This window comes from Dasypus novemcinctus, chromosome 6 (assembly GCF_030445035.2).
Source record: "Dasypus novemcinctus isolate mDasNov1 chromosome 6, mDasNov1.1.hap2, whole genome shotgun sequence".
Classification (NCBI taxonomy): Eukaryota; Metazoa; Chordata; class Mammalia; order Cingulata; family Dasypodidae; genus Dasypus; species Dasypus novemcinctus.
The window spans coordinates 136,894,122-137,038,300 of record NC_080678.1 but is presented as its reverse complement, the minus strand read 5'-3'; the positions used below and the strand labels follow the sequence as shown (position 1 = coordinate 137,038,300).

Sequence of the window (144,179 nt, the reverse complement as noted above, 5' to 3'; positions counted from 1 at the left end):
AGAAGAACACACAGCGAATGGATAGAGAGAGCAGACAACTAGGGGGATGGAGGGGATGGGGAGAGAAATAAATAAAAAATAAATCTTTGAGAAAAGAAAAGAAAACCTGAGGATGCTACACTGCTGGCTTGGAAGACAGGGAAAGAGGCTAGGCGCCAAGGAAACAGTAAAGCCTCTAGAAGCTTCCCTAGAGCCTTCCGAGGGACCTGAGCCTTCTGACCCCAAGCTTGGTAAGGTAATAAATATGTGCTATTTTAAGCCATAAATGTGTGCTAATTTGTTACAGCACTAATCGGAAACTCATATATATGACTTCAAGGTGATATGGATGAAAACAAGTGTTTTGCAAATTTAGAAAAAGCCCATTATCAACTGACTCCCTATTGGGAAAGCTGCAGGAATGATATTTTGCTGCTGGCTCATAAGAATACCTGCCCCTCTGCCTACACAACCTGAGAGAGAACAATTCAAGATGCACAGGGGTGGAGAACCTGGGCTCTGCGGCCAGCCCATCTGCTGGGAATTCTGGCCTCTACAGGCATCAGCTTCTTGAGTTCTTTATCCCTTTTCTGCCCCACGTCCTCACCTGTAACCTTCAAATGGTAGGATTACCCACTTCAAAGCCTTGTAGTGAAGATGCAATGGGTCAATACCTCGAATGTTCTTTGTATAATAGTATCTGGCTCTTAATAAGTATTCAATAAGTGTTAGCTATTAACATTCATAAGCTGGAACTGTAAACTCCTAAGGGTAGAATTTATATGCATTGCACATTGTCACTCTTAAAGTTCTCTAAGATTGCCCTCCACACATAGAAGTTCATAAAGTATTTGTGGATTAAAAACATCCCCTGGGGAAAAAGGAAAACCTGGGTCATAGGATCAGGTCCAAGTATCCACCTAATCCACCTCTCTTTGGAAATTTCCAGTAACAGAAAATTCACTGGAGATATTCCAATAAAGTCAGACCTCTATTCTTGCCTAGTAGCTTGCTCCATCTCTGGGCAGCTCTAGCATTCATTCAATTATTCATTCACTCATGCTTTCATATATTCAAAAAGCATTTATGGAGCATACTGTGTTCTAGGCATTGGACTTAGGACTAGGAAGAATGGTTAGTAAAACAGACAAAGACACTGTGGACCTAACAATAAAATAGAGGTTAAAAATATGGGAAAGTGGACCTGGCCCAGTGGTTAGGGCGTCCGCCTACAACACGGGAGGTCCGTGGTTCAAACCCCAGGCCTCCTTGATCCATGTGGAGCTGACCCCTGCGCACTGCTGATGCGTGCAAAGAGTGCCATGCCATGCAGGGGTTTCCCCGACATAGGGGAGCCCCACGCACAAGGAGTGCACCCCGTAAGGAGAGCCGCCCAGTGCGAAAGAAAATGCAGCCTGCCCAAGAATGGCGCCACACACACGGAGAGCTGACACAACAAAAAGAAACACAGATTCCCGACACTGTTGATAAGGAGAGAAGCGGTCACAGAAGAACACAGAAAGCAGATAACTGGGGGGGCGGGGGGGGAGAGAAAAAAATAAAACATAAATCTTTAAAAAAATAAAATATATAGATATAGGGAAGTACATGTGGCTCAAGCAGCTGGGCATCTGTCTACCACATGGGAGGTCCTGGGTTTATTTCCTAATGCAAAGGGCTGGCCCTGCAAGCTGCTGCAGTGAGATGATGCCACAAAGAGACACATCAAGGAAACACAATGAGAGACTAAACAAGCAGGGAGCAGAGGTGGTCCAAGTGATTGGATGCCTCTCTCCCACATGGGAGGCCACAGGTTCCGTTCCCTGTCCCTCTAAAAAGAAAACAGAGAGCAGAGAGTACAAAACAAGTGGGTACGAAGAAATAAAATAAAACTTTAAAAAATATATATAGATAGATATGGAAATAGATATGTTGGTAAATAGATATAGATATAGCTATAATATTCATTGATACATTACTGATCAAATACTATGTGACTCCCTGTATGGTTTACATATATATATATAGAGAGAGAGAGAGAGAGTCTTATTTAATCATCTCAAACACTCCACATTGGGATTAGATCCTACAGATTTAACAAATGACAATTCAATTATATGTGGTCAGAATAACTTTTGTCATCTGACAACACTTCCATCAGAAAATATAAAAGAGAAGAACAAAAGAGAGGGAGAGGGAAATTTATCTTATCTTCAACTCTCCCCAAATCTACCTTATTAGACTTCCAATACCCTCTTTGAAATTAGGCCCTGCCCTAAAATGCCCCAGAAAATATAGCCATAGCTCAAATGCAAGGAGAAATTTAAAAATAAGTCCATTCCCTTTTAAACTTCAGATGATCTTTAAAAGATTTTCAAGGATCACTTTGACTATTGGTCATTCTGCTTTAGACACTTTAGAACAAATCTCCGCAGACACTTCCTTTCCACCTTCCACTGACGTAGGAGCAGCCTCATTTTATTGAAAAGGGAACTGGCCTGGAGCAGCTCAGCAATCAACCCAGGCCACAGAACAAGGAAGGAGGAGCCAGGATTCGAACCAAAACCATGGTCTGAAAACACAGCCAAAGAACGTGCTCCCCAGGAATCCTTTGCTTTGTGTTGAGCTAAGAAAGGTTCTCTTTCAGCTTTCCCTTTGGAATCTAAAAAAGAACAAATCTATTCCATCTTCCACAAAATGGTCCTTGAGAGGCTTCAAGAGCTGCCAGGCATCCCTCTTTACCTCGCCCTGGGCTACACACACAGGCCCCCTCCAGTCCCGCCCACTGAGCTTGTTTCAAGGGCCCTTGGCACACCAGCCACTCGCAGAACATGATCCATCCTCCAGAGCTCCGCTCACAGCCTGGAAAGCGCAGGACTGCTGGCGAGGGACAGAGCGAGTCCATCACCTGGGGCTTAGTTTTGCTAGAGACCAGGGCACAAGGCTACCTCACTCTCCTCTGGGTCCTACTATTAGAAAACCAGCAGCCAAATATGAGGAGAAAGGGGCAAGAGCTCCTCAGCCTCCATGTGGAATAGGAGCGGGGCAGTGGCCAATTGGCAGGACAGACCTCAGGGAGAGGTGAGGTTCACGGGAAGGAAGATCATTCCAGGGCTGCGTGACCTCGTGATTTTTTACAAAAGCTGGAAATCCAGATTTCAGTGTGAATTTGCCCATTATAACATGCTGGCAACACATTTAATAATAGCGATTTTTTAAAGTGCGGATGCTCTCACACACACACACACACATACATGTTTGGGCACACACACAGATCTGATCCGCGGCCTGCCTGTGAGTGGCCTCTGTTCTGGGATAAGGAGCCAATCGATGCCGATGAAAACCTTGTGGCGCCTCTTCAAAAAGCTGATTTGTCAGGTCTCACCACTGAGAAAAGTGCCATGGCTCCTCACATACACAGCTCTTAAGCAGCATCCTCTCCTTGTAAAGGGTTTTGGATTTGTTTTGTTTAACTTAAAAGTAAGACTTAGCATTTGTCCCTCCTAATCTTACCAGATTAGGCCAAGGTTTCAGACTTTCAAAATCAGTCAAGTCCTCAGATTCTGTCCCCCAAAAGTCATAGAATCTCAGATCACGGAAGCTGATTTATTTGTATATTACCACAATTTACATATTCCTAAAGTCACACCATCTCCCTTACCTAAATCACAATCCCAATGCACAGAATTTCTAACACAAAAATTCTCAGTGAACCCTGAAATCTTTTCCCTGGGAGCACAGTGTTTTCTACACCTTCACAGAGTAATGGGGTGACAATTCTGCAGACTGAGGGGTCCTCTCCAGAGGCTGCTAATGAAAGGGTCATGCCTTTGGGGTGCAGAGGGCCCTGGGATGTTGCCGAGGTCAGAGTACAGCTCTGTGGATGACTCCATTCATCCTGGGGTTGTGGCAAATGTATTATAAATATGGACATTGAAACCAGGACAGATGCATCAGTCAATTAATTAATCCTTCAATTAACACAGGATTTGCAGGCCAGCCTGGAATGCCCTGGAAAAGTCTTAAAGCAGTATGGTGACCTGCACGCTCTATTTTGTTCCTCTGAAGACCAGGCCATGATCAGCTGGAAGAAAGAGAAAGCCCCATTCTCAGGTGGCTACTGAAGGCACAGCTGAGCAAGATGCTTTCGTTTTTCAAAGCAAGTTATCTCTTGGGTTAGGCAGAGGAGATTTTTAGTATGTTTTGGTGAGGTAGAGACAACCAAGTACAGGGCAATAATAATCCCAGCCCTCCATGAACTTGGAGTGGCCTCTCCAGGAGGAAGGCAGGGCTCCACTGGGAGGCGCCCCCAGGCCCTCTGGAGGGAAATGAAAGGCTCAGGGAGCTGCAGAGGTGAGCAAGTTCCTTGGGCCCAGGGTGGCATGAGCACACAGATACCATCTCCAAATGCCATCCCCAGTATCTCCTTTCATCACAAGTTGGGGACAGTAAATAATGTGCATTGTCAAAAGCACCCAGGGCAATGCATCCTCAGTAGTTTTCGTTTCTGGGCAGATGAACTCCAATGACTGGAATCTGACCTTTCTTACTCTGAAGATTGAATGCCTTGGGTTTAGTCAAACACTCCCATGGAGTGCAGGGACTGCTGTGAGCCCAGGCAGGGTGGCATGGACAGGTTTTGAGCTGGACCACCTTCTGTCTCCAGGGGAGCACTAAGTCTTCCAAGACCAGGAAGCAGGCTGGGCCACATCTGGATGATTGACAGTGCATTAGGCTTCACAGACACCGCATTTCTTCTTTATGAAAACCATCCCAGGAGCAGCCCCCTGCAGACCACAACAGGGAGAAATCAACCCCTCCAGATCTCCGCTGCCACAGGAGAAAGCCCTCATGGCCTTTCAGTCTACCGTGAAGTTCTTAAGACTGAGACCAAGCCTCGCTGACCCTGTAAACGGGAGCCCGTGGAGCACCAGGAGGGACAGAAGTCCGGGTGTTGTGTTTCTCTGTGGAGGACAGACTGCACCTGGGGCTCTCTAAGCAGCTTAGAGGAGGAAGGATGGTTCTGAAGGCTTAAATCCTTTCTCCCCGAAGTCTCTGCTGCAAAATGAAAGGCCAAGAAGAATGTTAAGGAAAAAACGGCAGAAGCATCAAATATGATGGTTCAAACAGACCACGGCAAAGAACATGAAAAAGCCAGGGGCTGGCTCCTGGCCAGATTTGGAGTCATAAATAAATCCAGTTCATTAGGATGAAGAAACCCACAGAAATGTGCCAAGGCCAGACCTGCCAAATTGTGTGCATGTTCCTTCTAGAGCTGAAGGCCAGGGGCTGGGACTCCTCTCCAGGAAGAGGGAAGCAGCCCTGCCTGCTGCAGCCGCTCCTGACCCTCGAGCACCTCTGGACCAGGCTCTCACTCCTTAGTGACGGTCCCCTGGCCGCCAGCCCTTCAGCACAGGGGGCTCAGCCAGGATGGACCCCAGGGCCCGAGAAGGGGTGACAAAGGAGCAGGTGGCCAGGGCATAAAGCTGCGGGTACCTTGATGACGTCTTCATCAGCAGATTTGCATTCTACAGAGTGCGACACGTCGACCACAGACCCGTCCTCTTGAACTGCCACGACCTTGATGGGGACCGAGACAGCCTTTCCCGTGAGGATGGCCGTGTTCAAGACCTCCGTGTCCTGGACAGAGAGAGGAAAGTGCACGTCAGCAATGGGACACCAAGCTGGCCGTGGCAGCAGGGCCCCTGCCTGGGGCACCCGCCACCTTCCTGCTTGCTCTGCAGTTTCCAAGCCATCTGTGCGGGGGACGGCGGGAAGCCATCGCACACACCCAGGCTGGGACGAGCAGGCCCGAAGGCTGCCCGGCCGCTGAGGGGCAGCTGCCTGCCTGCCCTCCCCCTCCCGCTCCCCTCACTCCCACCCCACCGTCCAGCAGATGCGTCTCACGTGCCCGCAATGAGAGTTCTTCACAATATTTTCCAATCCTCATGGGGAAGGGGCTGCCTAATCTCCAGGGTTTATCGACACGGTGAAGGCATTTTTGTTTCAGGTTAGGCAAGCAGAGGAGCACAAAGACCAGCAGAGGCCTGGCGGCAGGTTAAAAGCCTCTGCAGGCCGGACAGCCACCAGCACCCACCTCAGCCCCATTTCCAGTAGCCCCAAGCTGCCCTGCCAACCCGGGGACATGCATTAATTTCGCGCCTCCTCTAACATCTCTCAGAGTCTGGTAGGTCCTGTCGCCATAATTTACCTCAAATGTGTCAAATTCTCACCATCCCAACATCCTCCACCTAAGTCCCAACATCCTCCGCTTAAGCCATCATCTCTTACCTAGACAAGGACAGTAGCCCCCAGGGGCACCACTGCTTCCGCTCTGGCCCGCCTCTGGGCATTTGAAATAGTAACTTCTGTGCTCCGGCAGGCAGAAGCTCCCTTTGTGCTAACCTCTGCCTTGATGGAACCCTTCCATAGCGATGGGGGGTGAGGAGCCATGCAGGGGCTCTGGAGCCACACCGCCTGGCTTGGAGTCCAGCTCAGCTTCTGTTTCCATGAGGGCTGTATTAACTGCTGTGGCAGAAAACCCAACTCAGAGTGAAACAAGCCAACACAGGTGTCTATGCTTCTCACAGAACCAGAAGTCTGGGGGTGCTGGCTTTGGTCCAGTGAGCCAGTCAGGGCAGGGTGACACCCTTACCTTCAGCGTAGCAAGATGGCACCCACGACCTAGCCACCTACATTCATTGTCAAAGCTGGAAGGCAGTGGGACAGGTGGGAGCACACCTGCCATACTGGTCCCTTTCTATCAGGAAGACAAATGCTGTGTCACACAGCCCAACCGCGATGCCTTCAGGAAGGGAAGGTAGCAGCAACTCCTCCTAGTCGAGAAGCTGAAGCCCAGTGGGTGCAGTGGACTACCCAGAGAAAATACAAAAGAGGAGAGAAAAGTAGAACCCTGGACTTCAGGGCAATGGAGCTGGGTAGCAGAACTACACTCAAGAGAAAAGAGTAATGAGAGTTCTTACATAATGAGCGTCTGCTGGGCTAGGTATCGTGGCCAGGGCTTCATGTTATCTTGACACAGTTCCCATGACTTTGGCTCTATGTTACCTTCATTTGATCGAGAAGAGCATGAGAAATGAGGAAGCTCTACTGGTAAAGAAATGGGACTGGCCAGCTCTTCTATCTCTGGGTATCCTCACTGACAGAAAGGGATCTTAGACAAGGTACTCATTGGAGTGTTGTTTCTAATAGTTAAAAGCTATCAAATGCTTTCTAACTAAATACCCATCAGTTGTGAAATGGCCCAATGAACTTGATATGCATGTTTAATAGTGACTATTCTGCAGCAGGTAAAATGATGAATTGCATCTATATATTGATTGAGATTAGAACAGAGTGCTTCAGTTTCCTCCCTATACAATAAGAATTTCTTCCAAAGTTGTGTAAGGTTGAGATTGAATAAATAAGGCATGTCTACCAGATCTCTTTCTGAGCAAAGTAATTGGATTTTTCTGCCCAGTTGAACTTAAGTTTGACCATGTGACCTGATTTGGCTGAGATGTGAGTTCAGAAGCTTTAAGAGCACAGTATATCGTGCTCTCCTTTCCTCCACTGCCATGGCAATGGCTGCTTTCTTAACTTGGGTCCCAGAGTGAGGCCAATGCCGAGCAAAGTCCCAGGTGAGCAGTGAAGGACATGTGTGAGCAAGAAGACACCTCTGTTGTTTTAAGCTCCTGAAATTTAGGAGTTGCAAGGAACTTTCGAGAATATTGTTTTGGCAATATACTCTCAGGCTAAAGACAAAAAGAACTGTGAACATGTATTGAATTCTAGTTAGGTTTGTTTTCCACAGCAGTATGGGGCTAGCAGTTCTAAAACTAGTGTATTCTAGAATGAGCAAATAATATATTTTGGATAATGAGAGATAGGTTTCTCAATGCTGGAAAAGTGAGTTAAAAATGGAAGGAGGAGATTAGAGTGAACTGTGTGTGCTGAACTGGAATTGGAAGTACTAGTAGAAATTAGAGCAGGGGAGAGGGAGAGTAAAGGAGGAATGAAGAGAGAGAGGTGTGTTAAATACATGTCAATGTGTGTATATATATTTTTTCCTAGTTCTGTTTGCTCAGAGGGCTTACAAACAATAACACCTCTCTATCAATGAACACACACCTAGAATCCAGATTTTAGTTCTAAAGTCCATTCTCCAATAAAAGAAAACAGAGCTCCTGGGAGAAATGGCTGCTCCTAGAGCTGAGGCAAAGAAAGTACATGATAAGGAACCTAAAATATATTTTGGAACCAGCAGGTAACAAAGCACTCAAAAAATGTTAAAAGGACACAGGAGCCAGCTTGAAGAAGTTCCCACCAGCCAGTCTGGGACAATTTTAGTTTCAAAATAAAGAAGGCTGTAATGCTAGTAGTGGGTTATACTACATAGAATAAAATAAGCCACTGCATTGATACTGAACATAAGCACCCAAACAGGTTGGGTGGAAGAAAGAAAGGCTCATCCCTATAGGCTTCCAACCAAAAAATGTAAAAAGAGCAATGAAATTAGAATGCCACCACCTGGCAACCAACATTTATTACTGTAATTGTTCTGGGCAAGAATCATTAATGGATGCTAATGGCGACTGAAAGTGATAAAAAGCAGGAGATTTGCATGGTGTCAAAGTATCTCTTGCAAGAGACTAATTTCAAAGAGAAAAATAGGAGCTTTACATTACATAAACCTGGCAGATGCCACCTTAGCAAATGATCAAAGATAACATCACTAGTAATGGGATAAATAGAAACCATATGTCCTGAAAAGGATGCAACATCACTTCTAAGTTTCCAACAAAAAAAATATATAAACTGAAACGAATAATGAGGAAATGTCAGATAAACCCAAATTATGGGGCACCTGACCAAACAATTTATCTATTTTAAATATGTCACAGTCTAAAAGACAGACTGGAGAACTGGTCCAGATTCAAGGACATGAAGAGATATGAAAATGTAACACGTGAGCCTGGATTGGATTCTCAAACAGAAAACACATTTTTCTTTTGCTATAACAGGACAATTATTAGTAAGATAATGGATTGAATTTAAAGAAGGTATATAAATCAGATAATTCCTTGTTTCAATGTTAATTTCCTAATTTTTAAAAATTTTTTAAATTTTTTAATTTTTTAAATTTATCTCCCCCGCCCCCCGTTGTCTGCTCTGTGTCCATTTGCTGTGTGTTCTTCTTTGTCCGCTTCTGTTGTTGTCAGCAGCACAGGAATCTGTGTTTCTTTTTGTTGCATCATCTTGTGTATCAGCTCTCCATGTGTGCGGCGCCACTCCTGGACAGGCTGCACTTTTTTCACACTGGGCGGCTCTCCTTACGGGGCACATTCCTTGCATGTGGGGCTCCCCTATGCAGGGACACCCCTGCGTGGCACAGCACTCCTTGCACGCATCAGCACTGCGCATGGGCCAGCTCCACACGGGTCAAGGAGGCCCGGGGTTTGAACCACGGACCTCCCATGTGGTAGACGGACGCCCTATCCACTTCCCAATTTCCTAATTTTGATCATTTCACTCTACAAATATAAAAGGCTTTGGGAAATTCACACTGAAGTATTTAGGGATAAAGAATAATCATGTGACAAACAATCTTGAACATTTCATAAATAATCATAATATGTGTTGTATAGAGAAAGGAACATTTGGGGGATTGGGGTGAGAGTGTACAAGAATTTGTATTTTTAAATTTCCTATCAGATTGAAATTATTAACTAGAAAAAACCTTTATAAAAAGGATTGGGGCTTGTATGTTGCTGCAGCAAAGTCTGGCCTGTCCTGGCAGGTTCAATTACACACACATACACCACATGTTTAGATAAATATCAGTTTTATTATGCACAGATCTCTAAAGCAAAATCTTGAGTAAGGAAAAAAAAACTAAGCTAGCAAATGCTTTCAAGGTTTGATCCCATTTAGGTCTTTACAGAATGAAGCAACTTGAAGAATTTATGAAGACATCTATGTCTATGTAAACACACATTACCAGCAGATAGATCCACAATGAATAGATGTTTATTTGGGGGGATTCGAAGGGGGCCAGGAAAAGGGAGGTCAAGTAGAGAACACAGCCTCCCCCATAATAACTTTTATAAAGAGATGAGCATCTATCCATGTATTATTTGTATAATAAAATGTATTTTTCTAATTCGCAATGATAAGGAAAATAAAAGGAGGAAGGGAGGAAAAGACTACTCCCAGGCTACCCCTGAACTAGACCAGCCTGACTCCGAATCCAATCACTTAAACAGTCTGCCATACTGTGTCTCCCAAACTATAAAAGAAAGGCAACGATACAACGGAGGAGTCTTAGTAAAATCCTTCTGAGAGTAAGCCAGTGGGGGGAGGGGAGTCTGTCCACTGCCACCCTTGGCCTCTGAAGCTCTCCCACGACATCGTTTGTCTTAGCAGGTCTGATGCTGGAAGTGGCACATGGCACCCATCAGCATGCCTGACGCAAAACATGGCACTTGGAACCACAGTCCTGCATCCAAGAGCACGTGTTCCTTCCATGCCTGCTCTTGGCCAGGCAGTGCTAGGCCCTGGAACTGTGATGGTGAACAAGACAGACAGACGTTCTCATGGAGCTTCCATTCTAATGAACAGAAGAACCAAAAGAGCAAACAAGGCAACAAAATCCAAAAGGGATGAATCAACGCATAAAGATATGTCACGCTAAACGCTCTAATGATTAACGACAACTACCTCTGCCTAACACTAGAGAAGGGCTGGGCACTGTGCTAATTGGTTCACCCAATTCTCTCTTAACATCAATTCATATTTATAATAATATTCAATACAGCGCATATTAACATCTGATTGAAAAATCATAAAGAACTACATCTGGTATATCGTAAGTCCACAATAAATATTAACTAGTCGTTGACAGCTCATTTAATCCTCAGACATCCCTTTTCAAGGATTACTGTTTCCATCCCCATTTTACAAATGTCAGAACTTGAAGCTGAAAGTATTCCATTATTTGTCCAGAATCACACTGTTGCTAAGCAACAGAGCCAGGATGCCAAATGCACTTCGCTGCCCAAAGCATGCCATCCTAGCCTCCATGCTATTCCTCCTCTCAGCTCCTCACCTGAAGATGGATCTAACAATCCCACTTCCTTGCCTAACTCAGAAGAAACCTGTAAGGATAAAAGGCAGATTGGTAGAGGCTTTGGTTGTTAAAAACCTTTAAAAAAATGTTTTATGAATGTGAAGCTTAATATTTAGTAGTAATAGCCAAGTAGCCCCAAAGTCCCAACCCGTGACCATGTGTGCCTTCAGGGTAGTCCACCCCACTTGAGCCCCAGCCTGTGTGGTTCTGGACAAGAGTCCTGGGACCCAGCAGCCTACATCTCCACGGCCCCGCACGGGGACATCGGCCTCTGAGCAAGAACCTGATTCTGACCACAGTTTGCTCCCAGACACCTTGACTTCTTCTTTCTAAAGCTTCAAAGCAGGCGTAAACTTCACTAATAGAAAAACTCAGATGTGGTTGCAATTTAAATAAGTGGTGTTCAGTTCTACTGTTGTCATTGTATAACATATCAACCCAGTCCCCCAAGTGATGGCTATTTTTGGACTCTGATAATGTATTAATCCACAAGGCAGAATGTGATTTCAAAATTCAGCTCTTTATGAGTCCCTGAATAACACAAGGAAAGTTATTTCAAATAAGGTGGCACTTGGCGGAAGAGTCAGTAAAAATGTCACCCAGTCAAAGCTCTGCCCTGAAGTGTCCTGGCCCGTGGCTGGGGGCAGAGGTGAGGCTGCTTGCAGGGGTGCACAGGACAAGCTCAGAAACACTGGTAAGGAGCGGGAACAGCAGAGGCTACTGGCCTGATGCAATGAGGCCCCCCCAGGGAAGACAGCTGTCAGGGGCCTCGGGGGCAGGTTCCTCTCCACTGCTGCAGCACAGATCAATAGGTGAGACCCTGACTTGGCTGTGTGCGTGGAGGTTCTCCTGCAGGGGGTAGGAGCAGAACCAAGAAAATGCCACGAGCCTGTGAGCTCCAGGCTCCCCTTTCCCAGGGCCTCCCAGTGCGGGTGAGGCAGGCTCTCAACTGTTGGGAGTGGAGAGAAAGCTGTTCAAGGGTGCTACAAAGATACCCATGGAAAGTCCCCTCCTCCTCCCCTGGTCATCATACTATTCAAAACGACCCCACCTGCCACGCAGGCAGATGCGAGCGGTGACCACACTGGGCCAATTTCCTCGGAAGAGTCTGGAATGGGGAAGGAGGGATCCCAGCCTTCGAGTGGCTCCTCTCCAGCGGGGATGGGATGTAAACTCAGAAGCGGCTGCCGCCCATTTTCTGCCAGTCGACTGGCATGCGGAGGATGCTGGCCGACAGCACAGAGAGATGAAGCAGGGTTCTGGAGAGAGGAGTGAGCTGGAGCTTGCGAGGGCGCTCCAGTGCTGGCTCCAGGTCACCCCTTGAGCCCTGCCACCTCCCTGCTTGGGTTCTGCCCCACACTGTGTCCTTACAGTTAGCTCCCCTTTGCTCACACTAGCCCTAACGGGTGTCAGCCCCCAAGAGAGCCTTACCCAGTCCCGTGGGAAGGGGTGCAGGCGTGCTGGCCTGAAGGCTCAACAGTTTTCACGGTAACTAAGTGCAGAGGAGCTAGGCCCTCGGTGGCACCAGTGTCTCACTCTATCAGCTACGGTGGGCACCAGACCTTACACCCATACCCAAGGGGCTTGGCCTGGGTGCTGGGGGGCACAATTGGTCCATATGAAGGTGCTGAACCAGGGGGCCCTCAAATCTCATCTGTAAAATGGGATCCTAATATCCAACCTATCAGCTCCCAAGATGCTTTGAAAAGGATCAAATATGAAAGAAAATAATCACCATTAACACTACTAAGTGACAGAGGGAGTGCCAGCTGGGAGCCACCAGTAGAGTGGGGGTCACCACGGGGGACAGCCCACGAAGGTCACGCAGGTGGTGGATGGGAGTCGGGGGGACACTGACACAAAAGAGCAGCCCACAGAGAAAGGCGCTATGATTACCCTCATTTTACAAAAGAGGAAACAGAGGCTCAGGGGCTGGGTGACCTGCCTGAGGTTGCACCCGTGGCTGATGGCTGAGCTGGGGTCTGCCCAGGTCCCCAGCACATGCTCACACCAGTGCCCGGGCCCCGGGGAGGCCACGCGGCACTTGGGGCAACGTGGGCCTGCCTTGGCTGTGCTAGCACCTGGGGAGGGTTGTACCACGTCGCGGGGATGGTATGAGAAGCTGCAGAACATTCTAGCGTGAATCTTGTAAGTGTTCCCTCTCCAGCCTTCCTGTGCCTCTTAGCACTTGCTTAATTACAACTGTAACCTGTTAACAGTGTTTCTTTGTTGTCTGAAAAATGAAATAGCTTCTCATCCAGCTTGAGCTCAATTAACATTTAACACAACTTCCAGTTGCCATCAGACCAGCAAGGAAAAGAGAAACCGTTCAATTAAAAGTAAAACCTGATGAGACGGGCGCTCAAAAGAGAGAAGTACTCCCAAGAATACACTTACCACGATTTAAGCTCAAGCCCCGAGGAGGACTTTATTCTAGCACTAATAAGCACCTCTGGATAGTGACTGTCAGTGCGACCGGACGGTGCTGCGAAGAGCCCAGTGAGCCATCCAGAGCCTGGGCTGGGGTCTCAGGCTGATCCTCAACCCTAAGGACAGACCCCACCTATGGAGGGATGGAGAGGAGAAAGAGGGAGAGGGAGGAAAACGAGAGAGAAGCCAGGAGGGGGATGGGAAGAGAACTTATAGTCCTAAAGAGGTAGAAATGGAGCTGGAGAGTGATGGCAGGGGGACAGAAAATCAGTGAAAAGAACATGCAGAGAAATATGGAGAGGAAGACAGCCTGGATAAGGCAAAGCAAGAAAAAGGCAATGGGTCAGGGACACCTGGAAGGAGACTAAGGAAAGGGAGACAGCCAGGGCATGGCCAGCAGGGGCAGTGCACTGCAGGTGGCAGGCTGGAAGACAGGCAGCACAGGAGAAACGGGCCAGCCCACGAGCCCGGGGGCGGAGCTCAGCCCAGTCCCTGCAGGGCCAGGACACTGGGCAGAGTGGCCCCCGGCTGGGGCGCCCTCCAGGCAGCCTCTGCTCCGCCCCGCGAGGCTGCAGGACGGCAGGCGCCGTGCACCCAGCGGGACTCGCTCAGCAGCGCCCGAGGCTCTGCTGGGCATCCAAGATGAAACCACAAAGCAGGAAACACTGGCAGGATCCTTCCAAAGAGGGAGCACTGTTCCTTCTTCGCAGGTTTTGACACATGTAATTTGCATAACAAAAATCTCTGAGGAGGAACTCTTATTCTCTTGATTTTGCAGATGAGAATCTAACGTCAACACTACTTGAAGGAATATAGCAAGAGCCAGCACTCAACAATGGAGATGTCACAAACCTCAGGGGCCCGTCAAAAGTTAGCAGGCACATAAAGAAGCAGGAAACATGACCCAGAACCAGGAGAAAGACAAATGCGTGTCAAAAGACCCAGATGGAGAGGATGGAAGTATGTATAGAGGAAGAGAAGATGAGACTTCTCCACAGAGAAGAGTCAAGCTGAAAGACAACGGGATGACTCTAGCTATTTACCCAAGATAAATGAGAACCAGACATAGAAGCTTTAGTCATACTAGCCAAAACCTGGAAACAGTCTGCATGCCCATTTGTTGGGGAATAGTTAAGCAAACAGTGGTATATCCATACAAGTGAATACTAGTCAGCAATTTTTTTAAAAAAACTACTGATTCATGCAAAAACATGGCTGAACCTCAAAAAATTATGCTAGATGGAAGAAGCCAAAGTACATACTACAGGAGTCTATGAACATGAAACTCTAAATGATGGTGCTCGAGTGAGCCGCTGCCAGGGGCTGGCGATGGAGGAAGGGTTGGCAGCAGAGACATGAAGAAACCATCAGGGAGGAGAGATCTGTGCATATCTCGATTGTGCTGGTGGCTACATAATGACTCATTCAACTCACTGAACTGTGATAAGGGTGAATTTTACTCTGTGTAAGCTATACTCCAGTGAAACTAATGAAACAACTCGGTTTCCTTTCTGATCGCTCATTACTGCAAGCCCGGATCTGTCGTGCTGTAACTGTTGGTTCAGAAGGTAAAGGAAGGGCGGCATGGGATGAACAGGAATCCAGGGAGGGAGGGACACACGTGTCCCCAAGGACACGCCCACTCTCCAATCCCATTTGTGAGAAAACCAAGGCTCACCACTCTCTCTAAGTGCAGCAGCTGCTGAGTGCCACACGCAGGCCCGGGTAGGGGTGACGTAAGCTCCTCCCCTAACACGTGGGTTCAAGCTTCTGCTCCTTGTCCCCCAACGCGCCTCTGCCCGGCACCACCCGCAGTGTGGCAAGAGAGCTCAGGGGTGGGCGAGGGGCCAGCTTCCCTTGTCCAAATCCTGCCTCTGCCACCTTCTACCTGGGGTCCCAGGCAAGTCGTTTAAACACATCCAACACGGTTTCCTTACCTATAAAAGGTGGTTAACAATTGTAGCTGTCCCTCAGTGTTAACTAAGGAAATGAATTTAAAACACTTGGAGCATGGTAGGTGCTCCACAAAGGTTTCTTCTTGGCTTTATTACTCCCACTTGCTTTTTTCTTTTTTCAGGGCTCTACTAAAATGCTGCCTTCATGTGAAGCATTCCCAGACGACTTTTTCCCAAGTCAGAATGAACTGCTTCTGCAAATCTGCATTTTACAAATGCCTCCTCTTAGCCTGTGGCACATAGCTCACATAGCTATCTCCTGCCTGTTACTTTAAATGCTGGAGTCTAGAACAAACCTAGAAACACCAAAACTGTTTCAACCCACAAATATCAAAATAGATATCTCACTGAGACTACACCAGGTGGCAATAAGTGCAGGTGAAGTGGGGCATGGGCAAAGCAAAGGTCATGTCCTTGGGAAGATGAGATCTGCCTTGTCCCCCTGGGCCCTTTAATCCTGGGCTGCCATAACCCTCTCGAGAACTAAAGCTCCTCGCGCAGGAGCTTGCCCAGCACACGTCCATGGGAATGCTCTCTATAAAGCTCGTTCCAAACGAGGTTGCCTAGGACACTTCCAGAATTCTGTCCTTAAAGAAAAGACAGCTGCGTGTCCTTATGGGCCAACCTGACAGAGAAACACTTTTTCCGCTAAAAGCAGTTTAGAAATTTTGTCTTGAGAAAAAGCTGAACAAAGACAGCACAGAACACAGAACGCCATGAAAATTATATCCTCGTTTTTCTATTCCACCCTGAATCTGCCAAGAGCAAATGTGTAATGTTAGGAGAGAATCCATTCTTCCTATCTGTTTTAAAGACTATTCACCATCTTTCCCTTAACATGCATAAATATTAAATCAATAATACTATTGCTAATAATAATTCATGTTCTATTATTATAATTCAAAATAACTGCTGTGTTGCTCCAGCATTTGAGCAGAGAATTTCAGGACTCAAATTAATGAAACTGCCGCTGCAAATCTATTTCCGTCTCCAGCACTGTGTTTCCTCAAGCCCAGAGGCATCCCTTTTGCCTGAGTCTTCAGCAGCTAGATGGGCTTATTTCTTGCAGAAAGGAAGGCACAGCATGACCCGCTCTGCCTTCATGCTGCTGGGAAAACAATGGCCAAACTCTGGCCCTCACCGCTATTAGGAGAAAGCTCATTCTGTCTCATTCTCTAAGAAAGAACTTCCTCACTACTTGGGGAAACAAGTTTTGTTTTTCTTCTATTTTCATAGTAAACTCAAGTTGCAAAACAAGCCATTGCCCATTGCTCCTACCTCCTTGCCTACAAAAAGGAATCAATATTTAGTGATCTATAAAACCTGTCAATTGTAAGGTTTCATTTTTGCTTTTAAAAACCAAGACAGGGAAGCGGACTTGGCCCAGTGGATAGGGCGTCTGTCTACCACATGGGAGGTCCGCAGTTCAAACTCTGGGCCTCCTTGACCCGTGTGGAGCTGGCCCACGCGTAGTGCTGATGTGCGCAAGGAGTGCCCTGCCTGCGCCCCCGGGTAGGGGAGCCCCACGCATAAAGAGTGCACCCTGTAAGGAGTGCGCCCTGTAAGGAGAGCTGCCCAGTGTGAAAGAAAGTTCAGCCTGCCCAGGAATGGTGCTGCACACACGGGGAGCTGACACAGCAAGATGATGCAACAAAAACAGATTCCCATGCCGCTGACAACAACAGAAGTGACAAAGAACATGCAGCGAATAGACACAGAGAACAGACAACCAGGGGAGGGGGGAAGAGGAGAGAAATAAATAAAAATCAAGACAGAGGAAGAGTGCCAATTTAGCTCTTCCTAAAGAGCATTTCTCTCCTCTCACATGCTGCGAGAGGCACACTCCCCTCTGCACACGCCTGGGGCTGGGATGCCTGCAGGGGGATGGGGGTCTGAGCCAGCTGCCTGGGAAGCCTGCTCCGAGGGCCACCGGCCACCGGCAGTGATAAACAATGCTGAAGGCAGGGAGTGGCTCGGCTGGCCTCCTCGGGAGCTGGCAACGGTGGAGCTGGCAAAGGGGCATATTGAGAGTGACGTGGGAGCAGGAAGCCAACCGCAGCTCAGCCATTTCCTGTCAGGTTTGCTGCTCCCAAACAAAAACTCCCCTCAATGCCCTTTGAAGGGGGTGGGCAGACAAGCCATTTTTGATACTGGATTTGAGCTAATCCTGCAGGGGTGACAGCTAGGCTCCTACTTGATCCTTCAATTTAAGAAGCTGTTTTCTATGTCAGGAAGGCAGATGACGCATGACTGAAGGACAGAGTTACTGGACCCAGGAACTTAGATCCCTAATGCCCACTGATGCCCAGCGTTTGTCTAGTTTCTGTATTTCCATGTTATGGATTTTAGAAATGACCTTTGCCAGGCCATAAAAGCCCTGAGGGCAGAGTGCCTTCTTACTTCAGGAGGCTGGCTGCTGAGCACATCCACACCCTAAGGCAGGTCAGCACCGGCCCAACCGCACTGACCCTGCAGCCCTGGGGCACGTGCCCCGCCCCTGCCCCCGCCCCCCTACTGCGGGAGCTGACCCCACCCCCTCAAGAAGTGCAGCCAGTCAGCACCTGGCATTCCCCCAGCCCCGTGATTGGTTCCAGGACAGACACATGCTCCGTGGTGGTCCAATAGGGCGGGGTTTCCAGCCCTCTTTCATGACACGTGGCAGTTACAGGCCCTTTGCACACCTGGGGCTGGGCTCCTCCAGCAGCGCTGACGTGCGTCTCAGGTCAGAGTTAAGGAGCTGATGCTCCTGGACGCTGCCAGGGCTGGGAGGTCTCCTCCCAGCCTTCATGGCACCAAGCCACCTTGAATGGCTCCTCATATCAAGCTGGCCAACGCTGCAGCTCTGTCCCCGACAGGCAGGTGGCCGCAGAAGGGCCCCTGCTAAATGCCGGGGGCTCACCGGCCAGGGTGCCAGGCAGCGGGAGACCCCCAGCCTCCTGCACACCACGGAGCCCCGGGAACACCTGCCTGCAAAATTGGCTCTCGCTGATTTTCTCCCCTAACCACACCTGCCCACTCTCGTCTCCGCTGGAAGTCATGAGGGCTCCCCTCCTGCAGCACCCCCATGTGCACCCCACCTTCCAGTCCACAGGCAGGAGGGGGTGGGAAGGGACGGCCGCCCCCACCATGCTGGCGGGAAGCCAGGGCCCCCAGCTGGCACCTGGCTGGCCCCAGGTGACCGCCAGCGATGCCAACCTGGCCAGGCTGGCCGGGCTGCTGGTGTTTCTTTACTGTTCCTTTCAGCAAGGGGTTATCTCAAGCGCTGGCACCTGCAGCGCAGCACTGTCAGGCGGCCAGACTCGGCGGTCACTGTTGGCCTGGAATTCCGCAGCCTTGGGTAAAGCGTTCAGACTGTGGTGTCTCCACAAGGGGCTCATTCTAGTTACATCTTCTATTGTGAGGGCTGGATGTGGCAATCTATGTGGCCTGCTCCAACACACCACCTTTGTCCCCCTGTGAGCCTTTACTTGTGCTGGCCCCTCTGCTGGCACACTCTTCCTACCGACATGGCCAAGCCTGGCTCCTCGTTGTGCAGGACTCACCTGGAATACCACCTCCTCCGACCCCTGCCCCTGGCCCCTGCTAAAGCACCCATCTGGCCCACACCAGGCTCTTTCCGCATTACCTGGGTGTCTTCCTTCCTGGCGGAGGCACCTGGCCTTCCCATGCTGCTCTGTCTGCCTCCCCACCCTGCAAGGTCAGCTCAGGAAGGGCAGGATGCCTGTGTCAGGGTCACCACTGACCCCCACGGCTGACACAGTGTCTGGTGCACAGCGGTGCTCAGCCAGGAGCTGAGGAGTGGGAATTCTGAAACCCGGGTCCTGAGGAATGAGCTCCTGCTCATGGTGCTGGGGGGCAAGGAGGGCTCCAGAACCAGCAGCAGCTGTGGATGATGCTAATACCCCCCACCTCCACCTCACCAGGCCTAGGCCTGGGAGCACCCAGCGGCCGCAGGGGGCAGGGTGTCCTGCTCACCCACGACACCCGGCAGCTGAAGGCAGTGCCGGCTGAGCAGGACTCTCACCTGAGCGCCATGCCTTCGAGCATCCAAGTGCCCCTTCCTGCAGAGACCAGCCCTACGGGGCAAGAGGCTGCCCCGCTGCGTCCTCAGGACACAGAGGTGATCCCAAGGGCCCCAGAGTGCCCTGGCCTTGCAGCTGGCCCTGCCTTTACAAGCTGCCAGGACAGTCACCTCTTCCATTCACCCGTGCTCCTCCAGGATGGGCCCAGACCCTCCTATCTGCCGTGACAGGGCTTTGGCAGTTGTCATCTGACATGCTGCCTTGAGGCCTCGGTGAGAATCCTGCCAACCCCCTGCTTCAGTGCTCAGGGGAATGAATTTCAAAGCCAGGATGGCAGCTGGCCTCCTCAAAAGCACAAGGTCCTGGCTCTGGGCCATTTTGGTCCTGAGAAACCACAAGAGAGAGCAGTTCAGGCTCTGTGCTCCAGCCAGAACCGAACTGTCAGGATGGGAAACGCCGGGGGCAGATGTTCATGGGAGGACAGAAGTTATAATCTGGGTGGCTGAACTGACCCCTCCCCAAATATTAGTCTGGCTTCTGTTCATGCAAACTTGTCTTAATTCCAGACAAGTGACAACCATTAAGCATTCTCTCTCCTTTTCTCTCTCTCCTCTCTCTCCACTCTCTCTCAATATCTGTCACACACACACACAGACCCTTTCTTTCCTACCAGACAACAATATCACAAAAAGAAACCGAAGGAATTTTCAGCTCTCTTTGGAAAGAATAAACCCAAGTTCACTGCCACAGCCTACAAGAACCCTGCACATGCCGACCTCGTCGCCTGCGGCTCACCGCCAGCTCCTCACCAGCCCTCACGCAGCCTCCGCTGTACTGCCCTCCACGTGCCCTCCCAGCCGTGAGCTTGCTTCTGCTCAGTCCTGCCTTGGCGGGTCCCCCACCTGGAATGCTCCCTCCACACCTCTGGCCTGGCTGGCTGTCCTGGATGTGCCTCAGCTCCAAAGTCACCTCCTCAGGGGGACGTTCCCCTCTAAGACCCATCATCGTCCTCCACCACGTCACCCAGTTTTGTTTTCTTGTGAGCATTATCCCCTCTGAAATTAACTCTCTCATCTGTTTGTTGTCTTACTCAGGTCTGCTGGGAGCAGGGACCTTGTCTGTCCTGCTCACTTGCCATCTTCCCTCAGAGTAGTGGTGGGAACGGAGGGGTGCTGGAGAAAGGACCAATGGCAAAACTGCTGGATCAAGAGGTGGATCAATCAGTACAACAGCTGATTCAGTGGCTCCTTCTGGAACTTATAGACCTTGGAACCCACACCATTGACCTCCAACACTAAAGCCATCTGGTACTGTTGTAGAATTTGAGAGAGGTTCAATTATTTGCATATAGAGAGGCCAGGACTCAGGAATGATTTTGAGAAGGAAAAATGATTTATTGATGGCTGGCTGGACTCAGGAGCTTTCTGTTTCAATCTGGAGCCCGAACAAGATTTTTTAATCCCTTTTATACAGAGAGGAAAGGCCAAATGGTCCCTTTGTTTCAGTTCTCAATAGGCTTCAATTAGCATATATATCTTCCACATTTTAGGTAAGCTTTTAGCATGGACCTCAGGCATTCTAGATAAGCTTTTAGCATATTTGGTTTGCATTTCCCCTGAATACTTAAAGTTTATAGACCTTGCACTGTTGAAACTGTATCCTGGGACTGGAGTCGTTGCCATTGTCACCAAGTGCAGGACTGCAGCCTCTTACCATCACACCCACAAGTCAGAGAGCTTAGGTTATCTCTGAAGAGACAAAGAGCCTCCCACCCATAGCCCACGTCAATACAAAAGAGCTGCCCTTCTAAGTTATCGTTCCCTGAAAAGAAAACATAATACTTGAGTCAAATGGGTAAGCACTTTGTTAAGTCAATCGTAGCATCTGGAATGTCAAGTAGTATCAAGCTTTTAGTTGTTGGTGTATGTGTCTCCCATGACCCCCTCCACAAAAGTCTGAATTTAAGGAACTCACCTGTACCAGTGAACTCAGATCAGCAGTGAGGTCACAGAGAAGGGCCCACCTTCCGACCCCCTGGGTGTCCCCAGACCAGACTCGGTGTGATTCAGTCCTTCTGACAAATCTCAAACCATGTTGACAGTGTCTATGCCAATTCTGCCTCAGGTCAAATTTTCTAGCTCTGTCTCTCGATTTTAAGATTATAGATAAGAAACCCCTGAGTTTTTCTATCTGGAATTTTCTATCCTCTCTAGGTAAGCAGCAGTGCCTGCTGAGTTAGAGAAGACAGAACAGAGCAAAATGGAAATCAAAGATGACTCCCCATGCCAGCATAGTGGTCTGTGCCTTCTGCAACGCCTCCAGTTCCAACTCCAGAGAGGCAAGAAAGGCACAGGATGGCAACTGCCTGCCTCCAGCCATCCTGTCTTGTGGGAATAAAAACTCCCATTGGTCTGAGCTCATACCAGCTAGATATTCTTTCATTTGAAAACCATTTAAAAATGATAAATACTAATTACATTCTCACTGATGCTCAAGCCAGGAAAACTGAAAGAACCTGGGACCAATGGGACATTCACTCTCTGTGAAATGGAAGAAAAGATAAGACACATGGAATAAGAGTTAACTGATAAGTGGCTTAAAGGGGACACAGGAAAACAATGTAAGGCATGAGAGACAACTAATGTGATATACACATTGATTTTGTCAGGTTGAATAAAATTCCTGAACTGGGAGCCTCTTTATTCCAAGTCAAAATAGAATTTCTTTCATGAGCTTGAAATATGTGTTAGACCTTTTCTCCAAAGATATAGATGGCAGCAGAAATCCAAGACAGCAGGTTGTTACAGTTTTCACAGGTGACAGGTCTCTTTGAATGTCAAAGCTGCATGGCAGTTTCCCTTATGCCTGGCTCTGCTCAACAGCATTCCTTATTTTAAAGAAATCAAAGGAAGATCAGTCTTACTTTCTGCTTTCTAAATTATCACTCCGCACAAACTCAAGGTACTTCTCAGCTGGGGTAGCATCTGTGAAAGACTCCTGCCCTTTTTCTCAGCTGGTTTTATTCCTACACTTAACACCCTCAAAGGACTGTACTCATGACTTGTTTTTGTTTTCCTCTCCCTTTCTTTAAAATTGAAAGGATATTGTTCCACAATATTGTCAACTTTTTTCAGCATGACTCTTAAGAATTTTACTGCTGCAGATAGCTTTAGCCATGTTTTAATGTCTTCTTGCCTTTAGCCAAATGCCACATCATTTACTTTTACATCAACTTTATTGAGGTATACTTTGCAGACAGTAAAATGTACGAATTGTATTCACAGTTTGATGCATTTTGACAAATATATACTATGGGTAACTATGACAATTAAGATATGAATACTTCCATCATGCCAAAGAGTTCTCTCATGCCTGCTAGTTGTCAATCAACCCTCATCTCCAGCTCCAGGCAAACATCTGCTTTCTGCTACTAGGAATTAGTTTTGTCTGTTCTAGAATTTCATATACATGGAATCATATAGTACATCCTCTTTCGTGTCTGGCTTATTTCTCACCATAATGTATCTGAGATTCACTCAGATCATAGTATTTATCTGTAGTCCATTCCACCGTACAGATACACCTTGATCTGTTTGTCCCTTCACCAGTTGATGGATATTTGGATTGTTTCAAGCCCTTGGCTATTTTAAATAAACTGCTACAAACATTTGTGTGGAATTAGTATGACACATCATAAGAAACTGCCACAGTGTTTTCTACAATGATTGTACCATTTTATGGTCAGCCAGCAGCATATAAGGGTTCAAGCTGGGCCACATTCTCACCAAAACTTGCTAGTCAATCTATTTAATTTTAGTGGACGCATTCTGGTGTAACATAATGATATTAATCTGCACTGTCTCGATGAACAAGGATACTGAGCATCTGACCTTGTGTTCACTGGTTTTCTTCATATCTTATTTTTGTGAAGTTTCTCAACTTTTACCCTTCTTTAATTGGGCTGTTTATCTTCTTTACTATATATAACCTAGATTCAAGATCTTTGTCAAATATATATATATATTGCTAATATTTACCTCCAGTTTGTGACTTAAAGCTTTATTTTCTTAATGGCAGGTTTTTAAGAGTATCAATTTCTTAATGTTGATCAATTTTCTTATGTTGTTTAAGGTTCTCAATTTTTTCTTTAAGGTTAATGTTTTTGTGTCCTATATAAAAAGCTTTTGACTACCCAAGATCACAAAGACTTTGTCTTCTTCTAGAAGTTTTTACAGTATTAGCTTTTGTATTTAGGTTTGCAATGCATTTTGAGTGACTCTTTGTTTATGGTGTGAGATAAGGGTCAAGGTTCTTTGATATTCATATGAGTGTCATTTTTCTGGCATAAGTTGTTAGAGAAAACATCCTGTCCCCAGTGACTTAGCTTGCAAAACAACTGGCCATCTATGTGTAGGTCTGCCCTGGCATCACTATTTTTTTCCATTGACTCACATCACACTTAACTTTAGTGCCGCAATCTTGATTAGTAAAGCATTGTAGTAAGTCCTTAAATTAGAGAAAGTTCTCAAACTCTGTTCTTTTTCAAAATCGCTCTGTCTTTCCTAGATCCTTTTATTTTCCATGCAAGTTGCAGAATCAGCTTATCTATTTCTACAAAAAAATAAATAAATCCCTCTAAGATTATGATTTTAGGGTTGTATTCAATTCATTCAGCAGGTCAATTTAGGGGCAACTGACCTCTTCCTTTATCTTCCAAACATGGTTTTCCTCTCTGATGGATTACATCATCAGGTAGCTCTCGGGGCTCAGCGACACTGTTTTGTCTAGATTACAGCTCTAATCTAGATGTCCCACAAAGCGGTTCGCAAATGGGGCAATCTGAAGGCAGCACCACCCCTCCCCTCACCAAAACCTCAGCGAGGCGTCATGTGGCACCCTCTCTCCACTCTGCTGAGAAAAACCCAGTCACCCACAGGTGGCTGGTGAACCTTTGGGGCCACACATGGGCTGTTACCTGAGGAAAATGACGAGCTGGGTACTTTTCCTCATTGCATTTCTGTGGGAAGCTAAAACTATTCAACATTTTCATCAGGAGCTTAGAGCCAGGTAAAATTCAGTGCCATGATCTGATATTGCTATCATTACTTTTTCTGATATTTGTAAAGAAAACGACACAGGTTATTTTATCGGATGGTATTTTAAATGAGCCCAAGTATTCATATACAATGCAAGGTGGTAGGAGCTATTACTGAGGAAAAAATGTGAGCAGCTAAGAGCTTATTTCTACTTGGCACAGAGGTGGGCAGAAGTGTCCTGGTGTAGGCCCGGCCATGAGAGGTGGCAGGTACTCCTGCTTGCCCTCTGTGTTCCTGCCACGGACTGTGCCCAGGTTAGACTGCTGGTCTCAGGAGAAGGGAAAGGGGCACCCAGCACAGGAGCACTCCCCCGCACCCCTCCCCCAGCTGGCCAGCCACTGCAGGAGCGACAGCAAACGACGGTGGGTATAAGCCACTGGATTCTAGGGTCTTCCACTGTGTGACTGTAGCAAATCCACGTCAGTATGAAAATGAAAATCACAACAGGTTAGGAAGTAAAATATGATCACCATCTCATTAAAATCAAGAGAGAAGCAAAGAAAGGAAATTAGAAGTAAATGTGTCAAAACATGTCTCCAGGCAGTGAAAGGGGGGGCTATTTTCATTTTCTTCTTTAAAATTTTCTATGTGTAAGAACTCTTCTACAATGGGAAAAAAATACTTCCAAAAGTGGAAGTATTTCTCTGACTCCATTTCCTTATCACTTGTATGGAAGAAATGGAGAAGAGCTTTCGTTCTGTGCCAGAAAAGCAGCAGTGCTCGTGGAGAGGGAAGGGATCGGGAACGGAAGGCCCTGGGCTCAGCCCAATCGGCCCACCAGATACTTCTCTGAGCCACGGAGCAGTGGAATGGAGTTAAGATGCCTACCAGGACTGTCCTAAGGATTGTCCCCTACAGACAGGCCATTTAATGAGACATCTAAATCCGGGAACTCCCGCCTGGGGCGAGGTCCCGGGCCCCACTTTGTAACCTGCTTGCCCTGGTGATTCTGGACTCCCTCAAGAATAAGAAGCACCAGCCTCTGTATTAAGAGTCTGAAACCAAAATGGTGTGTGGTTACTTTCAGCACTTTCAATACCTCTCATCAGCCTCGAGAAAATTATTCTCTCATTCATGAAAAAGAAGAGCCTGAAAGTGGCCTCGGGAAACTTGCTTAAAACAACAGAGAAATAAGAAGAATTGGCAGCGTGAAATGTTGTGACCACACGCCTGACAACACACCTGTATAGGAGGCACAGCGCAGCCAGGAGACAGAAGTCATGCCAGTCACCTGATGGGGGAGCACTGAAGATAAAGAATCACTAGGAGGGAAGCGGATTTGGCTCAATGGATAGGGCATCTGCCTACCACATGGGAGGTCCAGGGTTCAAATCCCAGGCCTCCTTGACCCGTGTGGAGCTGGCCCATGTGCAGTGCTGATGCACACAAGGAGTGCCGTGCCACGCAGGGGTGTCTCCCGCGTAGCGGAGCCCCACGCACAAGGAGTGCACCCTGTAAGGAGAGTTGCCCTGCGCAAAAAAAGTGCAGCCTGCCCAGGAGTGGCGCCGCACACATGGAGAGCTGACACAGCAAGATGACACAATAGATTCCTGGTGCCGCTGACAAGAATACAAGTGGACACAGAAGAACACACAGCAAATGGACACAGAGAGCAGACAACTGGCGGGGAGGGAAAGGGAGAGAAATAAATCTTAAAAAAAAAAAAAGAATCACTAGGAAAAAGTTATAGAGCAAAGGCAGGCAGCTGCACTGGCCTCTAGGCTTAGGGAGTGGACCCTGGGCAGGGGCAGACAAGGAGGGCACCCTCCCCCAAGGCTGAGCTCCAGCCTCCCACAGAGGTGGGCTGCAGTCAGGGGTGAGCTGAGCTCCAGCTTCCCACAGAGGGGGCTGCAGTCAGGGGTGGGCTGAGCTCCGGCCTCCCGCAGAGGTGGGCTGCAGCCACGGGGTGGCAACCAGTGTGACCAGTATGTGGGAGTTGAGCCAGAGATTGCCTGCAGCTGGCGAGCAAGGAGCCGCTTGCCAGGGGCCAGGGAAGGTCACTGGCGGTGAGCTCGCGGCCTCCCGCAGGCCGCTGGCAGCCGTGCCACAGGAAGGAGGAGCAAGCACAGGGAATCTGGAAGAGCCCCTCCCCTGCTCCGCCTCGCGTGTCCCTGCGGCACCCTCTCCTGGAAAAGACCCATGTTGCCCCAGCTGGCAGGGCACAGCTCCAACGTCACCAGCAGGGCAGAGAGGGCAGTGCTGCAGCTGACGGCCACCAGCACAGCGTTTCTTCAGTATTCCTGAAGGTCCAGAAAATCTGTACTCAGAATGTCCCTTCACTCCTCTTCAATTCTACTTATGCTGCTAATTTTCTGTCCCTATTCTGGGTGTTCTAAATCTCTGATCAATGCGTAACACATTTGAGATTGTTTGCTAAATGGTTACAATTGTTCACTTAGCAGAGTCTGAATTTTAAAGTTGTAAATGAAAACAGAGAAGCTAAGTAATGTGCTTAACACAGCAAACTAGAGATGAACTAAAAATTAATATTGGTTTCCCAAACTAGTGCTTAAACCTTCTATCCTGTTTCCCAAGATTCCTTTAGATTAAGGTAGCAGAGGGATCAAGTGTATCTGGAAGATTCTAAAAGGCTTGGTGCTGCACTCCCTTGGAACAGGGAGAGCTGAAATGCACTTTGAGGAGAGGACCCTGTGTGTTTTCCCAACTTGACTCCTCCATGGAGCACGTACAAGTACAATTGCCTCCTACACACAAAGTGGTGGATAAGCTACGTCACAAAGAGCCCTTGGCTCACACAGCGGATCTGAAAGGCTCCTTTCTCAGTCCTGAGGGTGCGGGTAGGTGCAAGGAGCCAGGGAGGTGGAGGCACTGAGGACCATTTGCCTCCAACCGTGACAGAGATTAACCCAATAAATACCTGCAGCCCTCTCCTTCCCAGTGCCTGCTGTCCCAGTGAGCATAGTTTATCTCCAGAATAATAAACAGTAGATCTCAACAGCCAAAGTCTGTCTTAGGAAGTGGCATTTTTGAAACTTTCCTGGAGCGAACCATTTCCTGTGGCCTGAAGTCAACTTTAAAGGGATCTCTCATAACAGTAAATATACCCGACCATCGAGGCTTTATTTCTAATTCATGATGCCATCCGGAACCCCTGATGGCTTTATCACAGGGCACCAAAAGAAGCCAGCTCAGTGACACCCCATCTAAAGGTGCATTTGCACTGCCACTTCTCAGTAATTCTGCTGCCTCCTTCCTGGCTAAGCCACTGTCCTGTCTTGCCTGGACCTTGCAGTCACCTCCAAACTCACAGCCCTCCAGGCTACTCCTGCACAGCAGCCAGGAAGCCTGACCCCTGCCTGCCTGTCCACGCTGCAGGCTGCCCACCCCTCTGGCCATGTCCTGCTCCATGTTGCCCTGGGCTCATTAAGCCCCCACCCACCATGCTAGGCCCCCACCCATCAGGTTATGCCCCCACCTACCATGCCACATCCCCACCCATCAGGCTATGCTGCTACCCACCAGGCAATCCCCCCACCCACTTTACTACACCCCCACCCACTACGCTACACCCCCGCCCACCAGGCTATGCCCCCACCCTCTTTACTAGGCCCCACCCACTATACTAGGCCCCCACCCACTATACTAGGCTCCCCCACCATGCTATGCCCCCACCTGCTATGCTACGCCCCCGCCCACTAAACTACACCCCTACCCCACTATGCTTCTATGAGCACCCCAAGCCGTTCCTCTCACTGGGTTTTTTGTAAGAGTTTCACAGGTTACAAAAGTTTTCTGTCACATATTCCTCTTTGTTTTGGTTTTTTAATTGACCCTTTAAAAATGTAAAAAACACTCTTAGCTTGTGGGTTGTACAAAAACAAAACAAAACAGGCCTTGGGCCCACAGACTAGGTTTGCCAACCTCCACCCTCGACAACCTATGAGTGATATGTAGCAGCAGCAAGAGATCAGTCTTTGTTCTTTTAGTCCCTGAGATGCAACAGCAGGCCAATTAATAACCCTGCAGTGGCCTCTAAGTGAACGAGTGGAAGGAAGAGCCCCGCGTCACTCACTTTAAATCAAAAGCTAGAAACTATTAAGCTCAGTGGGGAAGGCATGTTGAAAGCTGAGCCAGACCAAAAGTTAGGCCTCCTGGGTCAGTCAGCCCATTGTGGGTGCAAAGAAAGGTTCTTGAGGGAAGTGAAAAGTGCTACTCCAGTGAGCACACGAATGGTAAGAAAGCAAAACAGCAGTTTTGCTTACATGGAGAAAGTTTTAGTGGTCTGGAGGGAAGACCGAACTGGCCACAACAATCTTAAGTCAAAGCCTAATCCAGAGCAAGGCCCCAACTCTCTTCAATCCTGTGAAGGCTGAGGGAGGTGACCAAGCTGCAGAAGAAAAGTTGGAAGCCAGCAGAGGTGGGCTCATGAGGCTTACAGAAAGACATCATCACCCTAACATAAAAGTGCAAGGGGAAGCAGCAAGAGCAGTGTAGACGCTGGAGCAAGTTACCCAGAAGATCTAGCTAAGATCACGGATGAAGGTGGCTACACTAAACAACACATTTTCAGCATAGATGAAACAGCCTTACGTTGGACAAAGATGCCACCTGGGGCTTTCCTGGCTAGAGAGGAGAAGGCAATGCCTGGCTTCAGAGCTTCCAAGGACAGGCTGACTCTCTTGTTAAGGACAAGTGCAGTTGGCGGAATGAAGCCAAGGCTCCACTCACCATTCTAAAACTCCTAGGGCGCTGGGGAACGGTGCTCAATCTGCTCTGCCTGTGCTCTATGGATGGAACAACAAAGCCTGGATGGCAGCACAGCTGTTGTTATCTTCCAGAAGTAAAATACTGCTAATATCAGCTGTGGTGACACTGGTGCTAAATGTGCCGTGGAGTCCACTGGGGTCTTCACGACCCTGAGAAAGCTGAGCTCACTTGAAGGGGGCGCCAAGAGAGTCGTCTCTGTCCCGCTGGCTGATGTCCCCATGTCTGTGATGGGCGTGAATCCTGGAAGTCTGTCAACTCCCTGAAAGTTGTCATCCATGCCTTCTGCATGCCCCCACCCTGGCCAAGGTCATCTGTGATAACTTTGGCATCGTGGAGGGACTCATAATCTCTGTCCATGGCATCACTGCCTCCCAGAAGATTGTGGATGGCCCCTCCAGGAAACTGTGGCATGATGGTGTGGGGCCACCCAGAACATCATCCCTGCATCTACCAGTGCTGCCAAGGTGGTGGGCAAGGTCATCCGATAGCTGAATGGGAAGCTCACTGGCATGACCGTCAGCATTTCCATTTCCAGTGGCCAAATATGATGACATCAAGAAGGTGGTGAAGCAGGCATCAGATGGCCCCCAAAGGGCATCCTGGAAGATACTGAGGACCAGGTTGTCTCCTGTGACTTTAACAGTGACAGCCATCCTTCCCTTTTTTATGCTGGGGCTGGCATTGCCCTCAAAGACCACTTTATCAAGTGCACCTCCTGGTTGGTACAGCAACAGGGTGGTGGACCTTATGGTCTACATAGCCTCCAGGAAGTAAGAGCCCCCTGGACCCCTGTCCCAGCAATGGCGTGAGAGGGAGAGAGAGCTGTCAGCTGCTGGGGACTCCTAGTCCCAACTGAGTCCCCCAGCTCGGAGTATCCCCCCCCTCCACTGCTTCCATCCCAGACCTCTGGAAGAAGGGGAGAGACTCAGAGGGCCCCACCTCTTCCTTGTCATGTACCATCAATAAAGCACACTGTACCCAGCCAAAAACAAAAACAAACAAAAACCTGGCTACTGAATATTTGAATATTTGAAGCTCACTGTTAAGACCTATTGCTCAGAAAAAAAGGATTCCTTTCAAAATATTACTGTTCATGGACAATGTGCCTTGTCACCCAAGAGCTCTGATGGAGATGTGCAGTGACATTTAAGGGATAAAATGGAGCGCCTTCATCAACAAGGGAGAGGCAGTGAGCAAAGACAGCGGTCTTTTCGGGAACAATGGTGGGAGCTGATGATGCAAGGAGGATGCCTTTAGTACGGGACCTGGGTAAAGGGTTAATATTAAACCAGTGGAGGAGTTAGAGTCTGTATCTGAACATAAGTGTAATGAACCTTGACAACGTAAAAGAATCTATAAAACCATTAAGCGCCAGGCGGGGGAGTGGCAAGCAGTCTAAGGGCACTCTTTAGTCATCTTCCCAAGAACGAGCCAGTTATGCCAACACTGTCCAGCAGGACTCTCTTCACTGACAGAATGTCCTCTGCTCACGTTGTCCATTACATGCCCTCTGGCCACAAGTGACTACTGAGCACCTGGATTTGGCTGGTGCAACTGAGGAACTGCATTCTTTATTGAATATTCATTCATATAAATTTAAAAGCCACGTGTGGCCAGTGCGTATCATATTGGACAGCACAGCTTTTATTCTAGAGTTAAATCGTGTTACCCAGAAGAGCAGAAGTAGAGGTGGTGGAAGTGACAATCATCTCATACTGTCTCCGCTCGATGTCTTTTTTCCCTTGATAGCAATATGGGAAAAACCAGTACCTCTTGTAATCAACTAATATTTTATGACGTTCAGAAATTTCACATTATGCGGTCACCCCTCGGGCTGAAGTGTGCTTTGCTGGTCTGGCGGGGGGGCAGCCGCGGCGGGCCAGGCCGCTGCCCCCATAATAGGGTGGCTGGTTGGACTCACCGCCACCCCCGAAGGGAGCTCGGCATGGGCGCAGAGTGTCCTCGGGTCTCCCCTTCTCAGCAGCCATGCTTCCGCGGCCGCCCCTCCTCCCGGGTAGCGCCGCACGATGCCTTCTTTCTCCCTGCGCAGGCGCAGGGCGGAAAAATCCAGTCTGCCCTTTCCCCTCCCCCGACAGCAGCAACAGCCAGGCGTGGGCGGAAAAATCCAGTCTGCCTTTTCCCCTCCCCCGACAGCAGCAACAGCCAGGCGTGGGCAGAAAAATCCAATCTGCCCTCCACCCCAGCAACAGCAGCCACCAATCCCTAAACCCTGTCCCTTCCCCCAGCAACAGCGACAGCCAATCCCTAATCACCACCCCTCCCCCGTCCAGTACCGCCCACTGACCTTTCGCGGGCAACCAATCAGAACGGGGCATGGCTTCGACCAATCAGCCTTCCCCAGCCCCTATAAAACTGTTGCCTCTCCCTCAGTAAAGTGGACTTGCGTGTTTACCTTGTCTCCGCGGTGGTTCTTCTGCCGTGCGCCCTCCAGTCCTGAGAGCCCCCGACAAGGGCCTGGCCTCCCTTGTCCCCAGTTTGTCGCCTGCTTCTCCGGGCGACCCCTTCGTCGCCGGCTTCTCCGGGCGACCCCTTCGTTGCCGGCTTCGCCGGGCGACCCCGTCAGCTGAACCGCGCAACCCCTTGTGAGACCGATCCCTCGTCTGCTGCTGGACCGACCCCTCGTCCCAAGAGGGACCGACCCCTCGTCCCAAGCGGGACCGACCCCTCATCCCAAGCGGGACCGACCCCTCGTCCAGAGCTGGACCGACCCCTCGTCCACAGCCAGACCCCACCTCTACCGACCGAGCAAGCTGCCGCAACATTAGATTCTCTGTCTCCAGGTAAATATAACCAAAAGGGAGGGTTCAGCATTTCTTACAAAGAAACGGGCAGAGTATGATTTCATCTTTCCAAACATCATGTCTGTGTATCCGTCCCGCCGTATAGTGAGGAATGACGGCTCTCTGATAGCACTGATGGTATTTTGTGGTGCTTGGATGTGAGGTGACTTTTCAATGTTGCTTAAGTTTTATAATGAGTAGGTATTTTAGTAAAAACAATAAGTTCGCCCAGGGAAAAGCACGCAGGGTCCTCTGTGGAGGGGCAGGGGGCAGGTGCCCGGGGGCGCTGGGTGGGCTGCAGGAGGCGCCCCTCACTCACACTCAGGGGACCTGGCGTCCCTGGAGAGCAAAGGTCGCGGCCTGGCGCTGGCGGCTCCGGGGGGGAGCGGGCAGGTGCAGGGGTGGAGGGGCCTGCGGGGGAGGGGCGGGCCGGGCGTCGGGCCACGAGCTGGTCTGCGGCGCCATCTAGTGGCCAGGCCGGGGGCGCCCGGGAGTCCCGATCCTGGAGGAGAGGCGTGGAGGCCTGGGGAGAAGCCACCTGGGCGGTTTCAGAAGCGGCTGGGCTGGGTTCTGGAAGAGGCGCTGCAAGAACGAGCACAGGAGCTCATCTGCCCTCCTCCCGGCGGGGCCGAGCCGCAGTGGGGGCGCCCGGGGCGGGGGCTGCGTCGCTCTTTACCAGCGACCTGTTAGCACTTAGTTTGCATTTCAACCCCATTCTTACATGTCTCCTTTTTTAAGCATGCTGGCATTCTGATAAAAAAAAACCCTTAATATCTGTCATATATTTGTGTGACAAACACTGCATTTCCTCCTCCTAAGAAGCAATAAAGTTACTGCGGTGGGAACTGTTTTACCTTTTAAACACACCCGAGGTTTCCAAGGCAGCAAGGCCACACGGCTCAGGTAAAGGGCAAGCAGGCCTGGGCGGGGGCTGCCTCCCCCTCAGCATGCAGCAGCGCCCAGGCTGGGGGGCTGCGGGCGCCACTCTACAGGCCGCTTTGCTCCCTGGCTTTTCTCAACCGTCTCAGGCTGGGAGGGACAACTGGCCTCTTCATGATGCCAAGCGGCGATAAGTAGTCTAGATCCCCGTCCACAGTCAAGGTGATCTTTTCTTATTTTTTCTTTTTCTGAAGATTTACTCCTATAAGGGGCGTAAAACAGGAGCAGAAAGCTCTTCACATAATCACCCTCGACTGAGTTCATCATCCTGGACTCATCACCCAACAAAGCAGGGCAATTCCAAGGAGCATGGCTTGAAGGGGCCCTGGAATGCTGGGTTTTGTGATAGATGTCAGAGATGCTAATGGGACAGACCAAGAGTTTAAGAATGTGTGGATTTGGCCCAATGGATAGGGCGTCCGCCTACCATATGGAGGGTCCATGGTTTGATCCCCAGGGTCTCCTGACGCATGTGATAAGCTGGCCCATGTGCAGTGCTGATGCACACAAGGAGTGCCATGTCATGTAGGGGTGTCCCCACATAGGGGAGCCCCATGTGCAAGGAGTGTGCCCCACAAGGAGAGCCACCCCACGGGAAAAAAGTGCAGTCTGCCCAGGAGTGGCGCCACACACATGGAGAGCTGACGCAGCAAGATGATGCAACAAAAAGAGACACAGATTCCCGGTGCTGCTGCGAAGGATAGAAGCAGTCACAGAAGAACACACAGCAAATGGACAGAGAGCAGACAACTGGGGGGGGTGGAGGGAGGGGAAGGGGAGAGAAATAAATAAAAAAATAAATCTAATAAATAAATAAAAATGTGTCCTGCCCTGTTCCTGCTGCAGAAGCACCTGGAATTCTACTACTTTGTTCTACCCACTGACAACCACCCATTTGTTTCCTGAACTTGTTTCTCTGGGTCTATTTTCCCCTTTCCCCTTCAGAAATTATATGTCAACAAAGGTTTTCTAAAATAGACGCAGGTCACCTGAACCAAACATCTTAATGGGTTTTGTTGTGTTTTTTTCCTTCTTTTCCACTCAGCTGCCTCCAGTTCACTCTCCAGGAGCAATCCTTTTATATTGTATGTTTCTGACTGGGTGTTAGGAAATGGCTGTCTCCATTCTGGACCACTGTGGTGATGGGTTTCACTGCCCTGGGCACGGCAGGAGTGCGGGGGACGGGGCACACCTGTGGTCACTGCCCACAGCAGCATCCACAAAGCTCGTGGCTTGCATCTCCTCCAACCAAAATAGTGATTTCTGGTCACTTGTAAAGTGTACCCACGAGAGACACATCCTCCTTGACAGTTTGGAATTGCTCCCGTGGAGCTGAGAGCAGTTTGGGTCAACCAGGAGAGGCCATGTGTACGTAACCAAGGTGACAGCTCTTTCCGGTACACAGGAGAGAATACACAGGACTGAACTGTCTTGTGTATCTGGGACACCTACTGCTAACCAGCGGACAGAATGCCTGCTGTGCAGGGTCTTGAAAAGGTACCTATCCCAACAGTGACCCCTGATGGGCCCCTGAAGTGGGGGTCAACAAAGACAACCATCAGAGGCAGAGTTCTCTTCCCACCCTGGTAACCAGCGCCAAGTCAATGCTACTGAAAGGGACTCTGTAGTAGCCTGGTTAGGGATTGTCTGGAGTCACCGCCTGCTGGAGAAGTTGACAGCGGAGGGTCTGGGCACAATCCAGGATGCAAGGGGCCAGGCTGTGGTGTGGGACCCAGCCCTCTTTCCACACCCACGGCAGCACTGTTCATTGGCCACTGGCTTCCCGCCTCGTCGCCGTGTGCCAGGGTGCTGCCACTTGGACAAGATGTAATGGGGATTTCCACCCCAGGTCAGATGGATTCAGGGCAGGACAAAGAAATTGAAATATCCAAAGTGTTCACGCTCATCAGTAGGGAAATGGCCAGATAAACTGTAGCATATCCTACAGCAGAACACGATGAGTCCTTATGAAAAAACAGATGAGGTGGATCTATTACGGCGGGCATAAAAAAGTCTCCAGGACGTGTGGCTGATGGCAAAGAGTGGGCTCCGCATAGCACCCTGTGCTTTAGAAACACCCACCCACAAAGCAGTGCCATGTGCTTTCTGCAGCCACGTGTGCTTGCATGAATACAGAGAGAAAGATAAAGTTTTGGAAGAACAATGAAAATGACCAACACTAGTGAAATGGGGACAGAGGACTGGAAGTGGGAGTTAGTCAATGGCACTTCAGCCTGACAGGAGGCTGTTTTAGGAGAACACATCAAGCACTATTTACATTTTATTTTTAAAACTTTTAAACAAAACAAATACAAGGCAAAGGACAAGAAACAGACTCACTCACAGGCCTTCAAAGCTTTCTGAAATGCCCTCCTACAAAACAAGAGTTCCCAGAGCTGGGGCTGGCCCCCAGGGGCCCATGTGCCACAGCCTCTGGGGTAAAGGAGCCCTCCCCAGAGCTGGCTCAGGGACAGGGGGCTCTGGAGACAAAGGCTGCCTCTCTCGGAGCCCTACCGATATGCAAAGCCAACAGGAAGAGGACAAACAGCCACAGTGGGAGTGAGAAAAGACACTGGGGGCAGGAAGCAGGACCATCGCAAGATTTAAGTCCCCACTTGGCCTTTTGGGGTCAGCAGGCACGACGATCTCAGCAAAGAAAGGGCGTCCCTGGGACTCCAGGAGCTTCACTGTGGCTGGTAGGGTGAATCGCAGCCTCTGGCCGGCGGCCTGGGCACTTCAAACAAGTGGGTATTTTGCTGGTCCTGTGCCAGCAAATCAAACAAAAACGCACTGTTCAACGTGGTTGCTCCCTCTCTGCTCTGCAGACCATATATCCTCATTCTGGGCTGGGAAAACCTCTCTCTCTCTCCCTCCTCTTCCTACCATCAAAGGCACCTCTCCCTCCCCACTCCCTTCCCAAATGTGTAGAATGCCTGTGCTGAGGCTAATTTACAAACCCACACAAAAAGTATCATCTCCCCAGGGTACATTTCCCACTATCTGGGCTGAGGTTTGAATGAGATTCCAGAGGCAGGAAGAGACTTCCAGGTAGAAGGCAAGGCCAAGCAAAGGCCCTGGGGTGGAAAAGAATGTGGCAGCAGAAAGTAAGAGGGAGAGTGGGGAGGGGAGGCCGGGGGGCAGGAGCGGGCAGTGGATGGCTGAGGAGGGCGACTCTTACCTGAGGGAAGTGAGCAGCCAGGGAGGGCTGGAGGCAGGAGCCGCATATCAGAGTGGCATGTGGTGGCATGTGGTGGGTAGTTGGGAGGTATGGAGGGTGTCTGTAGGGAGACTAAGAAGCTGTGACAGTCATCAAAGGTGGGCTTCGAGCAGGGGGCAGCCAGTGGGAGTGGAGAGAAGGGGGTGGGCCTGGGGGCTCTGCGTGCCGGTCCTAGCTCCACCTCTTCACATGCCACATCATAATGAAAAGATGTATCCCAGCGCCGCCTGCCCATGGCCACTTGGTCGGCATGGCCCCGGGCCCCAGCCAGTGCCTGACGATGCCCTGCTCAGGAAGTATTTGTTAAGAGGCCCGATCTCGAGTCCAAATTCAGCGTTCCTTCGCGTGTTTTCATACCTAAATCAGACGGTGCTACTTATCCAGCCCCTGTGGCTTCCCAGGATAAAACCCTGTGCATGTCCTAAGGAGGCCTGCAGGAGGCGCCCCTGCTGGAAGTCAGGGAGCCCAGGGTGCTGGGTGGGGAGGACACACACACACATCTACACAGACATACGCAGGTAAATATACATGCACACACACACACGTCTTTAATTCCATTTACCTCTAACTGAGCTTAGGCATTTAATTCCATGACAAATGTGGGCAGCAAATCAAAGTGGAATTGACAGTATCAAGCTCTCATCGCCAATGAAAATCACAGATTTTTCACACCACGCTCCACGTGTTGCAGGTATCTCAAAAGGGTTTTTGCGCTCAATGCTCCTTTGAAGTTCTAGCAGGCACACAAACACTGGCTGAAATAAAGAAACACTGGTGCCCAGGCCTTGTTGTATGGCCACAGAGGAGTGTGATTATCTTTTTGCTCTCACCCATGCTCCCAGTTGCCTAGAAACTCATGCAGTCTGTTCATTTTTCTATTCCAACCTTTTTGAAAGATAATGTGGTTTTTTATTTGCATGCGCAGAGCTGGGCTTTTTAGTTTTAAGAACTGGAGTTGAAAGGTGGGCTGGAGCCTGAAACGCCAAGCCACCCACAGAAATAAGCTCAAAGCTCCGTAATTAGACAGAAAACCTACCAGAAGTGAAAGGAAGAGAAGGGACACAATGGAGGAAAAAAGAAAACTTGTGTCAAAAGGACGGTGGGGTGGAGAGGTAGGGGGAGCACCACGTGCCCCCCAGCCTGGCGCTGCAGCCAGTGGTCCCTAAGCCAGAGGCCAGCCCTGCCCAGCGCGGTCAGCCCGGGGGGGCACTCACCTCACAGAAATGCCCTGGCCTCCGGCACCGCCGCCGGCGAGCTCGGGAGGGAAGGCAGGGGAGGGAAGGCAGGGGAGGGCTGCGCGGGGCGTTGGCGCCTGGGACGCGCCTCCCTGGAGGAAACGCAGGCGGGGAGTGGACGCCCTCCCTGGGAAGGGCCACCTCTGCCCTGCGCTCCTCTCCCTGCTGGCCTGCCCCGTGGGACCCAGGCCGCGCTTCATTCCCGAGGGCTTCACCTGCGTGCCCCCCACTTCCGTTGTCTCCACCACGTGGCCTGACCCCTGGTGACTCCAGCCAGCACCACGAGGGAAGCCCCCAGGACCCAGCCCTCAGGACGGCATGAGGCCAAAGAAGCTTTGCGGTTGGAGGCCTCCTCAGGCGCCGAGAACAAGCTTCCCTGAGCCCGAGGACCAGGGACGCAGCCCGCTCCCAGGCTCCGCAGAGCTTCACTGCGGGGGGCCAAGTGGAGCTTCTGGCCAAGGCCGCCCTCTGCCCTCAGCACTAAAGCAGCGGAGAGAAGGAGCAAGGACTGGGCCCAGCCATGTCCCGTGGAACCTGGCTTACAGGAACGGCTGGTGGCCGGCCGGGCCTCGGCCTGGTCTAGCTCGGGCCCAGGCCCCGCTCCTCTGAGAACTGGCCCGCTCATGGGGGCGGGCAGGCTCTCCCGCTGAACCCCACCCCCGGCAACATCAGCGCCAGACCCGCCGTGGCCCGAGCGCTGCCGGTGAAGTGCAGAGCGAACTTGTGTGAATTTTGAGTAAGAGATCAACCTAGAGAACTGACAGAGCGCTCCCGAGGGGAAAGCAAGCTGGACAAACCGGGGCTGCCCCCAAACCAAAATGGAGGTCAGTGCGGACGGGCGACCTCCATCAGTCCAGGCTTCAGGAGCCAGACGGCCCCCCCTGGAGCTTGGATAAAGGCATAAGACGCAGCCAGCCAGCACACATGGGCAGTGCCCCCATGCCAGGCATGTTCCTGGGCTGGGCTCACAGGTGTGGATGAGGCCCACCAGGTGCTGCCCTCGCTGAGCTCACCTGGTGACAGGATGATGGTGGGCCCTTCATCTCAAATAGGGACAAGGCCTTCAGAGAACATAAAAGACGGGAAGGAGATGGGTAGTGGCAGGCGAGGAGGGTGACCGAGGGCCGATTTCAGCCCAGGGGACAGGGGAGGCGCCTCTAACGTTTGAGCTGAGTCCTGCAGGAAGAGGAGGAGCCAGGCTGGGAGATGGGGGGAAACTGTTTCAGGCGAAGAAAAGAGAGAGAAGAGCCAAGTAGCAAGACCTGGGGAACACAGAACTGACCGTAGGACGCAGGGTTTTCACTTGCCAGGATGTTGACTGTGGTGCTGCCTCAAGAGATGGGTGATGAAAGCACCCACAGATGTCCCCGGGACGTCCAGGTGTCCAGAAAGGAAGGCCAAACCAGAGCAGAACACGCCTGGCACGTTCTCAGCACCCTGGGCGGCAAAGGGGATCACGAGCTTGCCAGACCCAGGGGCTGTCATCCTCCTGACCCCCAGCGCCTTCCTTTTCAGGCTCGGGGGCTCATCCACGACTCTTCTCAGACGTGGCCCCTCACCCTGGTCAGGCATGGAGCTCCAGCCAAAACTGGGGGAAGAAATCCTGGCCTTTAGGCCAGTGAAACACAAACACAGGGCGGCTGGGGGGCTCCCAGAGCCCCTCCCATCATCGGGTCAGCCCCCAGCAAGGCTCTGGCTCTCCACCTGCATTTAGGGTCTGCCAACCCCCAAGAGCCCTGGGGACGCTCAGGCAGTGCGGCTGGGGCGGCTTGCACCCCGATGCTGACGGGGGGGTTTGGAGGGGTCAGACTAGACCGCAGTGGCGTCTGATGCTACGGCAGACAGCCTCAGAGGGGCTCTCAGGCGTGGAGGACGCACGGCAAGGGGAGGAAGAAAGCCGCGGAGACCAGGTCTGTGCACAAGTCCGGTTTATTGCGGAAGGGGACACAGCTTTATAGGGTTAGGGACTGCGTGGAGGGATTTGATAGGTGCGGGCGGGTACTGCTTCCTGATAGGTGATTGTAAGCGGTTGCTAGGCAGAGGGCTGGCTGAGAGGTTTGGAATAGGGGAGGGGAAAGGGGGAGTGAGAGCTGGCCGGATGTTGGGCTAGGCGGGAGATAAAAAGGGGGAGGGCAGCGCCGGCCAGCCGTTAGCAGCAAAGGCCTAGTCAGGCGTGGTCACCTTATCTAGACCCAGTGGGCAGAGGCGGTATCACTTCTTGCCGCACCGTTTGCTACTGTGGCAAGCCGGGCGCCCTTACTCCCACAAGGCAGGTGGCTGGCAAGCGGCTGGCTCCCTGGCTGACAGCTCTGTCACCGCCACCTAACCCTGCTGCTTTTCAATGAAACCACCTTCACTCAGTGCAGCTCTCAGCCCTGGTGAACATGCAGAGTAAGGCAATCACACACAAGGGCTCCCCGAGACACGGCTCAGCAACGCCCACAAATGACAAGCGGTTTCCACAGTAGACCCCCAGTCATTTCCAAGGAGCCATTATGGACAGCAAGTAAAGAAAATGAAGTTTAGACAGGGAAAAAAGCCTAAACAATGTGCATCTGGGGCTTGGGAAATAACGGATTATCAAATGTTTCATGTTTCTCTGAATACTGAAAGTGGGTGGAGATCGTTTCCTCGTGACACTTTTTCCTAAGGCCCAATTTCCTACCGTTGCGAGAGGGACAATGCCCACGAAGGTTGTCTGGCTGACAAAGATCTCAGAGACGACCAGCTCGCTCATGGAGGCCTCCCCTGGGTACTCCGCCTGCCAGGTGATCTGCTGCGCCCCAGCCAGGCCACTGCTGTTGTCAATTCCAAAGTCCACTTGCAAGATCTCGTAGAGGGAGCCATTTGCTCTGGAAAACAAACACACGTTAAAGTGCAATTTAAAACCCAAGACTTAGCAGAATGGCAAGAATGTAATGCACTGTCACATTCCCCTTTGTCACCAGAAGAATTATGTCCAAGTCCAACAAGCACATGGTGATGCCAACAGGGCTATTTCCAGGCTGCCCATCAACGGCCTCCTCCTTGGAACAGGCAGACGACCCATCTTCGGGGATGCGTGGAAATCCAACTGTCCCCACTCAACGAGGCATCAGACAGCGTGTCGTGACCGGGCACGCTGCCCAGCTCTCTCCCCTGCCCGTTCCCTCGTGTGCCCAAGCCCGGTCCAAGCACCACACACCAGGAATACCCCTAAACCCCCACATCTGGCTCCACTGTTACTCCACGAGGCACACAGTAGGCTCTGCCTAGTTCTGCTTAGACTTAGCCATCTGTCTGTGGACCAGTGGAGAGAACAGTGGGTGCGGGGCCTTGGGAGCCCCGGAAGAGGGAAGGGCTTCCTAAGCTACACGAGCAACAGGCAAGGGGTGAGAGCTGATTTTTCATCTCATCTGCTTGAATCCAAGAAAATCCTATGAGCCTTAATTCTTGGAGCGCCGAGGCTGCATGTGTGCTCATGGAAGGGGGGAGCGTGAAGGAGGTGGTTGGGGACATAAACAAAAGGACAAGTGCCTTCTCAGCATCTGTATTCTCCAAAGGTCTCATCCGCGGCAGAGCCTGCTACGGTGCAGGCTGACTACTGCACTGCGCAGTGCCGGGGCCCACTGAGCGGCGCACACCCCTCCAGCCCCAGCTTTGGGAAGCACCGCTGATCCGTCAGCCTGCCTCATCCCCCAGAATCCAGCTTTCCCCAGATCTGAGGAACGTGGCCCCAGCGAGACTGACCCACAAGCTGCCCAAGGCCTGAGTCACACCAACAAGCCTAACCAGTGGCCCCTGACTGCCACCGGGCTGGCCCGGACTGAACTGGGCTGGAAGCCTCTGCCCTGCCTCGCTGGGGCCAGGGCACAGTCGCCACCCACACCCCCGACTGGCAGCCTGCACAGAATGCGTTGCAAGCCACTTGCCAGAGAGGATTCTCCCACCTTGGACAGCTCCCCCATGGCCCTTAGGGCTGACGTAAGAACTGGGGATCCCCAACCAGATTCCCCCACAGACGTCAAGATGTCCTCAGATACAGTGGGGGACTGACAAAGCCGGGTGGTCCTGGCCTGCCTGACGTGAAATTCTACCCAGAGCAGAGTCATCTTTGACTCCACATCACATCGTTTCCCTGTAGACTTGAGGAAACTCTGCGGCAAGGCACGGCACAGCCCAGGGAGGTGGCCTCTGGCCACAAGCGGCATTTACATTTAAATGTAACTCAGAGGGGATCTCTTTTCACAAGACTTGCATGCTACTTTATTGGAATTGTAGTTGGTGCTGAGTTTAAGATATATGTAGGGGATTTGAATCTCTGGACTGATAATATGACACCCAGGCCCAGAGCCTCAACAGACTTCAGCTCCTAAACTTTGACTTATTGGACTTACTCCACTCAGCTAACATGGAGTTGAAGAAGGTCAACCGCCACAACATGGAGCCTAGAGTGTCTACAACTAGAAGCGGGAAGAGTGCATCCAGTACCCATGTGGAATCTAAGCCCTCACTTGACATAGGTGTGCAATGGACACAACCAATCCAATGTCCACAGAGAAAATGTGGAATGGGTGTGGGAACGGTAGCCATGGGGGCTGCTGGGTGTGGGGAACGGGAGGAAGAGATGAGATGTGGAGGCATTTTCGGGACGTGGAGTTGTCCTGGATAGTGCTTCACGGACAATTACGGGACACTGTAGATCCCCCCAGGGCCCACTGGATGGAACGTGAGAGAGTCTGGGCTATGATGTGGACCATTGACTATGGGGTGCAGTGATGCTCAGAGATGAACTTACCAGGTGCAATGGATGTATCACGATGATGGGAGAGAGTGTTGCTGTGGGGGGAGTGGGGGGAGTGGGGGGCGGGGGCGGTGGGGTTGAATGGGACCTCATATATTTTTTTTAATGTAATTAAAAAAATAATAATAAATAAATATTTTAAAAAAATAAAAATAAATGTAACCTAGATGAAAACAAGTACAATTTAAAGTGCAGGCCCTCGCTCCCACCAGCCTCATTTCAAGTGCTCAGGAGCCTCACGTGGCCAGCGGCTGCCGCACTGGACAGCGCAAATGCAGGGCAGATGGCTTGCTTTGTATCCTGGGCAATCCAGGTACGCTCTTCCAGCCTCAGTTTACGCCGCTGAGAAGGGGAAGTCACAGTCACATGTGTCTCCCCTGGTGGTAGAGTTATGAGGCTGGGGCATGTCAAGGGGGGTGAACTGGCCCATTCATTACCATGCACACATACTCTGACCACCCTGGAGTCAGAGAGCCCCAGCTTCGGCCCAGTCCAGGGGCTCCCACGGGCAGACACAGCCTGGTGGTGCTGCCTGAGCCCAACCCGGGTGCTGTGAATCCTCAAGGATCCGGCTGTGCGAGGCACTCAGCACCAGGAGAAAAGGCGTGTTGACAGACCATGGGCTCCTGGAAGGATGGGGGGTGGGCGCACGGGGCTCCCCCACAAGGGGACCCGTGTTTTCCTGGGCTGGAGAGATTTCAGGAACTTTGGTAGGGAGGCATTTAGTTTCCAGCTTCGGTCACCCCCATTTCCCATCCAGCCTCGAGTCTCCTCTCTGGTCAGAGGATCCTCTGCCTAGCATCTGTTCAGCCTTGCCCTTCAGCCTTTTCCTGGGCTGCTCCGTGTGTCTAACCAGAACCAAGGAGCTGCTGCTAATACCCACTAGGTCCTCAGTGCACTGCAGGCCTCGGAAAATGCCAAGAAAGAGGAAGTCCAGCGAGGTTGGAGATGAAGCACAACTCTGCCAGTGGCTGTTTCGCCCAGCTAAATCCGCACTGTGGGCATGGGTGGAGAAGGGCCAGGCCTTGGCAGGTGGGGCGGGGTCTGTGTGGGCGGGCTGAGCCCTGCTGTGGGCCCTTCCTTCTCCTCTCTGACTTCTGGCCTGGGACATGGACCGCCCATAGAAATTCTACAAAGTCCGCGGGTCAACCACCATGTGTCCATTTATTTCTAAAGATTTCTTTATTACTCTCCCCCCCCCTCATTGTCTGCTCTCTGTGTCCATTTGCTGTGTGTTCTGTGTCCACTTGCATTCTCAGTGGCACCAGGAGTCTGTGTCTCTTTTTGTTGTGTCATCTTGCTGCATCAGCTCTCCATGTGTGCAGCGCCACTCCTGGACAGGCTGTGCTTTTTTCACGCACTCCTTGCGCATGGGGCTCCCCTATGCGGGGGACACCCCTGCGTGGCAGGGCACTCCTTGCGCGCATAAGCACTGCATGTGGGCCAGCTCACCACATGGGCCAGGAGGCCCTGGGATTGAACCCTGGATCTCCTATGTGGTAGGCGGACGCTCTATCCATTGAGCCACATCTGCTTCCCCATGTGTTCTTTAAAGTCATTTCCCTCAAATCCGAGGCTGGAGGTCTTATACTTCCAGGCAGCTGGCACGCTTGCTGGGAAGTTCACGTCCATGGAGATGGGTTCATAACTATGAATTCTGCCTGTACCTGGTCTAGTCTTACTAGGCCTTTGACATTTAGAGAAGTGCTGAACAGTTCTCTCAGGTGAACCATTACCAGCTGCCTTGCAGGAATCAAGATTGGTGTTTCAGCCACGAGCTGTTCACGAGTCCTGTTTCCCCGGGGTAGGAAGGGCGGGCATGTGTGCCTGCATGCCCGAGTGCGTGCATGTGGGCTGGCGGCTGAGTGGAAGTGGCCGCACTGCGTGGCTGCTCTCTCCTTCAGCGGGAGCACACGCCGCCTTCCCAAAGGACAGGCCTCCTGAAGGCTTGGTGCCCAGGGAGCTGCACCTCTCCTAAAAGCTGTCTCCCCACGATCCCAGGACCCCCGAAGCAGGGCTGAGGCCACCTGTGGCTGCTCAGTGGGACTGCAGCTCAGAAATGTCTGCAAGAAGGAGGCGAGGGGAAAGTGGGGGAAGGGACAGCACCCCGCCCCACCCCTTGTGCCCAGGGACCGTACCCAGCTATTTCTCAGCAGGGAACTTACTGACAATAATGGCTGTTTAGCAGGGGACAAGAGGGAGGGAGATGGAGGGAGGGAGGAGGAAGATGGGCAAGAGAGGGAGAAGGGGGCAGGGAGGGAAGGAAAGAGGGAAGGAGGGGGGGAGAGGAAGAAAAGGGGGAGGGAGGAGGGAAAGTGGGAACGGGAGGGAGGGAGGGAGGGAGGGAGGGGGAGGAAGGACAGAAAGAGTGAGCGAGCTCAAAGTCTTGACCTGTTCTCCAGCAAGTGGTCATTTACTGGGATTGCTCCCCCCACCTTCTGGATGGTGCTGAGTTGCCAGGCTGAGATGGTGAAGCGTCCCCACATGGGTTGTCCTGGAAACCGTGCAGAGAGGCTGCATCTCTGGGCTCAGAGCCTCTGTTTTCTCCCAGGAACCTTCTTTCTAGGCATTAACTTAAAGGCCGACCTGAAATCAGGGTGAACACTGAAGAAGGACCACAGTGAAGAAATGCTCCTGGAAAGGGGCTCGCTCAGTCACTCCCAGCGGGCGCCCTCCAAGGCTGAGCTCCGGTCTCCCTCCAGAGGAGCCCGACACAGCATCTGCTCTGTCTGCAGCTGCTGGCCTAGTGCCTGGCAAACTGCAGGAATTCAACAAGTATTTGTTTAATTCACTGAACATCCTCAAAAGGCTACAGGGCACCCAGTGAAATCCTGGAGGATGTCACTTGTCCTAGAAAACAAAGAACTACCAGCCAGCTGAGCCTTGAGCCCCTCCTCACACTGGTTAAGTCTACTGATGCACCCTCTGCCTCCACCAAGAGAACATGAATTCTTCAAAGGCCAGAGCCTGTGCTGACAACGTCCTCACTCCCAGTCTCACTACCGTACCTGGCACATTCAGCTCATCAGTATCATTTATCAAGCAACTACTATGTGCCAGGCCCTGGGAATTCACTGGCAGGCAGAACGAACAGTGCCCCACCTTAACAGTCAGGTAAAGAACAAGGTAATTTCGGGTAATGATTAATGCAATCATAAAAATAAAAGAGGAAGGTTGAATTTGTTTTTAAGAAGTTCAAGGAAACGGACTTTGGCCCAGTGGCTAGGGCGTCCGTCTACCATATGGGAGGTCCGCGGTTCAAACCCCGGGCCTCCTTGACCCGTGTGGAGCTGGCCATGCGCAGTGCTGATGCGCGCAAGGAGTGCCCTGCCACGCAGGGGTGTCCCCCGCGTAGGGGAGCCCCATGCATAAGGAGTGCGCCCGTGAGGAAAGCCGCCCAGCGTGAAAAGAAAGAGCAGCCTGCCCAGGAATGGCACCGCCCACACTTCCCGTGCCGCTGACGACAACAGAAGCGGACAAAGAAACAAGACGCAGCAAACAGACGCCAAGAACAGACAACCGGGGGAGGGGGGGAAATTAAATAAATAAATAAATCTTTAAAAAAAAAAAAAGAAGTTCAATAAAACTTTATGATAAAAATATAAAGATAGCAATTTAAAACATAATTTTAAAAAACTGGAGAGAATGAAAGAGCATTTGGGAATGTCTCCATAAGAAACCGACATTGGAGCTGAAAACTACGGATGAATAGAAGCCACCCCGATACTCAACAAAGTTTTGTTGAATAAACGAGCACATCTATTTTAAGTTTAAAAAAAAATTATGGGAAAATGTTATCCCAAACCATGAGCATGAACACAAGGTGCTAAATAAAAAAGAAGTTCCCTCAAGCCTTTATTCAAATGCCAAGCTCCTCATTAAAGCCTGCACTGACCACCCCGTTTAAAATCCCACCCCCCTCCCTGCAATTCTGATCCCCTTACCTCCCTGTAAGTTTCCTGTAGCATTTCCCTTCAAACCAAGTTATTTCATTGTAAAAATGCCTGTTTTGCTCACTAATGTACCCACAGTGCTTGGTACACTGCCCAGGACATAGTAGATGCTCATTAAATATCTCTTGAATGAATGAATGTATGAATGAATGAACAAGCAAACAAACGAACTATTATCAAACAACAGTTTGAGAAAGTCTTAGAAGAACCCATGCTAAATGAGAACAGACACTATGCTGCAGGGGTGGGGGGATGCAGAGCCCCAGAAGATGGCAGGTCACGAAGGTGTCCTGAAGGTCAGGTTGGGGCTGAGCCCTGAAGAATGGGGCTACATGACAGGCAACCACTCCAGGACCCCCAGCACACCCGCTGCCCCCTTTGCACATCTCCCCGCACCACCAGTCCTCCCAGAGTGGAACAGGGAAGACACCTGCTCCCTGTCCCCTCAGCGGGCAGAGGTATTTTGTCTGTCTTTCTGCCTGTTGGACAAATCTTTCCATCGTGAGCTAATGGCCAGCTCAGAATCGTGCATGAATAAATTTAATCATCACCTTCTGCCATTTCATAAAATCCACACTGCCTCCTCACTTACATTTTGTCAAAAGCAGCGCTGCTCCCTCTGAACTTGCCGACAACCCAGCTGACAACCCAGGCAGTGGTTGGCATCAGAAGTCTAGAGTCTGAAAGTATTTAAGGGTCCCCAGTCTAGAAAAGGGATCTCTTATCTTTGGGGGCCCAAAGCATTTTCTCCTTATGGGGTTGATTTCCTGGCTCCCTACCATCAAACTGCTGAACAGGACTTTTTGAAATTCTAGGACTATATCAATCAATGGAAACAGCCCAAGAATGGGGGTTCTTTTCTTGCATTCCTGGCTGATGGGGAAGTTAAATAGAAAACTCAGAGGCTGCAACCTGGCACCATGTGGGCTTTGTTAAACCACGCCCCAACCATGGTTGTACGAAATTTGAATTGGCTGTGATATTTTTAAACGAGAAGATTCTACACCAAAGGCAATGAGTTGGTCTTTCTGGCTTCTCTGGAAAAAACTGGAAGACCAGGCAACACTATGCCACATTCCTACAGGGCAACCATCAGCCAGGGCAGCCCAGGTGCCACCCTCTTCAACGGGACTGGCACTCTCCACAAGTCCTGGACCACTCCGCCCATTTATTACAGCCCTGGGGCCCCTGGAGGCACTCGTGATCCCTGAGGAACCTGGGCTCCGACTTCTGGGAGACCCCTGAGGAGCTGTCTTCCTAGCTTGCAGACCATCTTTAGGCCCTCCAGAGCTCTGAATGCCCCACCCCCGTCCACAGGGCAGGAAAGTGATGTTGATATTATCACCGACCCCCTCCCTGGCCTTAGCCACGGCCTCTGGACTCAGAGCTGACCCCTGACTTCAGCTGGGCCAGGGACACTTCCTAGGAATGTGAAATTCCTACTGAGAAATCTGATCTGGGCTGCTTTCTCGAGCAGGGATGTGCAGTCTCAGCAGCCGGGGTGAGCTCTGCTGGCACGTGGACTCTGCTGGTCGAGGTGTAACTAGACTCAGATGGGCCAGTCTTCCTCGGGGGGGGGCAGGGGACAATAAGCCAGCCTGGCATCCTCCCATTGGGTTTTGGTCCATTGATTTGCTACCGTCTCTTCTCTCACTTTATCACTATCCGGAAGACCAGAGCTACCTGTTTCATGGCAAAGGGGATCATGGTGAGTTGTTTTTCTGATATCTATTTATTTCATTCATAAATCCCAGTGTGGGATTTTATTGCCTAAAGGGAAAAAAAAAGTGATTATCTTTAGTTTGCCTCCAGCATGAAGTTCGAAAGTGAAATTAGGCCCTAGAAAGTACAGCACCATATGATTACTTTAAAAAGTGAATGATACGGTTTTTTGTATGTATCTCGTTGTTAACAACTATTTAAGAAAAGAAAGAAAAGGGGGAAGGGGATAAGAACTGGGAAGGGAGATTACAGTGAAAAGGAGGCAGTGGAGATGAAAATGGAATTCCCAGTCCTAGGGGAGTGCTCCCTCCTGGTCCCACTGCCTGGAACCCAGGCTCGCTCTTCGCAGGCTCCCAGGAAGCGCCCCGTATCCCCACAGCCTGTACTCCTTTTTGCTTAAGCTAGGTCTAATTAGAATCTTTTTCTTTCCACAATTGTTAAAAAATCCCGCTAATATATACACATCCACTCTTGTGCCTTAAGCCACAGTCTAGTGACCACGAATAAAGCTTGATTTCTGGGGGAAGACTTCCTCATTAGGGATTTCAGTTTCATTCTATGGGCTCAGACAGACAGGAGGAAGACGAGAGATTGGCCTGAAACTTGCAAAAGCCCAGGCAGGCCTGGTCTATGGTCCTTTTTGACCACTTCCCTGCATCTTTCCATTTATGTGACCAGCTCTAATAAGAAAATCACTTTCTCTCTTCATACTCTTTTCTATACTTTTCTCTCATCAGGCAATATTTTCTTTAAAAATAGAAAGATGTCCCCAACTCTCTCTTGTTTGATAGAGTCTGTTCTTGTTTAAATCTCAAATACATTTTTCTGGCTTAAATGCTCCAAGAAACTCTCCATCCGGCTCCTAATCAGTAAGCTAACCCAAAAGGTAAGCCCACCATCACCCCATTTCCCCACCACCAGAAATTGATGTCATATTCTTTTTCTTTTAAAACATTTTAACATACCTTGCAGGCCGGTAAGAGTGACCTTATTTTTGCTTACCAACACTTTCCCAGAGCTGAAAACAATAAATCTGGATAACGAGCAAACACTTTAAGCACCTCCGCTTTCTCGGCTGCCAAGTCCACGACAATTTCTCACCCTCCCTTCCAGCTCACTTGATTTTATCAGCATCACCATGACAAGCCCGGAGACAGCTAGGACAATTGCCACAATTATTTTTTTCTTCCCTCTGCTTCTGGCTTTCTGACAACATCCCAAACCCCTTCCAGGAAATTCAGCTCAGAAACCATCTTCCACTGACTCCCCAAATATGACTTTTAGGAGTTCGGTCCTCTCTTAGTCGCTCCCCATTACCAACCTTGAGGAAAGCTCTTGCTATCTAAAATTGCGGCGGCTTGCTCGGTCGGTAGAGGTGGGGTCTGGCTGCGGACGAGGGGTCGGTCCAGCTCTGGACGAGGGGTTGGTCCTGCTTGGGACGAGGGGTTGGTCCGGCAGCAGACGAGGGATCGGTCTCACAAGGGGTTGCGCGGTTCGGCTGGCGGGGTCGCCCGGCGAAGCCGGCGACGAAGGGGTCACCCGGAGAAGCAGGCGACGAAGGGGTCACCCGGAGAAGCAGGCGACGAACTGGGGACAAGGGAGGCCAGGCCCTTGTCGGGGGCTCTCAGGACTGGAGGGCGCACGGCAGAAAAACTACCGTGGAGACAGGGTAAACACGCAAGTCCACTTTATTGAGGGAGAGGCAACAGTTTTATAGGGGCTGGGGAAGGCTGATTGGTCGAAGCCACGCCCTGTTCTGGTTGGTTGCTGGTGAAAGGTCAGTGGGCGGTACTGGATGGGGGAGGGGTGGTGGTTAGGGATTGGCTGTCGCTGTTGCTGGGGGAAGGGGCAGGGTTTAGGGATTGGTGGCTGCTGTTGCTGGGGTGGAGGGCAGACTGGAGTTTCCCGCCCATGCCTGGCTGTTGCTGCTGTGGGGGGAGGGAAAAGGGCAGACTGGATTTTTCCGCCCACGCCTGGCTATTGCTGCTGTCGGGGGAGGGGAAAAGGGCAGACTGGAATTTTCCACCCTGCGCCTGCGCAGGGAGAAAGAAGAAGAAGGGTGCCGCCCCACAGGCATCGTGTGGTGCCATCCGGGAGGAGGGGCGGCTGCGGAAGCATGGCTGCCGAGAAGGGGAGACCCGAGGGCACTCTGCGCCCATGCCGAGCTTCCTTCAGGGGTGGCGGTGGGCCTGACCAACCACCCTATTATGGGGGCAGCGGAATTAGGCCTACCGCGGCTGCTCCCCCCTCCAGGCCAGCAAACCACACTTCAGCCCGAGGGGTGACCACATTTCCCCCTTCTTTTCAAATAAGGGCCAGGATGGCAGCAGCAATAAGTAGCCGAGGCCCAAGAGGCAGTAAGCAATGAGGGAAGCAGGGCTGAAGAGGGAGGTGAGTATGACGGGGATATAAATGTACAATTTAGGGGGTGGTATCTTGCCGTTGCAAGCAAGGGTGGCCAATGTCCAATTCTTGTTGATCTCGGCGGCTATAAGATCCATCTGTTGTTAAAAGTCCAGGATGACAGCGCGTTGCAGGTAGTTGATCTCTCCTTGGCAGCGAAGACATTGTAGGAGAGGATTACTTTTTCCTGCCAGAGGCTTACTGTCCAATTAAAAGGCTGATGGCTGGGGTTGGTGAGTGCAATGGGGAATGTGAGGAAAAGAAGGGTGATGGTTTTGGACAAGAGGAGGCTTGGTGAAGTCATTATGGGAGGAAGATAAGGAGTAAAGCATAAAAGAGGATAATAAACAGAAAGGCGATGGAGAGTAGAATTCATTGGCCGAGGTTCCAATTTTCTGGGGCGGTAGCGGCTAGACAGATGGCGGAAATTATTATCAAGAAAGCAAAGGTTATGAGGAAGAAATAAAGTATTAAAGGCTGTGGGGGAAGTGAGAAGATCATTTAGAGGATAGGGTTGAGAATGGTATGTTTAAGACAGAAGCTTTGTGGTTTGTAGGAGACTGCTTTATAAACGAAGGAGAATGAGGGCAGTAAATATAGTAACGATAGATAGGAAGATGACAGTGAGGAGGAGTCTTTGTTTAAGGTTCCAATCGTCCGGCGCAACAGTGGCTAGGCCGATAGCGTGGGGTGTTGCTAAATAGACAATGGCTGCAAAGACAAAATCATCTTCTGTTTCCTTAAGAATAACTTTTCTTTAAATACTTAGTAGCATGCAATATTAGAAACCATTTCCTAAAAGCAAGTTGGCAGGGGAGCTTGGTTGCTGTTAATCTTTCCTGTTATAAAATTACCTTTTATTATTATTATCATCAATTCAGTTTTATATATATATATTTAAGAATGACCTTTTGGAATTAGCCATTTAATACCTTAATGTAAACTATTGAAGATAAATTTTATCTTTACAGAACACATTCCCTTACGTAAAGTTATCACAATACCTTTTACACTTGCCGCATGCAAATTAAGTTTCAAGAGTTTATGAAAAATTAGCCATCCTACTTTAGGACAAAATACGTCTTTTTGCAAAACTTATTACATTTCCGTTAGCATTTTTACAAACTTTTAACCTTTTTAATATTCATATAAGTTTTACATTCTTTATATCATCCTGTGAAGAAAAATAAGTTATTCATTTTAATCTAGGCAAGAACAACTTTTTATGAAGACGTACAGTTAATTTTGTTAATTAAGACTTACAATTTTTTTTAATTGTAGATATCTTATTAACATTTAAACTTATGTATTAATATAATAAACTTAAGTATTAATATAAGCACTTATTTAATTTTTGGCCATTTGAATAGAGCTCTTTTAAAGATTTCTAGTAATTTATATTTACCATCCGGAGGTATCACAATATATGTTGACATTGAACGAACAGACAGACAAACACAGAACAATTACAACACATTAACAGAAATATATAATTTATTTACAGTTGACTCATAACTCTTACTTTCTTGGTATAGCTGCTTTTAAATCCTTTTTTATATAGCATATCATAGATTATACCCTTCAAGATTTCTTCTGGACTTCATGTTCTCTGTAATAAGCCAGGAGGGAATCTTTTACCTTCCTGCTCCACAGCAAAAGTGACCCTATCTGTAAGGCGAGTATAGGTGTCCGGGTCCCAAAGCTGACACGTGGTAAGCCATGGATTAAAGGGGAGAAGAAGGTCCCAATATACTTGAAGCTGTTTGAAAGAGATCTTACACCGGTGAGTGTCTAGGAGACCGGCGAGGGCCCGAACTTGTGGGGCTTGCTTAGCAGATAGGATGTTACCCATTGCTAATGGCCTTTTGGAGCCAATAAGGAAAGGGGCCCTTACCTTGAGAGCGTGGCGATGGGAGCCGAGGTGCGCGGTGAGACGAGGGGTCGGAGCCGATGGGACTCCGACGGTGGTCGCGGGCCAAGAGAAGGCCCCGACGAGGGGAGAGCGGAACGACGAGCAGTGGAGCAAGGCAAAGGGTAGCAAGCACGGAGGGGAGGAGGCAGAGGTGAAGGCAGGGGTGGAGGTGCTTAGGCACGCGCTCCTGAGAGTTTTATTGGCACCTCTTAATCATAGCGGGTTGGTATAAGCCCCCGACATGGAAGGAGAAAGCCATCCAGCGATTCTCCCAGACCGCCGTGGATCATATGAGGTCACCAAGGTTCAGGAGCAGCAATGCAGAGCAAAAAGATAGGGGTGAGAAGAGAGGAGGGCGTAGGGCTGTGGTAGGGTTACTTCAGACGTGCAAGCGCACGCTCCCGAGAAATCCAAGGCTCCTCTTAATCATAGCGGGTCGGTATAAGCCCCCGACATGGAAGGAGAAAGCCATCCAGCGATTCTCCCAGACCGCTGTGGATCATATGAGGTAGCCAAGGCTCAGGTAGCAGCAATGTTGCATGAGAGAAGTCCCAAGGTGAGAAGAGAGGAGGGCGTAGGGCTGTGGTAGGATTACTTCAGATGTGCAAGCGCACGCTCCCGAGAAATCCAAGGCTCCTCTTAATCATAGCGGGTCGGTATAAGCCCCCAACATGGAAGGAGAAAGCCATCCAGCGATTCTCCCAGACCGCCGTGGATCATATGAGGTAGCCAAGGCTCAGGTAGCAGCAATGTTGCACGAGAGAAGTCCTATGGTGAGAAGAGAGGAGGGGGGGGCCGCCAGGTTATGGAGTGAGGCTGTGGTGGGGTTGCCTTGCCCCACGTTGGGCGCCAACTGCGGCGGCTTGCTCGGTCGGTAGAGGTGGGGCTGCACTGCCCCACGTTGTGCTGTGGTGGGGTTGCCTTGCCCCACGTTGGGCGCCAACTGCGGCGGCTTGCTCGGTCGGTAGAGGTGGGGTCTGGCTGCGGATGAGGGGTTGGTCCAGCTCTGGACGAGGGGTCAGTCCTACTTGGGATGAGGGGTCGGTGTGGCAGCAGACGAGGGATCGGTCTCACAAGGGGTTGCGCGGTTCGGCTGGCGGGGTCGCCCGGCGAAGCCGGCGACGAAGGGGTCGCCCGGAGAAGCAGGCGATGAACTGGGGACAAGGGAGGCCAGGCCCTTGTCGGGGGCTCTCAGGACTGGAGGGCGCACGGCAGAAAAACTACCGCGGAGACAAGGTAAACACGCAAGTCCACTTTATTGAGGGAGAGGCAACAGTTTTATAGGGGCTGGGGAAGGCTGATTGGTCGAAGCCATGCCCTGTTCTGATTGGTTGCTGGCGAAAGGTCAGTGGGCGGTACTGGACGGGGGAGGGGTGGTGGTTAGGGATTGGCTGTCGCTGTTGCTGGGGGAAGGGGCAGGGTTTAGGGATTGGTGGCTGCTGTTGCTGGGGTGAAGGGCAGACTGGAGTTTCCCGCCCACGCCTGGCTGTTGCTGCTGTGGGGGGAGGGAAAAGGGCAGACTGGATTTTTCCGCCCACGCCTGGCTATTGCTGCTGTTGGGGGAGGGGAAAAGGGCAGACTGGAATTTTCCGCCCTGCGCCTGCGCAGGGAGAAAGAAGAAGAAGGGTGCCGCCCCACAGGCATCGTGTGGCGCCATCCGGGAGGAGGGGCGGCCGCGGAAGCATGGCTGCCGAAAAGGGGAGACCTGAGGGCACTCTGCGCCCATGCCGAGCTTCCTTCAGGGGTGGCGGTGGGCCCGACCAACCACCCTATTATGGGGGCAGCGGAATTAGGCCTACCGTGGCTGCTCCCCCGCCAGGCCAGCAAACCACACTTCAGCCCGAGGGGTGACCACATTCCCAAACCCCTTCCAGGAAATTCAGCTCAGAAACCATCTTCCACTGACTCCCCAAATATGACTTTTAGGAGTTCGGTCCTCTCTTAGTCGCTCCCCATTACCAACCTTGAGGAAAGCTCTTGCTATCTAAAATGACTTATAGATCCTCATGACACCTATTCCTATTTAGGTCTCCTTAAAGAATAAAGAACATGCCGCCTGATGCAGAAATAATGGGGTATCAGATCTTAATTCTCCTTGGGGTTCCCAAGGTAGACAGAGATCCGTGGCTTTGCCAGAGAGTGGAATTGGAGATTTGCATTTCGCTTTGTAAAATAATATTAATTTTGAATAAATAATACACTCACAGGATTCAAGATTCAAAAAATATAAAAGAAAATAATGGAAAGCTTCCTCCCACCACTCCCTGGACCTGCAACTGCCCCCCTACCAGCCAACAAAGCCATGATTAGTTTCCTGCTTAGCCCTCCCAGGTGTCCCCTGTGTCTGCAGTGCAAATGTGTGACTGTGGCCTCGGTGGACACGAACGGTGCACACTCCATGAACTTTGTTCTGCATCTAGAACATCTGAGCTCTGACCCAAAGACAAATGAGAGCTGTGGGCGTGCTCCTCACTGACCATGGGGGCTCTGGCCTGGACCTCACGGCACAGTCCCACGGTCCCCAGTGGCCATGGTAGCCCAGCATGGGAGGGGTAATCAGCATTGCACGACTGAACCGTGGGGAACCCCAGCTGAGGCAGGTCACCTGGTCAAGGAGACGCATGGCCAGGTCTCACCACCTGCCTGCCCCAGCACCACATTGGGGAGATGCCAAACATCACACCCATTCATTTATCCATCCAGGTGCACCGGGCTGCTGTGTCTCCAGTCCTGTACAGGCCAGCTGCACACAAGGGCAGAGGCGCCTGCAGAGCACTCGATTTACCTTGCCAAGAGCCTGCTTCTCAGGGCAGCCTTTCTCCGCCAGGCTCTGTAGACTGCTCTGCCCCATCCTGGCTAGGGCCTCATTAGGTGGGCCGTCTCCCCAGGCCTCGTGGACTGGGAGGCCCCTCCAAGGGACAGCAGCTGCTAATGAGGCCAGGGTCCAGGGACTGCGCCCTCTGCACAATGATTAGCCGGATTCTCCCCAGTGGCCCTGGAACCCCCTTAAGTCCAGCACCCAGCCAGCTACTCTGCTCAGCAGGGAGCCAGCTGACACCTGAGCTGCAAGCAGGGCCAACTGGCCTGTACAAAGGATAACAAGGTGCTTTCCATTAGGGGGACAGTAGAACTGGATGACCAGGGCTTTGCTCGTGGCCAGTCGAGCAAAGATCAGGCCGAGGAACACTGGCTCAAGGAATGCTGGGTTTCCCTATAGCAAAATCTAAGAGAGGCCACCGGTGCTATTACATAAATATATATTAAAAATATCCATCATAGAATAAGCTGGATATTTTCACTTCCCTTGCTAAATCCACACCTCATGCAGATGAAAGAAAGCCCAAGTCTACAAAGATCTCCAAGGCCCTGCTCAGCCTGGCCTCCTCTGCCCCGACAGCAAGTTACCTCCCTGAGCACACCTGCTGCCACTCCCCTCCCCTCCCCCTGCTTGCTCCCCCAGCACAGGTCTTCTGCCTCGGGGTCTCTGCACTTGCTCACCTGCCACCTGGACGGCTCACTCCCACCCTCAGGACTTGGGTCCGATTGGCTCCGATGCTGCCCACTCAGACCCGCCTCATGCCCTGGTGACCCCGTGGTTACCTGCCCTGCTCTCCCCCCACAGCTCGCATGCCTACCCCATCTGACAAGCTATACTTGAAGCACCTGTTTTTGCCCACTAGACTGTAAGCTCAATGAGGCAGTGATTCTGTCTACATGTTCCCAGCAACGCCTCCAGCACCCAGAAGAGTACCTGGCACAGAGGAGGTGCACAATAAATACACATTAGATGTGGACGGACAGACAGGTGGATGGATGGATGGATGGATGGATAAGCTGAGAATCACAGCATGAAGACCTTCAATGTGGCACCGCTTCAGTTTCCATGAAGCTTAATGTTCCAGTCGTGGTGACCGAGGCCCCACCCCTGCCTGTCCCAGGCTAAGCCCATTCATGCACCATGCATCTCCCAAGATTGGTATTCATCCGTGAGGATCCATGTCATTTTCTGTAAAAGCTTGGGAGATTTTCCTTCAAAGCGTCTCCCTTTGTTCAGGAAAAGCTTGATATGGCAAAGCCATGATATGTTGTTATCTCAAAAAGTCTAGCATAAGATTTGACTACTAACTTAGTTGGCATTCAGTGTGCCTTAGCCAAAAATTGTCTCTGTACTGAGCACCTTAAAGTATGCATATTAGCACTGGGAAAAGTGCCAGGCCCAAGCTCCATCCCTGGCAACACTTACAACTTAGTTTGTGAGGTTCAGGCTGGCATGAGATCTGGAAGGTAAACTGAAGTTACCTGTTGAGACTGGTGAAGTGGAGACAACCTCCCATGTATCTTTAAATCCCTCAGAGCACACAGAGTCAATCACTGTTAGATAAAAGTTTTTTATTTCAAAACCTGGAATGGTTCACTAAGTGAGTTCCATGGCAAGAAGCATATCATATTGAGATAAAATTGGCACGCAACAAAATTCACCTATTTTAAGAATAGAACACACCATCTTACTCCCATAAGATTGGCAGCTATGGAAAAAACAGAAGACTACAAATGCTGGAGAGGATGTGGAGGAATGGGAACACTCATCCACTGCTGGTGGGAATGCAGAAGGATCCAGCCATTCTGGAGGACAGTTTGGTGGTTTCTCAAAAAACTAGCTATAGATTTGCCATATGACGCAGCAATTCCACTGCTGGGTATATACCCAGTAGAACTGAAAACAAGGACACAAACCGATATATGCACACCAATGTTCATAGCAGCATTGTTGACTATTGCCAAAAGTTGGAATCAACCCAAATACCCATCAACAAATGAATGGATAAATAAAACGTGGTACATACATACAATGGAATACTACTCAGCTTTAAGAACAAATACACTACAAACACATGTGATAACATGGATGAATCTTGAGAAACTTATGTTGAGTGAAGCAACCCAGGCATTGAAGGACAAATACTACATGACCTCAATGATATGAAATAAGTAAACCAAGCTGCCTCAGAGAGCTAGAGACTGGATGATTAGGCTTAAAGGAAATTGGGGGGTAGAGGAAGGATGTAAGCTGACACCTACAGGGATGAAATCTATGATAAGCTGGAGGTAAGTATTTGTACAAGGAAGGGATAAAATGGGGGCACAGGATTACCTTTGGGTGGGGCTTTGTGGGCTTGAGGGGGGCTAGGGATGGGAGGATGCGTAATATTGCCCAAGAAATTGGGGGGAGGGTGGGGCAACATACAAACATAGGAGATTGTCAGGTATTTGGTTGAGAGTATAATGCTGAGAAAACTTTTTCAAAAATAGAATAAGGAAGGTTACCTGTTTAAGATGCTTAAAGGGGATAATCTGACATAGGACAGGCTCCTAGGGAGTGTGTGAGTGTTCATATTCCCATAGTGGGTTATATCATTTGATAGAGACCCATATAATGAGAGAGAAGGTATACCACATCCTGGGGAGGACTGATGATCTTAAATAGAGGGAATTGTATCTCTCGAGAGAAATGGTGGCTCCCAATGCATTAGGGCAGTTGAGCACATCAAGCCCTCAACACTGTTGCAAGTATATCTGATTATGGCCCTTCAAGCAATGAAGACTGACTGTCACTGTGGGCCCTGAGGGGAGGGGGAAAGAGGTATTGAATAGATGGAATCAGTGTAACTGTGAAGGCAACAGAAGTGTTCCACAAGATTACGCAAGGATGGATATAAGACATGTTAAATTACACCAAAAATATGTAGGGGCTGGTATTTTAGAAAATTGTATAGTCTAAAATATAAACCACAATGTAAACCCAAAGGTCACCTTGTTTGAAAGCTATTGTCTCAATATCTGTATATCAGTTTCAGTAAATATAGTATGAACATGTAAAAAGAATATTGCCGTGGAAGGGAAAAAGGTTTTATGTTGGATATGTGGGAGTACTGTATATTGTATATATGAATTACTGTGATCTAAAACTTCTGTGAAGCTAAGCTTAATAATTAGGGGAAAAAAGAAAAAGAAAGGACATAGACACTGAGGAAAAGACGGAAGAAGTTGCCTTGCCAATTTGCATACAGGGCAACACTTACTACAGTGATGGAAGGCAAAACATCAAAAACAAAGTTTTTGCATTTTTTAATTTTTTGATACCCCAATTTATTTTTACCTTAATTTTTCTAAATTAATATGTATTCTATATCTAACCTTTAAACTCATCACTATATTCCATTTTACTATTAATGGAACCTGGCAATATGTTGGGCTTCATTTTTTAAGAAGTTTTGGATCACAGAGAGGTTCAACAATGGCAGGGGAGGAATACTGGTGTGGGATGTTATTGACAGGGGACACAGGGTTGGCAGGGAATTCTCCAGGGCATATATCCAGGGTACATAAAGATGTTTGTATATTTTCATAGTGATTACAATTAAAAACAACAACTAAAGGAGTGCCGAGTTCCTAGCCAGGGGAGCTCTATCACAGTCCCTAAAGGAACAGCAACAATCCTCCAAGTCCAATGGCAAAGACGAAGAAAGAAGGAAGGTCCAACAATGAGCCCTTGATACTTATGACTATGCTTGTAAGCCTGTGTACCTGCAATAAGAACAAGGCCTAGAGCTGCAGGGTGCCTAAGAGTTACCTCCTGAGAGCCTCCGTGTTGCTCAAATGTGGCCAGTCTCGAAGCCAAACTCAGCATGTAAATGCATTGCCTTCCCCCCAGCATGGGACATGACTCCCGGGGATGAGCCTCCCTGGCACTGAGGGATTACTACCAAGTACCAGCTGATGATGTAACTAGAAAATGACCTCGAATAAAAGGGTCAACTCGAACCAGCAGAATATATTAGTCTACATGTAATACCAGGAGTTAAAAATGCTTTTGGACCTGAATAAAAGGGGGAAATGGAAAGGACAAATGAGTTTATATGGCTATGAGTCTCCAAAAAGAGCCAGGAGGTTATCAGAGGGGTTGCCTTTATGCACACCTGAACAGAGTCTCAGAGACAGATAAAGTAGATACAACCCCAGGTACGGTTCTTCTGAGGGCTACAGAGACCCACAGGTTCTATGGTCATGGCAGATGGAGTTCAGTGCCATGTCAGTTGGCCCTACTTTGGAGTTTGTGTTTCTGTGTGATGGAGCTGGACTCAGATGTGATCTTTGTCCACAAGCCTCTCCTGTTACTTTTACCAGATCTGTAGTTGGTGCTGGGGTTTAGTGTATACCCAGGGGACCTGAATCTCTGGACTGACCATGTGACAGCCATGCCCTGAGCCTCAACAGACTTGCAACCCCTACACTCTGGTTTATTGGACTTACCCCACTCAGCTAACATGGAGGTGAAGAAGGTCAACCACCACACTAGGGAGCCAAGAGTGCCTACCACTGAAAGCAGGAGAATTGCATCCAGCATCCATATGGAATCTAAGCCCTCTCCTGATATAGATGTGGAGTGGACACAACCATTCTAAGGTCCACAGGATGGAGTAATAGAGTATGGATTAGAGTGGACTTACTGATATTCTATTCATGATCTATTGTGATTAGTAATCAAAGAAAATGTGGCATTGGTGTGGAGAAAGTGGCCATGGTGGCTGCTGGGGGTAGGGAGTGGGAGGAAGAGATGTGATGTGGGGGCATTGTGAGGGGTTGGAATTGTCCTGGGTAGTGCTGCAAGGTCAGTTACTGGACATTGTATGTCCTCCCATGGCCAACTGGGTGGACTGTGGGAGAGTGTGGGCTAAGGTGTGGACCATTGACCATGAGGTGCAGCGGTGCTCAGAGATGTATTCACCAAGTGCAATGAATGTCTCATGATGATGGAGGAGGTTGTTGTTATGGGGGGAGGAGTGGGGGGAGGGATGTAGGGGGTATATGGGGACCTCATATTTTTTTAATGTAACATTAAAAAAAACAAAAAGAATAGAACACGATGAGTCTTGACAAATGCATACAGTCATGTCTCCACCACCACAATCAAGATAGAGAACATATCTATCACCCTGAAAAGCTCCTTCCTGCCCCCTTTCAGACAATCCACTTGCCAACCCTCAAACTCAGACAAAACTCTGCTTTCTCTCAGTCCAGTTTGCCATTTCTAGAATTCATATAAATTGGAATCACCCAATATGTCAATGTTTGAATCTGGCTTCTTTCACTCAACTTATGTCTTTAGCAATTCATCCATATTTTTGCATCTATTGGTAGCAGATTTCCTTTTTATATCTGGATAGTATTCCATTGTCTGGATATGCCACAATCTATTTATCCACTCACCGATTTATGGATATTTGGGTTGTTTACAGCTTTGGGCTACCCTGAAAAGGCTACTGTGAACATGCATATGTTAGTCTTTGTGTGGACATAGATTTTCATTTCTCTTAGCTAAATATTTAGGACTGGGTTTGCTAGCTCGTATGGAAGGAATGTTTTTCACCAAATTAGAAAATTTACAACCATTATTTCTTCAACTATTTTTAACATCCCCTTTTCTCTCTCTTCTCTTTGGTCTCCAATTCCACATAGGTTAGATGACTTCCTTTTGTTACCCAAGGTTCTGAGACTGTTTTTTTTTTTTCTCACAGTTCTTCAGATTAGATAATTTCCAGTAAGCTCTCTTCAAGTTCACTGACTGTTTCTTCTGTTACCTTCAATCTACCGATAAGCCCATTCACAGCTATAATAGCTGCTTTATACCTCTGGTCCACTAATCCCATTATCTGGGTCATCTTTGGATCTAGCTCCATTGGTTGGTTGTTCTCTTAAGTATGGGTCCCATTTTCTTGTTTCTTCTTATATCAAGTAACTTTAGATTGAATGCTGGATGTAGTGAATGTAGAAGCTCTGGATTCTGTTATGCATCTCTGAAGAAGAGCACTTCAGGTTTGGTTTTATTTTATTTTTTTCATGAAGCAGGCAGTTAATTTGGACTGCACAATGTTCCAGGGTCAGGGTCACAGAACTTGGAGCCTCCAGTCTTTTGATCTCCCTTTCCAGGATTCCCCCCTCACTTTCCAGGGGTTGTGGATGCCCCAAATGTTCCCGTTTCCACATGAACACTTCTTTAGGTCATTCTCTACATCCTTCAGGCAGGTGTTTGTGTGTTTTCCCCAACGTTTACCGTTGTTACCTACGAGAGTGTTAGCAGGACAGGAGCTTCTCAGCTGCCACTGGAGGTAGAGTAGCCAATGCTAATGTTTTGAAGGCAGGTGCTGTTACAAAGGACTTAAAAATAAATAAGGACAATAAAAATGACTCTCCCAAGGAGTGTCACAAATGACAGTGATTACTAACTTTCTCTAAGGAGTAAAGAATCTCCATTTTACTCTATCACTCCCAAAACTCATGGCATCACAAAATCACCAGTAATTATTTCAACACCACAAAGGCAAAGATAGAAATTTAACACAAGAGTGAGATCGAAAAATAAACAGACACACACTCTGGATATGCAAAGACAAATCCAAACAGAATCTCTAACCTCATTAACCTTGAAATTTAATAGAGTTAAGAGAAGCCAAAAATAGACTGACATTCTGAATGCCATTTGGGTCAAGAATCAGATTAGAATTCTTGTAACCTTCAATTTACCTGGAGGCTTTTCAATAAATGTCAGCTGGGCAAACACTCAATAGAAGGGGTTTTCAGGCAGCTATAATCCCAAAACGCATAAATCTCCCTAAGTGGTTTCCTTCAGGAAACAGAAATCCCCCTCTCTCCAATTAATTAAAACCCAATGGTTCAATCACATCTCCTACTTGGCCTATTGTATTAATTACAACAGCCTCAAAATCTTTCTTATAGGCCAATTACTCTAAAAGTAATTAGGTCTTAAGTCAACCACAGTTGGAAGGATTATGTGCATATAATTTCTCTAACTTCTCCTTTACTGATTATATTGAGTCAACTACTCCTGAAACTCTTTACAATGAATTGTGCCCATTTTGATTAAGAGAGAGCAATTGGTCCAGAGTAGCAAATAGGAAACATGCCTGCAAGAAATGATAGAAAAGAGTGGTAAATGTGGAACTGTTTCTCATTGTCTGTATACCCAGATGCAGGAGGCAAAAATAAAATGGCCCAGGAGTGCCTTTCATATGCATTATTTCTTTGGGTTCCAGGAAAGGGGACACTGAGTTCACACAGGACTCAGGCAACAGCTCACCTCGTAGCAACCTCATTTTCACAAACAAGTTCACTGGGGCATGTTCTCAAAAGAACAAGAATGATTCCAGATAATGATGAGATCTGGATGGGAGTCAGTGCCAGGTCAGACCCTCAGAGGATAAAGACCACTGACTGTCCTGAAACTCTAGGAGGAAGGATATCATCTGTTCTGGCGGCTGAGCCGGGCCACACTAACGAGGGGCTCTGTGGCAGTGGGAATCAACCCATTCCCAGAGACTGACCTTTAACATCATGACTACGTCCCCCACACACATCCCCACCACCATGGGTGAGGGTCCAGCGCAGGCTGGGAAACAAAGCACAGCTTTGAGGGCATTTTGAGCTCAGGCCTGACACCCAAACAAAGAGTAAATTCCTTCTTCTACTGCAAACCGTCAAGGTCAGCGCCGGCAAATCCAGTTTCTTTGTAAGCTCCGTTGAGTCTTAAGGCACAAATTTGTCCTCTCTCTCTGATCTAGGCTGGCTGAGTCGCCCTAGTGAGAGATGCTAGGAGTCTGGGGACCATGCTTTCTGAACTCAGAATTGAAATCATGGTCTCAGATGTGTGAGCTTCTAATGGGAACAGAATATTTGAAGTTAGGACTGTCCTAGAACTTCAAGGTCAGCGTGCCTAAGAAGACATAAAAATAAGCCAGAGACACAAATTGTCCAGGCTCTAATTCTGCCAGAGTTGCACAAATGTATGCTCTTGGGCTGGGTCTCCAAGATTTGGGTATAACTTATTCATTCAACGATTCAATAAAATATGTTTGAGCATCTACCAAAGGCCCAGCTCTGTTCTCAGCACCAGAATACCATGGTGAGCAAGACCAATGAGGTTCCTGCACTCCTGGAGTTCATTTTCTTGTAGAAAGAAACAACTAACAAGCAATTAAGAAAAAAAGCAATTATTAAATAGTGGATATGGCAGTCATCAGTACTCTTTCCTAAATACTCCTTTCTAAGCAAGGGCAGGATTGCACTCCTGGCCCACGAGAGGTTGGACAGAGTCAAGCAACTAGTTCTGACCACTGCACTGTGAACCCAAGTTTTGGGTCTCACTTCCAGGTGACAGTATTTCATTGCTAGTGTAGACTCTCCTCCACCTCAGCACCCAGCCACATTCAAGGTGGACTGCTCTGTTAGTCACTAGAGAGACTGATGGCCATGCCTTGAAGGGCTCCAACTGTGAGTGAGAAATAGAGACTTGGGGTTGCTCACTATTCCAGCATGTATTAGCCCATCCTGACCAATATCAGAGATAGGCAGAGCTGAAGATTAACCAACGGGAAGTGGTGTCAGGAGAGGGAGAATTGAGATGGAGGAGCAAAAGGAGGCCTCTCTGGGAGAATGACCTTTGAGATCTCAGCAAGGACAGATGGGGATCAGTGCTACAGACAAGGCGGAGAGCAAGGGCAAAGGGCCCAAGGGGGCAATAGGTTCACCATGTTCATGCACATGTCCTACACACACACACACGTACTCACACACTAATGCACACATGCATACTCACACACACACTAATGCACACAGATGCACTCACATGCACACCTATACATGCATGCACTCATGCATACATTAATGCACTCACACACACCTGCACACATGTACACTCATGCACACAGGTGTGCTCGTGTGCACAGCTGCACATCAATGCACTCATGTACACTCACACACACACTCGGGCATGCATGCATACTCACACACACATACGCTAATGCACACAGATGCACTCACATGCACACCTGTACATGCATGCATTTATGCACATATAAATGCACTCACACATACCAGCACACATATACGCTTATGCACACAGATGTATTCACATGCACATGCATGCACTCACGCACATGTCCAAGCACTCTCACATGCACATGTGTACACTAATGCACACAGATGCACTCACATGAATACCTATATATGCATGCACTCATGCATACATTAATGCACTCATGCACACCTGCACACATGCACACTCATGCACACAGGTGTGCTCGTGTGCAGAGCTGCACACCAATGCACTCATGCACACTCACACAATGCACTCAAGCATGCATACACATTCACACACATGCACACATATACACTGAATCACACAGATGCACTTACATGCATACCTGCACATGCATGCACACATACATGCAATCACACACACATGCACTCAGGCATACACATGCACACACACTAATACCCAAATGAACTTACAGCAGGGGTGAAGAACAAGAGGCAGAGGCTGGGGGAGGGAGCTGCTCTGTAGTCTGCAGGCACTTCCTGGGCTGGTCCCCAGCCTGAGCCCATCATCAGTGGTTTAGGCCTGTTTCATAATAACTCATGCCTTCCCAGCAAGGGCTGGACTGTGCAGGGACCAGCTGAAAATTCAGAGCCCTCCGACTACAGAGAACTCACCTGACCCAGCTGGCTATTAGAATAAACAAGAAGAAAGAATTCCCAAACACTGAGAAATCCAGAGAAGAGAGGGATATCCATGGTTCCACTGCCAGGTTAACTTTCTTTCCTAGCCAAGGCCCTGGGCCTGGGTGTGTTATAGCAGCACCTCTCTGGGTACCTCGTGGTGCCCAGTGCTGTGCCAGGTGCCTCCACGGACCCTGAGATGTGCTTTACTATTGCCCACTTACCCATGGTGAAACACAAGAAGAACTGTCCTCTGGCCTGCCCAAGCTGTCCCCACCAGTCAGCGGTAGAACCAGAGTTCAAAACAAGATCTGACCCCAAAGCCCATGTTTTTCTACATACCCTTTTGCTACTGAACTGTAATTGCCCCATTTCCAGCCCTGTCTTCCTGCCTCCACACAGAGTAGGGAATCATCAGGGTTTAAGTCCTGAACATCTAACAGTGCAGAGGACAAACCTTGTCCTCCAGAACGAAGGCTCTCCGAGGAAGGAGACCTTCCAGTCTACCCACAGGCTCACTCAGCACAAAAGGGACAGAGTCTACATAAAAGCAAAAACCTCACCTTTCACTTCCAGCTGCTAGCAGGGCTCTACTCTACTTAAACCAGCTTTCCAGCCTTCCTTCCTTGGGGTTCCAAAAGGCCTGCTGGTAAGACTCTCAAGTACCTCTCAGACTGCCTTGATCACAATCAACTCATGTCTCCCTGGACCTTCTCCACATCAAATCTCCTTGAAACACTTTAAACGATGGTTCTCAACCAGGGGAGATTTTGCCCCCCAGGAGGCATTTGGCGATGTATGGAGACCTTTTTGTTCATCACAACCAAGGGTTGTCAGACACGATACCGGCTTCTAGTTGGTGGAGGCCAAGGAGGCTGCTAAACATCCTACAATGCCCAGGACAGCCCCCACCACAGAGAATATCCAGGCCACCATGTCAACCCAGCCAATGTTGAGAAATCTGCACCAACTTACAATCATTTATGGCTGGGGCCTATTTGAGAGCCAAACAAGGAGACTATCGCCACTCAATCAGCCGTGCTCAAATCCAACCTTCTCCCAAAGGCCAAGATGCCAAATTTTGACCAACTTTTTACCAAAATGTTAGCCTTTACTAGGGTGTTCCAGTTAACTCAAGACAAGAGACCAAATGTCTATCCAGACAGCAGATCTGCTTTGGAAATGATCTGTGATTTTGGTATGCTTTGAAAGCAACACAGTTTCTTATCTGTATAGTAATGTAAAGTATACATAAAAGGCCCTTTGGAGGACTTGCCTCTTCCCAAACCAGGAAATTTAGGCTGCAGAATTATTAAAAGTGGACTCTAGAGGGAAAGGGTAATTTCTTAATAGACATTATGCTAAATGAGCTCCTTTAGCAGATATCAAGGGCACCCACGAAGTGCAGGAATCGAAGCCCAAACTAACACCAGACTCTCAGCTTCGGGTCTGGAGTCCATGCCAGTCACAAGCATGTGATTTTTAGACAACACACTTGGAATGATCAGACTATTCACTTCACTCTGGTGATCTCTGACAATCCAGGATGGTTGCTGGATCTGCCTGAGACGCTGGAGTAGAGTCTCTCCAAAATATTTGTTGCCAGGACCCATAATGGAAAGGGAAACTTGAAAACGATTCTAAATACAGATCCAAAATGGCATCAAAGTACCTCAGGCAGGGTGCAGCTCTCTTACAAAATAGGAGAGAAGTATAGAAGTCACCAAAGGAAGCCACTTTGGGGACCCCTGTGGGCCAGGACAGTGCCAAATGCATCACCAGGAGGGACTTGGGACAGAGAGACAAAGGGGACAGAGATCAAAGGGAAAACTGGGAGTTGATGCCTCTGCAGCTGAGAACACTGCCCATCCCAGACCCCAAGGCAAACAACCTGGGTAAAATCGCAGCTGAGTGGACAACAGAGAGGGGAAAGGTCAGATTCCTCCAGGCAAGAGGGAGGCTGTGGTGGAGGGCTGAGTGTGGTTTCTCTTCAGAGAATGTGACAGGACAACTCACTAGTTCAGAAGAGCTGGTGGAAACTGAAGGATTCGTCTCTGTGGAGGGGTCTGCCAAGAGCGTCATTTGCTGGCCAGCCGGAAGGCGGAGGAAGACAGGCTGGTCTCTCCCAAATCTTTCCCAGGCATGGTAGACCTGAGTGGGCCCTATTAGCGGCTCCCTGCCCCTGTTTTGACTACTTAAACAGGGCAATAATAAAGTTTTAGAAAAAAATTAAACTAAAAATCAAAGAAGAGCTGTGAAATAGAATCACTAGGCAAGAGGGGCAACTTGATCAAGAGTAAAATCACCAACATAAACAGATGTTTAGGTATCAACAAACAAACTACACTAAGAAACAGGAAGAGATGGCCCAGCCAAGGGAACAAGCCAAGAATCCAGATGAGACTCAGGATTAAAGACAACTAATTAATCATGTTCCACCAACTACTTCATCAATTTAAGGAGAGGAAGGAAAATAAGATTAAAGAGATAAAGGATATTAAGATGACACTGTGTGAGCATAAAGAACAATTTGAAAGCCTGATGTGGCAGTTTGAGATTATTTTTGCGAATCCAAAAAAAAAAGAGGATTATGTTTGCAAATGGGTCTGTTCCTCTGGGTGTGCACCCCTTTATTGTAGTAGATTCACCTGAGATGTCTTTGATTAAATTACCTGTTAAGGTTAGGGTTTTGATTCGACCACATCATTAGGGCATGACTCAGGGTTGAGTCCCTTCCCCCTTGGTGAGCCGATATAAATGGACACTCCCTCAAGAAGATACACAGAAAAGGAGAGAACTTGGTTACTTTGGTCCTGCCATGTGCCAGAAGGGAGAAGGCTCAAACATTTAACACCCCAGGAAGAGAGATGAGCCATTTGCCTGATAGTTTGCAGCTGAAGAGAACTGAGCAGCTGAGCAGCTAAGCCCTGGAAAGAAATGAGCCTTGCCTAAGACTGATACAGGAAGCCCTAAGAGACCAGGCAGAGATCGCCCACCAACTTGCTTCAACACATGGCAACTGACTTTGGTGAGAAAGCAACCTTGAATTCGATCTTCAGGGCCTTGGAACTGTAAGATTGTACTCCCAATAAATACCCTTTATAAAAGCCAACAGACTTCTGGTACTTTGCATCAGCCGCCTTTGGCTTACTAACATACCTGCAAAATAAAATAACAGAGCAAAAATGCATTAGAGACATATAACAGCAGCTTTGAAATGTTAGAAGAACAAATAAGTGAATTTGAAGACAGAACATTTGAACCTGACAAGATAGAACAGACAGAGAAAAGAATGCAAAAAAATCGAACAAGTTCTCAGGGAATTGAATGACAACATGAAATGCAAAAACATACACATTATAGATGTCCCAGCAGAAGAGAATGGAAAAGGGGTAGAAAGAATATTTGAGGAAATACTGATTGAGAATTTTTCAATCCTTATGAAAAACATGAATATCAATATTTAAGAAGGACAATGTACCTCAAACAGAATAAACCCTAATAGACCTACTCTGAGACATCTATTGAGACTGCCAAAGGCCAATGAAGAAAAGAGGATTTTGACAGCAGTGAGAGAAGCAATGCATTACTTACAGGAGAGCCTCAATAAGGCTAAGTGCCAATCTCTCATCAGAAACCATGGAGGTAAGAAGGCAGCAGGATGATATATTTAAGGTACTGAAAGACAAAGACAAAAACTTCTAATCAAGAATGCTTTATCTAGCAAAATTATCCTTCAGAAATGAAGGCAAGTTTAAAGTCTTTACAGACAAACAAAAACTAAGAGAGTATGTTAGCAAGAGACCAAATCTATAAGAGATATTAACGGGTGAGTTACAGCTTGAAAGGAGAAGACAAGGGCGAGAGCCCTGGAGAAGAGTGTAGAAATGAAGAATATAAGTAAGAGAAACTGAAAGGGTTAAAAAGCAGACAATAGTAGATATGAAAACAGAAAACCAAGGGATAAAATGGATGAAGTAAGTAATAACTTTATAGTAGTAACACTGAATGTTAATGGACTGCATGCCCCAATTAAAAGACATAGACTGATAGAATAGAAAAAAAACTATATATCTGCTATCTAAAGATACTCACCTTAGGTATAGGGACATAAGCAGACTGAAAGTGAAAGGGTGGAAAAAGATATTCCACCTAATAGCAATCAAAGAAGAGCAGGTGCAGTGATTTTAATATCAGATAAAATAAATTTTAAATGTAAAATGGCTACAAGGGATAAAGGAGTGGGGGGTGGGATGTGGGGTATATGGGAACCTCTTCTTTTTTTTAATGTAACATTTTCGTGATCTATGTATCTTCAAAAAATACAATTAAAAAGTTTTTTTAAAATTTTTAAAAGGCACTATTCGTCAAGAAGAAATAATAAATATGTATGCACCTAACATAGGTGTCCCAAAATATATGAGACACACACTGGCAAAACTGAAGGGAGAAATAGACATCTCTATAATAATAGTTAGAGACTTCAACACTCCACTCTCAGCATTAGACAGAACATCTGGACAGAGGAACAAAAGGGAAACTGAGAGATTTTATGAAATGATAAATGAACTGATTCTGGCATAAAGAGAGACAGACTGATCAATGGAATTGAACTGAGAGTTTGGAAATAAACCCTCACCATCTATGGTCAAGTGTCTGACCCACTCAGCTAAATGGTACTGGGAGAACTAGATATCTAAAATAAAAAAAGAGGACCCTTATGTCACACCTTATACAAAACTTAATTCAAAATGGATTGGGTGCCTAAATATAAAAACTAGAAACATAAAATTCCTAGAAGAAACTGTAGGAAAATATCTTCAAGATCTTGTGGTTAGTGGTAGTTTCTTGGGCCTTACACCCTAATCATGAGCAACAAAAGAAAAAATAGAGAAATGGGACTACCTCAAAATTAAACACTTTTGTTCTTCAAAAGACTTTGTCAAAAAGGTAAAAAGACAGAATACTCAATGGGAAAAAATCTTCAGAAATCATGTCTCTAATAAGAGATGGATCTCCATGTTATGTAAAGAGATCACACAACTTAAGATAAATGAAAAGCAACCCAATTCAAAAATGGGTAAAAGAACTGAACAGACGTTTTACCAAAGTGGAAATACAAATGGCCAAAAGACATACAAAAAAATGTTCAGCATCACTATTATGGAAGTGCAGGTCAAAACTACAATAAGATATCACCTCATACCATACAGAATGGCCATTATTTAAAAAACGAAAAACTGCAAGTGCTGAAGAGGATGTGGAGAAATAGGAACTCTCCTTCATTGTGGGTCGGAGTATAAAATGGTGCAGTCTCTGTGGAAAATGATCCGGTGGTTCCTCAGGAAACTAAATAGAGAACGGCCATATGACCCAGTAATCCCACTGCTAGGTATATATTCAGAAGAACTGAAAGCAAGGATGTGAACAGATACTTGCACACCAATGTTCATAGCAGCATTAATCACAGTTGCTAGAAGATGGAAACAACCTAAGCATCCGTCAACCAAAGAATAGATAAACAAGATGTGATATATTCATAGGACGGAATATTATTCAGCTATAATAAGAAATCAACTGGGGAAGCACATAACAACATGGAAGAATCTTATGAATATTATGTTGAGTGAAATAAGTCAGTCACAGAAGGATGAACATTGTGCGGTCTCACTGATAATGAGCTAAATACAATGAACAGACTTATGGAGTTGGGCTATGAAGTGTAGGTGGGAGATGGAATGCTGGATGAAAAGGAAGGGGTAGATGATGCTGGATGTGTACAACGTTTTAATAATGTCAAATGTAAACATGTAGTAATGGCTGGACTTGATGGTAACACATAATGAATGTAACAAACACATGATTTATGGATGCAATTATTGCTGAAACTAGTACTCTAGGAAGATTAATGTTATTTGGAGGACAGCTGGAAGATAATATTGGGAATGTATAACAATGATTTTGGCAGTAGATGTGGATTGTGGTTAATAATATAAATGCAGGAATGTTCTACTACAGGGTGTTAAGAATGTGGTGCTACTTGGGAAAAATAGAATTAATGTAATTTATGACTATAGTTAAAAAATGATATTATAATGTTTTGTAGCAAAATCAAGATTGGCACTGTCTTAATGCTAAAGGTGAAAAAAAGAATATGAGATTTGTTTTTGTGAGATATGAATATGATTAAGTTTTTTTTTCTCTTCTTCATTTTTTTCATTAATAAGGAAACCTTGACTATGTCATTTAATCTGTGTTCATCTGTGCATCTTTCTGAACACTAGGGGAACAACTGAGCTAGTAGCTGGAATTAGATGAGATGAAAGTGCCTGGAAAGAACTTTTTAGGAGTAATGCTTCCATAACTTGTTGAGCTGCCTTTTTCTGTATTTTATTTTATTTTTTGAATTTGAAATAAAGTTATTTTTAAAAAGAAAAAAAAACACATTCTAAATAGCATTGGTGGATAATCCTAAAGAAGATGGCCAGGGATGCCTCTGATGGTGATCCCATCTGTCAATCCCACAATCCTGGGAAAGCTCTGAAGACAAGACACAAACATGAGCCAAAGTCCTTAGACATGTTTGAAAATCTACAAATGAATCTTTTTTAGTTACTCACCTCGTGTAGTCATGAATAGATTCTTACTATTGTCCAGCCAACTTCTGGTTGGCTGGAAGATTTCCTTGCCATAAAGCAATGACTCTGACAATAGCAAAGAAAATTTTAAACTGCATGTTTCCCATCTGGGGAATACCCACCTATCTGTGTAGGGATCAGGGCACCCTGAGTGGAGCATAGTTAAGGAAATCTGTTAGGCTCTGTCAGTCACCCAGAAGACTCACAGCCACCACCACCCTCAGATCACAGAAAAAGTAGAATAAATGAATGAATGCCACATTAAAACTGAAATCTGCAAAACAACTTGAGGATCTTCAGTTGCTGTAGCCAAAGATTTTGTCCTTGGCTCTCAAGGCCATACGTCCACTTGATCATCATGGGGAATCTCTCCCCCCAGCCTTGCTTCTATTGCTTTACAAGACAAAATGGCCAGATCTTGAAGAGAGTTAATGCAGGATTCCCAGACACATTGTCAACAGGTTCAGCTGTCAATTCCCTAGGAAAACCCACAGGAAATCTGCACAGCCTTCAAAGACCTGGTTTACTGGAAATGGCACCAGTGTAAGCCTATAATTGAAGCTTTTTGGAAGGGACCTCATTAGACACCATTAAACCCAAATACTGCAGCAAAACTCCAGGGAATCCACTCTTGGACCTGTGTTTACCAGTTTAAAAGATATCCATATACCTCTTAGATTTTCACACCAACAGGACATCTAATACTGCAAATCTCTTTGATTCCCATAAAGCAGATTGTTTCAAGAAGAAAACAAGTTTCACAGGAACCTTGGATCAAAAAGCTTCTACTCAACACCTTTGCATGAAACTCTCCAAGGCTGGGAGCTGCTAGCTGCCACACTTTTTTGTCTCTTGTTTCTTCTTTGTGTGACTATCTCTTTTTTATTTTCTATTAAGATGCTTTTTAATCCCTAAAATGAGATTCTTCAGTTTCTTCCCTACATTTGTTACTCTGGGACAATCAGAAAGATGAAAGAGATATCTATAAAGCTACTGATATCAAACCTCTGTTCTCGATGGCTTTTGGTTGTGTATAGGATCTGTTCTCCTAAGCAGATCCCATGGGGAGGAAGAGAATATTAGTTAAGAGTCATGTTCAAAAAAAAAAAAAAACAAAATAAAAAAGAGGCATGTTCCAAAGCCTTCTAGTAATTCTCATGTTAACACTTGTCTCCAATCTGTTGCCTTATATGCTCATGGTGATTGAAAAAGCAGTTGATTTTAGATCACACGTAACATCAAATGTGTCTGAAAATAGGTACCAATAAAATAAAATAACAAAAGTCATTGTTGTTCACTCTCACTTCATTCTAAAGATCATAAAGGCCTGAAATCCCTCCCACCAGCTTTGAGACTCCCCTTTCCTGCACCCGCTCCTCCAAGAGGGATTTGGAAGTGTCGGGGCTCCCACAATGGCCCCCTCACCAGAGGCCAGAGGCACCAGGCTGCAGGAATTCTCTGCTGAGGTGACACAGGGCATGCAAGCGGCACTCTTGCTTGTCACTCGACTCGGGGATGCTCCTGGCAAAGAGTGAGCAGCGGCCCAGGAAAGTGCCTAGGGGAGTCCCCTTGGATGCATCTGATTGTCCTGTAGGCACTGGTAGGTAGTTGGGCCAGGCAATCAGCTCTGACCACCGGTGTGATTAACAGGGAAGTGCATCAGTCCTGGGCTGAGCATTTCACTGCTGGTGGGAGACTTTTCAGAGCTCTCCTTCCCCTCTCGTGTGGTGACCAGCAACTGCCAAGGTGGTGGCTGCTTCATCTTTATTTACAACAATGAGCAGAGTCCCTTTGCCAGCTCATGATTAAATATGAATAATTTGTGGTTTTAAGCTTCTGACATTTCAGAGTTGCGTTTTATCCCAACATAGTGGACCTTATTGTGACAAATACCCATGAAATAATCACCTGACTCAAAGGGCCAAGATTTTTCCACCTAGAATCAATATACCAAGCCTTCACCTAACGCACCGTACTTCAAATGGCTCTGCCTCAACAGATCGACAGAAGGAAAAGGCTCAGAATCAAAACCCAGGAGCTCCTCGTGGTCCAACAGAAACCCAGCAGTGCAGCTTCTCCAGGGGGCTCCCTACCTAAAGGCTCCAACTCAGGCCCCAAATGCCTTCTGATTGTTCCACAGAACCACAGTGGTTTTTGTTTTAATGTAAAGCAACATGCAAAAATCGGCAGATGTCAACAGAAAGATCTGAATTTCTACCTCTTAAGAAGGCCTGGCAACAGCAGTCCCACCCCACAGTGCACCCAGCAATCATCTGCTGCGAGCGGACCTCATTCCTCACCTCGGAAATCAACCAGGAAGTACAGGAGAGGGGGAACCCAGGGCCTGGCAGGAGAGGGCCTGAATCAATTTCTTTAAAAAGAGTGAGAAATGAAGAAAGCAAGGATAGTCCACGGTCACACATGGGCCACTGGGGGTCCGGTGGGAGTGACAACTATCTGGGCCCTAGGACACAGCACAGCCCCCACCAACTCTCCCTGGATGGACAAGCCCTCTCTTCAATGGCCCAGGACCCTCCTAACCCCCTAGTATTCTAGGCATGGGGCTTGGGCCCCTGGGGAAGTGGGGTGCTGCAGGCAGGAAAGCCCCCACACCGGGCACTCAAGATGGTAACAGCCGGAAATCCTTCTCACAGTCAGGACAGTAGTGAACGGACAACCCACACTCCCTCCACACACTCCATTATTTTTTAAAATCCCAGATTCCTATAATGCCCTAAAGTTAAAAAAGCATCCTTTGATCCACAATAATTGAAGGCATAACTCTTCAAGTTGGAAAGGACATCCAGTGCAAGATTTCAAATGCTTTGTACTAGACACTTCAAAGGACTGCTGGGCTAAGTGCTTCCATGTAGGTCAAGGGCACAGGGGACCAGGAAGGCAAGTGCTCCTTGGCGAGCAGACTTATGGCAGCCCAGAGGGGGAACAGGGACTCCAGAGCATGGGACTAAAGTAGCTGGCTTCTTGAGAAGAATGATACTAGGACTCCGTGTTTTCCTCAGCTGTATCAGTGACTCACAAGACTGCCCAAATACAGAGTTAAGAATTTGGGCACATTGTCAAGTCCAATCAGGCTCATCAGAAAAGGAGTGTGCTTGCTATGAAGAGAGCTGAAGTCTAATCAATTACACTCTTCAGAGCCTAAAGAAACCTTCTGCTAACAAGCAGATGCTGTCTCTGCAAAGCCCCCCGAAAGATGTAGGGGTTGGGGGGTTTGAAAACGTGACCTTTTCATGGAGGGGATCCTGTGCTGATAGGATATAAGTTCTGGGCATGTAGAGTGCCTGACCTTACAATGAAGGCAAGAGAGACTGCAGCAGAGGGGGCCGAGGCAGGAAGCAGGGGAGAGAATGAAGCCAAGTGGACTTCTGGGTCCAGCCAATGGGCCAGCTTCCTCCCCTAGATGCTTTGAGCCAAAGCAGCCTATTATTTGGTTAGGTTGATTTAAGCTTCTGCTTGCAACTAAAAATCTATATACTGATATGACAGCAGTGAAGTCTATCATGAGGCCGAGATGCAGTATTTTGGAGTACACAAGTGGCATTATTTTACTTGTCTCATAATTTCAGCTGTGGTGACTTAACCCTGGCATTTAACTATATTTCAACTGATTTATGGGGAGAGTCAAGCCAAACAATAAATCGGTATCCAGGACCAGGCAAACCTCCTTTCTGGAAGCCTTCTCTTCCCAGAAAATGGACCCAAATGCCAACATGAAACCTCCCTGAAATGGCTAAATTACAAACACTTATCATTAGACATCTCCCAATGCCATTTTAGAAGCTCATCTTGAAATCCAAGGAGGCTATTTTCCAGTTTTTTTGTTTCAAAAATTGGAACTAAGTGGCTGACATCTCACCCTAACTCAACCAGGTGAAGAAATCATGGAGTCGAAGATAATGTAATTTCAGGAGGATGTGGATGTTGCGTGACATTACAACCGAAATTAATCTAAAAGAATTACACTCCTGTAACTGCCTCTCAACCATCCTGCACATTAACTGTTCAGAGAAGTTCCTTAAACACTGCAGTAAAGTACTAAATTGTTAAAATGGACTTTATCTTAAAAGACCGGGACATATTCGTCCCTGAACGCCCACGACAGGAAGGCCAGGATCCGCCCATGCCCCGTGCCCATGGATATCATCAGGGCTGGTCCAGCCAGTGTGCCCAGAGGCTGCCTCAGGACCCAGGCCCAGGCCTGGCATCTCTGCCCGTCACTTACCGAATGAAGTGGGAGCGCTTTGGCTGGGGAATCCACCACGGTCCCAGCAGGAAGCGGGATTCCACTCAAATTGGTGTAATAGAAAAGAATTTAATAAAGGCAATATTCAATATTACAAAGGTGTGGGCAGGGATAGGGGAACTAACAAAGGACACTGAGCAGCAGGCACCGGCAGTGGCGGGACGCTGTCAGCAGCCCCGGAAGTACCAAGGAGTGGGAATGGTGTCAGCCCTGGAAGGGGCACGGCCGTGGAAGCCCCGGAGGCGCACGGTGGCCCAGGACCGCCCTGAAGGCGGAGGCCGCAGGGAGGAACCACCTTCCCCAGAGCGCCCTCCGTGTTTCCAGCCCGGGTGAGCCACAGGGGAGATGGGTGGGAGCGTGTGGAGGGCAGAAGGGAGGTCTGGGGCAGATATTAACCCACTGCAAACACCCTCCCTGCGAGGCTTCTCTGCCTGGCTTGAGGAGTCCCTGACCTGAGAGCGCCCTGGTCGAAGTATTCCAAGAAGGCGTGGTCAGGGTCCCTGCAATGCTGAGCACCTGGAAGCTGGCACACAGCGTCCTTGTGAGGATCGTCAGGCTGACCTGCGCAGCTCCTGCCAGGTGCTCCAGAGGTGCTTGATCTCAGAGGTGCAGGCGACAGGGGGCACACTCCTCACGGGGACAGTCTCCAGGACAAAGCAGCCCCTCCCTGCTTAGCGCACCTCATACTCCTCGTGCATCGGGCACACAGCAGGTAGGTTTTAGGCATCTTTAGATGCACCTTTTTGTCTCCCTTACTTGCCTGTAAGCTTCCGGGGGCAGGGCCTGGGTCTTTTCTGTCCCGGCTGTACACCAGTGTCCAGCGCACCTGGAAGGCCCTAAGTGTAATCTGTGGCCTGACAGCCACAGAATGCTTTCACACATGATCGGTGGGAACACAAGTCCTGCGAAACAGGGGCCTGCCCAAGGCCATGCACCTCCCAGGCCGCAGGACCCATCCCTCCTTCCCTTGTTTGCAGCTGGAAGAGAGAGAGAGTGACCGTGGGGCCCAGGAGAACCAAAGCAGAAGCGCGGTCAGCCGAGGCATTGCAGCCTTTCCCGTCTCTCCCTGACAGCTCCCGTCCTCCACCCACTCCCGGGGCACGAGGTGGGCTCCATGAATTACCGCCAACGGGTGCCACTGCGCTCATGGCCCTGCTGGCAGCCGAGAGCCCAGCTGCCCCTCCAGGCCTGCCCTGCCTGAAGGGGATGCTCCAGGCCCCTGACCCCTGTGGGGAGATGAGACTTCTAGAAGCAGAGCGGCCACTGGATTGGGAAAGCCGCAGGTGTGTGCCCAGCCAAGCTGCCCAGGGACAGAGGCTGCGCACGTCCCTGCAAAGGCCAGCCCCACCGGCCCCTCTGCTTTCCCTCGGATTTCAGGAGACAATTCACTTCTGCCGGCGCTCTTGAACTGTCGAAGAGGCATAAAGCACATAGGGAGGCCGCCGCCCCCACGAGCCCTGGAACCCAAACCTAATCAGCAGGCGCAGCAGCGGATGTCAGCCAACAGATGAAGGCTTTGCACATGTGTGTGCAGGAGACCCATTGTGCTCCTGGGTGTGTGAGGTGAGGTGCAGAGGCATCAGGGATGTCTCCTGAACCCCCAGACACCCAGGTACCTGGGACTCGGCACTTTCACCCATGGTTATTAATCCACTGTTATTAAACTTTACCCCTTTCCAGTAATGTCCTGAAAATCTAATCAATCACCTCAGTTTACCTGCCACTCTGATAGATGGCTCTGCAGGGCCCTTTGACCTTGAACCTGTTTCCCAGAGAAAGATACTGGCTTTTCCACCCCTGCCCACTGCAGGCAGTCTGCTTTCACAGTGCTTGTTCCGTCCACGGTGTCCTCAGGTAAAGGCAAAACCCTGCTTGGGTTTTCTCCACGCCATGTGCAGATGCATCAAACTGGCCCACACGTCATGTCAGCAGCTCGTACAGCACCTGGCTAATGGGACTGAGCTCAAGGAGACTTGAGGAGGTTCACGTGGGCCAGCAGTCAAGCCAAGCAGGACATCCACCCTGCTGGGGGCTCCCAGGTGTGAGGGCAGAAGGTTAGGTACAGGGCTCTCGAGGCAGAGAGAGAAGTTGAGATGTGTGTGCCAATGCCCCATCACAGTGGCCAAAGGGCAATGGGGCAAAGCCAAACTGCCTGTGGCTTTGCAGGGGCAAATGCCTTAGCAAATGCTGGCCCCACCAGATCAGGGTTTGGGACCATTGGAGAAGCACACCTGGGTTCTTCCTTACCTTGGAAGGGCTTTGCACCAATTATTATTGCTGTGTGACAACTTATCCCCCAATTAGTAGATCAAGCCAACGAGCATTTATGGATTCATAGTTCCTGTGGGTCAGAAATGTGGGAGAGCTCTGTCGGGTGGTTCTGCCTCAGTCTCTCACGAGGTGGAGTCAGGATGCCTGCTCTCTGACCCAGGCTCGGCCGAGGCACTCACACAGCTGTAGGCAGGAGGCCTTGGCGCCTCGCTACAGGCCCCTCCAAGGAGCTGCTTGAGTGTCCTCACAGCATGGCTGCCGGTTCCCCAGGACACGGGATCCAAAGAGAGCAAGGAGGAAGGCGCAATGCCTTGTGTGGCCTCCTCTCAGAAATCCCTCATGCCACTTCCACATACTGCAATCATTGGAAGCAAGTCATTAAATCCAGCCCACAATTCCTGAAGCACTAATTCTTGAAGAAAGGAATAGCAAAAGAACATGCATTTCCATTTTAAAATTACTACAGACCTACCGAGCAAACATCAATGAGAGCTGAGCTCAGAACTCTGAAGCTAGACCAGCTTGGCTTTGAATCCCCCTTCTGTCACCTCGCTTCTCTTTGACCTTGGGTTTAACCAATTCATTTCTTAGTCTTTTCATCTGTAAGTGAGGAGAACAATACCTACTTCATCTTATTACTGTGAGGATTTAATTAGATAATGTATGCATTCAACCTACTGCAGGGAACATAGTAAGAATTCAATTCAACATTATTAAGACTTCAATTACTATTAGTGTAACATTTTTGTGACCTATGAATCTTCAAAAAATACCAAAAAAAATGCTAAAAAAAAAAAAGAGTAAAGGAGAAATATCTGATATTCTTTGCACAGTTAATCTTTGATATAACCCACCCCAACATAACTAAAACAACACATGTGGAATTTATTTAGATAGAGTAGATTTTTTAAAATTTATAACAGGTAAGTTATGAACAACAGAATAACAAGAGGCTGTAAGGTCGCTGATGTCCTCAAGGCACTGCTGAGCAGCACTAGGACAGAGCCCAAGTCCACAGAAGTTAAGAGGTAGACTCTGCCTTCGAAGGAAACAAGTGCAATTGAGTATTACAGCTCAGTCGCCTTCCACTAGGACTTTTCAAACTGGCTGTCACTTCCTCTAAATGGAAATAAGCCAGGGAATAGTTCATGAGGCATTGCAGGTCATTGATCCAGGTATCAAAAAGCCCAGCTTCCAACACGATACTAGCACTCATACTAATAATACTCCCTTTTGCTGTATGCTGTGTGATCATGAATAAGTCAGTTAACCTCTCTGAGCATCAGGCTTCTCAACAACACTGACTGCAGGACCTCCTATTCTGCCAAGCTCTAACCACCTCTGACCCCTCAGAATTTGTCTGTTATATCTGAGACTGGATAACAAGAAAACCCATGCATGCAATTAAAAGGACAGCTGTATATAAATAATGATACTGCTAATCACAAATTTATCTCTTTAGGAAAAAAGCTTCTCAAGAGCAACACCTCCCTGCCCCCAAAATGCTCTTTGGTATAAATAAATATACTTGCTTAAAGGTGATAAAATCCCATTTCTGCAATTCAGCCTTATTCCTAATACAAGATCTTCTTACGAGGCTAGAATATTATCTGCAAATAATAACAATTTTGTTCCTTCTTCTCTAATCTGTATCAGTTAGAGCTTTCTGTATAATGAATCTTTCTGAAACTTAGTGGCTTAAAACATCAGCCAACCCTCCAGTAGGCAGCCATAGGTGCATGAAAAGTCCAGAAAAAGAATTGTCCAGCAGCACTCTATCCAAATTTCAAACCCGGATAACGATATGGTAAGTAAATGGTTACCTTAGGCATCTTCTTTTTGAGGCAATTTGTTACACAGCAAAAACCAGCTGATACATGATCCTTATAGCTCATTTATTTTCCACGTCTTGTTGCCTTGGCTAGACATGAAGTACAATGCTAGGGCAGGGACCCTGATGGGCTTCCTTGTCTTTTTCCTAACTTTGATTTCCTAGTAAGTATAATGTTTGTTTTAGGATTCTGGAAGATACTGTCTATCAAGTTAAGAAAGTGTTTTTGTATTCTTATTTTGCTAAGACTTTTTGCATAAATTAAGAGCTAAAATAGAAATGGCCCTGATTCTTTCATCGCTGAGCAGCCCTTTCCAGACAAACAAAAAACATCTTGAAGCACACCATTTTGGGAACATGTTGAATAGCTGGCAATGGAAGAGACAGGACCAAGACACAGAAAATGTTTAAATAATTATACAGGGCAACCTACTATCAAATTATGAATATTAAAGGCGTAACCTCAACTTCAACAAAAGTTCAGGCTGGTTTTTGAGCTTGACTTTAGAAACATAGGAGATGGTAAACAAGCTTTTAGGTGAGAACAGAGCAAGGAGTAAAGACACAGATTAAGGGTAGAAAGTGGCAAAATGATTGACAAGAGTGTCAAGGCTGTATTGTGCCTTCACCTCCCCATTTCTTCTTCCTGAGTTCATTTCTCAGCCTTCCTTGAAGGCCGTACTTCTCAGCCTCCCCTGCAACCGTGTGTCTGCATCCTGGCTAATGGCATGTGGGCAAAGGTAATACAAGCCACTTCCAGGCCTGGCCTTTGAAAACATCCTGCAAGACCTTCCAGGGTTTCCATGGAAACTTCCAAGGTGGCATGGCAACAGGCACAGTCTCCAGATGGCAAAGGCACAGAACAAAAGCAGCCAGGGCCCCTGATCGCTACCCAGACATGTAGCCTCCGAGAGTTGCTGCTCAGAACTGCCCTCCAAGCCTCACTGGCCAGGTGAAGCCGCAGAAAGACAGGGTGTCTGTTTAGACGCTCACGTAAGTCACCCTAGGGGAGACGAAGAGTTTCAAGATGTGGACTGTTCCAGTGGATTCCTTGGTCACCAGCCACTCAGCCACACCTGCTGACCTGGAATTTTGGCTTTCCACTCCACATTTTCAAAGGCAGCATTCACTTCTGGAGCAAAGAAAGAACAATACTGCTTTTCCTGTGAAGAACTATGTACCTGCTGGAGCAAACCTCCATCCACACAGGTTGTTGGATAAAGGGTCACGAAGGATGTGCTGAATGTATTTCAGAGGGAAGGGGACAGAACAGACTGAGGCTGTCTGCTCCCAAGTCGACTAGAGCTGCAGCAGCCATGGGCAACAGAGTGCGGGTTCTCAAGGTTAAGCTAAAGGCCCTAACCATGACCCAGTGAGGGCAGAGGGAAAACGCTGCTCGGGATGGTAGAACATGGGCTCCCTCTCAGTTCTCTCCACTCCAGCTGGCAGAATGCCACAAGTTTAAGACCCAGCAGGATGAATGCCATTGCAAAGGAAGACAGGAATTAAATCAGTGAAGGTAGCAAGTCAGTCAGAAGCAATTGTACCAGCCAGCAACCAGGCACATTTGCCTCCTGGCACTGGGAAACAGAAATTCGACAGTGACCGCCCCAGCCCCCACCCCCAAAGGGGTCCTGCAGAGCCCGAAAGCCTCCTATTTATTAGAGGGCAATAGTACTTGATGGCAAAATAATTTTTCCGGTGGTGTTTCAAGAGGAATTGTCACCACTTTCAGGCCTCTGGTGTCCAACCTCAAAGCCTTCACACGTAATGCCAAAAAGCACTCAGAGCCCGAGTCCTTGGCCCAGAACCTTTCGCACCTGCAGCAGAGCAAGTAAGACTAGCCACCCTGTTCTAACACAACCTCAATAACACATTTCTTGGTCAGGCCATTCCGACTTTTGTCAAAGTCACAGAGCTAGCAAGTAGCAGGGCCAAGGCAGTTTAATGCCAGAGTCCTCCCTAATGACCATGCACTGAGAATACACCAATAATAAATACAGGGTACCTAAAACAAGGTGGGGATCACACCTGATTTCACTTCCATGCCCTCTTCACTGAAAAAAATCATTCAAGCTGTCTCTTCACCAGCCTCTCACTGCTCAAGCATATATTTTTTTAACTAAATGTCAGGACTTAGAGGAATGCAGTAGTCATAAATGATATTCCTTCAAGAGGTAATTCAATGATTCCCAAACCACACACACACACACCATACACATTATTTCCGATTCATCCCAGGCAATTTTAATATTCTTGCCAATACCTAAAGTGCATGACAAATGAATTCTACAGTTGAAAACTAGTAGGAAAGAAAACATGGCAGTCAGCAAGGTTAAGGCTGGACTGTAATTGGTTCTTAGAATTGAAATGGGGAGAAAGGGGAACTTAGAGTAATCCCTTTTGCAGTAAATGGAATGAGTCAAGAAGCTATAGGTAGCTATGGGAGGTCTTTACTGCCAGTCTAACCTGCCCAAACTCACCATATTTAATACTTAAAATTCAAATTCCAAAGCTCTTCCAGAGCAGAGCCTCAGAGCTGTTAACTCACTCCATAGATGCAACTACGGTAACTTCCAAGAACTCTACAATGGGATCTCAGGTAACAATGTGGTATGATCAGTATGTATTGAGTACCACTTAGTGCCAAATACTGACTTTGACATAATGGCTAAGAAGATGCATCAGATCTAGCTTCAGCACTCACAAAGGTCAAAAAGAAGTGAGGGGAATGTGTACTAGCTAATTACATTACAGTGTGCTAATACTTCCAACAGCAGTAATAAAGTGTAGATAGCACAGAACACTGAGCAATTAACACTGCTGGCAGGGGTGGAAGCGCCGTGAAGAGGGTAGAGGGACAAGTGGAACTTTGCCAAGGGGAGAAAAGGAAGGAAGAAACAACGTGCAAATGCTGCTCACTTTACCCTCCCATTTGGAAAAGTAAAAAATATGAACATATAATTAACGTGGAGGGCAATTTTATAAAACCTCCATTAATCAGAGTGCTCATATAAAGGATAACCAAATTAATTTTCTGATTAAGTGGGAATCAAAAAGGAAACCTTTTGTTTCTTCTCTTATGAGTAATTTCTGGACATAAGACTCTCTTCCAGACTCAGTTCAAATCATCCTGTGGCATTAACTGATGATCCTCCAAGGTATGAGAGACTCATCCCGACTTTCAATATGAAATGAGTTAGGGATCTTCGGATGCAAGCAACAGACACTGACTCTGGGTAACTTGAGCAAAAATGAATTTGTCGGAAGACCGATTTAAAAGAAAAGACAAAAATCCCAATCTCAGAAACGAGACCAGGGCAGCTCTGGAGTCTAGGGCAGCTCAGCAGCGGCACAGGTAAAGTGAATAAGCTCCTACTGTTTCATCCAACCATACATCAACTCACTCAAGAGTCAAAGTCCCAGAAGAGAGCATCTGCCTGGTTGACTACAGGTCAGACCCCCACCTGTTGGTCAGTGCAGGGCAGGGCACCTTGATGAATAGCCCCACCCACGATGCACATGATTCAAGAAAGGAAGGCCCCAGAAGAGAATCGGGGAGTGGTACTTAAGGAAGCAGAGATGGGTGCTCGGTGGTTCAAGCCCAACAGTGTCCATGTCATACTGTCTGTGCACAAAGAAGGCAAGAAGAGAAGGTTACACAGAAATCACCCAACATAAAGGTTGGGGTATGATAGGCTACCTTTCGGGGTATCTGCTCAGCTCATGTCCATTTCCCTGAGAAAGACTCCACTCAGGTCTGGTCTCTATAAACCATGTGGGTGTTACATAATCCTGCCCCACCACACAAATCCCAGCCATGACCAACTGAACCAGGACAACAGCTGACCCACGGAGAGCCGGTCCATCAGTTCTCTTCTGACCAACTGAGCTTAAAGAGGCAGACGGTGAGACTGAGGTAAGTGAGTTTCAGGCATTCTTTCCTCTTAGCCCTTGGAAATACCCTTGGCTTTATTTGTCCATTCAACAGGCCTCTGGATTTCACCCAGCATCCTCCCAATAAAACCCCCTTTTCCCTCATCCCTGTGTTTCTATTTTTCTCAAAGCAAAAGTCTAGTCCAAAGTAAAAATCTCACATGGACCTCAGCTAACCAGAAGACAGATACCAAATGATGTGACATTTCTCTTTGCCAAAAACAACTCAACTAATTAACCAACCAAAATGCTTTCATCTACACTTTAAAAGGAAGCAAACTAAAAATAAAAAATGACCAGATAAGTATGCTTGGTCTCAAGAGCTGATGAATTTTTAACTGAAATCACAAGAATTTAATAGGCCCAAAGTCAAAAGACAACAATTTTGCCCAGGATAGAGAAAAGAAAAAATTAGGGTTCTTGGGGAAAAAATAAAGGGTTTTACTTGAGAAGGAAAAGTCAGGTGAAGGAAGAGTTAACCATGCTAGCTACAAGACTCTGCTGGATTCTCTGTCATAAGGCAAGGGTGGGTTGCACAAGACAATGAGAATATGCACCGTCAATCAGAATAATTGCATTACTTCGCTGTCCACACGGCTCAGCTTTTCCCCGATAAATTTTTTAAATGATGATAAGACCAGTTTAGAGTTTGACTCTTTTCATAATCCATTCAGACACCTCTAAGTGAAAATGAAATAGACTGTACTCTTTAAAAGGGGTATATATCCAGGTTTGCTCCAAAATCCAGTGAGAGGTATCCAGGCGATGGAGATGTAAATTATCATTTGCACAGAGTTGGAGAGAGCCTGGTTCTAACGAAGGTGGTATAAATTAGGCTTGCAGTGATGCCTTCCTGAGCCTCATTGTAAGTTTTGTTCAGACATCTTCTTCTGAAGCATACACGGCGTACAACCCTGCAGATTTGGGTGGAGAGCGCAATTAGGCTTAACCGTGTCCCAGGCCAATTTTTTCTCAGCATTTATGCCTCAACAACAAGCAGGCACCTCAGATTCCTTTCTGTCCCCACAGAGCCACATCTGTCAGAAAGGCCAGCTCCACATGGCACTAGTTCTGGGGTGAGCAGTGTCCCAGCTGGCCTTATATCAGAATATTAAGGTGTCTGATTACTATTATCAAAAGCCAATCCTTCCAGTTTGAATAGTATAATACATAAGCTCATACTATCAAACTGTTCTTTTTTTTTTTTTTTTTTTAACACAGTCTGATCATCCCCTTTCCTGGTCATTACCTCAAACACACCGGCTTGAATTACAAGGCCCAAGAGCAAGTAACACGGCTACATGTTCAGACGACGCCAATGTAAAAACAGGGCTAGGCTCCACAGTCACGTTTACACTCAAGATTTATAACGGCAACACAGAGGAACACTTTATCAATGTCTCAAATGACTCCACAGTGTCCTAGAAACAGGATAAAAAAAGACCATTTACTTCTCACCATCACAAAGAAAGGTACAGGGAGAAGTGACCCATTTCTGCGGCTGCTCTTCTTAGTCCAGCAGTGACAGAAGGGACTATGTACCTTGATAAATGCCATTATCTAATAAACTATCAATGCTAGTAAGATTAACCTGAACAAACTCTGCCTTTGAGTAGTTGTTTCCGTGAGCCAGGCACTGCGCTGGGTGGCCCCTCACCCCCACCCAGCACTTCATTAACTCAAATGTTCCTCTAAATGGGGCATCAGGTAAGGAGACACCTACCCGTTACCTACTTCCCTTCTGCTTACAGCACAGATTTTCCTTGAGGGGTCTATCTGGCTCAGGTGGGGCTGACACTGCCCCTGGCTTCCCCCAGCTCCCCCTAGGTGTAGTTAGCGAGAACCGGGATTCTCATTTCTGGGACTTTTCTTGGTGTTCGTGGGAGCTGGCACCTGTCCAGGGTTGTTGTCAAGGGGCTGCTTGGAACTGATGACAGTCACCCCCCATACCCAGCAGAGAACCCACCTCATGGTGGCAGCACCCTGAGGTCAACAGAGAATGGGTCTTGCTGCAGTGTGGGGTTCCCCTGGATCAGGCTGTGCCTGAAGCCAGCACTGCCCTGCATTTTTCTGTTGCATCAGCCAATCCATATCCTTTGCGCTGAGGTCGGTTCTAACTGAGTATGGTGTTATGCTCAGGAGAACCCAGCTCAAAACATTAGAGATTAGTAAACAAAACAGTGGCATAAAAAACAACATTAAAAACTTCACACTGGTATTTATTTAATTATCAGAACAAGAAAGCCTGGGTCTCTCTTTAGTCCTTGACTTTAACCCTGTGGCTGTGCTCAGGCAAAGGGGTCTTTCAGGGACTTAAAGAAAAAAAAAATCCTTTAGCTGGGAGGCCATTTAACATGTCCACTAGATCCCTTACAAGACTGGGGACCCCTGAGAGCTAGAAACACCCTAAGCCTACTTGGCAGGTGCCCGGCCTCACAAGGTACTTGTGGATGCAGGCTCAAAGCATGGACGGAATTACAGAAACAGAAGGGCCATAGCAGGGCCTTGCAAAACAGTTGTGGACTGGCCTATACCACAGAACTCCAATATACTTCAATTTATGCAACACCATACCATAAAGACTGATGAAGCCAGTCAGGATTTATTAGGCAGCTATTATAGGTCAGGCACTTTGATATTTGCTGGGGATTCGGTGGCAAACAAAATAAGCATATTGCCTCTATTTGTAAAGTTTATAGAATAGTTGGGGAGATAAAAACAACTAAATAATATACAATTAGAAATATTGGGAAATGCAATGTAATGTAATAGGATACTTGAGAAAAATTAATGGGGAGAAGGGGCCTGTTTGGGGAAGGGACGTTGGAGCTGATCCCGACTGAGTGCGTGGGAGTCGCCAGGTGGAAAGGCTGGGGAAAGCATCCCAGGCAGGGGAGGGCAAGTGCAAAGGCCCTGAGGCGGGCACGTGAGCCAAGGTCGGCGTGTCAGGAGAACGGAGGGGAAGGGGTGACACAGAATAAAATAGTCGCGACGAGCCACAATTAGCCATCAAGCATGGTAGAGGGCTTGCCACTCAGCCTGAGGACAGATAAGAGGGATATTCACTGTATCACTGCAGTCGAAGTACATTCTTTTAAATAAAGCCCCTACGTGCAACTGACAGCATGACTGGACTTGCAAATCCTGTGTTTCCTCACAATCATCAGGAGCATACTCCCATACAGCAGGTTCTCCCGAAGCACGTGAGCTTCTAAAGAAGCGGAACTAGCCCCAAAAGACAGGGCTGTGAGGAAGGCTAAGGTCTGGGACCACAGGCCTGAGATGGCAGGTAATGGCTGCACCCACATGCTGCTGTGGGGGCTGCATCTAAAGAGAAAACAAACCACAGCCCCCAGACCCTCCGCACACAGAGCTGTTTCATCAGCAAAACCCCCGCCATGGGCGCAGCAGACCAGCTAGGGAGAGCCGCAGGGGCACTGCTGACCCCTCCGACACATGGACGTTCTCCAGCACCCCCTGCAGTAGAGGGGGAGGAATTACAAGGCATAAGAAAATGACCTGAAGGGAAGATGCCTACTTAAAAGATGTCCGGAGCTCCAAACCGGGTCTACCTGGAGCCAGGACAAACCAGCGCGCCCTGAGAGGAGCCAGTCCCAGGCACGGCTGAGCCATCTGCATTCCCTCCCCCACCCCCAAATGGCTCCCTGGCAACTGACATGAACCTGGAACTTTTCTGGACCCCCTCTTCATGATTCCTTGCTCCCTGATCTCCAATACCCACTGAAGATGCTATTCAAAGAAACTCAGTTCTGTAGCTTATGTTTGGAATCCGTGGCTGGTACAAAGCAAATTGGTGCTTTGGTCCCTGTGCCTCTTGCTGGAAAGAGATGCTGATAAGAAGTTAGGGGTGTCACTGGGGGGAACCTGTGAACAGGTGAGGAAGCAGGACTGGACAGCGAGAGCCTCCGGCTACCACAGCTGGCGACAAGGAGCCCGGGGCAAAGCCTGCCCGGCACACATGGCCTGCCCTCGGCATGCCCGCGTGGCCTGGCTTCCCTGCAGTGGGGGGGTGGGGGCTGCCGGGGCACAGCATGGTCTGGGCTCAGCCCAACACGGGGCAGAACCCGCGGGTGGTGACTCCGGAGGCTACAGAGAACTGCACGCCTCAGCTCCGAACAGCAGGTGCTTTCCTGACCGGAGATGGACGAACTTGTCACTGGGTAGCTCATTCATTTCTAGATACCAGACAGATTCACAAAGACATACTGTATTCATTAGAAGAGTTATGCCTTACCTGCTCAAGGCATTCATTATTTAGTAACTCCCTTGTTCTCCTAATCGACTTCATCAATTACAATTATACCAATACTTAGTTAGACTTGTGAACACTTTTCATCATAAGATTTCACCGAAAATAACAGGTAAATTACAATCCTAAATGGCATAAATGTTCTGGGAATTTTTAGTACTCTGGAGAGGAGTGAGACACAGAAATCTACAAGAAGTTTTCAGCAAAGGATTTTCTTGTTCCTCTACTACATTCAAATCGACTGGCAAGTAGCAGTAGTAAGTGGGAAGGACAAGGCAAGGCGGTGCCCGGATTGAATTCACAAAGAAGGAGAGTGGGTTACACTTGACAGTGAGGCAGCAAGACAAAAACTAAGCCTTTGAAGGACACTAAAATCTGACCCCTGGCAGCGAGTAACCTCGGTCGACACGAGACACCCCAGAAAACCCACGGGACCCAGTGCTGAGGTGCCTGGTACTGACCTCTGGGCTTTCCAGCTGGTGGCCCTTGGGAGGCCCAGGAGCTGCCACCACAGGGCCTCGCCTGCAAAGCTGTTCCTCCAAAGGTGCAGAGCTGCTGGCTGGCCGCTTTCCCCCCAAGTACCGCCAGCCTCCGAGGGGCACTTCCTGACGCCCCTCCCTGCAGCAATACCCCCCGGCTCACTCGGCTGCTTTCTCTCCGTGCCACGGCACTACCACTCACTCACACACGCCTCAGTCACTCACGTACGTGCTCCCTAAGCCCCGGAGCCGAGGGCTGGGCAGGTCCTGCTCTTGCTGTGTTCCTCGGGCTGGACAGTCCCCGGCACCCAGTGGGCGCTCAGGTAATACCTGATGAGGAACGCACCCTCTTACTTTCTACGTGAGGAAACTGGGCCCAGGAGGTTGAGTAACCTGCCCAAGGCCACCCAGCTCCCTGGGGGCGGAGCCGGGGTGCAAGCACAGGCCCCTCGACAGCTGGGGTTGCAGCCGTGCACCCCTGGTGTCAGCCCTGACCCGGGGCTGCTTGGAGCTGAGAGGGGGTGACGCTGAGGAGCTGAGACGCGGAGGCGGCGCGGTGTTTCCACGCGGTCAGGTCTAGAACCCCTGGAAGAGGCTACCACGGAGGCTTCCGGAGCCCTAACTGCTCCCCTCGGGGGACAACCTGGAAATGCTCCTCTTTCACAGGTGACAGCAGCAAATCCGAGCATCGTTCCAACCGCGGGGCGCTGCAGAGGGCTGCTGGAGAAGGGAGCGAGTCTCAAGAACGAGCTACAGGACGCAGAAGCACCAGCCTGTGTCACCGCAGAACCTCTGTGACTCGCCAGAGCGCGCCTGTGCACTCAGCAAACTGCACCATCACCCGGGCCCCGCGCTCGTGGCTGACGTGGGGCACCGCGCGGGCGCTCTTGCCGTCTGCTTTGGAAACCAATCCCAGGACATGTCACTGAACACCTGAGCAAGGAGGGAGGAGGGTTGCCAGGCAGCGGCGGAGGCGGCAGGCACCAAGGCCACCACGAAATGACAGCCCACGGGGGCCGAGGCTGTGCTCAGGAGAAGGGGCAGTGTCACCTCACACACAGCCAGGTGCCAGGGCCCATGAGGTGCTGGGGACACGGGACAGAGGCGGCCCGAGGGGCTGGCAGCCAGGCAAGGACCTTCGCCAAGAAGCACAAGCTCCACCGGGAGCAGTGACAAGGCCACAGTCCACGTCGGCGAGGGTCCAGGGCAGAGCTGCATCCATCAAACGGGACGGACACACCGCGAAGCCACAGCTAGCTCCTGCCTGTCCCCGCATCCAAGAGCCAAGGGGCAGGTGGGCTGGCCCCAAGCAGACACGAGGCGTCTGGACCTGGTCAGAGAAAAGCCCACAGGGCCCAAAGGGCCCCTCTCATCTCACAGCCGCCCGAGGCTCACTGCCCCCCTGCTGCCCCGCAGAGGTGGCCCTGGGCTCAGAGGTCAGGTCATCCTGTCGAATGGGCGGTATCAGAATTGACTGGGGGGTGTTAGTAGTTGACTGGTGGGTGTTAGTAGTTGAATGGTGGGTGTTAGGAAAGCCTTTGCTGGCCCAAGGAGAAACCATTCCTCCCATTCTTTCCATCAGCAAAGAGATGGAAAGAGAAGCTGGAGGCAGATCACTTCACCAGAGCTTCCTTTTACACCAGGCAGGGATGAGATTTCAAGAACTCTGCTGACAAGTGACTGGATATTTCTCTCATTAATTTCGCTCCCAATGCACAGTCATGGTTTTCCAAAGATAATCAGTCCAGGCATTCACAATCATAAATAGAGTAAATGCCATGGAAAGAAAATTGATTTTATAAATCAAAAATAAGAAAAGTCCACAGCCCAAAGAGGAGGAAATCTATAAACCACTAACTGACTAATGGGGAGCTTATCTTAGCAAAGGGCAAAGAGATCTGATCCTGACTGTCACGTCACATGGGGAACGACTCCCCTTACCACCCAATGCTCCTGCGACAACGTTAATTAAAGGATGTGGCTGCTCAGACCATGGAGTGTTGATACTGCACTTTAAAAACACCTTGCTGCTAATGAAGACCTATTTGCCCCACAAGTAGGATTGGAATTAAAGCAGTCTGGGTCAAGAGAGGACTGGGGTGTTATCAAGTGGAAGTTTTATTTAGCTCAAGAGGAGTAGTTAAATTGCTTTTTGTGAGCATCATATTGGAGCTAAATTCTTACCCTTTGTGATGATCATGAGACCAAGGTTGGTAGTTTCCTTCATCATGGGACCAGTTAACTTTCTGGCAGAAAATTCCAGCTCCATCGCTATGCTTAGCTAGTCAACTCCTTGGCATGAGGCTTTGTGCATGGCTCAAGCCTCCCCCAAATATCGTTACTATGCAGAGCTCAGCCTGAAGGTCAAGGTCAGGGTCCTTCCAGAGAAAAGTCACCAAGTCCCATCCATGGAAGTCGTCCACAGAAACTTTTTCATGGAGGCATCCTCGTAGGAAGAGAATCTGTCCAGTGATGATGTCAGTGTCCACTCTGGGATCAGGGAACACAGGGAGCCAGGGTGTGATGCCCGCCCCCCCACATCCCCCTACCCTCCCTTGGATGATACCACTTGGGTCTCAGTTTAGCATCACCTTTTCAGGAGAGCCATCTCTGGCCTCCCAGACATCCCAATTTTATGCTAAGTTCCTAATACTTCCCCTTCATGCACTTTTCACAATCATAAGCAATTATTTGGCCATTCTTCAGTCTGCACTGTCAGGCTCGTGAGTCCATGAAGCCAGGGTCTCTTTTGCTCAGTACAGGACCCCACCACCCAGCCCATCACACGGAGTAGGTCCTCAAGAAGGAAAACAAGATTAGTTCTTGATTGATTAAGTGATTTAAACAAATAGCTGGAATTAGTAGTGATAAAACTGGCTGAGTCCTGGTTGACACTCTAAAGGCTCAATTTTCTAATCCAGTTGGAGCTCTAACTGCAGAAGACATACACATTTCAGCCAGCTTAGCATCTATTCCCCTTACTCTGCTATCAGTTTGTCGATTTTCCTTTGGCAAACAACCCATCCCACACTTTCCGTTCCACGTGGCACAGCTGGGGCTGATGGCCAGCCCGGTGCTGACAGCCTCCAGCAGGCACACCTAAGGCCTCTGTCATCTCACTCCCCTGCCCAACACAAGTGATAGGGGGCACTCCCTGCCATAGCGAGCTCTGAATCCACAGCCTTTGCTTGTTCTCATTTGGGTGGCTTTCATTTACGTCCACAGCTGGTGAGGATGTGGCTAACACCTCCCCTGGTGAATGTTCTGGATTAACTCTGAAATTATTCCTCGCTGCAATCACCTTCTTGACCTGCCTTTATTATTCAAATGTGCACAGAAGCCCTTTGCAATAATCTCTCTCATAACTCATATTGTTCCGCTGGGGAGAGAGCCACGCCCCTTCCCTACATTTCATTAATGAAAAATACAGGAGCTATGGGACAATATGAAGACAAAGTAACTTCCCAAGAGGAGCAGAATTTTAAAGAGCTTTTGAAAAACTCTTAAGAATGAAAATAAAAATACTGTGTTTCATGATCTTCAGAAAGGGCCCAATTAAGCAGTTTCTGAGAATGACCACGTTTAGAGTCTGTGAGTGACCTCCGGCTCCTTCCTGGTGACCACCTTGTGGGGAAGCAGCCCTTAGCTGGTCCCAAAGGGTGTCCCTTCTAGCCCAGCGCCAAGGACAGGCCCTGATGATGGAGAACCCAAAGGAGGGGGATCTGCTGTGTCATTTCCTCCTTTTCACTCCCACCTATGGGCTGAGAACAACAGAAAGGCCTCCACGACAAAAGGAGAGAAGGAGTTATTAGCATGATACTCGAATGGCCGAGCAATCCTGTTCAAGAGTGAAACGGACTGACTGGAGGAGATGACGTGTTTGTTTGAAGGACACACAATAAGATGTGCTGCCAGGAGATTTTGGAAAGCTGTGTCTTGGTCAGCAAGACCCTGGAAGCAAGATAACACCGGGAAGCTGCAGCCCAGTTACACTGCTACGACCCCCTGGGTGAACTGAGCCAAGAACACAGTTGGCGTTTACAAAGTATGGAAGTGGGTTCCCTCTATTTGAACTATGAGGCAACATTCCCAGTCACCCCAGTTTTAAGGCCTGCCTCAAGGTAAGAAAGCCACGTTTGCATGGCCACATGTGACATAAGGAACCAGCATGGAATCTCAGGTACAGCCAGCTCCATGTGGGTACAAGGTCGATGCGACACTCAAGAAGGGCTGTGCAGTGGACAAAGGATGACATCATGAGAAGAGGCTGAATGTACATAAAAGGAGGCACGTGGAGCCCCGAGTCCTGGCCGCACCTCTTGCAGCTCCTGCTGACGTGTCATAGGTGGGCAATTTGACTGCTCTCCATCCACACTGACTCTTCTGTGCTAGTTGGTGACATCACAGCATGGAAAGAAAATAAAGACAACCAGGTTGAGCAATGTGGGGCTCATTCTCCTGGTGATGGTGTCTGAGAACTGGTTTGGGTTACCAGCAACTTAGAAAGTCTGTCTTATGGTCTCCCTGGCCACTGCTTCTAGAAGAAGGGCAAGCCAGAACAATCAACCTTAAAACACTAATGATCTCCCAGCACCATCTAGCGCTGGCAGTAGCAGCCCTGCCTTCCCCACAGGGGGCTAGCAGAGTGGGAAACAGAGATCCCTGCAGGATGGCACATAGCCAGAGGCCAAGAGAAGAGGTGGACATGAAGGGCTGATGTTCAGAGAGGGGAGGGGCTTCTCTGGGCTGGGCCGGCATCACGAGAGGAAGCAGGTCTTGGCCTTCCTTGTGCAAACACACACACAGGTGGGGTGCACACACACGCATGGTCATGGCAGCAAAGAGCGGCTCCATCGGGGTAAAAACCTGCCTCCACCATGGCTGCTGTAAAAAGGGGGGCAAGAACAGTGCTAGGCACTTAGTGTCCAACAATGTAATCTGTTCATTTGTTCATTCATTCATTCGTTCAGCAAATGTGTACTGAGCCCCTCCTAAGTACTGTTTGAGGTACTGAGGATACAACGGTGGAACAAAAGTCACAGATTCTCGTCCTTAGAAAGCTTGTATTCTAGTGGGCAAGGGCCGACATCGAACATGACAGTGAGTGACTAATTGGATAGTGGAATATGCTATGGGGAAAAGTAAAGTAAGGGGGGACAGGGTCCCTGGGGAGGGGTGCCCAGAGAAGCCCCACTGCTGGCCACATCTGCAGAAGGATGGGAAGGAGGTGAGGGGGCACAGGGACATCCCCAGAGGCACCAGTGCAGCAGGTGGAAGCGCCAGGCCAGGCAGGCTTGTGGGGGCTTGCGAGACCCAGGGGAAGACGTGTGGGGCTGGAGCCCACGGGGTCAGGGAGCGCCGCAGGGGCTGGTCAGAAAGGCCTCCCTAGGCCCAGGCCCCCACCTTCCCCGTCACCCCTCCCGCTCCTCTTCCCCCTCCCCTCCCCGACCCCCTCCTCCTTTCTCCCCTCCTCCCCCCGCTCCTTACAGACAGGCACCTGCACGCCCGCGGGCACACTCGCTGAAGAGAATCCTCACAAAGGGCTCCAGCCCTCCCCACGCAGGGCTTAGGAAACCCTGTGCCCTCGCAGGGAAGAAGATAAAGCCGGGCGCGCCCTTCCCTCAGAGGAAAGCCTGCTGCCCTGGACGGCGCTGTCAGGACCTGCAGGGCCCGCCCCTTGGCTCCTCCGGATGCCCAGTGTCCACTCGGGTCACCTGACGGCACTGCCCAGGGAGACGCCCAGGCAGGGGCCTCCTCAGAGGGGGCGCCCTGCACATGGTGGTGCCCCCCAGTCCTGTGGACCACTGAGCCCGCCCCTCGCACCTTGGCCCTCTCCTCCACTCAGGACGCTCGTCCTCCAGCCCCGCCTCGGAGCCTCAGCCCCGCCCAGGCGGCGTGCTGCCCCCTGCCCCGTCCTCTCGGGTCAACCAACTGCGCTCTGCCCGGGCTGTGCAGCACATCCCCCGTGCCCCCATCCGGAGCTGTGCCCTCACCCCAGAGCTGAGAACACCCAGGGCAGCAGGCCCCATCCTCTCCCGGTTTCCCCAGGCCCCGCAAGGGCCCCTCCCACCCCCAGCAGAGGCTCCCGCCCTGGCCGTGCCGGCCGTGACCAGTGAGGGCATCGAGGCTCAGGTACGCAGCCCTCGGCCGCCTCTGAGCGCAGCAGGCCCAGCCACTGCCTCCCCAAGCAGAACCTAAAACGGGAGAGAGAAACTGGTCAAAATCAGCCGCAAGGAAAAGTTTACGCCAAGCAAAGTCAGAGGGAAAAGAGAAAACCACACTTGGAGAGAAACCAGCGAGCTCCTGAGGTGGAGGCAGGAGGCTGAGCCATAGGCCTGGGTCGCTGCGCTTCCCCGCCACCGGCTCCCCGCCTCGCGCAGCAGGCAGCTGTCCTGCCAGTGAGAGGGTGAGAGTCCCTGCGGAGTCACAGGGCAAGCATGAACTTCAGGAGGGCGGCTGCAGAGAGCGAGGGGCGGGGCTCAGGGAATTCCCCGTTCCCAGGCCAGGCCTCCTGGGGGAGGGGGACAGAGATGCGGGTGGCTGTGCGTCCAGGGTGGGGACAGACAACCGCCAAGGAAATGCGTTAGCGAGGAGGGCTCCTCAGCTGAAAGAGAACAAAACTTCAAATAGAAATTAGAAAAAAATTGCTACAGGAACCCTGAATAAGATTCAAAACATGCAGACATACAGCTTGCAGTGCCACAGAAATTTCTGAAGCGCTATGCGCCGGCCCCAGAGGACCTAAAGAGGCATTTCAACCCAGTCCTCTCCTTCAAGGCAAGCAGAGTCATTGTAGGCGGGGCACCCCCCAAGACTAAACCAGGACGCCGAGTGATCCACTGCCTGGCTGAGGCGGGCCCAGGGCACAGAAGTACAGAGGGCCCAGTGTCCCCAGGTGAGTTTGTAACAAAAAAAACCTTTACCTCGGTCTTCCCCACAGGGCTGAAGGCGCCGCAGCAGGCAAAGCCCCAGCAGAAGGTGCTGGCAGGATTCAAGCCACCACCGCCACCCCATTCCCCTTCATGCCCCCTGCCGCCACAGAGAAGGTCCCCAAAATAAGAAGAGCTCTTGGCTGCTCCACACTCCTTCGGGATCCCTGACTCTTGGATCCTTCTTGCAAGGGGTCATTTTTAGACTTCCCTGGGACCTGCCTTAGAAGCCTCAGGAAAGAACACAGTTATAAGCACACAGCTGGTGATCAATAAATGCAGTTTTAACTGGAATGGTCTGTGGATTCACTCCGGCTGTCTTCCCAGGAAATGTTGCTCATCTTTAAAACAAGGAGCACACTTGGCCCCTTGCACCTTGAACCCGTCATACTGGCTAGGTGACGCTAAGTAACAAACTACTCGGACTGGCTTTAAAAACGAAGGTGTACTGTTCACTCGTGCTGCGAGTCCAGCATAGACCAGCTGGTGTTCTACCTCAGGGGTCGGAACTCCGGCCCACGAGCCCAATTCTGCCTGCACCTGTTGTTGTAATGGAAGTGTTTCTGGAACACAGCCACGCTCCCTGGTTTCTTGCTTTCCCACAACGACAGGTCGAAGGGCTGTGGCTGAGACTGCACACCGCCTGCAGAGCCAAAAATATTTACTGTCTGGACTTCACAGGAGAAGGGTGCGGAGCCCTGGGCTGCTCCTCATCTTTGCACTTCTGGACCGTTCACCCTGGGGAAGAGCTCGGGGAAGAGCTCGGGGAAGAGCTCGGGAAGGTCAGTGGCAGGAGGAATGCCACGCTTCCGCTTTTACTGACTGCCCGGGGCTAGACGTTTTCGCAGGGCCCCGTCCGACCACAAGGGGGCGGTAGGTGCAACCAGATTATTGATGAACTACACTTCTGACCACCCTGGCAGATTTCTGCTTTTTGAAAGCATTCAGCAAACCTTAGAAAGCAATCTATCCCGGGAGAACCATGTGTAGAAAAGATATGGTCTGATAATCTTTCCAGGAAACTCATATGGAAATAAAGAGCGACTAGGACCATTGCCCACCCCCCACCACCAAAACAGAATGGAACAAAGCACACCACACACACTTCCTTTCTTTGCTTAGTGCTTTTTCTTATTCAATCCTCCAGTCATCAACATATCCTTGCAAAATTCCCTCCCTCCCTTTAGGAAAGTCCGCTGTGTGTTCCTGGGCTGGGCAGAATTTCAAATCTGATTTCTTTTATTCACTGCGTACAAGCTGCTATTCCCACAAATGCCCCTAAGAGAGCATGAGTCTTGTCAGCACTTTGTTCTTGTCTTTGAACGAGGTCCCTCAGTTCCTGAGATAGCATTTGCCACTTTCATTTTATGATTCCCAACTTTCTGCTTTCTGCTTTCCCCTCCCCTTTCTCTCCCCTTTGTGGGGTCTTTATTCTCTCCCCTTCCACCCCTTCAATTTCCTCCTGCTCCGCTGTTCCCACCCCTGAAATGTGCAGTTGCCTCCCCACCACTCCCAATTAGGAATCACTCCAGAATTCCCTTGAATCGTCAAGGGTTGCCTGTTGTGTCCTATTTAGCTCAAGCTGCTTATTTCTCCTTTTAATACATAGAGCACCTTCTGTTCAAATTGCTTGAGGGCCTTGGATGGTGAGGTGTAGTTTAAGTTTTTAATGAGTCCGATTGAGTGTAGACTCATTTTAAGTTCTACCCTTAAAGTCCCCTTATTAGCTTCACAGAGAAAAAAGCTTTACTGTGTTGTACTTAAAATTCCACTTGAGATACTTTGTGGTTTCTACCACAGGTGAAAATAAGCACCAGATAAGACATCCCACCCACTTGTTAAAAAGAAATTTAGAAAAGGAAATAAGAAACCGCCATATACAAAGCAGACAAGCTGAGAGGTTCAGCCAGATCACCCAGAATGGGATGGCTTCTTCTCCTTGAAACTGGATTTGGTTTCCTAAAAGATAAATAAGCAGGTTTATGATGACAGAAATGTTTTCTCTTTTAAGCTTTAAGCCAGACGTTTGTAATCATAGCTCTATCTTTGCAAATGCCTATGTGAAAAGGCTTTAAATTACTGAGGAGACCAAGCTAACTGCTGACACTTAGCTTCCACACAGAGCTCCGCTGCTCTGCCATCCAGCAAGAGGCTGGCAATAATCAGAAGTCACGCGCATGCACGCACACACACACGCACATACACCTGGGTTTATGCAGGCACGTCCTTTTGAGGTCTTACTGTACTGATGCCATATATAGGCTCACAATGAACACTGAGCCCAGGGAGAAGAAACGCAGTGAATTCAGGGTCAGCAGCTTCACCTTACACTAATTACTTTATCTGAGATGCCAGGTCAACGATAGGTCACAGCATTCTTTAACTGGAAAGTTGCCGTAGCGATAACTTCTCTGTTTCTGAAAAGAGAAACTTGGCATTCTTAACAGGGTATCATCTACACAGGTGGGTCTAAGTCAGGACTCAAAAATCATTGTGAAAACCAGCCTGACTTGAAAGCTCCATTCATAACTCTCCAGGGCCATGTGCAGATGCAAAACAATAGTAAATGCAGGCAGAACAAGAAAGGGCTTCTGTGGTGCCTGGCCTGGTTCCTAGGGTGGAGGTTAGGACAAGCGGCAGGAGCACCCCAGTAGGGCAGTGGGACTGGGCACAGCTGGGGCAGGAGGGGCACTCCAGCTGAGAACTCCTGTATTCTCTGGGATTCTGAGACAGTCACTTGCCCACAAGTGGCAGAGATTTAATAGGCTAATATGCTTTTGGAATCTCCCAGAATAAAATATGAGCAGAGAGTGAAATATGAAGTACCTCCCAAACTTATTTGAACACCAGACTTTTTCATAGTTGCTGTTTCATGGAGTATCTCTAAACAGACATTGACACTGGGAGAATAAACCTGGGAGAAGGTTTTCAATGATTTTTTGCCCTTGGTTTTCAATGTATAATTTGCTTTCAAGTCAAAAGTCTTAAGCACATTGATAAAAAATCTTTTTAAAACTTAAATTTCATCATAATGGAGTTATAAAAATGTGAGAGCCAAAAGAAAATTTGCAGAGTAGATTAAGGCTCTCATTTTGTAGTTGATGACATGGAGGCCCAAAGAGAAAAAAGGTTTGTGAAAACACACATAGCAAGCTGTGTAGGAGCCAAGACCCCAGTCCACGTTCCCAGGGCTCTGTCACCACTTCTCACTGCAATGTCTTATCATCACTAGAGAGAAGATGAGAAAGAAGAAACAGGGAAGATGTGGCAGAAAGGCAACTCCTTTTGCAGTCTACCAAAGAGGCCACCAAGAGCTCTCCTTTAAAATTCACACCTGAAATGCAAAAGTTAAAGGCAAGTAGCAAAAGTCCACAATGCCTGAGTGAACAAACAACTTTTAATGGTGGATTATATATGTGTGTGTGTGTATGCAAGTCATTAAGATGCAAAAAATAAACATGATAATTAGGAAAACAGGTTGAAGATTTTGGTATGAGATAAAACGCTAAGTCATTTGAACAAAGAATTGATAATTGGCTTACCACAAAATTTAAAACATACATAAGACAAAGGACTCCAAACACTTGAAGGCAAGTAACAAACTAGAGACAATAGTTGACATACAAATTATAAAGATTAATATCCAAAACATAAATGAATACCTATAAATCAATAAAGAAAAATCAACTAATAATAGGCAAATAATCTGAAAAGGGATTTCAGTAAACATATGAAAAGAGGTTCAGTAACACTAACAGTCACTGAAATGAAAAGTAGAATAATAAAGATATAGCATCACTCATCAAACAGCTACATTTTTAAAAGTTTATAATGTCAACATTGAAAGCATGGAGAAATGAGAACTCTCAGGTATAGATGAGTGCAATTACTTTCAAAAACAACTTGACTGTCTCCATTACCATTCAAAATAGATGGAACTATGCCCTTACATTTCTATTTTCCTGTACCTTTTCCAGAAAACACTTCACACATGTACAGGCATGATTAACCACCATTATTGGAAATGGTAAAAATCTGGAAACAGACTAAATGTCGATCAATATAGGAATAGTTAAATAGATCATGATATATCCCTACTATTGAATATTTAGAAGAATAAAGTTGGATATTTATTGCTTCCAGTAAAGGCAGCTTCAGTAAGACTGACCAATTCTTCTGCTGAGGACAACTAGCAAAACTGGTCAGAATATAAAGATGGGGAAACAGACTTGGCTTAACTGATAGAGCATCCATCTACGATATGGAGGGTCCAGGGTTCGAAACCCAGGGCCTCCTGACCCGTGTGGTGAGATGGCCCATGTGCAGTGCTGCCGTGCACAAGGAGTGCCATGCCATGCAGGGGTGTCCCCCGCATAGGGGTGCGCCACGCACAAGGAGTGCACCCCGTAAGGAAAGCCACCCCACACGAGAAAAGCACAGCCCACCCAGGAATGGTGCCGCACACGGGAAGAGCTGACACAGAACACGCAACAAAAAAGAGAGACACAGTTTCTGCTGCGATAATGCAAGGAGATGCAGAAAAACACACAGCAAATGGACACAGAGAGTAGACGGGGGAGGAAGGGGAGAGAAATAAGTAAAAATAAATCTTAAAAAAAAAAGAATATAAAGATGATTTGCTGAAGGCATTAGAGAAATAAAAAGAGAGACGAATTACCAGGCCAGAGTCAAGTGAGGTCAGAGACCCAGGGAGAGGGCCTCTGGATCTAAAGGACATAATACTTTCATGCACACACACACACACACACCAACACACACACACAAATGCCTATTTTTGAAATCATGAGGTCACAGCAATATCTCCAACTACAATTCAGTTCCAGTGGTTCTTTCTTCCCTTTCCATATTCCATATTTATACAATCCTTCTTCCTCAGTTAGCTTCCAACACCACAAACACATTTGTTCATTCTTATAAAATAAAAATGGTTCAGAATGTTTTGCCCATACCAACACATAAAACAAACCTACTAAAAAGAGTTCACAGTTTTTAATTCTCCCATGGCACACCATCCTGAGCAAAACACTAGAAAAAGATGAGCACATTAAACACAAATGAATCAAAAAGGAGGAAATAAAGATGAAAGCAAAAGTAATGAAATAGAATATAGACAACCCAGGGAGAAAAGCAATAAAACCAAAAGCTAGTTCTTTAGAAAGAGTAATAAAATTGAAACCTTTCTAGCCAGGCCAATAAGGAAAAAAAAAAAAAAATAGAGAAGATGCAAGCAACAAATAGGAATAAAATAGAGGACATCACTACAGATTCTACAGACATTAAAAGCATAATAAGAGATATTATTAATAGGAACATTATACCAATAAATTCAACAATTTAAATGAAATGAACAAATTCCTTGAAAGACAAACTACCCAGGTTTACCAAGAAGAAAAAGATAAGCCAAATTACCTTGCATATATGTATAAATAAAATTGAATTTATAGTTAAAAACATTCCCACAAGGAAATTCCAAGACAAGATAGCTAACTGGTCATTTCTACAAAATATATAAGGTGAAAAAATTCATATTCTACACAATTGCTTTCAGAAAGTAGACGAGAAGGTAATACTCCCCAGTTAATTTTATGTGACTGGCATTACCCTGATAATATGACCAGACAAAAACATGAATATGAGAAAACTATACACAATATTTCTCATTAACATAAGCAAAAAACTCCTTACCAAAATATTAACAAATAGAAGCCAGCAAAATGGTTAACACAGAATAACCAAGTAAGGTTCCTCACAAGGATGCAAGGCTGGTTTAACTCTTGAAAATCAACCAGTGTACTTCACCATGATAACATATTTAAGAAAAAAAAATTTTTTGATGATCTAAATAAATTTAAAAAGATGTATTCAGAACACATCTACAACATCTGAGACACAGTCCTCTTGGAAAAGTAGGAAGAGAAGAACACTTCCTCAATCTCATAGAAGCCATCCACAAAGAAAACTATAGCTAACAATACACTTAATGAAGTGTATTGTTAATAATGAAAGACTGAATGCCTTCAGTGTAAAACTGGGAAGAAGTTAATGCTGTCCAATCTCACTACTTCTATAAAGCATTGTACTTAAGTTCCCAACAATAAGGTAAGAAAAAGAAATAAAAGATAACCAGATTGCAGTCTTTCATAAAATGTATTTGGGTTCTATGGAGGTATCAATATTCATTAGAGATGGAGTTTTATAGTCAGAAAGCTTTGGGAAACCCTATTTTATTCTTAAAGGATAATACCATACATAAAAGTAATACAGCTTCTTTTCAAATTTACCAACTTTCAGTAGGGATCTCATATCTGTGAAAGTTCTCAAGACACTGTTTAAAATTCTCTCCCAATTTTATTTCTGTTTGTGTTGCTCTGTCATTACCAACTTAAGTCCTACTTTAGATGTTTATTCATGAGAGTTTAAACCATGATTTCTTTAATAAAGCTTCACATTAATATAACTCTAATAAACCCTTAAGAGCAGAATATGAAAAAAAAAAGATAATCAAATGGGAAAAGAAGTAAAACTGTCTTTGTTAACAAAACAGCAATACGAATGGGAAAGAGGAAGTAATTGAGGGCAAGAGAGAAGGAGGGAGGAAAAAAAGAAAAAGAAAAGGAAATGATCTGGATCCTTACCTCATGCCATATAAAAAAATAAACTTGAAATTAATCACAAACATAAACATAAGAACTATAAAACTCCTACAAGTAAACATAGTATGAAACCTTTATGATCTCAGGGGGAGTAAAAGCTAAATAGGACACAAAGATCATGAACCATAAAATTAAAAATTGAAAAACTGGACTTCAATCAAACCGTAAAACTTGGAGGCGGGGCAAGATGGGGTCTGAGTAAGCACACCGTTGTCATCTCTCTTACAAAAGACTGGCGGTGTGGTGACAGAGTCCTACCGGAGCAGGCTGTTTCGGGAACCTGCAGGGCGGGAGGTGTCTGGACATCAATCTGGAGAAACTGCAGCAGAATTGGTGTTTGCTCAAGGTAGAACTGCGGGTTTCTAACACTGAACGTGGAAGCAGTGGGAAGGTAAATCCCTCCCTACCTAGGGCCAAGAGCCGGGGTGTTCACTGAGAACTGCCGGTTGTGGGGCGGAGTCTCCAAGCCCCGTGTCCCCCAAACGCGTGATCCCCAAGCCTGAGTCCCCTGAACCCCTGCGGCCCACACTAAATACCCCGAGTCCACATTCTCCCAGGTTTCTGCTTCCCGAGCCCAGCACTCCTGGAAACCCAGCATTGCCCTACCCATCCGGACGTGGACTAACTCCAGAAGTGGGAGAATTTAGGTGGGAGTTGCAGAGGGGCCAAGGAGAGTAGGTTCAATTTTCTGGTTCCCCCCTTTTTTATTGAGTTTGGAGGAGATATTTGGTGACCTGGGGAGAGCCTAATAGAGAAGAGGCAAATCTAGTAAGAGAGCCCAATTTACCTAAATGCCCTGGGATAGGAAACTTGGTCTGGGAGAAGGTGGAGTCAGAAAATTAACCAGCCCCCTTGCAGCACACCTAAGGGAGAGGGACAGTATGACGTGCTTTACAGGCTTCCAATAGCATATTTAGGGCTCCTGGCAAGGGGTGGGTGCTCTCTCAAGAAATTAACAGTCATTTTTTTCTTAGGTGAGTTGGTTCACCAGGGATCCATTTGAATTTCCTACAGGAGCCCTCATGCAGCCTTCCTGCTGCCTTGGGAGAGAAGAAAGTGAGGAAGGGAGAAAGAGGGAAGATCAGAATCCTAAGCAGTTTATTCAATTGCAAAGAGGATTCTTTGCCTGAGGCCTTGTCTGGTCTTTTCTGGTGGTCTGTTTTCTTGTTTTTCTTCCTCTTTATTCTCCCCCCCACTGCCTTTTTTTTCTTTTTTTTTCTTTTTTCTCCCCTCTCTCTACTTTTTTTCTTCTTTCTTTCTCTTTTTTCCCTCCCCTTTTTTTCTTTTTTTATATTAGTGCTGCAGGCAACATTTCTTATTTGCTGTGCTTCCTCATCCTTAATTTTCTCTTTTCTGGGTGTACTGATTTTGGCTTCCAACGCTATCCTCTTTCCTTTACATCATTCTCTCCTCCATTATTTATTGTTTCTCTTACATTCCACCTCTCTCTGTTTAGCCCCCAATATTTCTGACTTTTTATCTCCAATACCTCTAATCTGTTTTCTATCATTTATTCACTCTTTATATTATTATCCTCTCTTTTCTTTTTCCCTCTCTCCTAACCATACTGACCTTTTAATTCATAGTATATTCCTCCCCATATTCAGTGTAATATCTCATTATAGGTCCTCCACTTTCTTATGGTTGTAACTATACACAGCTCCCATGAGTTCTATATCCATTCTCCTAGATCTCATATGGTTCTTCTGCTAACACTCACTATCAATACTATTATTATATTTTCTTTCCTCACCCCTTTTACTTTCTCCAGACCTAATATTTTCCTTCAAGGGAACTTAGCCAACAACAAGGAAATAGAATAAGAAGAAAAAAGTGACAAAGAGAAGACTTAACAAGCACACAAAAACAATAACTAATTAAACCCCAAGACTAGAATAAGAAGATAATCAACAGAATAAACCCAACAAGATAAAATGATGACCAGACAGCAATAAGAAACTATAGACCATACCAATAATCAGGAAAACATGGCCCAATACAATGAACAAACTAAAAATCAGGAAAAGTGGAACACCAAACAAGTAATTAAAGCTCTCAAAAAATGTATCATGAACCAATTCAATGAAAGAAGGAAGAGATTAAGCATATTAAGAAAATACTTGGGGAGCATACAGAAGAAATTGTGATCATGCACAAAAAGATCACAAAGATGATGGGATCAATAGCACAATCCAAGAAATCAAAAATACACTCTCAGCAAATAACAGCAGATCTGAAGAGGAAGAGGAAAGAATTAGTGATGTAGAAGACAGTACATCTGAAATCAAACAGATAATAGAATTAATTGATAAAAAGATAGAAAAAATCCAGCAGGGACTTAGGGACCTGAATGACAATGCAAAACGCACAAACATACGCATTATAGGCATCCCAGAAGAAGAAGAGAAGGGAAAGGGGACAGAATGGATGTTGGAGGAAATAATGACTGAAAACTTCCCAAAACTATTGAGGGAGATGGATGTACATGTCCAGGAAGCACAATGTACCCCAAACAGCATAAATCCGAACAGGCCTACCCCAAGACATATACTTGTCAAATTACCCAATGCACAAGAAAAAGAGAAAATACTAAAAGCAGCAAGAGAAAAGAGAACCATCACATACAAGGGAGGTTCCATAAGATTAAGTGCTGATCTCTAATCTGAAACCATGGAGGAAAGAAGGCAGTGGTATGACATAGTCAAGGTACTAAAAGAAAAGAATTTCCAACCAAGAATACTCTACCCAGCTAAACTAGCATTCAAAAGTGATGGAGAGTTCAAAATATTCACAGATAAACAGAAACTAAGACAGTATGCCAACAAGAAACCTGCCTTCAAGAAATACTAAAGGGAGTTCTGCAAGAGGAAAGAAAGAAACAGGAAAGACAGAGTTGGAGGAGAGTGTAAGAACTAAAACTACAAAAAAAAAAAAAAAACAACATAAGACAAACACAAATCCAAAGAAAGCATGGCTAATGTAAATAATTCCTTGAAAGTAATAATACTAAATGTCAATGGATTAAAGTCACCTGTTAAGAGATACAGATTGGAAGACTGGATAAGGAAATATGACCCATCTATATGTTGTCTACAAGAAACTCATCTTAGACCCAGGGATTCAAGGAGGTTGAAAGTGAATGGCTGGAAAACAATCTTACAAGCAAACAATAACCAAAAAAGGGCAGGAGTAGCTATATAAATATCAGACAAAATAGACTTTAAAAGCAAAACAGGGAAACGGACTTGGCCCAGTGGTTAGGGCATCCATCTACCACATGGGAGGTCCACAGTTCAAACCCCGGGCCTCCTTGACTGTGTAGGTCAAGGAGCTGGCCCATGCGCAGTGCTGATGCGTGCAAGGAGTGCCGCCCCACGCAGGGGTGTCCCCCACGTAGGAGAGCCCCACGTGCAAGGAGTGCACCTGTAAGGAGAGCGGCCCAGCACGAAAGAAAATGCAGCCTGCCCAGGAATGGTGCCGCCTACACTTCCCATGCCGCTGACGACAGCAGAAGCGGACAAAGAAACTAGACGCAGCAAATAGACACAGAGAACAGACAACCGGGGGGGGGGGGGATTAAATAAATAAATAAATTTAAAAAAATAAAATAAAATAAAATAAAAGCAAAACAATTGTGAGAGACAAAAATGGACATTACGTATTAGTGAAAGGGATAATCTTTCAAGAAGAATGAACAATCATAAACATTTATGCTCCTAACAAGGGCGCCTCCAAATATGTGAGGCAAACACTGGAAAAACTAAGTGAAAGAATAGATGCCTCTACAATTATAGTGGGGGACTTTAATACACCACTATCAACTTTGGACAGAACATCTCCAAACAGAATCAATAAAGAAACAAAAATTTTGAACAGTGTATTAGAGGAGCTGGACCTAATAGACATATACAGAACATTACACCCAAATACAGCAGGATATACATTTTTCTCAAGTGCACATGTATCATTCTCCAAGATGGACCATATGCTAGGTTACAAAGAAAGGCTTAATGAATTCAGAAAGATCAAAATCATACAAAATAATTTCTCTGACCATAGTGGAGTAAAGCTGGAAATCTGCAAGGCCAGAGACCCAGATTTCACAAGATATGGAAATTAAAGCACACTCTTAGAAAAACAGTGGGTCAAGGAGGAAATTGCAAAAGAAATTAATAACTACCTTGAAACTAAAGGAAATGATAACACAACATACCAAAACTTATGGGATGCAGCAAAAGCAGTACTGAGAGGGAAATTTATAGCCATAAATGCATACATCAAAAAAGAAGAAAGAGCAAAAATTGAAGAACTAACTGCACACTTGGAAGAATTAGTAAAAAAACAACAAAGTAACCCCAAAGGAAGAAGAAAGAAATAACAAAGATAAGAGCAGAATTAAATGAAACAGAAATTAAGAAAGCACCTGAAAAGATAAACAAACCAAAAGCTGGTTCTTTGAGAAGATCAATAAAATTGACAAACCCTTAGCTAGACTAACAAAGAAAAGAGAGAGAAGATGCAAATACACAAAATAAGAAATGAGAAAGGAGATATCACCACTGACCCCACAGAAATAAAGACTATCATTAAGAGGATACTTTGAAAAACTATATTCCAAAAAGAAGGACAATTTAGAGGAAATGGACAAATTCCTAGAAACATATAAGCAGCCTCTATTGACGAAAGAAGAAATTGATGATCTCAACAAACCAATCACAAGTAAAGAGATAGAATCAGTCATTAAAAACCATCCAACTAAGAAAAGCCCTGGGCCAGAAGGCTTCACAGGTGACTTCTACAAAACATTCCAGAAAGAATTAACACCAATCTTGCTGAAACTCTTCCAAAAATTGAAACAGAAGGAACATTGCCTAACTCATTCTATGATGCCAATATTACCCTAGTACCAAAGCCAAACAAAGACACCACAAGAAAGGAAAATTACAGACCAATTTCTCTAATGAACCTAGATGCAAAAATCCTCAACAAAATACTTGCTAATCATATTCAACAACACATTAAATGAATTATACACCATGACCAAGTGGGATTCATTCTGGGTGTGCAAGGACGGTTCAACATAAGAAAATCAACTAATGTAATACACCATATAAACAGATTGAAGGGAAAAAATCACATGATCATATCTATACATGCAGAAAAAGCATTTGACAAACTACAGCACCCTTTCTTGATAAAAAACACTGCAGAAGATTGGAATACAAGGAAATTTTTTGAACACGATAAGGGTATATATGAAAAACCCACAGCCAACATCATTTACAATGGTGAAATCCTAAAATCTTTCCCTCTATGATCAGGAACAAGAAAAGGATGCCCACTATTACCCCTTGTATTTAACATTGTCTTAGAAGTACTTGCTTGAGCACTGAGGCAAGAACCAGATATAAAAGGCATCCAAATTGGAAAGGAAGAAGTCAAAATTTCATTATTTGCAGATGACATGATCTTATACATAGAAAACCATAAGAAGTCTACAAGAAAGCTTCTAGAACTCATAAATGAGTTCAGTACAGGCGCAGGTTATAAGATCAATGCGCAAAAATCAGGAGCATTCTGTACACCAATAATGAGCAACCTCAGGAGGAAATCAAGAAACAAATACCATTTACAATAATAAATTTAAAAAATCAAATACCTAGGAATAAATTTAACTAAAGATGGAAAACACTTATACACGGAGAACTACACAACACTGTTCAAGGAAATCAAAGAAGACCTAAATAAATGGAAGAACATTCCCTGTTTATGGATAGGAAGACTAAATATTATTGAGATGTCTATCCTACCAAAACTGATCTACACATTCAATGCAATCCCCATAAAAATTGACACAGCATTCTTTAATGAAGTAGAAAAACTAGCCATGAAATTTATTTGGAAAGGAAAGAGGCCCTGAATAGCCAAAGACATATTGAAAAAGAAAAATGAAATTGGAGGAATCACACTACCTGACTTCAAAACATACTACAAAGCTACAATAGTGAAAATGGCATGGTATTGGCACAAGGATAGACACACAGACCAATGGAACTGAATTGAGAGTTCTGATATAGATCCTCATATATACAGTCATATAATATTCAATTCTCTCAACTGGGAGAGAATGGCCTCTTCAACATACGGTGCCTGGAGAACTGGATATCCATATGTAAAAGAATGAAAGAGGATTACCAACTCCTTATACAAAAATCAACTCAAGATGGATCAGAGACCTAAATATAAGAACTAAGACCATAAAGACTTTGGAAAGCAATGTTGGGAACCATCTACAGAAACTTGTAATAAAAAATGGCTTCATGAACTTCACACCAAAAGCACGAGCAGCTAAAATAGATAAATGGGACTTCCTCAAAATTAAAGTCTTCTGCACCTCAAAGGAGTTTGTCAAGAAAGTGAAAAGAGAGCCTACACAATGGGAGAAAATATTTGGTAACCATATATCATATATAGGAGACTCATATCCTGCATATATAAAGAACTCCTATATCTTAAAAATAAAAAGACAAACAATCCATTTAAAAATGGGGAAAAGATTTAAACAGACACTTCTCCAAAGAAGAAATACAAATGGCTAAAAAGCATATGAAAAAATGCTCCAAATCTCTAGCTATTAGGGAAATACAAATCAAAACTACAATGAGATACCATCTTACTCCCATAAGATTGGCAGTTATGAAAAAAACAGAAGACTAAAAGTGCTGGAAAGGATGTGGAGGAATGGGAACACTCATCCACTGCTAGTGGGAATGCAGAAGGATCCAGCCATTTTGGTTTTTTTTTTAAAGATTTATTTATTTATTTTAATTCCCCTCCCCACCCCACCCCACCCTACCCCGGGTTGTCTGTTCTCGGTGTCTATTTGCTGCGTCTTGTTTCTTTGTCCGCTTCTGTTGTCATCAGCAGCACGGGAAGTGTGGGCGGTGCCATTCCTGGGCAGGCTGCACTTTCTTTTCACGCTGGGCGGCTCTCCTCATGGGCGCACTCCTTGCACGTGGGGCTCCCCTACGCGGGGGACACCCTTGCGTGGCACAGCACTCCTTGCGCACATCAGCACTGCGCATGGGCCAGCTCCACACGGGTCTAGGAGGCCCGGGGTTTGAACCGCGGACCTCCCATGTGGTAGACGGACTCCCTAACCACTGGGCCAAGTCCGTTTCCCCCAGCCATTTTGGAGGACAGTTTGGCGGTTTCTCAAAAAACTAGCTATAGATTTGCCATATGACCCAGCAATTCCACTGCTGAGTATATATCCAGTAGAAATGAAAACAAGGACACAAACCGATATATGCACACCAATGTTCATAGCAGCATTGTTCACTATCGCCAAAAGTTGGAATCAACCCAAATGCCATCAACAGATGAATGGATAAATAAAATGTGGTATATACATACAATGGAATATGACTCAGCTTTAAGAATGAATACACTACAAACACATGTGATAACATGGATGAATCTTGAGAAACATATGTTGAGTGAAGCAACCCAGGCATTGAAGGACAAATACTACATGACCTCAATGATATGAAATAAGTAAACCAAGCTGCCTCAGAGAGCTAGAGACTGGGTGATAGGCTTAAAGGAATTTCGGGGGTAGAGGAAGGTTGCGAGCTGACACCTACATGGGTGAAATCTATGATAAGCTGGAGGTAAGTATTTGTACAGGGAAGGGATAAAATGGGGGCATAGGGATACCTTTGGGTGGGGCTTTGTGGGCTTGAGGGGGGCTAGGGATGGGAGGATGGGTAATATGGCCCAAGAAACTGGGGGGAGGGTGGGGGAACCTATGAACATAGGAGATTGTCAGGTATGTAGTTGAAAGTATATTGTTGAGAAAACTTTTTCAAAAATATAATAAGGAAGGTTACCTGTTTAAGACACTTAAAGGGGAGAATCTGACACAGGACAGGCTTCTAGGGAGTGTGCGCATGCTCATTTTGTTGCAGTGGGTTATATCATTGGATGGAAACCCATACAATGAGAGTGAAGGTATACCCACATCCTGGGGAGGACTGATGTTCTCAAATAGAAGGAATTGTATCTTTCGAGAGAAATCGTGGCTCCCAATGCATTAGGGCAGTCGAACATGTCAAGCCCTCAACATTGTTGCAAGTATCTCTGAACATGGCCCTTCAAGCAATGAAGAGTGATTGTCACTGTGGGTCCTGAGGGGAGGGGGAAAGAGGTATTGAATAGGTGGAATCAGTGTAACTGTTGGGCAATGGAAGTGTTCCACAAGATTATGCAAGGATGGATATAGGACATGTTAAATTACACCAAAAATATATAGAGGCCTATAGGCTAAAATATAAATCATAATGTAAAACATAAGATAACTAAAAATTTAGAAAAGTGTATAGTCTAAAATACAGAACACAATGTAAACCCAAGTGTAACCATGTTTGAAAGCTATTGTCTCAATATCTGTACATCAGTTGCAGTAAATATAGTATGAACATGTAAAAAGATTATTGCTGGGGAAGGGACAAAGTGTCTGATGTTGAATATGTGGGAGTACTGTATATTGTAAATATGAATTACTGTGGTCTAAAACTTGTGAAGACAAGCTTAATAATTAGAAGAAAAGAAAAAAGAAAAAAGTAAAAGAAAGGACATAGACCCTGAGGAAGAGATGGAAGAAGTTCCCTTGCCAATGTGCATACAGGGCAACACTTACTGCAGTGATGGAAGGCAAAACATCAAAAACAAAGCTTTTGCATTTTTTAATTTTTTGATACCCCAATTTATTTTACTTTAATTTTTCTAAATTAGTATGTATTCTATATCTAACCTCTAAAACCATCACTATGTTCCATTTTACTTAATGGAACCTGGCAATACATTGGGCTTCATTTTCAGGGAGGTTTTAGACCACAGAGGGGTTCGATGGTGGCAGGGGAGGAATACTGGTGTGGGGTGTTATTGATGGGGGGGGCGCATGGTTGGGAGGGAGTTCTCCAGGGCATATGTGTGGGGTGCATAAAAATGTTTGGATATTTTCATAGTGGTTACAGTTGAGAACGATGGCTGGGGGAGTGTTGAGTTTCCGGCCAGGGGAGCTCTGTCGCATTCCCTAATGGAACAGCAACAATACCCCGAGTGCAATGGCTAAGACCAATAAGGAAGGATCGTCCAACAATGAGCCCTTGATGCTAATGACTATGCTTGTGGGCCTGTGGGCCTGAAATAGAGCTGCAAGGTGCCTAAGAGTTACCTCCTGAGAGCCTCCATGTTGCTCAAATGTGGCCAGTCTCGAAGCCAAACTCAGCATGTAAATGCATTGCCTTCCCCCCAGCATGGGACATGACTCCAGGAGATGAGCCTCTCTGGCACTGAGGGATTACTACCAAGTACCAGCTGATGATGTAGCTGGAGAACAACCTTGAATAAAAGGGTCAACTCGGACCAGCAGAATATCTCAGCCTACATGTAATATCAGGAGTTAAAAATGCTTTTTGATCCTGAGTAAAAGGGGGAAATGGAAAGGACAAATGAGTTTATATGGCTATGAGTCTCCAAAAAAGAGCTGGGAGGTCATCAGAAGGGTCGCCCTTATGCACACCTCAGCAAAGTCCCAGAGACAGCTAAAGTAGATACAACCCCAGGTATTGGTTCTTCTGAGGGCTACAGAGACCCACAGGTTCTATGGCCATGGCAGATGGACTTCAGTGCCATGTCAGTTGGCCCTACTTTGGAGTCTGTGGTCCTGAGTGTGATGGAGTTGGACTCAGGTATGATCTTTGTTCACAAGGCTCTCCTGTCACTTTTACCAGACCTGTGGTTTGCGCTGGGGTTTAGTGTATACCCAGGGGACCTGAATCTCTGGACTCTCCATGTGATAACCAGGCCCTGAGCCTCAACAGACTTGCAACTCCTACCCTCTGGCTTATTGGACTTACCCCATTCAGCTAACAGGGAGGTGAAGAAGGTCAACCACCACACCAGGGAGCCAAGAGTGCCTACAACTGCAAACAGGAGAGTTGCATCCATCATCCAAGTGAAATCAAAGCACCCTCTCGATACAGAGGTGGAGTGGACATAACCATCCCAGGGTCCACAGAATGGAGGAATAGAGTATAGATTAGAATGGACTTACTGATACTCTATTCTGGAACTAATGTGATTAGTAATGGAAGTAAATGTAGCACTGAGATGGAGAAAGTGGCCATTACCACTTTCTGCTGCTGAGGGTGGGAATGGGAAGAAGAGACGTGATGTGGGGACATTTTCAGGACTTGGAGGTGTCCTGGATGGTACTACAGGGACAGTTACTGGACATTTTATGTCCTCCCATGGCCCATTGGGTGGACTGGGGGAGAGTGTAAACTGTAATGTGGACCATTGACCATGTGGTGCAGCAGTGCTCAGAGATGTATTCACCAAGTGCAATGAATGTCCCATGATGATGGAGGAGGTTGTGGTTATGGGAGGGGTGGGGTGAGGAGGGTGGAGGGGTATATAGGGACCTCATATTTTTTTAATGTAACATTTAAAATTAATTCATTAAAAAATAATAAAAGTAATTTAACAAAAAAATAAATAAGAAAATGAAAAGAGTAGCCACACATTAGGAGGAAATGTTTGCAGAACATGTATATATTAAAGGACTGGTACACTTTATAAAAATAACTCTTGAAACTTCAAAGGAAACTCTTCTCTTTTCTTTTCTTTTCATTTCATCAAACCACTGAGCTATACCCACTCCTCAACTCCATTTTTTCAAATGGGCCAAAGAGTTGAACATTTTCCCAAAGAAGATGTAAGAATTATAAATAAGCCTAGGGAAAGATGCACAACACCTTGATTTATTAGAGAAACGTAAACAAAACTACAATGAAAAACCCCTAAATTTACTCACTGGAATGGCTAAAATTAAAGAAAAGAATGCCAAATGTTGGCAAGGATGTAGGGTAACTGAAGCTCTCATTTGCTGTAGGAAGTACAAAACGATACAATGAGCTTGAAAAGCAATTTGGCAGTTTTTTATAACTGCCATAATGACCCAGAAATCCTATCCTGGGTATTTTCCCAAGTGCAATGATAACATATATCCACACAAAGACTTGTACATAAATATTCATAGCAGCTTTATTCCTAATAGCCCAAAACTAGAAACAACCAAATGTCCATGAACTGGCTGATACCAAATTGTGTCTCTACAATGGAACACTACTTGGAGCTGAGGAGTGGGATGAAATACTGATACACATGACATCATGAATTAACCTCAAAAACATTATGCTATGCAAAAGAAGCCAGCACAAAGAGTATATACCATATGATTTCATTTATATCAAACTCTAAAATAAAGACCCATCTAATCTATAGAGACAGAAAGCAGGCCATCAGTTGCCTGAAACATAGGAGAGGGAAGCTGACTGTGACAAAGCAGCACAAGGGAACTTTCAAAATATCATGGAAATATTCTGCACCTTGATTGTGGTGCTGATTACGTGGGTGAATAAATGTGTCAAAATTCATTGAAACGTACATTTAAAATTAGTGTATTTTACTGCATCCAAATTACACCTTAAAATTTTTTATTTTTTAAAAAGCAGATACAGAAAGAAGAAAGATTGCTTTGAAAGTAAAAATAGTTAGACTGAAAATAACTGTGCAACAAGAACAATGTTATCCAGAAGACAATATAATGATATAGTCAAAGTGCCGAAAGAATATAATTGCCAACTTAGATTTCTATTGCCAGGGAAAATATTCTTCCAGAATAAAAATGAAACGGAAACATTTTCAGACAAACAAGAACTGATGATCTTGATCTATAGTATACACTAAAGAAGGCAGAAGAAAAGTGATCCCAAATGGAAGACCAGGGACACAGAAAGGAAAAAGAACAAAGAAAATGGCAAATACATGGGTAAAATAAGTGAATATTGCCTATATAAAACAACACTAATAATGTCTTTTATTGAAAAAAATATAAAAAATACAACAGTGGCATGTAAGTAGCAAGAATGATAGATAGAATTAGAATATTATAAGGAATCGTCCAAAAAGATGGTAAAGTTTCCAAAAATATTAGACTTTGATAAGTAGAAAAGACATGGAATAAAATAATAAAATATTGTATAACTTCCAAGCTAATTTTTTTAATTTTTCCCTCCTTTCCTTCAATGAATCCAAAAGAAAGCAAGAAAAGAATAAAGAGGAGAAGGGGCAATGAGAAAAAAATTAAATCATAGGTTAGAACACAAAATATTTATAATCACATTAAATGTAAATGGACAAAATATGCCATTTAATAGGCAAAAGATTGACAGTGGCAAAATAAAAAAACACAAGGAAGACAACTAAAACATCTAAGACACAAAGTTGAAATTAAAAGTTTGAAAAATACATACGCCATGCAACAGTAACCAGAAGAAAACTGGTATAATAATAGTAATGTCAAAGTAGATGTTAAGACAAAAAGTACAAATAGAGATAAAGAGAGTTGCTTCACAGTGATGAAAGGTACAATTCACCATGGATCTACAGAGGATGGAGTAATTTATTACCTTCTAAGTAAAGTAAAAACAAATCCCAGAGGCAATACTCAGGTCCCTTCTTTGATACTAACTACTACCTGTGTGGAGCTAAATCATTAAAAAAAAAAAAAAAAACCTTTGTGTCCTGGTTTTTATTCATCTGCAAAAGTAGATAAAATAACACCTACCTTGATGATTTCATAATATTATTATGAATGCCAAATGAAGTACTTCTTTCTCTCTGACAGTGGAGGACTTGAATTGGGGAAGGAAAAGAACTAAAACTTATTGGGTGCTTTCTATGTATGAAGAACTGAACTGGATACTTTATTATTCTGTGTCTCATGTGTTCACTGGATGTCCACCACACACACCAGTGAAGCTAAGCAGTGGCAAGAAGACAAAACAGAGGGCTTTGCCTCCTGCATGTCTCTCCAGCACCTTCTACCAGCGAAGGTTAATACCATGCTCACCACAAAGGAGAAATACGTGGAGTCCACCCCATTATTCCAGAGCAAGTGTGAAGTGGAGCTGAGAAACAATAAACTGATAACTGGCATAGGTGGCACATTATTGTCCCCATTTTACAAATGAAGGGACTGAGGTAGCAAGGTCATTAGTTAGTGACAGGACACAAACACATAGAGCCTGTGTTCTCAACCACTGTGCTTCACTGCCAAAGATGTGGAAAAACAATATCCAAAAACAGAAATATAAATGGCCAATAAACCTTGGAATCTTTTTTCAGCACCATTAGAGAGAAAAAGTAATTTAGAAAATAGTTAAATATGTGCTCACACCTATCAAATAAGCAAGAATGTCAATATGATAGCACTCAGTGCTACAAAGATAAGATGTGTATATCATATATGTCTTGTTGAGTATTAACTAGTATTTCTTGGAAAGAAGTTTTGAAAATTCTATAATAAATCTTTTAAAATGTCAATACCCTGTGAAATCACATCTGGGAATTTACCTAAAGAAAGAATGTAAAAGACAAAGATTCAAGATTTATTTAGAACAGTAAATATTTAGAAACAACCTAATTGGCCTCTACTAGAGAAACTTAAGTAAATTTTGTTGCACCCATTTGAGATAACAGTGAGGAGCTATCAGAAGTTTATAGTAAGTTTGCAACCACAATGGCAAAAACCTATGAAAAGAAGTTAAGCTGAAAAAAGCAGGAGAGAAAATTGTAATAAATTCATAGGCTGAAAACACTAAATGGAACTAGGAAAAAATATTAATAGTGGTTCTTCATGCTTTTTGTTTTCCAACTTTTCAACAATGACTTTGTATTACTTTTTAAATTATGCAAAGTGAAAATAAAGAGGAATGTTCTACACAGAATACAAAGCAGATATAACAGAGAGATATTATTCCAGTTACTTAGGATTGTTTTATCCAGCTACAGATCTCAAACCTTCTGTATACAAATGAGGCAAGTGACCAACCTCATCTTTAAGACAAAGGAGAAGTGAGTGGATCAATAGTGTGGAAAAGACACTTACTTCTACCCAGCAAACCCCAAATAGATAAAACATTTTTAACAGACGGTGAAGGCAACTTGAATGAATTGCCACAGGAAAAAAAATACACTTTTCAGGAGCCCTGCCCTTCCCAATTCAACTCAATTTCACGGTGCATAATTGCCTTCTATTTTCTTGTCACTAAGGCACCAGAGAAAACAAATAGAATAAAGACTACCATTGTTAACAGATTTTAAACACGCACACACATTTTTCTTGCTTCACTGGCATCTGCTGGTAATGAAAAATGTAACCACCTTAACTATAAATACACTTTGGCTGCAAATGTTTAATTATAAGTTGTTTCCATTTCAACTGAAGATCAATTCACTTTCTATCTTAAGAAAGAACTAGTACCAGGCCATCACACGGAAGGCAAACCCCACAGCCATGGCTGTTACCAGCTCCTCAAAACCCCTCCAGTGGAGAACTGTCACCTCTTCCAGCAGGGGTCCCAGAACTGCCACTTAGCAGCCGACCAGGGACTGACAGTCACGGACGAGGGCATGTCAGCACTGCCCTCAGCAGGGTCTCTGGCTCTGTGGAGCCCCGGGAGACACAGGACATCCCATGAGCCCCCACCCCACCCCGCACCAAGTTCAAAGCTCACGGCCCATAAACGTTTCCACCCACAGCGCCCTTCTCCTGGCCACTGCTGGGCCACGGCAGGCTACCCTGGAACCTCTGGGACCCCCTCTTCTGCGCACCTCAGGCTCCGAGAACTATTGACTGATGTGTGTGAGTGAAAGGAAGGACAGAAGCCCACGCTCTGCTTGGAGAAGGAGAGGCTGGAAGTGCTGCAGGCAGCGCCACCCAAGGCGGGCGCTGCTTTTTCCACGATAGACCCTCGCAGAAGGGAAGGTCTCTGGTGAGTGGAGGAGCTGGTCAGCATGTCAGAGAATCAGGATGACAAATGGGAATCCGACCGTGTCCTGGGATAAGGAGAAACTGGAGGCCTGCCCGTGAACTGCAGGGAGTGGTTGGCCAGTGTCTAAGGGGTACCGACTGGAGACCAGGGGCCAACCCTGACCCCCAGATCCGCTTCGTCCATCCTCTCAGCATTTGTCAAAACTTAAAATAGCATCCAGAGATGCCATGCAAAGATAGGCATTTCGACTGCCAGAAATGCCGATCCACTTACAGGACAGCCTGGCTTTACACTAGCTGATCAAACGCCACAGAGAGGCACACCTCCCAGGGGCTTGGCTCAGGCACAGTGGGGTCCCCTGCCGCACAGGGCCCTTGCTCCCAAACTTCTCCTCCCTTTGTGAAGAGATTATTCCCCAGACACCAAACTCAACAGTTTACGTGAATCATCTCATTTAATCCCCACAGTAAGTGGGTATTAGTCTTTTCCCCAGATCACAGGTGAGAAACTGAGTCATGGAGGTCTTGTATCACCCAAGGTCGCACCATGACTAAATGACAGGGCCTGGATTGGAACCCAGCGCTGACTCCAAAGACCATACATCTAAATGACGGTGGCATTTTACCTTCCTGTAGAGGTTCAGACAAACCACAAAACCATCCCAACTCGAGCCCCGCTGGCGTCGGCTGACATGAGTTTAAACAACCCCTTCCAGTTTCCCTCTTCAGGCAGTGGCAGCACACCAGGCCCGCAGCAGGCCCCTGGCGGGAGCCTTTTCAACCTGCCCGGGCCCCGCCCCACCCAGGACGCCCGCAGTGATGGCTTTATTGCTTGAGGGCTTTGACAGAGGTAAAAGGGGAATCCGAAAGCGCTTCTGGGGAGAAACCCAAATGCAACTTGAAATGCTCTGTAAGGGTCCATGTTCATTCCCCTAATTGTGTAAACTCTGCTTTTTTAAAAAAAAAATCCATTTTAGAGGAAAAAATCTTCAAAAAGCGCTGCATCTGGAGTCACGTCTTTGGGGTGGATTTCTGCCAAGGGAAGAAGCTGCTTTTTTGTTTTACTCCATTTAATCCCCGCAGTGAGCCTGCAGGGAGGGGCAGGAGAGCTCAGCTTGCAGCAGAATCCCCGGAGTCTGGGGTCACCAGCTCCCAGGGCCTACAGAGCCCAGGAGCGCCAGGAACGCAGCTCTCTGCCTGCAGCCCCGGCACCCCTGCTCTACACGAGCTCCTCTCCCCTGGGTCCCAGGGAGTTCTCCTCAAGGCAATGGAGAACATGGGGCCAGGAGGGGCTCTGATGCTTGGGGGGCCAGCAGCTCCCTCCATGAGGGGGACCAAGTGCAGAGTCAGCCACGACTGCAGGTGCAGCGGCAGCAGCGGCTCCTCTGCGCGTGGGCAGAAGGCCTGCTGGAAACCTAAGCCCTTTAATGGATTCATTAAGTTTTCCAGCATATGCCTTCTCTGTGTATCACAGAGTGTCCTGAATTTTGTTTCTCATGGGTATCTTAGTTGTTTCTTTCAACTTAGAAATCTTCTGTTGTCCTATTTAAACATAGAAGAATATTCTTTGTTCCTACAAAGAAATATGCTTTCTCATGTATCTTGAAACACTCCATCTCTTTGTCTGCATTTCCCACCCAACAGAGGCATGGCTGATACAATAATTTAAATTATTGTAGGTGCAGCTGAAATGCTTTACACATCTAAACTTCTTTGATCCTCACAACAGCCCTTTAAGGTGAGTACTATTATTCACCCAGTTTTAAAGACTTTTAAAAATTAAAAGAGGAAACTGAGGCACAAGAACCTTAATAGCATGTCTAAGGGTACTGCCTTGGGTTCCTGGGGGGCCGTAAGTAATGACCCCAAACTGGGTGGCTTCAAACAACAGAAACCTGTGCACTCACAGGTGGAGGCTGGGGTCCAACGCAGGGGCCCGTGGTGCCTTCGGGAGGCGCTGACGGGCAGCTGTGCCCTGCCTCTCACCTGTTTCTGGGGATTGCCGCATCCTGCAGGGTCCCCTAGCTGTGGCTGCATCCCTCCCAGTTCCACATGGCCTTCTCCTCTGTCTCTGTGTCCTCTTCTGTCTCCCCTGAGGATACACTCCTGGAACTCAGGGCCCCCTAATCCAGGGTCTCCACCCTCACCTTAATCCTGCAGAGACCCTATTTCCACAGAGGGTCAAGAGGGTCCTGCTCTGAGGTTCCAGGTAGACATGATGGGTGGGGAGGGGCACATCATTCAATCCCATAGAGTCACAGAGCTGAAAAATGGTGATATCAAGACACACTTCTTTCCTATGAGAAGAGCATCACTACATCCGTGGTGGTAAACACCAGCCAGCACCCAGCCAACCCCAGTTTCAGGGGCACGATAGGGAGCATGGGAGACTGTAGTGCGCACAAGAGCACGGTGTCTATTGAGCTGAGCAGCCAGTGTGGTCACTCACAAATGCTAACCCAATGCTGCCAGATCGTCTAGTATCGCCACACTTTGTAGTATCTCCTGATTTTTACAAAGTGAGACCAAAAGGAAGGGGGTAAAAATAAACAATGTGTAGTCCAAACAAATCAGGTTTGTGGGTCACCGATTTGCCACCTAGATATAGGATTTCCAGTTGAGTCAACGATTAGTAGCAACTGTTCACATGTTTAAACAGTTTAAACGGACCTCATATGCCCTTGAAAAAAAGAATTCTTTGATTTGTCCTGTCTGATCAAGGGGGAAATGGAAGGTACTAGTTCCTTTAATAACTGGAAAATAGCAGTTTTCCCTAATGAGTCATTCAGCATCAAAATACACCAAATCCATCATCATTGTTTTTATTTTTTGAAAATGATTAAGTATCACTTTCTTTCCCTTTATTGCAAGAGCCAAGTGACAGATGATCCATCAGCTTATCTACTGATTTTTAACTACAGCATTTTGCATTCATGATTTCCTACTTAAATCATTCTTTTTTTAAAAAAAAGGAATAACTTAATTCTGCCTCTTGACAGCAGAGAAATTAAATAGCATGTCATTAAGATGAGTGTTTCTCTAAGAAAACAAAACACCAAAGGCATGTCTATAAAATAAAGTCAGAAGAACAACAACTCACAATGAGATATACGAGGATAGGCTTCTGGAAAAATCCTCTCCTTTCAGAAAGTTAAGAAACTTTCTAACCTCAAATGCGACATACCAGTTGGTACAACGACTTTGAGGACTGATTTGGCAACACAGAAAATTGATGACACTTACACGCAAGGATGTAGGAATTCCATTGCTGAGTAAGATCCTGGCACTTCGGCAGCATATTGTTTCACTCCAACCCATGGTAATAAGTAGATTTTTCGGGACAGCTCAGAACACACACACACAAAGACCCTACAACGTTACAAAATCGCACTTTTCCGTACTGTACACAGTAGTCGCTTCCTGGGGCTGCCCTAACGGATGACCATAAGCTGGGTGTCTTGAGCAGCAGAAGCTGATTCTCTCACGGTTCCAGAGCCCCCAATTCAGGGTGCTGGGGGCCATGCTCCCCTCCTCCCACACCTCCCCGGCTCCTGGATGTGCAGCTGGTGCTCTGCCCCGACTTCTCATGGCTCCTCCTCTCTGTATCTCTCCTCCCCTTACAAGGACACCAGGCCCTGGGCTTAGGGCCCACCCTCCTCCAGTGTGGCCTCATCTTAACTTGATGACATCTACAAAGACTTTATCTCCAAACAAGGCCACAACAGCAGACGTGGGGTTCAGAGTTCAGCCTTCTTGGAGGCCACAATCAACCCATCCCACATGCCATGGGCCGGTGCCTTCTCTTCTGCGCTGGGTGATTCCATTTCCCTTTTGGTATGCTTGTCATTAATGGGTTCTCACCTCCAGTTTGAAAGCCACTTTCCCTGAGGATCTACTCAAGATTACTTGTCCAAGAATGGGCACGGAGAGCTGTGGGGGAAAATATTTAAATAACATTCACCCATCAGCGGAAGAGTAAGTAAATCACAGAACAGCTGTAGAATGGAATAACTACACATCAAGGGGAACAGAAGAACTAGCGCCACATACCAACAGAGATTAACTTAGAAAACGCCACGCTGAGCACAAGGGGTGAGCTGCGGAAGGGCTCTTACCACACGATCCCATTCATGTGAAGTCTGAAAACACGCCCAACACACCGTCTATCGGATCATTGCTAACCGTGATAAGCATGTGATTCAGGGTCGAGGCAGGTGGGAGAACGAGACAGGGGAGTTTCCTTTGTTTCTTTTGGTTCTTGTATTTTTCAAGCCCTGCAGCAAATCTGGCAAAAAGCTAAATCACGACAAAGCTATGTGATGGATGGATGTTTGCTGCAATGTCCTCTGCATTTGTAAGTACGCTTAAAATAGTCTATAACTTTAAAAAAGAACAGAAAACAAACCCCGTGCCTGTCGGGGAGGAGGACAGCCGTGGGGCAGCCCTCGGAGCCTCACTGCAGTGGCCAGGGCCCGAGGCGCCGAGGAACCCACCCGCATCCCACGGCTGGTAAGACCCAGGCAGCCGGGCTCTGCCCAAGTCTCCACTGCGACCCTCGAAGCTGCCCAGGCGACGGGGGCAGGGTGGGAGAGAAGCGCAAGCAGGGCCGCCAGCCCGGATGGTTCGTTTGAGCCAGAAGGGCAGGAAGGATGTGCCCGAAGCCCCTGGGAGACCTCCCCTGGGCTGCCCCCAAGGGGCAGGACAGGGAAGCCAGTCTGCCCCTCCAGCCTCTCCCTGCACCCCGCCTCCCACCTCCTTGCCGTCCCCAGTCCCAGCTGGGCCTTGGTCCCGGCTGCCCCTTACAGCCCCACCAGCCCCTGACGGCCACTGCATGGCCCCTCGTCTCCCAGATCTTCAGTCCAAGGACCTCAATTTGAGGTCCTTCTCCAAAGCTGCAAACCCCTCATGGACACTCGCTATTCAATTCCCGGCTGTAATTCCCCCCAGGGCCTCCGCCGTCTGTCTTAGTTTCCTAGGGCTGGCCATGACAGCGCACCCAAAACCGAAGGGGCTTTAAGTGACAGAAATTGACCGTCACACAGCTCTGGAAGCCGGAAGTCTAAAATCAACATGCAGGCAGGGCTGCACCAGCCTCCAGTGGCTGCTGGCCAGCAGGCCTCAGCGTTCCTTGGCTCGCAGCTGCTTCGCTCCCTGTACCTCTGTGCCACAACCTCCTCTTCCAAGGAGGACGCCAGGGTCCTCTCTAATCCAGTCTGACCTCAGCTTAACCAACCATACCTTTAAAGGTATTTTTTATTCATCTTCTCACAAAGTTTATTTGTAACCCAAAACTGATGCTTGCAGCACTTTCACGGCCATCCGTGGACATGAGCAGAACAGGAAATACCTGGAGTCACCTGACACGCATGCTCCCAGTTGCAGGTGAACATAGCGACGCCCGCCTCCTTGTTCAGCTCTCCTACTATAAACAAGTGTCCTTTTCATGATAAATTTAGTGGCATAGCTATCACATTTTTGTACTTTCTGTTAGTGATTTTACTGTTGGTGACCCCCAAGCGTAGTGCTGAAGTGCTGTCTAGTGTTCCTAAGCACAAGAAGGCTGCGACATGCCTTGCAGAGAAAGTTCATGCATTAAATAGGGTTTATTAGGCGTGTGCTGTTGGCTGTGGTTTCAAAGTTGATAAATCAATGATATATTTTAAATAAGGAGTCTTTAAATAGAAACACACATTTAAAAAAAGTTTGTATTGACCAGCTGATAAAAATGTTGTGAACAGAGGCACACAAGAACCTAACCCTGGATTTCCCCTAGAAGCCATGGGTCAGTATTTGCTAATTTATGTTTGTGGCAACTTCATAGAACATAGCTATTTCAGATAATAAGAACGCACTGTACTCTAGAAACTGCGGGATCCTACAGCTGGCATGCTTCTTGGCAACCAGGGTGGAAATGTCTAAACTCCACCCTGCAGAAAAACTGGAAAGGATGAGTATGCCCTGGAGCTTGGAGAGGGGGGGCCTTCCCTTGTTCAGGAAAAGAGTTACCACCCCAGTGGTCTCAGATGCTTGGAGGATTGCAGAGAATTTGCCTGCCATCACAATGCTTGGTGAGGGTAGAGCCCAGAGCTCAGCTGCCACCCCAATTCTTGAAGATGTTGGAGCCTTTACCCCAGTGTTTGGGAAGAGCATGGCTCTCGCACAAGCCCTTGAACAGGGTGGGGCTGCCACTTCATCAGGCTTGGAGGACAAAACATCATTCCAAAAATGACTCTCAGACTTGAAATCTAATATCAGGATTTTGGGATTGTTTGGGACCTGTGACCCCTGATGTCCTTCCAGTTTCTCCCTATGGGAATGGGAATGTTTATCCTATGACTGTCCCTCCTTTGTATATTGGAAGAAGATAACTTGTCCTCTAGGTTTCACAGCTCCACAGCCGGAGGGAAACTGTGCCCCAGGACAGACCACACCTATACCTGATTTTGAGGAGACTTTGTACTTAGTATTCTTACCGGAATGACTTAAGGCTTTGGGGATACTGTGATGGGTCAATGTATTTGCATATGGAAAGACCATGTCTTTTGGGGTCCAGAGGGTGGAGTATGGTAATTTGAAACTGTATGTACCCCAAAAAATCATGTTCTTAAAGCTAATCCACTCCTCTGGGTGTAAATCTATTGTAAGCAGGACCGTTAGTTGAGGTCACTTCAGGTAAGGTGTGGCCCAGGGTGGGTCTTATCCTCTTACTGGAGTCCTTTGTAAGAGAATGAAATTCAAGGAGAGAAAGCCAGGGAAACAAGATGCTGAAAGCAAGTGAACCCAGAAGAGAAGGGAGAGACTGGGAGATGCCACCACGTGCCCTGCCATGTGACGGAGGAGCCGTGCAGGCAGCCTCTAAAGCTGGGGAAGGACAGCAAACGGGCTCTCTCCTGGAGCTCCAGAAGGACCCAGCCCTGCCAACACCTCCACTTCAGCCTGCTGAGACTGATTTCAGACCTCTGACTTCCAGAACCACAAAAGAATGACTCTGAATTGTTTTAAGCTCGAAGTTTGTGGTGATTCATTACAGCAGCCATAGGAAACTAACACACCCAACAAATACCTCGGGTTTAGCACTCTGGAAAGTCTTCTAAAATGAAAAATGAGAAAGAACTACGTGGCATTTCCTAGTGAACTGCAAGCAAAACACCTAGCTTTGGCATGGGTAGAATAGAGAATGCAGAAAATACAAAACAGCGCATCTCCTTCTTTGTCTAGCTCAGGATACCATCAGCATGGTCAGTTATGATTATAAGCCTAGAAATCCCGGATGAACTGGAGAGCATTTCAAAGAGGGAGGTGATAGAAGTGTCATTCCTGAAATAAAGCCACTTAGAGCATGTGTTGAGAGAACTTCTTTCCTCAAGACCCTGGCATCGTCTCGATGGCTGCAATATTTCACAGCAAAGACACTAACAGACATCGGGGGGAGAGCCTCACTCAACATGGCCATTTACAACCAAGGAAGGAAGTGGTCATTTTCACGCTGAGTCTAAATCCTGTAAATCTCCAATTATTTATGGTCATGGCCGATGGGGTTAACAACCAGGTCAGATGGCCCCTCTTTGGAAATGGTGTTTATGTGTGATGAATCTGGACTCAGATGGGATCTTCCTCCATAAGACTTTCATGCTAATGTGCTGGAGGTGCAGTTAATGTTGGGGTTTAAGATATATTTAGGGGATTTGAATCTCTGGACTGACAATGTGATAGCCAGATCCTGAGCCTCAACAGACTCCAGCACCTACAATCTGATTTATTGGACTCACCACACTCAGCTAAGATGGAGTTGAAGAAGGACAACCACCACACCATGGAGCCTAGAGTGATTACAACTGAAAGTGGGAGGATTGCATCCAGCATCCAGGTGGAATCTGAGCCTCCTCGTGACATAGAGATGCAATGGACACAACCAATCCAATGTCCACATAGAAGAGGTGGCATTGGATTGGGAAAAGTGGACATGGTGGCTGATGGGTATGGGGAAAGGCAGGAAGAGATGAGAGGTGGAGGCATCTTTGGGACATGGAGCTGCACTGGATGGCGCTTCAGAGGCAATCACTGGACATTGTAAATCCTCACAGGGCCCACTGGATGGAATGGAGGAGAGTATGGGCCATGATGTGGACCATTGACTATGAGGTGCAGAGGTGCCCAAAGATGTACTTACCAAATCCAATGGATGTGTCATGATGATGGGAATGAGTGTTGCTGGGGGGGAGAGAGGTGGGGTGGGGATGTGGGGTTGAATGGGACCTCACATATATATTTTTAATGTAATATTATTACAAAGTCAATAAAAAAAAAGTTTGAAAAAAAATAAATGTTACTTTAAAAACCTTCAAAAAAAAACAACAAGTAGTGAAAATAAAGTGCTAGGATTGAAAATGGGGTAGGGGGCGCTGTGAGGAGGCATGTGTCTCCCCTGAAATAAAGCAATAAATGGAATCAAGGAAAAAATAAAATAAAATAAAATAAAATACATAATAAGCATCTCTGAAGGTGCTACCTATGGCAGCTGATTCCCGAAGGTTTCTGGCCAAGACTCATCAACAATGAGGTGCAGCACATGGCATCCTCTGAGGTAATGAAGTGCCCGCCTGCCTTGGTTTCCCATGGTTGCCATATCAAAGCATCACAAACTGGGCAGCTTTAAACAATAGGAATTTATGACCTCCCAGTTCTGGGGGCCGGAAGTCTGAAATGGAGGTGTCCTCAGGCCATGCTCCCTCTGAAACCTGCAGGGAAGAAGCCTTCCTTGCCTCTTCTGGCTGCTGGCAGTTACCAGGTGCTCTCTTCCACCTCTGCCCCTGCTGCCACATGGTCTCCTTCTCTCTGTCTTCCTGTGTCCAATTCCCCCTTTCCCATGAGGACACCTGTCATTTTGGACTCAGTTTGGCCTCGTCCTGACTACTCCCCTCTTCAAAGACCCTATTTCCAAATAGGGTGGGTCCCATTCACAGGTTCCAATGAGTTGGTACCTAACTATGTCTTCTGGGGAACGAAAGTCAACCTGTAACACTGCCCATCACTCACTGAGAATCAGATGCAAATGCTCCAGTAAATGCCTCCTGGTTCCCACTTTTCTTGGCCAACTTGCCTTTTCATTTCCAAGGGCTTTTCTCGACTATTCCTAAACCAAATGAGCTAACTCTGAACTCTGTGGAACCAAAGCAAATTGTGAAAGGAAAACAGTCCTCACTAAGGTGAAAATTAATCTGAGCCAAGTTCATGCCGAGACACATGGAACCTGCCTGGCACCAAGTGATCACGGAACATCACACGCACACACGTCAAAGCCCGCTGATTCCACTGCAGCCTGGCAGTCCCAGCAGCTGTGGCTAAAGGCTGAAGCCAGTCCTGGTTAGTTTTTATACTTTCTAATGAACTGCTTGTTAAATAAGCAACTTGATTCATCAGAAATGAAATTCTCAGTCTCTGCACCCCCAGCTGGCAAAGGCAAAGCTCATAATTAATAGGTCACACTATGGTACCCACGACAAGGCAATATGGGTAGGGTAAGTCATGCTCCTTGGATATCAGAGAAAATATTCAAGGATCCCCTTTGCCCACCAACCTATTGCCTCTCAACAAAAGGCAGCTTTCTCCAGGCACCAAACTCCCTGTGCGATCAGAGTGGTGATATTCCAATTAAAGAAAAGCCTACAGATGCACCCGACTGAGCACAACCAGCATGGCTTACCACGGAGACGGCACCTTGCTCTCACTTACAGGATCTGGAGAACTAATTCTCCAAGGAGCAGCCAATCTGCTGCTCCATGCCAACATCCCAGGCAGGGCAGGAGCAAAGAGCCTGTGTCCCGGGAGTGGCTCTGTCTCCGTAGCACAGGAACAGGGCTTTAAAGCCCCCATCTCTACAAGACCGGGGTGGAGCAGAGGCCCAGAGAGCGAGACAATAGGCGGACATCCCTGGAAGTACCAGGGACCAAATCCTGGTTTTAGCCTCCTGGATCACTTTATTTCTCGATCTAGCCACCTCTGGCTGGCACAAAAGGTAAGACGCCCGGTCAAGGCCACTGGCCACCACCATCTATACCCCTGAAGCCTCCAGCCCTGAAAATGGGCATGGCCTTCTCCCAGCCCTGGACTTTCCTGCCCATGACAGGGGGTCACGTGGGAGAGGTGGGGTGAGGGGACATCTGAGCGCATCATCCATTTCCACTGAGGATGTCCACAGAAAGCAAGATGTTCCTGAGCACATGGCCCAACACGCTTCCTTCGGGCTCTGACCCCAGCCTCCCCTGAGGTTCCCACCCCTTCCCACCGGCCCTTCCACCAAAGTGGACAGAGCCAGGCCCTCTGATTCTCGGCCTGTTCACCGCTTGCTTCAGTATATGCTTTTTCTCATTATATCATCATTAACGTGGGGGCATCCTGTGACCAAGGCAGTAAGACATGTCTCGTCTCAGCTAGCCCCAGGACTGTCTATCCACCTGGTCTCTCAGCTTCCAGCCTTCCTCCTTACAGACCCTTCTCTACCTGGCAACCAGCACACTTCTAAAAATATAAAGTACAGCATGCCGCTTCCACGCAGAACACTGCAGTAGCTGCCCACCAGCCCTGAAATAGAACCCAGAGCCCTTTCAGAGCTAGCAAGCCCTTAATAATCCAACCCCCTGCCCCCTCTCTGAGCTGGCCTCTACACCCACCCCCGCTCGCCCCATGCCAGCCTCACTGGCCCCCGAGCTGAGGCCTGAGCCCACCAGGGCCAGCTGCCCCGGGGCCTGGGGGAAGAGTCCTCTCCCACATCGAGCCGACCCGTACCCTCACATCCATCCCTCAAGGCCCTGTCCCTAAGACCCTACCCCAAAGACCCTGTCTGAAACAGAACGTCCCTGCCACTCTGTCCCCCCGCCTGCTTTAGTCTTCTTACTAGTGTTGAGTACCACCTGATGGGTTATTCTATATTTCTTTCTTTGGAGACCTGCCACCCCCCACGCACACCCCAAAACATGAGTTCCAGGGGAGTAATGACAGTCCTGCAGGCTTTATTCCCAGCAGACCCCAGTGCCTGGAACAGTGCTGGGCAGGTGGAGGCACTTCATAAACACCATGGGATGGGAGCAGAGGACGCAGCATGAGGACAACTGTTGGGCAGCGACGCTCAAGCTCGGCCAGGTCCCCATGGTTCTGTGCGGCCCTGGCTGCCCGGGAGCCCTGCGCACCATGCCCTCTGCCCACAGAGCTCTCCCCGGCTTTGCATGCCTGGCCTTCCTTATTCCTCACCTCGCAGAGCCAACCGCATGTCCTCTGGCAGCCTTCTCTGCCCACCCTATCTAAAGGGCCCGCTCGCCACCCACCACCCCCACCAGGCGACCCCTTTTTTAAACCACTTGCATACCACATCAGAGCGATGATCCAATTATCAGCGGTTGGAAAGTCAAACCCACCAGCTACCAATGGACGTGGCACCCATGCTCACCCAACCCGGCGCTCTAGCACTCCTTCTGGAGCGTTAGCAGGAGAAAGCGAAGCCCAGGGGAGAGCAGGTGCCCCTAACACACTCATGCCTCCCCACTGCTTCCTTCTTTCAGTCAATCTGTACCAGGTCCCTAAAGTGGCCCTGACGCCGGGTGTGGAAAGAAGCAGTGTCTGCACTCCTGGAGCTCGAGGACAAGTCAGAATGAACATCGGGAGGAAAAGGGGGCAAGGTCGGGACCGAGGAGCATCTTCAGGGGCAAGGGTCTTCCACGCCCCTTCTGGCCGCATCCGGCTGCCAGACACCGTGTCCAGGGAAAGGATGGGAACTCCTCGCACACAGCACAACGTGGATGACCATTGAGCCTTCACCTGTGCAGAGCAGCACAGGACGCTGGCCACAGGCTGGGTGAAATCAAACCTGGGTCCTTTTCAAAGACTCAGAAGATTTCTTCTCACCCATAAAGGGAAGGAAAACTAAATGAACCTTTTCTTGAAATTTAAAGGCCCAGCGCGTGAACTGGCCCCTGCTGGAGGCAGGCTGAGGGAAAATGAGTGCTTTCAAATCAGGGAGAAGTTTCTCCAGCAGACTGTGAGGAAGGAGGTGGGGGTGGGGAGGGAAGCAGGCACTCAAAGGTCCGTTTTCAAAGACTTGTGCTGCATCAGAAGAAGGTTCATACTTTTAATGGACAATCTGATTGACGATGGTGATCCATGGGCAGGTGTCATAATAAAATTTCTAAAAATTACTGAAAAGCAAATGCCACCATAAAAGATCCAATGAAGAGCCATTCTCATTGGCATCGCCTCTTAAGAAGTAGCTCTGCAAATTACCCTTGGTTAGTGTTACTAACTGCCCATTAGAAATTTGGGGAGAGGACTCAGGTTTAAAATCACGGTGCTGGCAGAACTTTAGAAAGACAGTTCCCAGTTTGCTCTGGCTCGATTTCTGTCTGCACAAGGTGACGAGATCTAGAAGTTAAATCCCACATTCAAAATGAAATCTGCACTCAGCAAGAGAGGGCCTGACAGATGCGAAATGACACTTGGGGTTTGCCAGGAGAAACTCTTCTCTATTTCTAGTTCTACAAGGACTCACAGTGCAAGAAACTGGCAATGTGGTGATTGTGCCTGAGCTTCCTAGGTCTCAGGTGATGTGGTTTAAACTGGGAATTGGGGGCACACCCAAATCCCACCAAAGTACTGGCCTTTGGCAAAGTCTCCCTTGGGCACTGCTCGTCTTTTTGAGGTAAGGCTCATGCTGAGAGGAGAGGGCTGGACTTAGAATCCTTCACTGGCTATCTGTTGGGAGCTGTTTTCATTTGCCAAAAGGCTGATGATGCAAAGTCCCAGTAATGGGTTGGCTTTTATAAAGGGGAGCTATTTGGGGTAAAAGCTTACAGTTCCAAGGCCATGGGAAGTCCAAACCGAGGCACCGTGAGAGGTGCTTTCTCACCCAAGTCAACCTCTGTTGACCCTGTTGTCCCAGTATGTGGCGAATAAAGATGCCGCCGATGCCTGCTGTGGGCTCAGCCTTCCCCGGCTCACCGGCTTCTCTTGAGCTGCCCCGTGAGCCCACCCTCTCAGGGACTTCGTGCTTAGGCAATCCTCTAGTGCTCACTCACGTGGCAGGGTCAAAAGTGGTGGCTTCCTTTCCCTGAGTCTGTCTCGCGCTCTGTCTCCCTTTTAACCAGCCCCACGAGAAGGCGGCGCCTCAACACAAATCCTGCCCACTACCGTGGTCCCATCGAAAGCCCTAACGTGATCTTACCAAGCAATCTAAGCAAAGGGACCTCAACCGAATTTAATGCAATCAAAGAGTATCACACCCACAGGAATAGTTTAAAAATACAATCTTTCTCTTTTTGGGACTCACCAAACTGCCACAAGCACCCACATGTACCAGGCACTGTCCTAGGATCCTGAGGACTGGGTTCGAATCCCAGTTTGGCCCTCCACCACTGTATGGCCTGGGTGCCTCTGAGTAGCAGCCCCTCCCCTATCACTAACAGAGTCATCTTGAGGTACAAAGGGGACAATGTTTTTCAAATATTTCCTTTTTTCCTTCTCTTCTGCTGGCCTTTTGAGTGTAGAGGGGACGCAGTGTCCTCCGCTTCATGTAGGAGAACTCTGTGGCTGCTTTTGAGCATGAATTAAAACAATCAACCTCTGGCCCGTAGATGGGGCCATCCATGACAGAGAGGCCCGGGGCCTGGGGTCTTTCTAAATGTCAGACCCCTCGTGAAGTGTGGTGGCTGGTACTCAGAGCACAGCACGTGTTCAAATGCACTGGAAATCCAAGAACTGTGTGTTTCTAAATCCCTATTTTCAAATCCTCAATTTGTTAAAGATGGAATATCTTTATTTTCTTACAGTGTTGTTCATTTCTCATAGAAATTTCCGCAACATTTCATTCATTCCTGCCTCCCAGCGACTCTCGAGCCTGTTTTAAGTGCCACCACCACCTGGGGCCCTGGACCTAAGGTCCAGGAGGGTGTCGTTTTAAAGACTCACAGGCCTTTACTCTGATGTTCAGCCAGGTTTGGCAAGTCCTGCTTCACACATTCCACAAGTACTCACTAAGCTCCTGCATTCATTTCCACCGACTGCTGTAACAGAATACCACAGACTTGGACTTGAAACATCAGAAATTTATGCCCTCACAGTTCCGGAGGCCGGGCGTGTGGAATTGGGTGGAGGGTCCAGGCTCCTTTGGAGCTCAGCAGAGCCCCCTTCCTGCATCCTCCAGCACCGGGTAGCCATCAGCCTCCCTGGCCTCCTTGACTGTGGCCGTCCCCCTCCGAGCCCTCCCCTGACTGTCTTCTCTGGGCATCTCTCGTATAAGGATGCCTGTCGTTGGCCTTAGGGCCCAATGGGTCACCCAGGATCGTCTCATCCCGAGGTCCTTAACTTGATTATGCCCACAAAGGCCTTTTTGCCACATAAGGTCACATCCACGTCCACAGGTGGGGACATGGGCATGAAGCTTTTGGGGAGCCATCATTCAACCAGCTGCAGCCATATTTCCACATGCCAGGCGGTCTGCCGGTGCGGTGGGCATGCTCTTCCGTCCAGCAAGAGCCAGAGAGAGGAAGCACAGGAAGGAGGAGGACGCGATGGGCGTGCATCGCAGCTCCACCTGAGGCAGCCCAGGGCAGTAGGGAAGTGGGTCAACTCTGAAGTCAGATGGTTTCAGCCACTTACTGGCTCTGCGGCCTCAGCAAGTCACTTAAACTGCTTGTGCCTCAGTTTGCCCATCTGTTAAATGAGAATAACAACAGTTACTGCCTCACAGGATTCTTACTTTAGACTTTTTAAAGTTTATTTTTCTAAATGACTTAAAATAGTGTCTGGAACCTAACAGGCATAATATGGTTTTTAAATAAAATAAGGAATAGACAAAAGAATCACCCGAACTTGTTCTCAAAGACATACCAAAATGCCCCAGGTGTACTACCTTTTACTCATAATAAAACAGTTTACAGAAGGAACGAAACCAATGTAAAACTGAGTCAAGTAGAAAAACTCTCCCTACTTCCAGAAACAGAGCAGCTGTTAGAAGTATCTAACTGTGAACTGGTCCCATTTTTTTTTTTCTACTAGAATAAGAGTCATTAAGCAAAAGGAAAGATTTAGCCTGCTCATGTTTCACAAATCCATAAAACGACAGTTGACACTGCAACTTTCTTACATTAGCACAGGTTTTTGCTTTTATGTTCAACTGTTAAGTTTCACAAAAAGCAATGGGTTAGTTGAGTTAATTAAAATGGTAATCCCTTCCTCTGCTCAGTCACTTATAATATTTTATGAAAGAAAGCATGCAAATAAAAACAGAAAGATGAGATCCAGATTTTCAAATATGGCAACACTCTGGTCACTTTGACTTTGATGTCCATTTTACTTTGAGCGGGGTTACAAAATGCAGCTGTGTCTATTTCTTTGCAGGAACCTGTTGCAGGAATTTGCTCTTCCATGTGGAAGCACAAACTCCCCTTCCTCTGTCCGTGCTGATGTTCAGATGAGAATGTGCTCTGCATTATGGCTTCCAGCCACATAAGAAGTTGCAGCTTGTTTGCTCTGAGGTTTGGGTTCCAACAGCCAGACAGAAATCATTCAAGGAACAGCCGTGTCCCGAGCTCTCTGGTGGCACATGGCTTCCATGCAAATGGCCCATCATCTAGCTTTCATTTCTTCTGGTTTGCTGTTATCTGTTCTGAACACTTCCAGATTTGCTTATTTTTCTAATCTCTTCCCTCCTCTTCTTGCAACCCTACCCTTTATCACCTGGTTTTTATCTTCATTACTCACTTTCCTCACAATGAGAGATCATTAAAAATATTTTAAATCAAGGCCATGGCTGTCTTTCTATTGGGTCTTAACGTTCAACACGTTTTTAATTCTTATCACAGTGTTTCAGGCAGTTTGTATGTTATATTCTATTATTCCACCCAAGGTTGTCACCATTCCGAGATTAAAGTTTCCGCAGGATGTTTCATTAGGAATCTATTCATACATTCCCTTTGTTAGCTGGGAGACCCGGCCATGAGCCTGTATTTCACACCTCATTTCATATCACAAGTCATCAAAAAGTATAAAAAAGCAATTATTTATTTAGATTATGAAATGGATAAGCATAAATTATCATGCCAAAGCAACAATCCCTGCCCTTCCTACAGCCCAAGAGCGGTCAGATACTGGATGTGAAGAAAGGGAAGGAGAAAGAGGACACTGGGAGGGGAGAGGGTCTCATACTTCTGGAAGTCTCCTCACACAACTACTTTTGTTCTCATGGAACCTTTGTTAGCTCTTTGAAAGAGAATGCAAAGTGGATTCTCACAAAACCAAAAGTGACAACCATGGTCTGTGTTGTTTTCCACTTAAAATGTTACCACGTGATCAGTCAAAGATTTCAACAAATTAATTTCCTATGCACAGGCCATGGATTCCACCAGCAAACACCCAGACAGCCTCGCTGAGGCCAAAGAGGCAGCATAAGCTCCTCAGACCACACCAGTACAAGAGGAGAGTCGGCTAGACGACGGCAGCTGCAGGGCCATCTGTTTCCCTCCGCCCCAGTATCCTTCTTCCTGGGATCCCTCTGTTCCCCTCCAAGTCCATGTCATTCAGGTGCAGCCAATCTACCTTCTACATCCAGGGTTGGCTACGGCAATTGGTGCTGGGTGGGTACGTGATCCAAGCTACCCCCAATAGAGCCAGTGACGACGAGCCCTAGGACATGAGGCATGGCCTGTCTGAGAAGGGAAGCTTTATTCCTAAAGTGCCTAAGTCAGTGGGATGGATGCTGACAGCAGCTGGCAGCCATTGTGCCACCAGGAGGGAAGAGTCAGCCTGAGCAAAAGGCAACCTGGAGGAAAGACAAGGAGACAGGCACTAAGGATACTGCCTCATTATCTGTGTCCACATGTTCCTGGTCCCAGTCTACTCCTGAACCTTCCCATTTACAAGAGAGGCTAAAGGTCACTGTTTTGCTGGGACTTTATTAGTATAATAGTTTATGGCATCAATTGAACAAAGCCCACCTGATAACCACCCCAGCAGCCAAGAGAACATCTTCCACCGGGGATACAAACACACAGAGCCCCTGTGCAAAGCAGAGAATCAAACTGTAACCCCCGAGGGGTGTGGCAGACTGCCAGCTGACACCCAGCAGCACTCTATTGCTTATGACCGAAGGTGCCTGGACCAGTATAAAAACCCCAGGCTCTCGCCACATATTAACAACTCAGGATTTGGAACTGTTCAGCAGGCACATACAAAGGTCTAGGAAAACCACTGGTCCAGTAAGTTGCAGACTGAAAGCTCTGTCACCAGACGTAAAAGACAATGACCAGAACACTGAGTTTCAAGTAAGAGCCACACAGAGCCTTGATCGATAATTCTCTAACAGAAGGCTTTGGGCCACTCAGCCTGAGTCACTTCTCTCCCTTTAAAAGACATCTTCAAAAGCAGACAGAGTCCAACGTGGCCCGCTGGGGCCACTCAGGAACAGGTAGCGCTCATCAGACAGCTCATTGGAAGAGGCAAGCCCGAGCCCTTCAGGCAGTCTCAGGCTCCTCCCACCCACTCACCCATTCATTCTGCAAACAACGATAGAGTTCCTCCTCCCAGCCTAACACTGCAGACCTAGGACTGTGCACAGACTCGAGAAGGCAGAACAGAGAATGCGAGGGGCAGTAGACAGCATTACGTGGCAGGCCTGTGAGGGACTCGGGCGGGAGCTGAGGATTTTCACCCTCATCCTGGGTGACAGTGGAATCAATGATGGCTCCAGAGTGGGGAGGGCAGGTCAGAGTGGCATTCTGGTCAAAGCACTGACCTGCCCCATAGACAAGGGAGCTCAGTCAAAGGAGAGGATATGGAGGCAGAGAGCCTGGGGGCTAAGACCGTGGCCACAGGGGAGAGAGCACTCGCTACCTGTTGGGCTTCCTGATGCAAGATTCCTAGCAATGGCCTCTCTGCCGCCCAGGTGAGCTCAGCCCCGGAAACCCCAAGGCTGGTGTCTATGCTGGAGAAGATAGGCTGCCTGCCTGCAATGCCAAGTTCACCCGACTTAACCTTCTGAAGTCTGGAGACCTGTTTGGTCTAAGCATGTGCCAATCCCAGGCGTGTACTAGCCACTAAGGGGCAATTATCCAAGAGCTACAGCCATCCTCGTTTTGCCCATTAATAAAGTCCATTTTCTCCTGGCCACGAAAATCATTTCTATTTTCCCCACTTTAGTCTTCAGCTCCTGCCAACAATGGTAATAATAAAATGTTTAAAATACCATTATCAAACCCCATGCAGTGAAAAATGTTGACTGAGGTAATTTTTGAGACTGCCACCCTAATGAGGTCATTTGTGTATAGAGAGGTTAAGGAATAAAAGCCTCAGAGGCACGTCCCACAATGGAGCCGAGCAGAAGCCGTGGGACTGCTCTGTGCTGACGAGCGGTCGATGGGGAGCACGCTTGATTGATACACACACTATTTTGCTATCAGCTCTTGCAGCTACCCCCAGCCCCACCACTGCTCAGGTACCTTGAGGGTCTTGGCGCTTACCTGCTCTGCAGGTCGGGGCGATGGCCCACGCAGGTGAGGGCGGCACTTGTCTGCACACTGCCGTTATCGACTTCCTCCTGGACCGCCCAGTGGTCCTCACTGCTGACTCTGACTGCCATGATCTTCACACCTGCGGCTGCCTTAATTCTGTTGGGTGGAAAAAATGATATAAAACACCATTTCAACTACAAACAAGTAGTAAAATATGGAGCTCAAATGGAGAAACAACTACACCTCCCTTCACCACCAGAAGAGGCCTAGAGGCCAGCAGCAAACAGCCCTGCCTTACAAACCCAATGTCTGTCATTTTCACGGGCGCCCTGAGCTAGGAGGCCACCCCAGCATTTTGCCCACAGGTTAATTTTTTGTTTCACTGGTGCTATTGGGACCCAGATCACTTTCTGCTTCAGAAAGCCCAGGGTGACAGCAGTGAACAGGTGTGTGTAGGCAGGTGTGTGTGGACAGGTATTTGTGGGTAGGTGGGGGGGCAGGTGTGCAGGAGGTATGTGTGGGCAGCTGTGTGTGGGCAGGTGTGTGTAGACAGGTGTGTGTGGGCAGGTGTGCATGGGTAGGTGTATGTGAGCAGGTATGCGTGGGCAGGTATGTGGGGGCAGGTGTGCATAGACAGGTGTGTGTGGGCAGGTGTGCGTGGGTAGGTGTATGTGAGCAGGTGTGTGTGGACAGGTGTGTGGGAACAGGTGTGGGGGCATCTGGCTGGAATCTGCAGGGCCTGCTCTTCACATGGGGACAGAAGAGTCCCTGTGTGGCAGGAGGCCCCTGGGAGGTCCTGGGGGAAGCCCTGGGGAGGCAGCGTGTGGGGGCCACGGAGGGGGCCAGGCTGACCACAGGGTGCGAGGGTGACAGTGGGAGCACTTGGGCCTCAGGAGGAGAACAGGTGGCACTGGGGGCAGCCCGGGTGGCCAGGTGCTGCCCGGCACATTGTGCGCAGGACGCAGTTCCCTGAGAAAGAAGCTGAGGCAGCAGGTGCCTCGGCCACTGAGGACAGGCCAGAGAGGCCACAGGCCGAGCGTCTGCACGTCCTTCCCTCTCCTAAGTGGCGCTGCCTCATGACGCAGCGGCCTCGGTCCCCTCTTGGGCAGTGGCCAGCCCCTTCCCAGAAGAGCCGTGACCCTGCCTGGAGGACAGCTGGGAGGAGAGCTCAGCCTGGAGCCCGCCCACTGCTGCTGGGACCTGACCACGCTCAAGTCCCGCCAAAGGGCAGCCGGGAGTCCTGGAAGTGGAGCAGTGTGCGGGGCCAGCAGGGCCCAGCTCTGGTAGCCTCTACTCCCAGGGCCCGAGGGCAGTGAGAAATGCCCGGGAGGTGCAGGGCATCTTTTACATGAGTCAAAGAAAGAAGAGTGCTACGTGCAGAAAAATAGTCCGTGGAAGAGTTCAGGAAGGGCCAGCCCAGAAAAGTACATTAAGACACACATCCCACCACCACCAAGAACGTGGAAGCAAAGGTCCCCTAGGGAAAATTAATCAGTCAATTCCATTCATAATAGCAGTCTCAGGGGTCAGTTTGAAAAGGTGAAGGACTCATTTCAGGGGTGACTGAAACTTATACAAAGGATTTATCAAAATCAAAACATCGTTAAGACTTAAAGAAGGAAGGAACACAAGGGGATCTGGAAACTTCCATGCAGTGAGCTTTCAGGCAAAGAGGAGCTCTCCAGAAACCAGATCCCTAGCTCAGCCCCCTTCCCTATGGTTGACTTCAGCAGACATTTGGGGCCTAACCCTCCCCAAAGAGCGGACAACCAAGCTGAGAAAGCTCCTTTGACCCCTGCGGAGAGCGACCATGGACACAGAAGTCACAAACGAACCACCAACCATCTCCGTATGGTCTGAGGCCACAACGGGCCTGATGCCCTCTGTGGATGCTTTTAGATTGTTGTTAATTTTTGAATTATTATTATAATTATTAATGATCATTATCACTATTATTAGTTACCCACTCTAGTAAATCTCCTGGTACTCTCTAGTGAGCTTCAACATGATGTCTTCACTCAAACTCGATGGTAAAAATTTCAACAGATGCTTACTCATCAGAATGGCTAAAGTGAAAAGACAGGGAAACAGCTGTGGTTCAAGCAGTTGGGTGCCCGCCTACCACATGGGAGGTCCCAGGTTTGGTTCCCAATGCCTCCTAGAGAAGATGAGCAAGACAGTGAGCTGACGCAATAAGATGATGCAACAAGACGATGCAATGAAGAGACATAACAAGGAAACACAATGAGAGACATCACAAGTGGGAGTGGAGGTGGCTGAAGCAAGTGGGCACCTCCTTCCCATATGGGAGATCCCAGGTTTGGTTCCCGGTACCTCCTGAAAAAAAGAAGACAAGCACACAATGAACAGACACAGAGGGCAGACAGCGAGCACAAACAACGAGAGGTGGAGAAATAAATAAAATAAATATTTTTTAAAATAATAAATAAAATAAAGTGAAAAGACAGACCACAGCAAGTGTTGGCAAGGATGCAGGGTAACTGGAACTGGCCACGTGTAATTTGGCTCCATCTCTTTGGAACACCACTTGGCAGTGTCTACTGAACCTGAATTTCCACATCGCCGTAACCCAGGACTTCCACTGCTAGTCAGCAGAAGTGCACACAAGTGTTCACCAAAAGATGCATACAAAAACATCCACGGCAGACCTGCCATCTCAGCCCCAACAGAAACAGCCAAATTGCTCGTCAGCCACAGGACAAAGTGTGACAGAGTCAGCAAATGTGATAAAATGGAAAATAATATGAATGATCAGTGTCTCGTCACATGGCAACACACATGAAACTCCAAGTGTAACGCTGAGAAAAAGAAGCCAGACAGAAAAATGGGCACGCTCTACAATTCCACTTCAAGAACTTCTGAGACTAGCTAATCTTTGGGGTGAAGTCAGCATAGTGGCCCCCTTGGAGATGGGAAGGGCCCAGGGCGGCCTCTGGCTGCTGACTCATGGTGGGCTGTGAGAACTCACGAGTCCGTGCTGGCTTCTGCTCACTTCTCTACATGTTATACATGTCCTTTCAGGTACAGACGTTAGGGTACAATAAAAACTTCAAACAAAGCCAGGTCACAGCCAGTGACTTCCAACACCGTCCAAGTCCAGTGGACAGTCTCAAGGTCACCCTGGACACACACAGGGGCTTTCCCCGGGCCTCCACCACCTCTTGAGGAGTCCAGGCCTGCACCTTGGCTCCCCGGGGCACAAGAGTCTGAAACTTTGAACTTGTCCATGATGGAGGAGGACCCAGATGAACAGCCCTCCCAGGTGGATCGGGGTGGACGACATACCAGTGCTACAAATAAAGAGAAAGCCACCAGCGCCAGGCCAGCCTCCCCCAGCAGGGCCGGGGACCACAGCACCGTCCTCCCCAGCCTGCAGCCTCCACCACCGGGCTGGAGACAAGCCGCTCTGTGAGGGCAGCAGAAGGTTTCTGCCTTATACCTAGACCAGCCCCTTTGGAACTAAACAGTCCAAACTACCTGCAGGGGTTTGGTTGTTGGGTTAGGTCCAGTCGTGCGCTGTCTGCCGTGGCTGGAGAATGGGGGAGGAAGTGAGCAAGTAGAACCCTGAAATTTTAGGTGCTGGGAAACACTTCAATCACTTACTGGTCAGTCCTCCAACGTTTGTGAATTTTTTGAGTGTCATGTGCTGCACATGAGGCACGTGGAAATACACAGAGGAACACGGCTTATTCTTAATTGTTTTGGCCACAGATCAGACCACAGCTCACCCCCCCCACCCCAGGAGGGGTGGGAACACCGCGAATGAAGTTCTGGCGATGGTAGTTAGTGCTGACAAGGACAGAAGCAGGAGCAGGAGGCCTGGTCTCCTTCCGGCTACACTATCGATGAGCTGTGAGATCTTGGATAAGTCTCTGAACTTCTGTGACTCTGTTTCCTTGTCTATAAAATGTGGACAATGATCGTATCTATCTATAGTGATTTGAAGAATGCTTGGAACAAAGAAACTGATCCACCATGAGCTGGGTTATTATTTTTATTTTTCTATACACGAATTACCATATACTCCCTGGAAGTTACGCCTTGGAGTCCCGGGCTCCTCCCTGGGGGGTGCTCTTTGGAACTGCTCCCTGTCTTCAGCCAGATCCCAGCCACCTCCCTCCAAACTGGATTTCTCTGACCCTGATCCTTGCTCCCTGGCAGAAAATTCTTCTCACATCCCAAGGAAAGGCAATGTCTCCATTTGTTGTAGTAAATCCATTTCTTTCATAAAATCTGCCATCGTTGCAAACATCCAACCTTCAACCCTTGAGTTCAGATATCATCAACATACACCTGACAAATAATCAGAAATTATATGGTGGTTGCAATTATTAAATAAAAAAAAAATCTAACTCTGGTACATATCTGCTAAAATGTCCCCAGGGTGGGGGGGGAGAGGGGGCAGGCTCAAATGATGCCCCTAGGTCCCTCAGGCACCTGACCCTGTTCCTGTGGGCATTGTCTTCTAACAGTTTCTTCTCTCATGATGACAAGCAGGCTGCAGCAGATCTAGATCTCACATCCTCATCCACAAAGGAAAAGCAAGACCCCTACTACCACTACTGATAACAGAAATCTTCAGGACAGGGTTCACAAGTTTGAATTAGATTGAGTAGTCAACTATGGACCAACAACTGAGGCCTGGAGGGTGGGGTGGTGGGGTAATGCTGGTGAGTTGGGCCAGTCCCAGCAGCCATCGCTGCACTAACGGTGAGGTTAATCTTACCTGAGCCACATGAGAGGTTAGAAAGGCGAGACCACCAGAAGAAAAGTCAGCTTAATCCAGAAGAAATGCATGGGGGCATCAAAGAGACAAGCCTTCTGTCAAATGAGTGAGACTCTTCTCTCTCCTAAACACAAGCCCTAAAACTATTCCTAATTTCCACCCAACTCCTTTCTAATTTTATATTTGTCAGAACAATTTAAGCCCAGAAAATCCATGTCATGAATATTCATTAAGTTTTAGAGAAATATTTTTGGGTTTGGGGATATTCTTAGCAATGTAATTATTTTAAAACTATAATATCTAAAACCACATGATTAATGGTCTCATCCCTTTCTAACACACACATTATACATCTTAACTTATATTTACATTTCATGGGGTTTTTATACCAATTTTTCTTACCCAAATCCTTGAAATTGTGGAATGAGAGAGAGAAATAAATTGACAGAATAAGAAAATACGCACAGATGAACTGATGCCTCCAGGTATCGGCCCCCCTGGCACGCGCCCCTTGGCAGCAGCGGCCTCTGTGCCCACCCACCACTCCCCGCGCCGCCATCTTGGCCGGTCAGGCTCGGCTGACTGTCAGCTCTAAGTCCAAAGCAAATGTCATGCAAATCTACTGCAGAGTGAAATTGCAAATCTTGCCACACTAGAGGATTGCCGAATGCCAGCAGAGCGATGACAAGGAGAATACAGCTGGGGTCCACCAATCATCTCTCAACAGATATTTGTTGACAGTTAACAAGTGAGGAAGAGAAAATGAACAAGGAGGAGAAGTGCTTCGAAAGATAGCAATTTGAATAGCAAAGTAGAGTCAAGCTCCTGGGAAAATGGGGGAAACCCGCAAATATTTTTGCTAAATTGATCCTTTTGTGATCCTACTAGCAATTTCAAAGATGAAATGAAAAATGCGGTGTTGCGTGGTTGTATAAACTTGTAGGAAAAATAACAATGGCTTATCAACACACGATGCAGTCTTTGCCCTGAGCGACACAGAGTGGCAATTACTGAACTGAGGTTTTGTTTAATACAAACAAAAATAAACTTATCATCAAAATCTTACTGCATTTTTCAGAGGAGAAGAAAATCCCAATCAAGCTTTTCTTTCTCACTCTTTTCTAAGAAATGTGTGGCCCCCATTTTAATTGGCCAATTACTCTGGGATTGAAGAAAAACTCCCCATAACACATATGTAACTTTGAGCAACAAAGCTCATAAAAATGTGTATTTGGGTTGTGTGGAAAATTCTGTATTGGTGGGGGACAGAACACTGACTTCCTCTTGGTTCCTAAAACGTCCCTTTCTGCCTCTAAACCTTCACACTGGCTGGCCCCTCCGTCTGGGACACTTTCACCGCACACCCATGTGACCTGGTTCCTCATCTCCTGCAGGGCTGGGGCAAACGCCACCTTCTCAATGGGCTCTCACAGGCTGGCCTGTCTCCGAGGGCAACTCCTCCTGCCTCGGCACATGCTACCCCAGTTCCCTGCCTCTTCTCTTCAGCACCCAGCCCTGACACCTGCGCGTCTCACTTGTCTTGTTCGTGCACTCTCTCCACTCGGGGGGAGCAGGGACTTCTGTAGGCTTTGTGTCCCACTGTATCCATGTGTCCAGGGTGCGCAGACCCCCACTGGCCCCTGTGACGGCTTAGCGAGGATTGCTGGGGCACAGGATCAGTGTCTAAGGTGTCCTCTGTCTCTGAACACTCCATGACGTAGTCCAGGAAGAGAAGCACCCAAAACTGCCAAGGGCAGGGGAGCGGGGCAGGTACGGGAACCCCCCTGGCCTGAGGCCTGTGTGGCTTTATTCTACCTCCAGAGATTCCGACCCGGTAGATCTGAGGTGGGACCCAGCAGTGCATTGTAAACCAGCTGCCACTGGAGTGGGTCAGCCCTCATGGGCCCCGGAACACTCTTTGGGCAGCACCATTAGGGACACATTTCAGTTGGTCATGTGCTGCCACGGAGAGAAATGCGGGCATCTGGCATAGCACACGCTTTCTGAGCTAAGCCAGCCCTGGACACTGGAGCACTTCAGGGGGGTGGGGGAGAGGGGCTGCAGGAGAACTGTAATGAACCTTGAATCGGGAGTCTCCTGCAAATCCCTTCCTCTGTGTAAAGGGATGCAGAGGAGGGATGCAGCCACGCCCCACCAGGCCACCAGAGGCTGGAGACGGGCAGTTCTGCGAGAACCCGTTCCCAATTGGGATTTAAACCTGAAAGGATTCCAAGGCAGGAACAAAAGTCTGGGGAAGCAAGTGAGGCAGGAGCACACCCCATCAGACAGGCCTGGACAGTCAGGGAGCATGTGGGGCTGCCCTCGTCACTCTGACCGCGGGTTCCTCCTCTCTGCTTGGCTGAAACCTGCACTTGGAGGCTGTAACGTTTTGCTCTCTGAGGCATCTGGAAAGACAGACATGCAAGCAGGGCTGGGAAAGCACGTCTACCAGAGAGAGGGGTGGGAAAGCACGGATTGGAGCAACGAGAATAGAAACACGCTGGGGGGATTCTTTATGCAAGTGAGAACTTCCCCAAAGCAACACATGCTGACTTCTGTGAGGTTATTTCCCTTCTTTTGCCTTATGGCTTCATTTAATTTTTCATCCAAGAAAGTCAAACATTCAGCAAAGTATGTGTATAGCTTTTGACAAATCAGAAATTTAATACTTTTCCAAGCAAAAGAATTGTTTTGATTTTTTCCATGTTTCAAGCAGAACGGCTGCCTTGATTTTGCTGTTTTAGTGTTTGTTTTTACCTCCTGGGATACAGCTGGATATCGTCAACCAGGAAAGGCAATTTGGAAAGCACTGGGGTCCCTCCAAAGCAAAAGGGAAGGACAGATAAGAATGCTCATCCCAGTGGTTTCTATGGTAACTGTAGAAATTTCTCTTTCAGCCCAGCCAAGGCACCTCTGAGAATGGAAACGCCAGGGGGTCTACGTCTGTGGGTAGCTCTGTCCAGCCTGTGGAGCTGACTTGGGCTCCACCAGACAGACCAACACGATGCCACTTCCCTACCACAGGACGCTTCTCCACAGCAGTGACACCTTCCCTGGCTCCAGCTCCGCAGGCACGTGGCAATCCCAAGTCGCAGGGCCTTCCACAGTCCATCTGTCAGGGCAGCTCCACCCTAGCACTTCCTGCTACATCTCCCCTATCGACACAAGCTCTTCTCAAATACATTCATCACCGGGAGTGAATAAAGTGGATAAAGTCACTGTTGAGGTGGTTACACTCCAGCAAACGATATGATACAAGGTTTCAGGGGAGGTGAAGCCCTGGGAAGGGACACGAAGAAGAGAAAGGGACACAGCAGAAGGGTGGTGTCTGTCTCCCCTCTGTGAATGCCATGAAGGCACAGGCCATGTCTGTTCTCACCCCCCCAGGTCTCTCCAGCCTGATTCAAGTCCCTACACGTTCCAGACACTCTGTAAATATTTGCAAACTCTCTCCAGCTTCCTAGAGTTTGAGAGAAACGCAGGCTCAACTTCAGCACGTGTCTCTCCTCCGACAAGCCAGGAGGTGTTGGGAAGCTTGTCCCCGCTCATCGGTAAGCTGCACATGAGAAAGACCACGTCTGACTGTCCCTTATTGGGTGAGGCCTTGCACAGTGGCTGGAACATGGAGTGGTGACTTAATAAGCATGCATCGTGATTATCTACAAATCCAGATTCTTGGATACGAGCAGCAAAGTATCTCTGGCTTTCCTTGTGCAAAAGGACATTGGCTGGAACAATTCAGGGAGCTCAACAATCCATCAGGAGACAAGAGGGCCACGCTTTCCAAAGTGACGAGATCAAATCGCTGCCACACCAGCCGGATGACTCGCAGGACACCCTGGCTACCGGGGTGCAGCCGGAGGCTCTC

General features: G+C 47.8%; 1 protein-coding gene across 1 annotated transcript; it reads right to left on the bottom strand.

Annotated features, from left to right (window-relative positions):
• Window positions 1-38,829: 38,829 nt before the first annotated feature.
• LOC131278966 (uncharacterized) lies at window positions 38,830-135,692 on the bottom strand. The gene is made up of 3 exons (XM_058299597.1): window positions 135,574-135,692; window positions 40,077-40,382; window positions 38,830-39,118 (listed from the first exon to the last, which is right to left on the bottom strand). Exons 1-3 carry the CDS (start codon window positions 135,690-135,692, stop codon window positions 38,830-38,832), a joined length of 714 nt encoding a protein of 237 aa, XP_058155580.1.
• Between the last annotated feature and the right edge of the window lie 8,487 nt (window positions 135,693-144,179).

Coding starts and splice junctions, on each gene's coding strand:
- LOC131278966 (XM_058299597.1), bottom strand. CDS start 135,692: ATGGCAGTCAGAGTCAGCAGTGAGGACCACTGGGCGGTCCAGGAGGAA. Junction 40,383..135,573: donor CGCCCCGACCTGCAGAGCAG/GTAAGCGCCAAG, acceptor TTTGTTTTCCAG/AGCAAATGGCTCCCTCTACG. Junction 39,119..40,076: donor CCAAGCCCCAGATGCACATT/GTTTAGGCTTTT, acceptor TTCTTCCCCCAG/TTTTGGCTGGAGCTCCATGC.